Consider the following 144,179-nt stretch of genomic DNA (forward strand, 5'->3'; position numbering starts at 1 on the left):
TCAAAGGTAGGGAAGGGGCATATAATGCTCTCATCTGGACAGAGTCAATGGCATGGATTACTGGTTCAGTGAGAAAGGAACCAGAAAACTGGTGATCTCCTTTTCATTGGGTAAATTCATGCAGAAACTGGACAAAGCATCTCCTTTGAGTTCATGACTATCTGATGAAGTACTTGGTTAATTATATAATCTGAGATTAAATTATGCATCAATTTTTTAATGCTGAGGGCTGCAGTTAGCACTGCATTGTTACCATCTGTAATCACAGATGGCACAACTCTATGGTACCACAGATTTGGCAGCACACTATGTTCTACCAACAGAGATTGTTAGTCCATGTGGTTGAGTACTGTATGCACTTCTTAAAGGAGCTTTCCCAGACATACATGGAATTACTATGTAGTCACAAAATCCCACTAAATAGACAGCTCCTGCCATCTTCTAGACTCTGAAGATGCTCCAGGCAATTTCAAATTACATTTGCTGGTGAGGATAAACAAAATTTTAGGCTTCAGGAAACACTGATATTTATTTTCTAAGTATCACTATGGGGTCAGAGTAATCTTTTATAAAAAAAATAATACTTTACACAATATATTTTCCTATGTTTTAAATTGGAAGTTAAAAGATAAAAAGGCCATGTCTGATGGGAGATTATTGGGCATGAATGAATGAATGAATGAATGAAGGTATCTGTGGGTCTAGTGGCGATCATAGGCATCACATAGCCTGCCTCCAACATAATGCATTATGTCCAACATAATGCATAATGCAAATTTATTTTACTTTTGACTTGCTTTATGTTAAAGTAATTACTACCTCCTTTGTTTATCAAATAATATTATTTATATTTAATTTTTTTTTTGCTCAGGTAATGATGAAGCTTAACTTCTTTGAAAGTATAAACATAAACAAAATATTAGATTATTTAACCTTAATGAACTATTAAACTATCACTTAAGAGTCATTTGATTTTAGCATGGAAAAAGTTGATAATGACAATCATTATTATGCTGCAACTTATGAAAAGCCTTAATATTCATTTGAGCCGTGGTGGTGCATAAGAGCTGTGAAGGCGCAGTGGTTAGAATGCAGTACTGCAAGCTAATTCTGCTCACTGCTGATTGCCAGCAGTTTGGCAGCAGTTTGGCAGTTCGATTCTCACTGGCTCAAGGTTGACTCAGCCTTCCATCCTTCAGAGATGGGTAAAATGAGGACCCAGATTGCAATATGCTGATCTGTAAACCACTTAGAGAGGGCTGTAAAGCATTGTGAAGTAGTATATACTGTAAATCTAAGTGCTATTGCTATTAATACTCACTTTTCCAACTTTTAATATGGGAAACCCAACCCCTCCCAACCCATCTATAAAGGAAGAAGGGATCAAATTTATGAAAGCCTTGAAGGCTAGAAAGAAACAAAAGGAGAACCCATAGATTTTGTTTCTGTATATTACTGTTCCTAAAATTTTAGGAGTTTTAGGTTATGCTTCAGATAGTTTTGTTTTTGTCACCAATTTTGATTCTTATTAAGAACTTCAATTTTCAGCGTAGAAAAATATAAATTGCAGAGACTGCAGAAATAGTTTTCATTTTTATAAAAAAAATTATATTTTGGAGTAACAGATTCTGATTTAGATAAGATTTGATTCAGATTTAGATATTGGCATGTGATTGCCTGTTATTTAGTGAGCTTCATTCATTATTTGTGAGGGTTGAATTTAAATCTTTAACCTTCTTTATCCAGGTTGTTCCACCTCTCTCCTACTTCTCTTTAGTCTCCAATATGTTCAAATTTTCTAATTCATTTGAAAATTGATTCAAATATTTTGTTTTCTAATTCATTTGAAATTCACTGTCCGCATTTTGAATATCCATTTCTAACAACAGTAAGAACAATGAATAAACGAGAGTCACACTTTTTCCCCCCATTTAAATACCAAGCCTTTTCCTTTAAAGTTGAAGCATAATTACATTGATATGAAGTCTGATTTGTCTAAGCCTCTTTAAAGTGCTTTGTAGAAAGACAAAGAATGAGAGATGGGAAAACAAGAACAAGAAACACCCTCCTTGAAAAAAAGCTGAAGTTGCAGTTTATGCATTAATAGGATTAGGTTATTCTCTGCCAAAATCTTCAACTGATCTTTAAATTGGGGCACAACTCTGGGAAGAAAAACTGGGACTACAGTACCCCCTTCTCTGTCCACTCCCTAAATTCTTGTTTTCATTTCACATAACTATTATGAGGAAATCCACAGAGAAAGACGCTGTTAATATAAGGCTGTCAACAGAAATTTCCAGCAGTGAAGGGTGAAGAAGCCTTTTTAAAGAAAGAGAGAGAGAGAGAGAGTATACGTGCCCGCGTAGAGAAAACGGTGGAAAGCCAAATAGGATTAAGAGGCAAATAAGAAAAAGTAAAAAACAAAAACAAAAAACCAATTGTCTAAGCCATTATTTTACCCTTTCACAGTTAATTTGATTTTTCCCCCCTATGCCAATTTTATAGAAGTACCAAGATAGAATACAAAAAGAAAGAAAACAAATATGGGTGGCACATACAAAAAAATCAGCCCTGGAGTTTACACAAAAACATTCTGTTCAAGAACATTTCATTTAAAAATTGACAAATTGATAATGCAGGGCTTAATTAGAAACCCAAGAATGTATGTCCCTAAAACTTTATCATGCCTTTGTGGATGGTTATACATTTAGTTTTAAGAGTGAGAATTTCCTGATAGTAATGTTTATTTTTGAGATATATTTTAGTTTTTCAGTGCCCATTTGAGAAATCATAGGGAATAGGAATTAAATGCATACCTCCACAGATTGATTGCTAATGGCAAACTTCCATTCTGGTACTTTCTCTGAAAAGTACACATGGCATTAATGTTTTGGATAAAACAGGATGTTCCTATAGTTTGACATTTTGGATCTGATATCACTGTTCATTCATGATCACAGAGAGGAACAGTCTAAACTTGACATTCTGTAAACTTGACATTCTCAAGGTGTTCAAGGCAGCCCTGCCATAACATCTGGGTATACATAAATTGTATTAGGGAAACCAGGAATAAAAGAAGCAAAACAGGAAAAACAGTGACATGCCACAATCCATAATGTTGCAGTTTCAAGAGTGGCCATCAACAGTGTCTACATTTAGTTACTACAGCTAACTGTAGTATTTTTCACCAAAAGCACAAGTGGATTCACCTTCTTTAGTCCTAGCTGGAAATTTGTCCAATGTTAACGCCATTTAACGTCTGCCACAAAAGAAGTAAGAACATAAATAGATCAGTGCTACAACATCAAAGAGCCATTGGGACTTTATTATTATCTGTAACTCGGCTTCTACTGCATTGTTGCCTTGCTTTCCTAGGAGGTAAAGTTACAGGTATCTTATCGATGGGCATCCCTGTGCCACAAAAAAAACAATACCTCAAAATATGGTAGGTAGAACTATGGCTTTCAAAATTCTTTTTAATTTTTTACCAAAGGCCATAGTCCATTTTTTATTTGAAGGTACATAGGTGTTTTACTATTCCATGCTGACAAATCAGCAGCCAGAAGACATAACTTTTTCCTTCATACCGCAGTGCAGCTCATTCAAAGAAAAAGAGATAAGACTAACAACTGTTCGATCATGCCATATCATATGACTGATTCAAAGTTCTGATGTGATGAATGAAAACAAAGATGTATAAGCGATACTAATTCTTGGAACCCATGCATATTTATGTGAGATAATCTTCAAGTCTAATCAGACTTTGTTCCCCATTTAATCTTTCAAAAGTATCTTATAAAACAAGGCCCATGGTCTCTTCACTTAATGATAATATGGTTTGTCCTCCCAAACCATTTAATGATAAGTTTAATGGGGGAAAATGTCTAGAGTCTGAAATGATAGTGCAAATGAACTTTTCCTGCAGATCAGGGTTTGGGACTGATTAACTAAGAATTAATAGGAAGGATAAGTATAATTGCTAGGTCTATTTATTGGAAAAAGATATGTTATACCCTCACTTTTTGATTTGCATTGGCCTTATCAGCTCAAAATCTGAAGAAACCGATATATTTGCAAGGGTCCTGTGTGCATTGTTATGCTGCATGGTTTAGATAAAATGTACTATTGTACTTGGTGTTCTTTAGCTACGTCAAACCTTGCTTCACAGCTAATATATGGCATCGGTCCATACCACAAATTGTGCAAGTTTCCCTTGCAAAAATATTGCTGCTTCTTAGGGATTAAGATCACTATTTCAATATGAACCCTGTGGACATAAAAGGCTAGAGGTAAAGACAATCTATTCACGACACACTGAAGATTTAGAAATGAACTCAACTATTACTTCCACGCTCCACTTTTTTCATTCTGTTTTTTGTACTTAAAATTAAATATCCTCCCTAAACTTGATGTAAAAAAGCAGAGAAATATGAATAAAACATATCCCCTGTGATATCCCACTTTCAACAAAAATAGCAAAGTTCCTGAGCATCAAAAACACCTAATTCCTAATTCCTATTAACATACACCTGAGACAGAAGAGCTGGAAGCAGAATACTTCCCGCTGGTTTGACAAAAAGGGCTCAGCACGGTGACACCTTCTAGCCAACTTTGATCTCACAGCTGACCTCAAGAAATCAAACCGGGTGTGTATCTGCTGAATATCTGGAAGAAGGAAATTCTAGTGCTGTAGCTAAATAAGACAAGTTGAAAAAGTTTGCAGTGGCAAACTTTCTGAAATTTTGCCAAGAAAATTATACAGATATGTCCATGGAATGACTAGAAGACAAACTTAGCTTAGAGGACATTTTATCGTCATGAAAAATGTGAAGTTAATTAATTGATATACCCAGTTAATTTTACAATCTACACTCAACTACATATATACATATAGCCTGCTTTATTTTGCTGCGTTTATATTGCCTCCTCCTCTTCTTCCCCCCCTCCTCCTCCCTCCACATTATGCCAAGTATTCTTAGTCTGGACTAAAGTCATAATATGTTGATGAAGATTTTAAAAACTTTATCCCTGATCCATACTTTTCTGTCAGTCTGTCTGTCTGTCTATCATCTAGATGATAGATAGATAGATAGATAGATAGATAGATAGATAGATAGATAGATAGATAATCATCATGTCATCTATCAATCATCTATCATCTACCTCTTGGCAATTCCAACATTTTGACTTGAAGTCACTGAGATGTATTTCAGAGTAAATATAGATAACCTTTCATTTTCAGTCTTGATTTGCAAAAAGGGGATAGCTGTCAAAGTATTATTTGGGGATATGCCAATTTTTCCTTTAGACAATATTTATAAAACAAAAAGTTTATAAGGGTAGTCTCTTGTTTTCAGAAAAAAGCAGTGCAGGATGGCAGAAGAGAAAATAATTTTTATAAAAATTAAAAAACATTAATTTTATATTTTTATTAAATATATATATATATACATATACATACATACATACATACATACATACATACATACATACATACATACATATATATATATATGTAGGTCTTTGGTTATTCGGGTTTTCTCCCGCGTAAAATTGGAGGTTTCTTGGCAACGTTTCGACGAAGTCTCATTCGTCATCTTCAGGCTGGTGTCTTCGGCTTCGTGCTTCTAGGAGCAATGTGTGTATCGTAAAATACAACCTTCTTCCTTCCTCAGTGGCACAAAGGTATGCACATGCACACACCCATTATGTCACTATTTATTATTTATTTATTTAGGATATATACATGGCCCATCTTAAGTTAATGACTCTGGGCAGCTAACATTGCTTTAAATATATAACATAAAAAACAGAAAGAAAGAAAAACAAAAACAAAAACAAAACACATACAAAACAAAATCTTTCTCAGGAGAAAAAGTTCCCCTCATCAGAACTTGATTCGCAGAGAGATGAGGAGTGATTTGTCTGCATGTGTGAACCAATTCCTAGTAACTCTAGTTGAAAAAAGAATTTGATACCATGACTGCCTTTCTTGCCATATCCTCAGGCTCTTTGGGTTTATTCCATTTTCTCATCATGAAAACCTATGTGACAAAAAAAAAAAATACTGTCAAAAGTTTCATTTACGATGATCTGACAAGGGCAACACTTGGATGTTTATTTTACCAGTGTGAATAGGGATAGTTGTCATTTCTACAGAAATGTGGAAAAATTATCACTTTATTTTAGAGAAAAAACACACACACACAACCACACACACACACACACACACACACACACACACACGTACATTTTTGGCTTGCTAACAAACTGTGTGTGTGTGTTTCTTCTCCAGGTTTTTTTCTATTTATTTTCAGCCTGAAGATTCCCAAAGCAATGCTAAAAAATGAAAATAAACTGTACTACTATTAATCTTCTCATCGTTCCTATCACCCATCTCCTCCCACTTATGACTATATGACTGAAACCTTGTTGCTGGTATCCTTAAGATTTATATTGACTGTTTCCTAATATGATTTGATTGCTTATTTGTTCCCTATGACTATCATTAAGTGTTGTACCTTATGATTCTTGATGAATATATCTTTTCTTTTATGTACAGAGAGCATCTGCACCAAGACAAATTCCTTGTGTGTTCAATCACACTTGGCCAATACAAAATTCTATTCTATTCTATTCTATTCTATTCTATTCTATTCTATTCTATTCTATTCTATTCTATTCTATTCTATTCTATTCTATTCTAATTCAACATTTTCATTTAATCCAAATTAAATTGAAGTAATGAAACATGTGCAGTTGAAAATGCAGACTAAAACTTCAACTCAAAAACAACAGATTAAAAAAAATATGAACTGGAATTGTCAAATGACCATCTGAATGCATGGATGAATTTCAGAGAGCAGGAGACTGGTTAATGTAAACTCTATCACAATGTCTGCAACATAAATTTATTCCCAGGCAAGCTTGGTGACTCTTTGTGGTTACCCTTTCACTTATTTGATTATTATTCATCTCTCTCCCAAATCAAAGTGATTGAAGCAAGACCTTCTGTTCTATGTACTTCATCACTACCAAGTGTACCAATCTGTGTTACCCCAAAACAATCAGTACTTTTCTTTAATGTCATTTTCCAGGCATTTGGAGAATATTGCTTTATGTTCCCTTTTGGGGCTAGAATGAGTTCCTGCATGAATTAATTAGCTATTTGAGTACACTGAATTATATATGTGTGCATATCAGTATTGAGATTGTATACGTACAGATGGGTGTATTAACACTTCACACACACACACACACACACACAGAGAGAGAGAGAGAGAGAGAGAGAGAGAGAGAGAGAGAGAGAGAGAGGAGAGGGAGAGAGACAGAGAGACAGAGAAAACGTGGAAACCTCAATACAATTGTCTTTTTAGGTATGGTATATTAAGATACACTGTATCTCACTGTACCATAGTGAACAGGTAACATAGAGAACTGGGACATGGTGGCTCAGTGGCTAAGACACTGAGCTTGTCGATCAAAAGGTCGGCAATTCAGTGATTCGAATCCCTAGTGCCACATAACAGGGTGAGCTCCCGTTACTTGTCCCAGCTTCTGCCAACCTAGCAGTTTGAAAGCACGTCAAAAATGCAAGTAGAAAAATAGGGACCACCTTTGGTGGGAAGGTAACAGAGTTCCATGCACCTTTGGCATTTAGTCATGCCGGCCACATGACGATGGAGACATCTTCGGACAGCGCTGGCTCTTTGGCTTTGAAACGGAGATGAGCACCGACCCCTAGAGTTGGGAACAACTAGCACATATGTGCAAGGGGAACCTTTACCTTACAGTGAGATAACTCATAATTTCATATGTGCCACTGATTAATGAATGACTTGAGCAGTACTGTGTGAAAGATCTCTTTTCTCCCACCAAACTCCATGCCCCACCAGATTTTATTTCATTATTTTTCTATGACGTTGATGAGACATCTAACACAGAACAAAGCAAAGTGCAAGCCCTCTAGCATAATTTGTATTCCTAGAGCATCTGCCCGCAGTGGGAACTTCTTTAATTCTAATGGAATGAAGAGAGGCACAAATCACTGTCTGTTCTGTCACAAGTACGAGTGTTGAGCACAAGGTCTGAAAAGATGAAGCCACATTTCCCCCACATCTCAGTCATGCTGGGGGAGCAGGGGGATTATGCGTGATGCCAGATTTCACCTCTTCCAACCTTTTTCTAACCCAAGGACAATGGAAAGAGAGGACATGGGCTCTCCTTTGTTTATTTAAAGCTTGTTGAAAATGTAAAAGTGCAGTGTTTAATTCTACTTTAAAGTTCATAGGGCTGAACATAGTTTTACTCATATTTCCAGAATTTCTCTCTCACAAATATTCTTAAAAAAATTATTTTATTTTTATTTTATTATTCATATTTTTATGCCGCCCACTCTCTGAGGACTCTGGGCGGCTTACACCAAAGACAGTATACTAAATAGCATATTGTCCCCAACAATCTGGGTCCTCATTTTACCCACCTCGGAAGGATGGAAGGCTGAGTCAACCTTGAGCCGGTGAGATTTAATCCGCTGATCTGCTGAACTAGCAGTCAGCTGAAGTAGCTGCAGTACTGCACCCTAACCACTGCGCCACCTCGTAGACTGAAATGGTAGGATGTAGCATTTACTGCTCCTTTGGAGTATATGAAATATGCTCTCTCTCTCTCTCTCTCTCTCTGTGTGTGTGTGTGTGTGTGTGTGTGTGTGTGTGTGTGCATTTGACTCCTGGCAGTGGCCTGGACAAATTCCCTGCAGTTCTCTTGGTAAGATTTTAAATGTGGTTTGCCCTTGCCTTTTTCCTCAGGCTAGGTGAGTATGACTGGCGCAAGGTTATCCAGCCCAGCTTTGTGCCTTAGTTGGGATTAGAACTCATGATTTCCTACACCTTAACCACTACAACAACCGGTCTCTCGTACCTCTCTGCAACTCTGTAAATCAAATGTACCTTTCCCCAGGAACATGTTGCAGCTGCGGAGGGCAGCCGTGCAACTATGGGAAAGTACCCAGTTGCTTTAAGGAATTGGAAGTGTTGTATGCTCCAAGTCTATATTTTTTTTTTAAAAAAAAAATAAAACTAAGGGACTTCACAGATCTTGTAAAGTGTGCCCGGGAAGTTTAGCTTGAGTGATGGGGAATGACTTCACCAGTCTGCTATGAACAAACAAATATTTTAAAACTGTCCATGCCATAGCATGTTTCAGAATTCCAAGTGCACCCAATGCCCCAAAAGATGAAATCTATTTGTATGAACAAAGGCAGCTTTTATTTCCCTTGTCTTTCTGCCTATGATGATGATTTAATTTGCAACTGTCCTCCTTTGCATTAATTGATTTGCTAAGTTGCTGAATCAACCATACAATATCTTTAAGTAGAGTGTAATGGATGGGCCTTTAGCCAGCCTTTGAAAGCTAAAGCATAAAGTGGACAATTGCTTCACCAACTCACTTTTGTCTATTATCACTCTAAGACAAAGCAAATGAGAGAGGAATTTGCCATTAATTCATTTTTTGGTCTTCAACAAAGCAATAAGCTTTGCTTCCCCCTCAAGGTTGACTCAGCCTTCCATCCTTCCGAGGTAGGTAAAATGAGGACCCGGATTGTGGGGGCAATATGCTGACTTTGTATAAAATAGAACACCGCTTGGGGGGGGGGGGGCAAAAAGCCCTACTAAGCAGGTATATACAAAAGTATGAAGGCTATTGCTTAAAAGCATTGTAAGCCGCCCTGAGTCTCCGGAGAAGGGCAGCATATAAATCAAACAAACAAACAAACAAACAAACAAACAAACAAACAAACAAACAAACAAACAAATAAATAAATAAATAAATAAATGAACTAAAGGAGACAAACAAAAGAGTCTTTGCTGCTTACTGTATATGATAATAATCAGGCAGGAAGAAGGAATTTGGTGATCTTATCCACTAAAGTGTGGGTTTTGGTAAGAGTCTGAGAAAGTTCACTATATACCAAAGTTAATTTTTTCATCCTGATGTTAGCCAACCATATAAATATAAATATAAATATATTTATATTTATATTTATAAATATAAAACCAATTTATATACGTAGGTAGCTACGTATATAAATAGAATAAATAATAAATTAATAAGTTGGCTGGCTAATGGCTTAGCATGGTGTTGTGTTTCAGTTATTGTATTAGTCTATTGAGTGAACTAAAGTTTTGTGGTAAATTATAATGTGGTTCATTTATTGGGGCATATCATATTATGTAAATGCTGCAGTTACATCTAATTAGCCAGCATGCACAGTGTTGGATTGACAGTATGTATGTGTGCGTGTGTGTGTGTCTCTGTGTCTGTGTGTCTGTACACACACACACATACACACACACAAAATGTATATATCTCTATCATCTCTATCTATCTATCTATCTATCTATCTATCTATCTATCTATCTATCTATATCTAGAAATTATAGTAGTTTTTATTTTAATCTGGGATTCACTTTACTTTACTTTAATCTGGGATTCACTTCTAATGGCTAGTTTTTCTCTCATGAACACTGAGACTTTGAGTAGAAACTTCCCAGCATAACTAATATAGATCCTACAATATGGTCACATCTGCTTATTTTGTTTTGCTTATTGCAGCTTATCAGTCACTCATTGCTATCAATAAGAGACACAATAACTTATTTTGAACCAAGAAGAATTCTGGATGATTACACACCTATATGCATGGCCAAATTCTTACTTTCAGAGAAGGTTTTGTGGCTCATTATATCATCAGAATAACTAGGAGGGCTGATTATCATAATTCATAAAACATTTAAAGACCTTTAGAGATGCTAAAATGGAAAGCTCTGCTAGTACTAGTATAATATATATAATTTCTATATATATTCTATATTACAAAATATACTAAATCAACCTAAAGTATCCATTTGCTCACTAATGCATGAGAAATAGAAACATGTATAGATTGCAAATCACCTCAAACATCTAACTCTAGCTTGCTCGGGTACCATCCTCCTGTTTAGAACAGAAAGTCTGAAAATACTTTATGTTTGTTTGAACATGATGCTGAGGAAAGGTAGATGGTAAGATGGTAAGATGGTTTTCCAAAGCATCATTTGGCCCTGGATAACTTTACTGTTCCACATAGTATTTTGCTGATGCTGGTGATATTTTAGAACAAGATAATTTTCATTAGTGTAGAGTTTTAAGGATGCAGCTAGGATTGGGGTGAAAGCTGGGGAAAGCAACCAGATATGCTACAGGAAGCATGAGGAAGAGAAAGCAGAACGATTCTCCTTCTATAGTATTTGTGGGATGATAGACGGGCTGAGGTTATCTCTGGGGGAATAAAGAGAGATTGGAGAATTGAATCTTGCAGGTAGGAATTTTGATGAGAATGAGAAAGTTACTCCTGATTGAAGGAAAAAGATTTATATTGTTTACACATTCAAGTCCTAGACCCATTCATTTCTCCTCTTTATTCAAATTGTCTTTGAGATTCTCTGTCATCTAGGTCATGGTTGTTCCAAAGGTGCTTTTTCAAGAGGCAACTGGAGTTTCTGGTTTATCTTTGACAACGTTGCGCTTCTTATCCAAGAAGCTTCTTCAGCAATCCTTCCATTCCCCACAATCCAATCAGAGCTGAAAAAGCTTCTTGGATGAAAAGCGAAACATCTTTAAAGAAAAAAAAAAACAGAAAGTCCAGTTGCCTCTTGAAAAAGCACCTTTGGGACTTTATCCAGGTTCTTAATCCAATTACTTATTTCCCAATGTTTCCCCATTGCTTGAAACTTTCTTAAGGACTAGCCACACCATGCTTATATAGGACTGTTGTTCACACTTGAAACTATCATTAGGGATTCAAAAGTAGCAGTTAAGCTAATGCATAGATGGAAAAGTTTATAATTAACAAACATGGGCGCAAAAAGTAAATCCCCTTTTGGAGGTTCTGAAGGCCCTGGCTGAATCCCTGCCTCTGGCACCACATCTTCTCCAGCCCCCTCACTGTCCAACTAGAGTGCCAGCTGCACAGACTACTGGCGCAACACCACACCAGCCTCCTCGCTGTCAGAGTCAGCTACAATCCGCACAGGCCACTGATGGGCCACAACACTATGGAAGCTTCTTAGGTCACAGAGCTAGGAAGCATTTTGGTGAAAAAATAGATTTTGTAGATGGCAGGATATGAGCCAGGAATGAAGGAGATAAGGGAAGGTCAAAATGGCAGTGGCCAAGCAAATAGATCTAAGCACTCGTAAAAGTCAACAAAAAACATTGTAGTAAGGAAGGCCAGAGTAATCATCATCAAAAGACAGTGAAAAATAAATTAAAGTTTGGTGCTTTGGGGCACATTATTATTTTTGCCTCTTGCAAAGGATTGTACCAGATGGGTGGAGAATTTAATATACTTGTCAATTACATTTGACAGGCAATTATATAATCTTCTTAATCCTATGCTTGTTTGTCAGCATGTCTGGCCTATTTATTCCAAGGAACTTGATTTGCAAATATGATTGGTAGATGAGAGTAAGGCTTGACTGACAAGCATGGTGGGAAAAGAAAGAAAGAAATAACCAACTTCAATTACGTCGAATAAAAAAGCAATAGAACCAGTATTTATCTTCTTAAAAGTATTTTGCATTTCTGTTGAAGTAGCATCCAGGAACCACAATCAGACATAAGATTTATTGCACAAAGCAGCCTTTATTAATCTTCAGGCTTCCACAAATCGATAGACATACATTTCGGATTTACTTCCTCTCTTTCTGTTCATAAAGAAGATCAGTAGAGTGGAAGATTCTAAATTCTGGTCTAAGAGGCCTTGGTTTGTATGGTAAGAAGAAAGAAATTCTAGAAATATAACTGGGAGTGGGAAAACATGATCACATATCAGTCAAAGAAGAATAGTGTGGAAGAAGCCTCTGGAAAGCCATGCTTCATAGTTATAAAAGGAATGTCTTGTTTGTGATGAAGATCAAAAGAGCAAGATAAACATTTAAAAGTGTATCGCTTTCAAAATAAGACTTTCACTATTTTCAAAATGCAGTTTACTAAATATATTGAGAATATATGTCTTCAGCTGATTTTGCTTTCCAGTTGTTTAGAAAAGGTTAATGATGAGCATGGGAGGAAACAAAACAAATATGACAGATTAGTTAATTAGTTAATTAACACTGCTTGGAATATAGAGAGGTACAGATCCACAAATTGCTATTTGCACTGTTCCATGCTTGTCAAATATACAAGTGTTTGGGGGAAAGTGTGAAAAATTGAATCTGCTATTTCCTCTCTGGTAGCTGGGAGCAAGGAAACTACTTATGATAAACAGATTCCTCCTTTTCCAATATATGAACAATGGAAACAGGATATGGCATGTCTTGGATTGTTTGTTTAACATTGGATTTAAAATGTGAAAATCCAAAGAGTAGTTCTATTTTAAAATTCATAGGGCTGATCATAAATTTCCTAATACCCAGAATAATTATTGAAATTAATGGCACTACATTTTAAGATCTCTAGATAGTAATGGGAGGCCAGCTGGTGTACTGGTTAAAGTCATTGGAATAGAAGCGGGAAAACTACATCTGGAAAACTATAGGTTCTAGCCCTGCCTTAGACCTACAATCCAGTTGAATGACTTTGGGCCAGTCATGTTTTTCAGCTCTAGGAGGAAAGCAATGGCAAATGACTTCTGAAAATAGTGCCAAGAAAAATGTATGGACTTGTTCATATAATTTCCAGAAGACTTGAAAACACACACACATTCATGTAAATATTAATGAGCTGTCAGCCCTTGGATTGTAGTTCAGACAAGAATTCCATACCATGAGTACTAACGTTACCATTATTATAACAGAGTCTTGCAAGTCTGAAACCACATCTTCCCTGCTTGCCTTTATTTTCCAGGGAATTAGGGGGTGGGTCCCTTCTGAGATGCTTTCTGTGAGCTGAGATGTCTCTTACCTGACCATTGCCCTGGCTGTGGTTCCTCTACCTCCTGTCTCCAAAGGTTATTGGGAGACCAATGTATGAGCTTACTGACCCATCCGTCTATATCAGGGGTGTAAAACTCAAGGCCTGGGGGCTGGATCTGACCTACGGGGTATTTAGATCTGGCCAATGGGGAAACAGCAAAGGAACAGCAGAGGACCACTGGTTCTGCCAGTGAAAACAGGTCCCGAGCTCCGTTTTCAGCGGCCACAGCCTCCTGCAACCCTCTGCCAGTGAAAACAGAGCTCAGGAGGGCAGCAGGCGGCCTTCCTGAGCTCTGTTTTCACTGGCAGAAGGTTGCAGGAGGCCGTGGCAGCTGAAAACAAAGCGCGGGAACCTGGTTTCATTGGCAGAGCGCTGGGGCCCCCACAGGCACCCCCGACAAGAGTGATGTTGAGCTGGCCACCCAGTCCCCCAAGGTAAAACACAATCCTGATGCAGCTCTCAATGGAATTGAGTTTGACACCCCTGGTCTATATGATCTTCTAATCATTGATTGCATGCTTCAGTTCCTGGCAGAAATCACTAGAATTTCACTCTTGCCATAGTAGTTTATTCAAGAAACTGTTTATTTCCTGGGAAGTTATCCATGTAGCTGAGCTACATAAGTAAATGGAGTTTTCCAGGTAATGTTCAGGTAGGGTGGGCCTATGACCTGTTTTCAATTTGGGAAATGTTTCCCTAAACAATGATCAGAAGGACATTTCCAGTGCACAAATTCCGAGGAAGTAGTTTATTATCTTCTATGTATGTTAAAAGAACATTTTATCATGAGTAAGTTTTTAAACTAATAAGTATCTGCAGTGTAACATGTTTTATCTTTTTGTAGCTATATTATTACTAGAGATTTTTTAACTAGTCCTGTCCCACCCCGAGCATCCAGAATAAACATTTGCTGTTCGATTCATGAATCCAAACAATCAAGCAATTAGTATTCAATGAACTGTACAGCTTTGATACTAAAACAGTTGGATTTTGGAAAGTTCTAATTAATCACAATTCAAAAATTAGTACTCGATAATAGTGAAGGTCAAACTGACTTCCTGGAATTTAAATACTGTGAGTCATTGTTCCCACAGTTGTGATTTCAAAGTAAGTCTGGTTTAATATATCATGCCCAAAATGTTTCCTATTGTGTATTATTTCTATTTATATCAAAATGTCAGAATCCTAGCTAAAGAAACCACTTCATTCACAATTTTGTTTCTGTTAGGAAAAAAAATTGTGAATGAAGCTTTTTCTTTCTTTCTTTCTTTCTTTCTTTCTTTCTTTCTTTCTTTCTTTCTTTCTCTCTCTCTCTCTCTCTCTCTCTGTCTCTCTCTTTCTTTCTTTCTCTTTTCTGTTAGGAAAAAATCTCTACTAAATTATCTATAATGCATTTTGAAAAAGAAGTTTGCTAAATCAGACTAAAGATAATGTCTTCTGAAGTGGTCGACCAGATGATGATAAGGAGGAGGTTATATATCCTGCCTTAATTATCTGTCATTTCATCTCATAGTCTTGGTTGTAGGGATCCTTGAGGCGAAAAGTTATGGCATGGACGTCATAAATGTAGCAGGTTGAAGCCTGAAACTTCAATCTTTCTGTTGCTAGCAACACAAGAAACCATCAACATAGACTACAGATTCTCCATAGACAGACTACAGAAGACAAGAGAAGAGGAATAAGGAGATCATTGATTCTGTATGGCAGAAACAGGGTGAATTTTTAGCAGGCTGTCCTCATCTGGTTCATTTTTTCAGGCAGTAGAATTGGATTTACAATCTGTAGTATAGATGTACAGATTTCCTTGAATTTGAAATTGCAAGTGGGGAATTATATCTTAATTGATTTTGACTCAATCAATTATTGTATTGCATCTCCAATACATTTTACATTGTAGAAGGGTGAAATCTGAGTATCCTTTTCAGCAGGAACATAATCTAAATTTAATATATAATGCCTATTTATTTTATAACAAATCAGATGAACTTCCTACACAGAAAGCTGGCAAGTCAGAGAAATAGTTGTTGTCCTTATCACTGATCTGACAGCTCTTGGTGCTCATGAAGATTTTCCCATGTAGGGGAGGGGAAGCATTTATTTATTTATTTCATCAGTTCAACGTGATGGATAGATTCATAGGCTGTTAGATTGGATACTAGACAAACGTTTATTTTGCAAATTTCTCACTGTGTCAATAACATTCTATCATGGAATATTTGAGCAACATGGCATATCACACATAACTTTTTTTTTAAAAGAATCTTCATTTTAACTTGAAACTCATTATTTCAATCTTGGGTGAGATCAGACAGTAAAAGACAGTTCAGCTACAGCTTCTATCTTTTTTTTTTTTAAGTACCTTTGCCAAAATTAGATATAGTAAACAAAGACATACAGGATGATGAGAACAGGCTGCCTTTTGCGACCTGTGTGCAATTCACCAACTGGTTGTGCCAGTTTTGAACTGCGTACATTCTGTTAGAAGCACAGCAAGAGACAGGCCACGCTCCACTATCTCGTCATAATAAATGACACTTGGAGTTAATAATTACTTTGTAATTCTTTATTTAAACTTTGTACCAAAATTCATTTGCAATCTATCCTTTCATGCAGAACATGAAAAGGTTTTATTGTATGCAGTCTGGGTGTGGCAGGATCCCAGGTCAAGTAAGGAATAATTTTGTTTACATGCTTGAGTTGTTCTGTGAATATTGTACACGTTGCATGAATATTCTCTTGATTTATACAACTGATTATTTATATTAGCTTGCTTGCACAAAGATGTTTTTAAATTTAGCTGGATTCTCTGGGTCAATTCAAAGCTTTATATGCCCAATGCTTAAATAATTGCACTCACTCTACCAGATAAAGAAAACATAATCTGAAGTCCTTGTGCTTGTTCTTCACTGAATTGCAGAATATTCTTCCCAAAACAAAAGAAGTCTAGGTTAAAAATGCGTTATAAACTCTACATCTTTGTGTTTCCATTTTTTTTTATCCTAGACAATTCAACTTTTTTCAAATGTCTGCAATGGGGGAGAGAGGGATCTCAGGTTGAAACCAACAGATATCCCAAAGGTGCTATTTCAAGATGCAACTGGACTTTCTGGTCCAGTTGCCTCTTGAAAAAACACCTTTGGGACAACCATGACCTGGATGACTGAGAATTTCCATAGACAAAATTACAGATGAATTAGAGCACTGAAATATGCCCAGTATCCTGTTTCTGTAAAATCTGCCCACTATCCTGAAGGTGTAATCATTTCCAGCAATGGCTAGCCTTGCCGCCAGAAAGCATCTGATTCTAAAGATATAGAAATTGACTTATTAGTTCTAATTATTGTTGGCTTTTATGAACTTAACTAATTACCCTTCAAAGATATCAGGGTTAATGCCCTCAACACATACAGCAGCATACAGTAAATTTGCAAGTTGGCAGTAATGTATAGCTCAATTTAACCTTTTGTCAACGAAGGAGTTTCTGTGACAGAGGGATAAACATATATCTGTATTATTTGTGTTTTTTTTAACAAGATCATGTCCTGGTAGGGGACTTAGGGGACTTTTTGCAAAGGTTCTCTTATGGGACTTCTCTCATCTATTGGCTGACCTGGGTGATCTACTAGGTAGTAACCAAATATATTAACAAGATTCCAAGCATTATTGGATGTCTAGTTCCTACTTAAATATTCTGCAGTGCCCAGTTGTAACATCATTCCAAGGCATTAGCATGAATTAAAATGCTATATGGATCCAATGTGGCCTAGCATATGCATCCAAGGATTCTTGTGGGATCCTTGGCACAATGCTGGAAATCTTGTATCTGCATAATGATATAAGGTATAATTTTATCATCTGTTCCTCATCCCTTTCTTGATATAAACTAATTTTGCTTTTCCTAACTCAAAAGTTGCAAATATCAGTGTTGACTGTTAGTAGCCACACAGGTACACTTTCTCCAAGTTAACCTGCCTCAACCTGACTTTTTAAGATTCTTAATGGTGCAGTAATTGCTATTGTAACTGAGTCCTTCAACCTTGTTGGCTGTCCCCTTTTTCTCATTTCTTCCACTTTTTCTAGCATTATGGACTACTCAATTGTCTTTGCATCATGTGTCCAGAATATGATAGTTAGAGCCTGGTCAAACACAGAATTCTGTGTTTATTTCTTCTATGAACCATTTGTTTATTTGTTTACCTCTGTTTATTTGATTTATTTGACTAAATAAATAAATAAACAAGCAAGCAAGCAAGCAAATAGATTTTTAAGTTATCCATAGTATTCTGAAAGGCTTTTCCAATGCCAAAGTTCAAAAGTGTTGATACTTTTTCTATCCTGTTTCTTCAAAGTTCAACTTTTGCATTTATAGAGTATCAGAGGGAAAATTAAAATGGGCACGATTCATATCTTTGTAGGTAATTTATCTATCTATCTATCTATCTATCTATCTATCTATCTATCTATCTATCTATCTATCTATCTATCTCTATCTATCTATCTATCTATCTATCATCTATCTATCTATCTATCTATCTATCTATCTATCTATCTATCTATCTATCTATCTATCTATCTATCTATCTATCTATCACATTTAGAATCCACCCATCTCCCTCACAGAGTGACTCTGGGTGGTGTATAAATAAAACTTTCATTATCGGACTTGCAAATAAGGTATAGGCAGATTTAAATACATTTTCCAAGACCACCATTTGTACTCTACCAAATGCTAATCTGTGGTTATTTCTTGACCTCTGGTTCCTTTTCTAAAGACAGTGAATCCTAAAAGGCAGAAACTATCCACCGTTTCAGTTATCTTTTTTGCAGTTCTAAGGCTGGTTCTTATACCTATTGTCATTAGATTAGTTATATTTAATCTTGATATAATTTGTGTTCCTTGTCTTTCATTATTGTAGACTGCAAATTTTTGTCTATCACAGTAGTATCATCAGAATATTTCAGGTTACTGATGTTTCTTTTTCCAGTTTTAAAGCCAAGCTTATCTTATTCCAATCCAGCTTCTGTGTCTTCCTATCAATGAAGTCAGTGTCATCTTCTGGGATTGTCTGGTTTTTAAGAGGTATAAGCAACCAATTCAAATTCTGGATGACATACAGCATAAATAAATAAATGAATACCCCCCCACACCATGTGACGCTAAAAGAACATACATAAATACAAAATGTAAAACATGGCATCTAAAATGGATTCCAATTTTCCTAATGATTCTCCATAATTGGAAGCCTATCTAGAATCAATGAACCAGATACAGTGCTAACTTAGTTTTGATATTTTTTTGCCTTTCTCGGTTATCTGGAATGCATCACAATATGGTCTCTTGTTCTTTAGCCTTTTTAAAAACCAGCTTGAATATTTGGCATTTGTTTTTCCATGTAGGATTCTAATCTGTATTGGATGAGTCTAAGCATTATTTTGCTAATATGTAAAGTTAAGAATCTTATGTGGTAGTCTTCACAATCTATTCTGCTAGGTTAGAATATTTACCGATCCTTCTGTTGCTTGTCTTATCTTAATACAGTGGTTCTCAACCTGTGGGTCGCGACCCCTTTGGGGGTTGAATGACCCTTTCACAGAGGTCACCTAAGACCATCGGAAAACACATATTTTCTTTTTTTTTTTAATAATTTTTATTAATATATTCTATACACCAATACACAAATAAAATATACAATCCTGCCACCATGGTATAATGTGATTACATTGTCCATAAATATAAAGTCATTCCTTTATACATACATATTTGCCATCATATATATACATCATCATATATCTATTCTATCCCACCTTTTCTGGACCCAATCATACCATAATTTCCAACTGTTATAAAGTTCTGAATCTTTTTTACCATTGATCAATCTAGTTAATCTATCTGATTCTGCACATTCATTAATTTTATATATTATTTTCAAATCTATCGGTAAGTATTGTTTTTTCCACTCCTGCGCATACGCTAATCTTGCTGCAGTAATAATGTGAATCAACAAGAACCATATATCTGATTTAACATTCAAAGGTTTTGCCCCCAATAGGAAAATCTCGGGCCTTAATTTCAAATTAATCTGTGTAATTTCCAAAATCCATTGCCGTATTTTTTTCCAATATTTAACCGCCTGCGGGCAGGTCCACCATTGCTGAAAATAAGTTCCATTACTGTAACCGCACTTCCAACAGCAGGCAGATGTCCCGGGAAACATTTTAGCTAATCTCGCCGGGGGGAGATGCCACCGGTAGACCATTTTATATATGTTTTCTTTGTATGAAGAAGCCATAGTTAATTTCATATTTTTCAACCAAATCTGTTCCCATTGCTGGAAGTCAAGAGGATATCCAAAATTTCGCCCCCATGCTATCATACAATCCTTCACTACATCCTGTCCTATCTACAGAGACAATAAATATGCGTAACATTTAGATAGTATCCCTTTCCCTCCTTCTAATAAAATCTTATCCAATTCTTGTCTTTTACAGTAGATTCCTTCACTATATAAATCTTTTTTATACCTGGAATGCACTTGAGAATAAGACCACCAATCTATCTTATATCCTTGAAGAGTTAATAATTCTCGTGACTTCGGATTACCCTGAACATCCAAAAAAACTTCATACGTCAAGGTTTTCTCCCCTTTATACAATGTCGGGTAAATCTGAGCTTCCTGTGCCAAAATCCAACATGGAAATTTTGAATATACTCTTCTTCTAACCTTTTCCCAAGTGTACCCAAGCGTCCTACGTAAATAGTGATCATCAAAGTGTCTAGGGTGGCCGGATGCTCCCGGCCATAGAAAATAGTGCCAGCCATGTTGAAGACCGGCTCCCTCAAATGTCAAAAGTCGTCTCTTTTGTAGGACCATCCATTCTTTCACCCAAATCAAGTTCGCTGCTTGGTGATAGAGCTCCCAGTTTGGGAGTCCAAATCCTCCTCTATTTTTGGGTTCTTGTAACATTTTAATCCACGGCCTCTTTCCCTGCCAGATAAATTTAGATATACTCCTATCCAGATTTGTAAAAAATTCTTTATTCAACCTTACCGGAGCTGTTTGGAATAGAAATAACCATTTGGGTAACACACACATCTTAATGGTTGCCACCCTTCCCAAAATTGATAGCTGGAGATTTTTCCATCTTTCTAGGTGTCTGAGCATCTGGCTGTAAAGAGGAAGATAGTTATCCTCCTTTATGGAGGAGCATCTGGCACTCAACCATATACCCAGATACTTAATTTTATTTGTTATTCTTAAACCCATTAATTGCTCCAGCTGTTGCCTTTGCATCTGAGTCATATTTTTCACAAGGATTTTAGTTTTTTCTTCATTCATCAGTAATTCCGCTACCTTCCCATACTCTCTAATCAAGCATAATAATTTCAGGCCCGAGTCCAGTGGTTGATCCAAAATAAATACAAGATCATCTGCATAAGCCTGGACTTTAACTTCCTCCTGCCTAATCTTCATTCCTCTTACTTCTGTGTTTCCTCTCACTTCTCTAAGCAGGGGCTCTAAAGTTAATACAAATAGCAATGGGGAAAGGGGACATTCCTGTCTTGTACCTCTATGAATTTGAATTCTCTCCGTCTCCTCTCCATCTATGAGAACTCTTGAAGTCTGCTCCCGGTAGATAGCTCGAATTGCCCGAATAAAATTCCCACCAAACTCCATATATTCCAATTGAGAAATCATAAATTCCCAACTGATTCTGTCAAACGCCTTTTGGGCGTCAACAAAAATTAAAGCTAATTGTTTATCTGGGCGTTTTTCGATTTTTCGATTTTCGAAAAATTCTAGTGTATTCATGATAATTCTAAGATAACTCGTAGATATCTATTAGGAAGGAAGCCGTTTTGGTCTGAATGAATGAATTGGTTAAGGAAGCAGCTAAGCCTGGCTGCAAGAACCCCCGCAAATATCTTATAATCGGAATTTAATAATGATATAGGTCTATAGTTCTTAATAAGAGATAGATCAGTTCCTTCTTTTGGGATAATAGAAATATAAGCCTCAGTCCAAGATACTGGAACCTGAGCCTCTTTCATAACCGTATTGAATAAATCCGTCATGTGTCTTCCTACCACGTCAAACAGTATTTTGTATAATTCAACTGGAAGGCCATCTCTACCCCGGGTTTTGCCATTCGCCTGTGCTTTCATAACTGTTTCTACTTCTTCCATCATAAATTCCGCATTAAGAAATTCCTTCATTGTTTCCGAGACTTTAGGCAAGTCTGTCTTTTCCAAATATTTCCGAATTTCGCAAATATTTTCCTCTCCTTTCTGATAAAGCTGTGTGAAAAAATCCTGAGCTACCATTCTCTTGCCTTCCTTAGTACAATGAAGATTCCCAATTACATCTTTCAGCCCTTCTATTCTCCGTTGTTCCTGCTCCTTCCTAAGCCGGTAAGCCAACCATCTTCCTGTTTTATTCGCCCTTTCAAAAAAATTTTGTTTAGTCCACTTTATTTTATTTGCAAATTCCTCTTGATCTAATAATTTAATCTGGTGTTGCCAGTACTCCCTTTCCTCTATCAATGTTGTCTGGGTTAAACCATTTTGCATCCTTTCTTCCACCCATTGTAATTTATTCAAGAGGTTGTCTTGGTGTTTCTTACCCGCCCTACGTTTATCAATCATATATTTGATTAACCATCCCCTCATCACTGCCTTAACCGTATCCCATGTATTGTATATTGAAGTATCCTCTTTCTTATTTTCCTGGAAAAAAAGATATAACTCCTTCTTAAATTTACTCATAAATTCTTCATCTTTCAGAATACCTATATTCATTCTCCATCTACCCTTTCTACAATGTGGGATCTTCCAAGTTACCATTAGCAGGTTATGGTCTGCCCATATTTTCAATGGTTTTAGGGATAATTTTATGGTTGGGGGTTACCACAACATGAGGAACTGTATTAAAGGGTCGCTGCATTAGGAAGGTTGAGAACCACTGTCTTAATAGATATGCCATCAATTATTGTAGCCTGTCATCTTGGTAATGACCAGAATGGTCACATAATTTCATCTAGTAGTAGAGGTTCTTGTAAATAGGGAAAAAAAGATGATAGATAGATGATAGATAGATAGATAGATAGATAGATAGATAGATAGATAGATAGATATAGACAGACAGACAGATAGGATATATGTTTTGATGTCCCTGGTGTACAAAATTTCACTATATTCCATCATCTCTGATCTAGGTACTATCTGGCATCCTTTAGTATACCAGTTTGAAGTTGGAACCTCCATTGGAGTATGGAACTCTTCTGGAAAAATTTATTTGTATTTCTCTGCCTTCAATTTATCATAGTTGCGGTTGTAACATTATTCTGTCTCCTTTAACAGATCTCTGAAATCCTTATGTTCCTTCCTAAGATTTTTATCTTTTTTGGCTTTGGCATGACTATATCAAGTATATCTTTTTGTATGCTCCCTGTGTGTCCCATTCTAACTCCCACATTGAGGCAATATTGTTCATTTTTCTATTATGTAATCCTTCTTATTATCTAACCTGAATCTGAAACTGTAATTTCAATCCATTCATTCCTTTGTTTCTATGCCAATCCTTTAGACAGCTGAAGGCTACTAACACATTTCTCCTCAGTCTTCTATTCTGCAGGCCAAATATACAATTTATTTAACCATTTCTTATAGGATTTTGTTTCCAGTCTTCTAACCATCCTCTAAATTCACTCCAGTTGTTGAACTACAATTTCAGGAATGCTCAGCAGCATCATTAGTGACCAGTGATCACAGATTCATAATATCTGAGGGGAAGGCACAATTTTCTTTTTTTTCTTTTTCCTTACTATTTAGAGTCCCTTATGCCAGATGGACCAGTTATTTAGTTTTCCATTAAGCCAGCTGTACAGGCTTCATTCAATGCTACAAAAGCAGACTTTTATTTATACTATAGATTTTCCCTGTCCAATCTTCTTTGGGGATATTTTACTACTTGCTCAACCAGATTTTGGAATAATGTAGAGAGCAGAAGATAGAAAATGGGCAATCCCTTCAATTAATGGATGCCATTCAGTTAGCAGACAACTGGATACAGTTATATCCCAACTGTTTTCTTGGAATTCAAGGTAGCATGCTTGGAAGTCTGATCTCCATTTTTCTCCACAACATCTCTCAAGGTAGTTGGGGCATATAGTCATCCAATATGCTCTCATGGCTGAAGCGGAGCAAGTCTAAATCTTCTTGGTTCTAAATCAGCATTTAACCCAGAATTAAATGGTGATTCTCTAATATATAGAGGAGGGGTGGTTTAACTTGTTTGATGGGAGCAATCTTCAAAACGTGTATTGATGTTGCACATCTGGCAACCAGGTTTTCACCACAGCTCATAAATTACAATCTGTTCATCAAGGCATTTAGATAAAAGATACAATGAAATTTATTGTTTAATTGATTTACAATGCTATAATTGCCATCCTGTCAAAGATGCTGTTGACATCTTTGAAACAGCAGGTCCACACATGAAGGTTCAATTATTAAACTGATTTATTACTAAAAGCCTATGCAAAGGAGTCTTTTTAACTAATGACTGGCACCTTCTTAGAATCAGATAAGAGTCAATGGTACCCAAAGGGGATTGCACTTAGTTTTCTTGTGACTACCGTAGGTGGGGATTCTAGGCTGAACCCTGTTTTCACTCTGCCCTCAAGTTCTGCCACCCCTTCTCCTATGGATGCAGATCTCATGAACACTAAAAAAAAACCTGGGTAATATACAAACCATGAATACTTTCTTAGAATGCCTACTGCTTTGATAAGCTAGCCATTTTGTCTGCAAAGGCAAAATTATGTTCTGTACTGCAAACCACATTGTCTCCTACCCCATTCCCAGGCGGAGTTTCTGACAAAGATCCAGATTCACCAGGTTTCTAGAAAGTGCAAAGTTTTAATACTTTTGTCAAATGATTACTGTTTTTTATTCCACTGATTTTAGTGAAACTAATGTACAGATATATCAGGATTACATATTTAGGGTCTATCTGTCCAAAGCAAATATTTGGCCCATCTCATCCACATTGGCATGACTAAAACAATGTTGGAAATGGAACATATGGTACAAAGAAGTGACATAATAGTGTTCACTAGGGTTATGCTGTTTTACCTGATTTATTATTTTATTGTATGTAACAATTTAATGTCACACACCAGTTGGCAATGATTTGCAAACCAGACATTAATTAAATGTTTTAAGTAAATAACCTTCCTAAAATATGAGAAAATAATAGTTTTGTAATCACTCTTCAAAATATTGAATGACTTTCTGTTAATCAATTTTACTTTCCTGTAGAACTCTGATAGAAACCTTATACAGTGGTACCTTGGTACTCATTGTTAATTGGTTCCGGTGTGATGAGTACCAAAAACGATGAGTACCAAACAATTTTTTCCCCATAAGGAATGTTGTAGTGAGTCACAGGGCAGCCCACACCAACTAGTTCTAGTGTGTGTGTTGAGTACCAAATAAACAATGACTACCAGGACATTTTTTTTGGTATCAAAATACATTGAATACCAAATTTGATGAGTTTCAAAACAGTTGAATACCAAGGTACCACTGTAGTTTATCTCCCCAAAAGTACTGGGCAGTGGGTGTTTTTAAATGCAAAAAGAACAATGTGGTGTTGAAGCAAAATTGCAGTTCCAAAATTCACATCATAGAAAAAAAATAAAGTTTCTATCAGTGGAATAAAATTATGCCTTTACTTTCAGAAGTATAATATTTCCCATACCTTTATGATCCTCATCATTTATTGCTGTTATCTCCTAGGTATAAAAGTGACGGTTAAATTATATTAATTGACTTTACAATGTTATCTGTACTTTACACCTTCATTGTGTAAAATATGACACTTTTGTGATCAACACCAGCTTATTTGTGCAGGCAAAGCATGCATACATGCAGACTGTATGTCTTCCTTATTATAGGTATCATTGGGTATTAAAAGTTTATGTTTTGCAATCTTACACAAAACAATAATGAACCAAGATGCTCTTCAAGAAAACAATCATCCTATTTCTGTCCATTGCAAAAAGTCTCCATTTTGGATTGTCCAATTTACATTGATTTAATTCTAAATATGTACAGACCAGTTTTATAATTCTAACAACCCGGTTGTAGGCCTGTTAACCTGAGAATAAGCCTGACTGAATTCAATGGAGCTTATTTTCTGTGTGTAGGAATGCAATCTAAAAGCCATTCCTTCATCACGTACGTATCCTTGCATAATTTCTGCTCTCCTGAATTAAACACAGCCTATCAGCTATCTGTTTGGATTTGACAGCTTTTTCATTGCTTTTGCAATCCTAAACAGGCAATTAAACCAAGAAGAGTGTTTTACGGATTAAAAATGGATTGCATTTATTTTACAGATGGATTCCCTTCACTTTAGTGCAGGCTTGCAGCAATTTCAATGAACCAGTTCCCAGTCTACAAATCTCTTAGAAGTTTAATATTCTAGCTCTTCTCAAAACTATATTGTCTAACTTCACAATCCTCAAATGTCATATTGCCCATATTGATTGTTTTAGATAGGAGCCTTTTGTTTCATTGTTTAAATTGTAACACCTGCAAAATTTAAAGTTGTTGGATGTATGGGTTTTTTTTATTTAAATTCTTATTGCTGGCTTGTGCCACATGCTTCTCATGGAGTGATATTAATTTTCTATGAAGCACAATCTTCTCAAGAATGTCATTACTTAGACAATTATTCCTTAGCTTCTCATTATTCATGCATAATTATAGCTATATTCCTCATGCATATATATTAGATTTTTCATCTGTCATTATTTATTATTAGTGTAAACACCCCACCTGTTTTCATTCCCACAATTGCATTTTGAATGTTTTGGTTTCTTTCTCTTTTACATCATCTGTACAAATTGCCAAATCTAAATTCTGATCCTCCTCCCCCACCCCATCAAAATGGTTAACATAGAATAGAATAGAATAGAATAGAATAGAATAGAATAGAATAGAATAGAATAGAATAGAATAGAATAGAATAGAATAGAATAACAGAGTTTGAAGGGACCTTGGAGGTCTTCCAGTCCAACCCCCTGCCCAGGCAGGAAACCCTACACCACTTCAGACAAATGGTTATCCAACATCTTCTTAAAAATTTCCAGTGTTGGGGCTTATACTTATACCAAGCTTTGCTTGTTCTGGATTCAGTTCCCCTTTTAAGGCAATTCTTTATTTGCTGCGTGTTTTACTTTGTGAAGGCACATTTACTTCAGTTACCTTATGGCATATCCTGTTCTATTGCCAACAACTCCTGGACCACCATTTCTCCATGACATGTATAATGCTTGTCAAAAGAATGGGTACCTTACTAAGGGCTTTACAGAAATAATTATACAGGATACTTTTTCTGCTTCTTCCTCTAGTGATCAGAATCTGCATATATTTTTATTAATGAGCAGCTTCTACAAGATTCTTCTCTTCCAAAATTCCATTTAAGTTTTGTTTTATCTCCTTTCTTTGCTGTTTCTTCACTGTCCTTGTTCCCTCCTTTCATACCCCTTTAATTTATTCTGTATGCCAAATATTCATCATTGCTGAGATGGCTAATCAGAGCGCCTTTCTGTCTACCTTAAGTTTTGCAATCCTTCTGAAATGCACAATGTTAGCACCAGCTGTTACGTAACCCAGCATGGCATACCAAACAGGGCCTTTTAAAATAATGCTGCTGGATTATGAATTAATTGTAAAGCTATTGAGAAATAATATAAATTACGGCTTAAGTGATCAGTAATACCATTTGGAATTATATTCATTAGAAATCTGCCTATGATGTGTTATTTATGTTTTTAAAGAAGCATCATTTATGATCTGTGTACGTGCCATCAAGTCAGTGTTGACTCCTGGCGATTGACTAGATTAGTCCCTGCAGTTTTCCTGACACGGTTTTTGAGAAGAGGCTTTCCATTGGCCCCTTCCCAAAGTGGTTGGTTCAATGTCACCCAGTTGGCTTCATGCCTAAGGCAGGACTAGAACCCATGGCCTACTTTGTTCACTACACCAAACTGATTCTCCTATTTCTCCATTTACTACATGCCCTTAAAAGGAAGATGATAACCAGGTATATTGAATAAATATACAACTTGTGCAATAGATTCCATATTCAATTAGTGGAAAATATGGCTGAAAATGTTGGACAAATATATGAATAAGTATATGAATACTTATATTTAGGACTGGCACAGTGACCTAGAGGTAAAGATGCTCATTTCATATTCAGGAGGCTGAAAGTTCAATCCTAGGCAGCAGCAGATGTTTCTCTATCAGTGGGCAAAGATTAAATATCTTCTACAAACTCCATGTTAGGATGTCAGGAAGGGCATTGGGCCAGTAAAATGTTCAGTTCCATTCAGTTGCCCTGACTCCACCCCAATAAAATGGATTATAGGGCCGTAAAAAGAAAAATAAGGAATAATATTTGAGGATTAGTTATTTCTGAGTAAAAGAACTTGGCTATGTAAGATGTTCAAATTTTAAAAATAACACTATAGAATATTGACGGGAGGAAGGAGATTAGATGAGAGCAAAAAACTAGGATGATAATGATCGTTGTTCGTCTTTGGAAATTCTCAGTTTAAATCTAAAGCCTCATATAAGAGTGAAGGTGAAACATGTAGTTTGACAAGTAAATAAAGAAACAGATAATTCTTAGGCCAAATAAGTTCTCCTTATAGATATGAGCACAGCTATCACATTGCTACTGGGAAGCCCACAGCATACAGTATTTTTGTTGTTGTTGTTAGTTGTGAAGTTGTGTCCAACCTATCACGACCCCATGGACAATGTTCCTCCAGGCCTTCCTGTCCTCCACCATCCTCTGGAGTCCATTTAAGCTCACGCCTTCTGCTTCAGTGACTCCATCCAGCCACCTTGTTCTCTGTCGTCCCCTTCTTCTTTCGCCCTCAATCTTTCCTAGCATTATATGTATATATAAATCCTTTGCATAAGATTCAGGCAAATTTTGGATTTTTAAGGCCAATTTGTACATTCATTCACACTGCTAGATTGTTTAACACTTCAGAGGAAATGATGCCATAGAAATGATTCCCTTGACAAAATAAGCTGTTTTTGCAATGCCACAGGTTATTAGCCTAAAAATAATTTATTATCATTTATTTCTATGGCACTTATTGAAAGATAAACCTACATGGGCTGAGTTAGCTTTTAAAATATGCCTAAAGCAGTCAATAGGCAGCTTTGTGGATACCAAAAATATTTCCCAGAAGCCACGAGAAATAGTTAATTTTCAATCAAATTCTGTTGAAGTAAAACTCATGTCAAGATAAGAAAAAAAAAAGAGTTTTTATGTCTTGTGGGGAAGGGAGAGGAAGAAATCTTGCATTTGCCTTTATATACCTGCTTCTAAGCAATCAAAAAGCCATCGTTAATGGTTAATAATATAATTAAAACCATGCATCAGGAGATATATAACAGGGATTTAGTACTGAAGTTTCATTCATTGCAATAGCACTTTTATTATAAATTCTAAGCAGTGGAAAAACACTCTGTAAGACATTTCTGCAGTAACTATTTCATTTAATAAAAGCATTATTGCAAGTGCAAGCAATAGGTCTGGGAATTAGTGTAAAATAAAGGAAATAAATAAGGGATGAATTTATGTGCCAGTTTTCTCCTCAATCGATTACAATCAGGTTTTAAGTTCTGGCCTATTTTCCACATAATTGGAAATATATATTCTACATTTCCTAAAGGAATAAATTATTTTTGCATCCCGGAATGTGTGTCAAATTCATTTATTCATACATGAATCAGGAAATACATATTTGTATTTTCAAGAAACTCTTTTCTGTAATTTCTATTTGCTAGTTAAAATGTCTTCCATGTCTTAACACATCAGACAGTACTTTGTTGTCTGCCAAATATAGGACTAGCTTTTCGAATTGTTTGCTTCCAAATCAAAGCTCAGTGTGACAGTATCATATTCGGTTTCTAAATGAGTTTATAAGGATTTATGTGAAGTCGTTAATTACTAATGTACTTTTTCCTGAGTTGTTCTTTGTTACACTCCTACACTGGCACTCCTGTCTTTATAGACAAACTGAATAAAACACACCTAGTCATATTGTGAAATTTTATTGTTTGGTTTTTGGCTAGATCTTTCCTAGGTGTAGACTGGAATTCTTTATTTTTGTAACATGATAGGTGTATCAAAAGTCAAGGTAACCTGGTGACTGATACACATAATAGAGCTTTGACCCAAGAAAATATGTCAGCACAAATTATGGCATTTGAGATAAGTAACACCCCAAAGGATTGAAATTATACTACTTTGGTTTAATTAAAACATATCCATTGTGGCAGCAAGGTCATAATCTTCCAAGTTGTCTTTGTGGACAATGATCTACCTGAGAATGTGACCCTATGTTATAAGAATAATCCAAAATTCTGAGAAACTGAGTAATAAAAAGCTTCCACATAAATACATTATATTTTGGGTTTGGTAATCATTCAGGTTTTCCCTTGCTCTTCCCTGATATGCTTATGCAAATCTTTAACTGGAAATTACACTTGATTGTGGATGCTTTCATGCAAACCACCAGAGTTGTTGCAATAAAAAGTCGGTGAGCAATAAAAATCTCATGATTTGTTGGAAATATGTCCTTGGCTAATAAAATAGCAATACAGTCTGGTAGCCTTAGCAAGGCAGTCCCTTGCCTTCAATGAATTATGATAATCACTTTTTTCCCATAACAATCATTTTGTTGACCTGGCTTCTAAATTAGCAACAGCTAGTCAGTTTGATGTGATGTTTGAAGGTGGTTGACTAGAAGTAGGAAAACCTGAGTTCTAGTCCTCAAATAGACACAGAAACTAGGTTACTGATTTGGGGCCACTTTTCTCCTAATAAAGAGTTGATTGTCAAGTAACTGAAAATGTTGCCAATATTAGTATATTAACTTGCCAATGTGGTCACCAGGAATACTGATTGACTCAAAGGACCATAACAACAGTTCTTCCTTAGACAATCAAAGTGCCTTGAAGAGTCCACCTGTTGATCCCTCTTCTAAAGTGTAAATTGCAGAATTGTTTTTCTAGATTTCTCTTGCAATATTGTGCAAGGGACAGATCATAGAAACTACCCTAGACAGCTTAGCTCATGAATCACTGACATGGCACCTGAAGGCACTAACATCCATACAGAAAACAATCTGTATGTTTACCATGTTCTTAACATCCCTGATTTTTAATTGATTCTTTTTTGTTGCTGTTGTTGTTAGTTGCAAAGTCGTGTCCGACCCATCACGACCTCATGGACAACATTCCTCCAGGTCTTTCTGTCCTTTACCATCCTCTGGAGTCCATCCGTCTACTACTTCAGTGACTCCATCCATCCACCTCATTCTCTGATGTCTCCTTCTTCTTTTGCCCTCAATCTTTCCCAGCATTAGGCTCTTTTCCAGTGAGTCCTTCTTTCTCATTAGGTGGCCAAAGTATTTTAATTGATTCTTTTAATTAAAATTAAATAGGATCCCAACATGCAATAAAGCAAAGTGATCGCCCAGACATGATTTTTTCTAAGAATATATATGTAGGGAAGGGAAGATTTCCGATGCTTCCAGATTCCAAGGAAATTCAATGGAGAAGCCGGAAGGAAGTCAGAAGTTGCTCCTGCTCCTATTATTTTTTTACCCACCCTTGGCGATTCTGTTTTTGTTTGATAAAGTAATACTAGTAATAGTAATACCAAAACAGAAACAGAATGACCAAAGTAGACGTGGGTTTCAGCAGGTTCTGACCAGTTCTGGAGAACCAGTAGCAGAAATTTTGAGTAGTTTGGAGGACTGGTAAATACCACCTCTGACTGGCCCCACCCCCATCTATTCTCTGTCTCCGGAGTCCCAGCTGATTGGGAGGAAATGGGGATTTTGCATAACCTTCCCCTGGAGTGGGGAGGGAATGGAGATTTTACAGTATCCTTCCCCTGCACGCCCACTAAGCCATGCCCACCAAGCCATACCACGCCCACCGAGCCACCCCCACAGAACTGGTAGTAAAAAATTTTGAAACCCATCACTGCACCAAGGGTGGGCAAAAATTGGTGGAGTGAATGGAGAGGATCAGTTAGCCTTTGACTTTATATCAGCCATCTTGTTTGTCCAAATGATTCTTCATTTGAATCATTTGTTAGCAGCCCAATACAGTTAGAGATCCTGGAATTATCATTAAAATTTCCTCCTCATTCTCCTCTGGTCAAAGGATGTAAATTCATCATAAACTACTTTACAGAATGCTTAACATATCTAGCTCAGTATCACCCTCATTAACACCAGGATTTCAGGAAAAGGCTGTTAGAAAAGTTTTTAGTTTAGGTTGTAGAGGTCAATAAGATCTTGGCAGGTCCCAGCAGCTACAATTAAGCCAGATTTCTTTTACCAAGAAAAACTTTGTTTATTTAAAATCAATAAACTATTTACATTTTAAATCACAGAACATTGTATCTTGGTCTTTATTTATTTCTGAGGTAAATGTGCCTAGAGCATAATCCCTTCTTCTCTCTTTCTGTCTCCCATGTGTCTCCCCTGTGTCGCCCATGTGTGTGTGGGTAAAGGAGGTCATATTTATAGAGTGGCTAAGCCACTCCCCCTTCAGTCCCTTAGACAAAATGGACGGAAAGTATAAACACAAAACCATCCTTCCAGTATAGACAGTGTGGTTCAGTGGCACTGTTTTAGATAATTATCTGACAATTCCCCTTCTGACAGTGAAATATACTGTCAACTAAAGTCAAAATTACATATACATGCAATTAAAATGACAAACATAACTTCTTACACAAATATAGATGCTGATCCTTAACCAAGGGCTGTGTAAGTATGTCAGCAGTTTGTTCTTCTGTTTTTATATAAATGACAGATACAAAATTTATTTTGACCATTTGGCGTACGTTTTGGTATCTAATATCAACGTGTCTCGATCTATGGCCAACAGCTGTAGACTTCGAAATATGGATTGCAGCATCATTATCTTCCATAATATTTATTGGCCGCAAAGGGCGTGTCCACAAACTAGTGATGAGTGAGTCAAACCATATTAACTCATTTGTGGCTGTAGATAAGCAGGCATACTCAGACTCTGCAGTCGAGCATGATATGAACTTCTGTCTGCTAACTTGCCAATGAATTGGGCTGTCATTTAAATAAATTGCGAAACCAGATGTACTTTTTCTAGATTTAGGGTCGCTTGCCCAGTTTGAGTCAGCAAAACATCTCAGTTGAGCTGATTTCCCTTTGCTAGGTTCTAAAAGGAGAACTGTGTCAGCTGTTCCCTTTAAATATCTTAAGATCTTTTTACACCATTCCAGTGATATTGTTTTGGCTTTTGAGAATGCCTGGATAAAAGATTTATAGCTAAGGAGATATCTGGCCTGCTCCATTTGCTAATAAATAGGAGTGATCCTATTACGTATCTATAAAAGGTTGTATCTTCATAGATTTCACTCTCATCATGTGCATGGGCAAGATAATTAGTTTGCATAGGGGTACTTGTTATACTTGCGTTTTCCATATTGCACCTTTCAATTAATTCAATTATTTTTTCTTTTTGCAAAAGCTAAACCCCTTCTCAGTTTGAGTTATTTGGACACCCAAGTATCTATCTACTTGACCTAGGGATTTTAAAGTAAATTTTCTCCCTATAACTTCTGCAAATTCATCACATGTGGCTTTGTTTGGTCCTATATAAAGGAAATCATCCACATAGACTAATATTTTTTCAAAAATATTATGTGCCCTTTTTGTAAACAGGCATTGGTCATCTGGCAGATGAAACCTATTGACCTCAGTAATTTAGTGAAGTGTTCATACCACATAAGACCTGATTGTCGGAGACCATATAGGCTCTTTTGTAGTTTCCAAGTTGAGCCCACTTTTCCTTCAAAACCGGGTGGCTCCTTGATGTAAATGTCCACTTTCAGATCAGCATGCAGATATGCTGTCTGGACGTCAAATTGAAAAACTTTTTCACCTAAGGCCGCTGCGGTTGTTAAGGCAGCTTTTACCATTTCGGCTCTGACGGTTGGTGAATAAGTGTCCAGGTAACCGTCCAGGTACCTTTGGGTGTACCCTTTGGCCACTAATCGGGCCTTGTATAACAGTTTGTTACCTGGCATGGGTTTGGCTCTAAAAACCCATCTTGTCCCAATAGCCCTTTTGCCTTTGGGTACCTTGGCAGGTGTGTATACTTGCATTTGCTTAAGGCTGTTCATTTCACAAAGCATGGCTTCTTTCCATCTTGCTTGCTCTTCTTCATCAAGTTGAAGAACATCTTTGTAGTTCTTAGGCACCGTGGTCACAGAGTTGATAGAAGCGATAACCCCTTCATACTTCTGTGGAGGGATCCCCTTGTCTACTCTTTTGGACCGTCTTACTTGGTGCCTTTCACCTTTGTCTTCTTCTTGTGGTGACATGTCAGCATTGTAACCCCTCTCAGATTTTAGAGGTCTTTTGCCTCGGGCACTTGGGGAAGTTGAAGATCTTTCCTTTGTGTAGTGGCATCGAAGTGAAGATGGGACACTGGATGGAGATGATTCTTCAGATAGTGCTTCTGGTTCAGGTGGAGTGTCAGATGAGTTTCTTTCATTGCGTTGCACTCGCGGTGACGGTTGCTGTTGCTGTTCACCATCATCGTTTGTAGGCATGATAGGCAGAATGTTTTCTTCATCTTTGAAGTAGACATTGGTGTCATTACAATGAATTTTCCCCCAGTTTTCATCTTGTTGGAAGTTGGCTGACCTGGAGACAACAACTTTATTTCCATCATCTAAAAACTTATATGCTTTTGTGCCAGGGGCATATCCTATGAATATCATTTTCTTTAAATTTGGTTCCCCTTTTCTTTTTAGTTGTTTAGGGATATTCACCCAGGCATGTGTACCGAAAATTCTTAGATGGGATAATTTGGGTTTTCGCCCATACAACATGTAACGACTGGCGGGTCCCAGGGGGAGGGCCTTCTCTGTGGGGGCACCCACTATCTGGAACGAGCTCCCCCCCAGAGATATGGAGGATCCCGGATCTACGCACTTTCCGCCGTGCTCTTAAGATTCTCCTATTCCAGCAAGCCGTCCTGGCCTAATTTTCTCCCCTGTTTTAAAATTCTTTTACATCGAAATTTTAATTTGTTTTAAATTTTGGGATTTTTAATTGTCTTGGGCTAAATTATTTAATCTGGTTTTAATTATATCTTTTAACTTTTGTATTTATGTATTTTATTTTGTGCCTGTTCACCGCCCTGAGTCCTTTGGGAGTAGGGCGGTATATAAATCTAATAAAAGACAAAGACAAAGATAAAAGACAAATATGGGGTTTGGTCGAGAGTTTTTGACCATGTTCTATTAATTATATAATTAGCGCAGAGGACGGCTTCTCCCCAGAAGGCTCTGCTTAACTTAGCGTCTGCTATTAAACAGTTCCTTATAGTTTGCAACAAGCCGTTACGTTGTTCAACAACGCCATTTTGAAAGGCGGAAAAAGGTGCCGTTTTGTGGTGCCTTGTGCCCTTGCTTTCAATCCAATTTTGGAATTTGGTGGACATAAATTCCGCACCACGGTCGGTCTGCAATTCAGTAACGTTTATTTTATGTTGAGTTTTGACTAAATTATAGAAGCTTTTGAATTTCTTGAAGGCTTCGGCTTTGTCTCTCATTGTATAAACGTAGCCGTAGCGAGTATGGTCATCGACAATCGTTAGGAAGAAATGCTTCCTGCCCAAAGAGGCCGAAAAAGGGCCAACTAAGTCCATATGGACCAGCTGAAACATGCTGTTGGCACAGCGTTTCACAATTTTGGGCCTATTTGCTTCCTTACTTTTAGCTTCTTTGCAGATAGCATAGTCTAGGTGTGCTTTACATTTTTTAAGGTCTAAACCCTCAGTAAATAGGGGCATCTTGTCAATTACCTGGAAACTGAAGTGCCCTAGCTTTCTGTGTAAGATATGAACGCACTTACTATGAAATGGTTTTACCTTAGAGGGCACTTTGTCACTGACCTTTTTGTTACCTTGAGATGTTTGAGATTCAATAACATTTTGGGTAGTCATTTCATCTATCTGCGCTCTGGCTTCCTTCTGCCCGTTGCTCCACTACTCTAGAGCCTTGGGTTTAACAAGTGGGATTAGGTATGGCAAATCATTAAACAGTTTTAAACTAGCAACAATAACATTTTGTTTTGTCACATAACCACCAGTTTCCTTGAGTTTAATATTAATACCATTTTCCCTGCATAACTTTGTGCTACTCAGCAAGTTATTGGTTATCTGTGGTACAAACAGTACTCCCTCAATATCGCCAATCCCTTCAATATAAACTGTTCCCACTCCTTCAACAAGTACATTGGCACCTGTGGCAACTTTTACATTAGATATTTTATTCTGGAGGCTTTTGAAGAGGTTTCTATTGGAAGCTATGTGCTTACTTGCCCCAGAATCAATCATCCAATAATTATGTAAATTGTTTTTAATCTCTTCATTATTCAAATAAGGGATAATATTAACTTGGTGGGCTCTACCACTATCCTTATAGTTATTTCCCTTATGATAGCTTTTCTTATGTTGTTTCTTACTAGTTGGCTTATAACTATTGTTTTTGGGGCATTCATTTTTGAAGTGCCCTTGTGTGCCACAGCTATGACATTTGGGAACCGTATTGGCCCTGTCATAATTATTATTTGGTCTCCTAATGGGTCTTTGGTTTCTTTGTCGATATGGAGCACGATCTTTACGTCTCCTATCCTCATCTATGAGGCGCCCAGAAAGATATTCCACATTTAGGAGTTCTGGAGCCAAACCATCAATAGTTGTAATAAATGTATCCCAGCTATCATCCAGAGAGCTGAGCATTACGCTAACTAAAGATTCCTCTGATACATTGTGGCCACATTGAATTAAATCAGCCCCCATCCCTTTTAATTTTGCAATATGCTCACTCATATTGCTGCCTGGTTTGAGTTTTGTCCCATTAAAAATTTATTGATAACCTTGTTGTGGTGCCCACATTTGTACTACGAAAGAGATTATTTAATTTAGTCCATACTTGTTGGACTGTGAGACCATCAGGTATACTAGGGTATAGGGCTGTGTCGATGGCTTCTAGTAGTATGCTATAAACCTTTTTGTGCACCTGTTCATCCTCAGCTGACCAGGGGATGGCAGGTGGGTTAGTTAACATATATAAACAAGTTTGCTTCATGAGCACCACCTGGACCTGCTTGCACCAGTCCAGATGGTTCTCCCCATTTAATTGTAATTTTTTGAACCCCTATGGCAAAGCAGGAGTCAAAAAATGCATTAAATTATTATTTTCAGGCTTTTCTGGCAGCCATTGTTGACCAGAGTGCTGAATGTCAACACTCCCTATAGCAGGCATAGGAATAGCTGTAAGAAATGCTGTTTTTAGAGGTTTTTCACACTGCGCATGTGCGAGGTCCTCAGTGCAATGCGGCTGTGCAAGTCTCAGTCCTGGCTGGAGTTCAATTGGGGAAGACGTCTTCCTTTGGGCTCCCAAAGAAGGCTGCGGCAGGGGTCCCGGTCTACTGGGTTGGGCCGGAAAGGCCTGAAGATCATCAGGAAAAGCCGGTTGAGCCTGGAGTCCTCGAAGATGCGACAAGGATGCCTCGGAAGATTCCCAGGGCCTGTCGATCGGCGTGGGACAGCAGGCGAAGAGCTCTGAAGCTGGCAAGCCTGTTGGAGGGCAAAGACCTCGGATGGAAGATGCCGGCTGGCACGTTGTCGTCGGCAGAAGAGAATCAGCCATATGTGAGAATCTCAGCCGGAGGTCCTCCGAAGAACATCTGGGCCGGTGATTCTTGCTGTGGTGGTGGGCGGTATGCCTCAGGATCGCGTGGGCCGCCCACATCAGGTTGGATAGCCAGGGTTGCAGCCTCAGCCGTATTTTTAAAAGTTTTTACTACGGCGCTGCAAGCAGTGACCAGGGAGTTTATGGCTTCATGTAAACTAGTTTGCCCCTGGGTTGTTTGGCTGGGTGGTTGTGTTGGTTGCCCCTGCAGCATGCATGGGATAGTCAGGGTTGGCAGTCCCACAGCTGTTGGTGGCAGCTCGTAATTAGTTGCTCCCATTAGCTGTTTTTTTATTAATGGGGTTTGTATTAGTTGTTAGGCCTTTGGCCTGTTGGTGGCTCATGGGCGTTGCCATTTTGGATCCTGTGACAACAGGAAGTGGTGAAGCCGCCATTTTGTTTTTCTGCTGAGCCGATGCAGGTTCTGTCAGAAAATTTAAAGGGGCAGGTTCTGACAGAAAAAATGTTGCCGCCTTTTCTCTGGCATAATGGCTCACAGGAGTCTCTGAGGTAATTGAGGCATTTGTTTTTATTGCCTTCAACATATCTCTTGATTTTTGGAGGTCAGATAGCCTCTTTGTTATGAGGAGATTAGCGAGGGATTCATTTAAGTCATTTTCCTCAGTTAAAGCCTTTAGGATACTGTATCTGGACTTTGCTGCTTCTTTGGGGTCAGGAGTTGCTTCAAGCAGAAGATCATAAGGGTCTTCTTCTGCTGTTACTTTGCCAGTATTTTCCTCATAGTGAGAGGAAAAGTCTATTAGGGGCCTTTCAGGACTTGTGGCTACTGACCTGTATCCTGCAATTCGCCCACTGGCTCCTTGTTCAGCATATTCTTTAGCTTCTTCATCAGAGCTGTCAAAATCATCTGTTCTGCTGGTTGCATTTGTTTCACAGTTTTCTTGATGCTGGCTAGCCATCTGAATCCTCTGGGCTCTGGTTAATACCGGGGATTCACGGGTCTAAGTAATTTTCTTTTAGTGACCCCTTTTATTTTAGATGACATATGTGAGCTTGCTAAAGATCATTAGACCAAAACCACCCTCTTGCTATCAATTTGTTAGAAAAGTTTTTAGTTTAGGTTGTAGAGGTCAATAAGATCTTGGAAGGTCCCAGCAGCTACAATTAAGCCAGATTTCTTTTATCAAGAAAAACTTTGTTTATTTAAAATCAATAAACTATTTACATTTTAAATCACAGAACATTGTATCTTGGTCTTTATTTATTTCTGAGGTAAATGTGCCTAGAGCATAATCCCTTCTTCTCTCTTTCTGTCTCCCATGTGTCTCCCCTGTGTCGCCCATATGTGTGTGGGTAAAGGAGGTCATATTTATAGAGTGGCTAAGCCACTCCCCCTTCAGTCCCTTAGACAAAATGGACGGAAAGTATAAACACAAAACCATCCTTCCAGTATAGACAGTGTGGTTCAGTGGCACTGTTTTAGATAATTATCTGACAGAGGCTTTATGCAGATCTAAGGATTACATCTGACTGGGACTTTATCTGCACAAAACATGCTATCTCTGAACATGAGTAGCCTTTTTTTTTTTTTTTTTTTTTGGTATAATAGAATGCAAATTACTGGCACTTTCTATCTTTCCCTTCTATCTTTTCACTACATCATCATATTAGAACTGCTAGCAAATGATTCATTGAAATCTGAGCTTACCAGAAAACCCACATTGACAATGCTGATGCAACAGATGACCTAGCCCAGCCCTTTACTGTATTGACATGCTGATTACAAGGAAGTTAATTGAAAATATTAACTATAAAAGTTGAAAATAGAGGTTGCCTCTGATAGTTTATTCTTTAGCATAATGTTATAAATGCTGAAAAACAGACAATTGTTTCCAAAAGCCATCTACCTCAACCCTGCAATGAGGGATAATTTCAATTTCTGTTCAAGGAACTAATGGTAAACTGGATGAATTGTGAATTGTATTGGGTTTACATATTGTACTATGCAACATGGTTTAATTGGTTTGGTATTAAATTTATGTTTATTTTGATCACAAACTTCACTCTTCTCTTCACTGAAATAGGCTTTATTTTTAATTAACTGAGTACCTTGCTGAGGTCTAAAAAGCCTACATATTCAATAGAAGTAATTCATTTTATGGATTACATTCTTGTTAAGCAGGTTTCTGAAGATTAAAAGCTTTACCATTATATTTCAATGTCTGCTCCTAAAAAATTCTCAGAAGAGAAAAACAATGAGATTGTCTATAGTTCTTCCTACAGTACTTTTGAATGATGCCATTCACCATCATCTCTGTAATGGACAGAGATATAAAAACTTAATACAGGATAAATACATCTTCCTCTTATACAATGCCTCTATGTAAGATTCACCATGGCAATTAAGGTCTTCCATATTTGATCAAGTTAACTCTGATATAACTCACTACCGATTGTATCCCACCAATGGGAAATTTGTGAGTGAATTCTTATAAATGTTAAATACAAAGTCTTTTTCGCAATTATGATCATTGTCCTAACTATAACCCATACTGTACTGTGGATAAGTTGTAAAATATTTATTAAAAATAATTTGCATGATGAAATACTAATTTAAAAATGGTAATATTCTTTAAACGTTTAAAGCACCAAGCTACAAACCAGAAGATTTTGAGTTCTAGTCTTTCTTAAGCATGAAAGCCAGCTGGGTGACTTTGAGCCAGTCATTGTCTCTTAGCTCAATTCACCTCACAGACTTGTTGTTCTGGGGGAAATAGGAGGAGGAAGGAGTGTTAAGATATGTTTATTGCCTTCAGTTATTTATAAAAATAATAAAAGTAGGATTTTAAAAAAGCCTTTAAAAAGACTAAGGTAATTTTTAGCTCTGGAGACCTCCTCCAGCTTATGAAGCAGATTTGGGTAAGTATGTTCTCATTCATTCAGTGGTTGAATGCCAAATGGAACAGGCATGGGAAAATTGTAAGTAGGAAGTGAAAACAAGCCAGGGTGTCAAAATTTGGAATAGTGTAGAACAAAACATTTTCAAACTAATTCTGATCAACTGTAAATTCTTTAGAATTTGTTATATTAGCTCATTACATTAGCTCAAACTATTAATTTGATAATGTGTTAGACAATGAGCTATGTAATATATATAAAAGGGTTTGCTTTAGCTGTGAATGGCTAAAAACTTTATGTGCTTTTTTTTCCCAATTGCAGTCGCATAACATTTTTGAAAAATTATCCTAAAAGCTATATGTTCAAGGAAAATATTTAGATGCATATTATGTAGTTACTTCTCCCCCCCCCCCAACAAAATTGGGATATTTTATTTCATTGATTGACTGGCCATGTACCATCAAGGTGGTGTTGACTCTTGGCAATATAGATTTTCTCCCAGATGACCTGTCCTCAACCTGGTTCTTTCAAGTCTTTCAGTAATGCTCCCATCACTGCTGTAAGTGAACCCATGCACCAGATTTGCTCTATTCTAGATCAACCTGAAATCAAACTATTGACAATAACTTTGTAGTCTACAGTTGGAGGGTAATCTATGCCTTTATAATACATCAGCAGCTTCAACATGGAAATATTCATGGAAGATGCCACCAGAATAGCCATCAGTTTAGGGAAATGTCAAATACAGAATATAGCTGTTTTGACTGCTATAACATTTCACACAATCAAAACCAGATTGCCATAAATATCAGCATTAGGATTCCTAATGGAAAAGAACAGTCATGTTCCTCCAGCTTCTCAAATGTATTTATTTGAACACTGTGTGACAGAACACTGGACCAGATAGACCTTTGCCTTGATGATGTAGTGCTCTTATGACCAGGAGCTATAATGTTCCAATATGATCTTTCAAAAGGAGCTAAAAGAGCTAGAACATTGTGTGATTCCCTTCTGTTCTAAAGTTAAAACCAAATGTGTTGAAATGGAAATCTTTTTTTAATGGAGGGAGTCCATTTGTGTCGGAGTCATGTGTCATGCAGAATATAAAAAGAAGATATTTTATTATTTCTGCTATCACTTCAACTTTGGAAATTAAGAGCCAGTTTAGATACTAAGCTTGTGCCACACATCTGGAAGATCCTCAGATGCCTCTCATGATATTTCTAACATATTTCAGCCTCAATTCTACCGATACCTGTAACTATCAAAAATTCCAAAGCAAACTTCTGGTTTGCAAAGAACCACGATATCCTGTGCTTCCATTAAGCTTATGAAATGGTTTTGATCTAGTGAAACCTTTTGCCTGCCTCTTTTAGTTGAACTAAACATCACCTCACCATTGCTTATCACCTTTCATGCTGTTCGCCAAAGAACATATTTCTATACCCTACTGTGGCTGCAGGGGAATAGCTGAAAACTGGCTGCCCTTTGATAGTGACAGAAATGCTTACTTGATGAAAAACCATTCTGCAAGCATACTAAAAGCTTAATTATTCTTACCAAAATACCTTTTATATACAGTATGCATGTGCACATATGCATTTGTGTATATCTGTCTGCATGTATATATGTATCATAGAATAAAATCTGACACTGGAATTGGGAGAGAATTCAACCTCTTCTTCAATGCAGGAATCCAAGCGAAATAACTTCCAGAGACGACTAACTTTAACCTTTCACTGCACATATCAAAGAAAGGGGAGCCTACCACATCTCTAGATAACTGGTCCCCTTGTTGATCTGCTTTTCCTAACTGGAATATTTTTCCCCCCAACAGTCAGAATTTGCCTTTCTGTAATTTAAATCCATTAGTCCGTATCGTGCACTGTGGAATGTGAAAAAACAGGACCTGACTTTCTACTCCAACATCCTGTTAGGTATTTGGAGTGCTATATTTCCCTGTAGCTCTTTTTGCAGGCTAAACATGCTCTTTAAAAATCCTCTTCATGGGGTTTAGTTTCTAGTCCCTGATCACTTTTAAATTTTCCTAAATCCACTTTCTCTGACTCAAGTTCAATATCCAGAGCTGGACACGCTACTTGGGGTGGGGTCTGCTCAAAGCAGAATAAACTGGCACGATTATGCCCCTTGAAGTGGCATTACTTCCATTCATGCATCCCGAAATGACATGTGCCTGTTGTGTAGACAATCCACCTGGTTAACTCATAGTAGTTTCCAATCAATTACTTTTCCAATATTATTTTCACAACTGCCATTACCAGGCCAGCGGTATTGCATTCTGTACTTGTGTACAAGGATCTTTATTTTTTAATGGTATAGTAAAATCTGAACATTGGAGGCTTCATGCAGCTTTCCCTGTACTTTCTTTTTAGTGGTTATGGAGCTGTGTTGAAGTTAATGTTAGTAACTAGAGTCAACATAAAATCACCTCTGTGTATCAAATGCTCATACAATTGGAACGTACAGTTCTCTTTTCAACATAACTTGTTTTTATTTCTGTAGATTATGTGATATATGTAATTGACAAATAAATATTTAGTTAATACTAGACAGTGTTTGCATAAAGTGTCACCAGGACTAAAGAGGTTTGTTCTTTCTATTGCACAGTGTTATATATTTTAACGGCAGGGATAAGTGGCTCATATCATTTTGCATTTTAATAGTATTTTAATAGGAGGGATGCGGTGGCTCAGTGGCTAAGATGCTGAGCTTGTTGATCGAAAGGTCGGCAGTTCAATGGTTAGAATCCCTAGTGCCGCGTAATGGGGTGAGCTCTCGTTACTTGTCCCAGCTTCTGCCAACCTAGCAGTTTGAAAGCACATAAAAAATGCAAGTAGAAAAATAAGGACCACCTTTGGTGGGAAGGTAACTGTTCCATGCGCCTTTGGCGTTTAGTCATGCCGGCCACATTACCATGGAGACGTCTTCGGACAGCGCTGGCTCTTAGGCTTTGAAATGGAGATGAGCACCGTCCCCTAGAGTTGGGAACAACTAGCATGTATGTGCGAGGGGAACCTTTACCTTTACCTTAGTATTTTAATATTTGTCTGGAGGACCTTTTAATAAATACTTTTGATATCATTTCATCTATGGCAAGATTCAACTCTTTAGTTACTAGTCATCTTCACAAATGTCTGCCTTTCAAACTTTGTTCCTGGCATCATATGCCCACAGAGCAAGTAACGCTGAAGTGTAAATTACAGCAATATATTCCCATTTTACTTTTTTTTAACATATCAAATTATAAGATGATATATGGAACTTTTATGTTATTAAATACATTGGCACCATCTAAAACATTTTGATATTATAAATATACCATTCATTTCTGCATACTTTTTTTTTCAGGCTGCTTTCATTACTTTTCAAATACCTAAAATTTTGGAATGGTTTCTGTTCTGAATGTATACTGAATTATCCAAAGAAAACAGCATGTAGGAGAAATCTGCTCACTTTCTTAAGGTGTCATTTTTCAAAAGTAAAAGCTAATGTCTTATTTTGGCATACTTTTATTCATGGTAGTCTTTCAACACCTATATGAAATTATTTTGAACATTTCCCCTGCTGGATATCATGATGTGCTTCTTTGGTAAAAAAAATAAATTTAAAAAAATCCTGAATTTAAAAGTTGTAAGGCCACCATGTTTTAGTGATGTATTGTTCAACTCTAGAATATAAATTACAAAGAAGATTCTAAAACAAGAAGTTATCACATAAATTAAATGGGATATCCTTCAGACTTTTAATAAACAATGTTGAATGGTTAGTGCTTAATAATCAGACACGTCCTAGAAATCCAGTAATATTGTACTGAAAGGTAGTTTTTAGGGAAAAAGTTACTAAACAATTCCATTTTCTCCACTAGGAATTATAGAAGGATCAATTCCATGCTGTTTCATTTGTACTGCAATGTCAAAAAGGTAGTCGTAACATTCACACCTGAAGAATACACAAAGGAAAAATAAATTAGGTTATATACTTTGGTTATATACACTTTGTTTTCAAATCTGTTATATAAATATAAATCAACTAATTTACTATTATAGCAGAAATAAAAGTGAAAGTTTTCACAATGTACAATACTGCATTCACAGTAAAAGAAGAAAATTCTGAATTTAAGATAGATACAGACAGAAAAATAACAGGTCTATCTCAAATTTCAATAGCATTTAGACTTATATACCACTTCACAGTGCTTTGAAGGCCTCTCTTAAGTGGTTTATAGATTCTGCATATTGCCCCCAATAATCTGGGTCTTCATTTTACCGAGCTCAGAAGGCTGAGTTAACCTTGAGCCTGATGACATTCGAACTGCCAAATTGCCAGCAGTCAGCAGAAGTAGCCGGCAGTACTGCATTCTAACCACTGCGCCACCACACTCAACCAAACTAAGGCAACCTTTCCCTTGTAGAACAATGTACTTGAGGGGAAAAAAAACCCTAATATTTTGTTAAGGTGAATATAGTATTATCTTGTTAATAGTATCAATTTAAAAATATTTCTCACTATGGAAAAAAAGAATTTTGACATACCAGTATTTTCCTCACACAATTGGTAAAGCTTTGCTGTATTTTCCTTATCATTAGTCAAAATCTTTTTTAAACTTTGTTGTTGTTATAACAATAGAAGCTCTGCAAGTGTAAAAATAGAATGGTACAGTGGATAATATTTTTACACTTGGTAATTGGAATAATTCCCAATTCTCAAAAATAAAAACAGAAAAATCAGGTGAAGTAGAAGCAAACACAATCTAGCTATACTTATATGTTAAGAAGTTCTAGAAGAGATAGGCCCACCAATATATTGGTTTATTTCCTCATTCTACTCACATTGTTTTGGCTTTTTCCCATGTTTCACCCCAAACATAAACCCCATGACGCCTGACCAGCACAGCACAAGTGTCTGGATATGTGTTCATTGCATGTGCCATTCTCTCCTTCAAGTCCTTCTCTTCAGGTGTATTCTCAACAATAGGGACTACTAACATGTCATCGTATCTGAAAAAAACGAGGTACTGTTGACATGAAAAACATGGTCATTTTAGCCTCTTATACAGTACCTAGTTATCATTGGATTGCTTGTTTCAATTTGTTTAAAACATTCATGTCCATGTTTTCTCTTTAATGTATCCAAATGTGGCTACACATTTAAAGCAAGAAATAACATACCCCCATTTCAAAACCAGGAATCTATGAAATCATTACATCAAAGATAACTGCAGTACTGTGCTATCATAATAGACTATCATCAAGTATACAACTGCCTGTTTAATTTTGACAAAGGAAGTAAATGAGCAAAAATGTAATAAGCATTACAGCCTATTCACAATGGGAATCTTTAAAGACTTATTTTAAAACATTGTTTTTTCATCTATTTCAAGATATTGATCATCACATAGGGGAAAAGTAATTGGGTACATACATTCAGTGGGCGTAACCCAAACAAGAATTAACATAGCAATGACAAAATTACTTAGAAAGAAATTTGATTGAACTCAGTGATGTTTGCTTGTGTCTTTAGTGAAAAAAAAATCAGACTATACACTCAGTAGTTTCAAAGATATTGACAGTCTAGTTTTGACCGGATAATACCAACAATACAATTATGTGTAATTTATCTTATATATAACAGTGAAAGATATTGCACTTTTTTTTACCAACAGTTGATTGTATTCTTGTTTTCAAAAAGTAGCAAAATGTACCAAATCATTACTTGTTACCACTTGTTATTTTTTACCAAAAAGGAGGTGAGTTTAAATGTAAAAATCTTCTTTTACATTTTACAAGGTACATCATACACATCATTCTCCCTTGCATAATAGAAAAAGCTCTACCAATTCAGGAAAAACATCAGATAGAGATGGGATATAGGAAGGAAAAGGAAGTAAATATATAAGAATGGGCTGTTTTCGGGAAGTGATAGAAAGCAATTCATGCTAGTTTCAGCAAGCATAAATCCATCCATGTTTATACCGCATTCAACTCTTCAACTATGAACTGAATGGCTTATTCCCAGAAAAGTATTTGCAGACCATGGCTTTGCTAGGAATAGATCTCTTTAACATGGTTTACTCCATGTGGTAGTTGGAGGATATGCTTGAGGGGTTGGAGAAAACTGGGTTGGGGATAGCTTATTTCTTTGGGAAATAAAGAAACTATCAACAGACATTTGTGCTGGGCTGCAAAGCAAATGAAGGTTAGAGCATGTTTACTTGGTAGCAAGCTGCACTGAGTGGCTCTTACTAGGTAGGTATGTTTAGTCCAATTCAACTGTTATGAAATCTGGCAACAGCTTACTTATGTTCAAGGAATGCAAATAAATATTCTAGCCCTGATCTCCTCTTATTACCTTCCCTATGGAAAGGCTGAACGTCAGTAATGGCATATTTATCTGGTGGCTTTCTGAATGACTGAGCATTCTGATCTTTAAACATCTTAACCCAAGCCTGGTATTCTGCTAAACAGAAATAACACTTTCAAACTGGCACCAGACTGATAGGGAAAATTGAGGAGTATGGAGAAGTTGCAGGATTGAAAATAATAATTTAAAAAAACTAAAATAATAGTTTAAAATCTTACAGAAAAGCAGAGAAATGAATTGGCAAAGAAGGTAGACCTTCAGATAGTAAAGAAAGTGAAATATTTAGGAATCTATCTAACAGCAAGATGTATAACAATTAAAGAGGATAACTATATAAAGTTAATGAAACAAATTAAGTCGGACCTGGAGAAATGGAAGAATGTACAACTCTCAATGATAGGGAGAATAGCTACTATAAAAATGAACATACTACTGAAGTTGCTTTCCTATTTCAAACAATACTGATAAAACTAGAGAAAAAATATTTTGAAGAAATAAATAAAATGATTTTGAAATATATTTGGCAAGGGAAAAAGCAAGAATAAAATTGAAAATGTTACAGGAGTTAAAGGACATGGAGGCTTTGGGGTACTGGACTGGAAGCTATAGTATCGGGCATCTATACTTACCTGGGTAAAAAAATGGATAAATTTGAGGCATTGAAGATTACTATTACTGGAGGGACATGATCTCCAATTACGATGGCATTCCTTTTTATGGTACGGAAGGAGCATGGCACACAGATATTTTCAAAGACACTATGTGAGGAATGCTTTATTTTTACCATATTTCCCAAAAATAAGACCCTGTCTTATATTTTTTTGAACCCTGAAATAAGCCCTTGGCCTTATTTTCGGGGAGGTCTTATTATTTGGGGGCGCGTGGAGCAAGACGGGGCTCTTCTTACTGTCTTACCTGATTTCCAGCTCTTTCTCCCTAATCCTAGCCAGAGGAAATGGCGGGAACTGGCTGTGCATGTGTTTAAATATTTTCGGGGATGGCTTATTTTCAGGGGAAGGGCTTCTTTTCGGGGGAGGTATTATTTTTGGGGAGGTATTATTTTTGGGAAAACACGGTAGTATGGAAAAAAATCAAATCACAAAATTATATGAAAATACCAGTCTGGCTCTCTACAATGGAAGCACTGATATATCCAAATGTTGTTAATTTGGAAAAAACTGTAAACTATAAAGACATTTTAAATGAGAACGGGGAACTTAAAACAAGACAGGGGTGGATTTAGCTTGGTGGCCACACCTGCAAATACAATTGAGATATGAGAAAGATGCGAAAACATGGTGTTTTTATAAAGAACCAACAATACGCGACAAGGCATTATTAGGGACAGATGAAAAATTGATAAGGAAAATATATACTTATTAAATTTTAAAATGGAAGATGAACAAGTAAAAGAAACAATGATAGTATGGGCAGAAAACTTTGGCTATACAATAGAATTAGACAAATGGCAAAAACTTTGGGATAGAAACTATAAACTGACAACTACTGCATATAAAGAAAATCTTTACAAAATGTTTTATAGGTGGCATTTGCCACCGGCTAGGTTAGCAAAAATGTTTAACAACATGGCCGCCAAATGTTGGAAATGTAATCAGACTGCAGGTACTTATTATCATATGTGGTGGACATGTTTGAAGGTAAGAAAATATTGGACAAAAATACATACATGGTTGGAGAAGATGATTAAGCAACACATAGATTTTAAACCAGAAATATTTTTTAGGTATAATACCAGAAAATTATGACAAAGGGACTATATACTTAATGTTACATGTTCTGACAGCAACGAGAATGGTATTTGCACAATATTGGAAAAATGAGAACACCCCACCAGATGAAAATATAATCCAGAAAAGATTGGACTGTGCAGAGATGGATAGATGGATAGATTGACACTGAAAATAAATGGAGACACAGAATACTATTTATCAATGGTTAGAGATAAGATGTAGAAATTAGATGAAGAAAGAATATTGTTATGTTTAAGTAAAATATGAATATTGCTTATAATTATATGTAAGCCAATATATTTAATAGAAACATAAGTAAGCTAATATTTATAAATATGATTTGAATTATTTTGTTATATTATTATTATTGCTATCAGTATATGTGTTATCTTTTTTTTTCTTTCCTTTTTGTAAAATGTTATCCCTGGACAATACACTGTATTCAAAATACTTATATATAAATAAAAAAAAAATGACTTAAAAAAAAAGAAATAACAGTTTCAACTGTTTCCTTCTTCTGCCTCTGTACCAGTTTTCTGCTTTATTTGCGCCATCTCCTTGCTTTCAACAGTGTTGACCAGTAGGACTATATAAAATACCCAGTATATCTGGGGTCCTAAAAGCCGAGTATTATTATCCATTGGAAAAGCAGCAGAGAGATCACTGCTCAGAAGTCAGATTCCTACTATCAAATTACATATCTATCTGCAGGTTACTAGAAAAAAATCCCATGTTTTCCTAGTAACTTTGGAGTCCTGCATTAAGAGCACCCACTGTAAACTTGGTAGCTAGTTTTTAAATAGAAGTAATAATGATGATACATAACATGTTTACAGCATTACCCAATTGTTACAACACATCCCCAGTTTCATGAAGGACATGTGGAAACATCTCCTTTCATACTGCTGTATTTTTCAGGGTGTCTAGAATTCTATGTTCCAAACTTAAGCTTTCTAGATAAAATGTTAGCATACCACAGTGTAACAGAAGCTGCAGCATCTTTTATTTATGGTAGTGATATATTATCCTAAAATCAAATAAGTATAAAGTATATAGGTAGCAGTCTGACAATTTGAATTAAATTGGTTTGAACAGTGCCAGGATAACTTAATCCCACTTTATTATTCATCGTGCAAATTCCAGTGAGTAATCTGCTGAATCTTGTTCATAGCTGAGATTTTTAGCACGCTATGTTGGATAATATCAATCCACTGAAATGTCCAAGTCATTTTACTTAGGGACTTGAGATACGTTTTACTTGTTTTCTCTCTCAAACTCATAATTGAAAAACACAGGTTCATTCCTGGAATTGTTAGGTGGCATAATCTTCACAAAATTAAAACTTGCTTTTTAATGAATAGTTAAAGCATAACAGTGACTGCTAGACTAAATAATATTTTATAATGGGTGAAAGTGCTAGGTAGTTTAACCTTCCTGCTGATAAAATATTTTGCCCTTCTCATTTTATCCCTCATACGTTCTCCAAATTTCCAAAGTACTAAGTGATTAACCAATTTTTTATGATACACAGAATAAAAGAAATTTGTTGTGATCTTAAAAGTTATTTCTTTTCTTGAATAGCTACTCCAATAGAGGGGGTGGGAGTTTGAGCCCATGGAACTATAAATATAAACAATTCTTGATTGTATCAAGATAAATTTATGAAGAACAGGATAAAAAGCTTGTCTTTACCTTTCTGGAAAAGGTTTCTGGGTATTCACATAATTGGGAGCATGTGTTTGGGATGGATTCATTTTAGATTCTGGGAGTTTGGGATAAAAGTTGAATACAAAAACTATAAAAGTTTTTCTAGCACATCAAAGACTAGCAATTATCACAGATGCTTTTGTGGGTCATAGACCCCTTCATCCAATGCATAATGTGATAATTTAAGGATTCTACGGGTAGTCCTTGATTTACGACAATTGAGCCCAAAATTTATGTTGCTAAACGTAAATTAACTAAATTTGTTAAGTGAGTTTTGCCCCATTTTAAGACCTTTCTTGTCAGAGTTGTTAAGTGAATCATTGCAGTTGTTAAATTAGTAACACGATTGTTAAGTGAATCTGGCTTCCACACTGTCAGAAGGTTGCAAAAGGGCATGACCCCGGGATACTGCGATCATCATAAATATGAGTCAGTTGTCAAGAGTCAGAATTTTGATCATGTGACCAAGGGGATGCTGTGTCAATCATAAGTGTGAAAAATGGTCATAAGTCACTTTTTTTCAGTGCCGCTGTAAGTTCGAACGGTCACTAAATGAACTGTTGTAAGTCAAGGACTACCTATATTGTTTTGTTACAAAAGACAAAAACTGACTGTCAAAAACAGCATGTATGAAGAAGTACTCCATATTACTCCAATGTTATTTATTATTGTAAATTACCTGAAATATCCCCCTGTAGTACATTTCTTGATTCCTTTTATCATCTCCTGATGAGTGATTTTAAACTCTTTTCCGGGATACAAAAGTGTGGCCATCACAGCAGCTTTGGAATGAGTATGAATCACTGCTCCTGCTCCTAAAACAATATTTTTAAAAATTCAAAAATTCAGTATTTGTTCTCTAAGTTGGCCCTTGGTTTTAGGTACCTTGGTTCAAAGATTGTTTCCCTATGTTTCACTATTTTGCCCAGTTAAAAGTTACAGACACAAGAGTTTGTAGTGTATGAGTAATCCTTGATTTACAATCACAATTGAGCTCAAAATTTCCATTGCTAAGGAAGACAGTTGTTAAGTGAGTTTCGCCCATTTTACAACCTTTCTTGTCACAGTTGTTAAGTGAATCACTGCTAAGTTGGTAACACGTTTATTAAACAAAACTGGCTTCCCCCGCTAACTTTGCTTGTCAGAAGGTCACAAAAAGGGATCACACGAATTGGAACATTACAACTGTCATAACAACATGCCAGTTACCGAGCATCTGAACTTTGATGACATGACCATAGGGATGCTGCAACCGTTGTAAGTGTGAAAAATGGCAGTATGTCACTTTTCACTGCTGTTGTAACTTCGAATGGTCACTAAATGAATGGTTATCTATCGAGGATTACCTATATAGATAAGTCCTAATTCTTTTGTGCCTTAATAAATTGTTCCATGTAATTGATTGATGTTTAAATATGTGTATGTGAAGTGGGGAGGAGGGGAAAAGGACAAAATATATGTCATAATGTCACAATGCAAATCTCATAACTTAAGTCTTACCGTGCATCTGTCATTATGTCCTCACCTTTGTAAGTTACCTGAGAACAATTATGTATGCATTCAGCAGTACATATTGCAAGACTCCTCAATTTGGTACCTACCAAAATGTCTGCCATACAGTAAGGCAGGGCTGTCAAACTCCCGGCCCGGGGGCCGGATGCATCATGTGGTGGCTCCGCCCAAGCTCGGGTTTAGCGAAGGGGGGGAAAGTCCCGATACATCACATGACACCGCTGTGACGACATGAGTTTGACACCCCTGCAGTAAGGAGTGTAACATGGACAGCACATTATGGAAGTTACTGGTCTCAATACATCTTTACAGTAGGTTTAGGAAAAAATGCAAGATAGTGCTTATTGTCAGATCTATTAGAATTATGACTATGCATCACTATTGCCTATTATAGTAGTCTTAAACTAGTTTCTTCCAAATCACTTTTTAACACTGGGATGCTGCCACCAACAGATTAGAAGTAGAATTGTTTCAATATTCATAATTTCCTGTCTTTAAAACTTGAACGTCTGAGAATAAAAAGGATGGATGTAATCTTCTGTTGTTATAATTCTCTATAATTCTCGATGTGGGAAGGCAAGAAGATACACTGACTTCGACTGGAGTTCTTCTAAATCAAAAACTCCCTCTATTTCGATTTTTTATTCAGTGTCATCCTCTATTTCAGGATATACATTTAAAATCTACATATTCTTAATATAAGGTATGAATTACAAGAAGCAGAGGAAGAGCTTTCTTTGCACTCCTTCCAGCTTTCGTTTTCCTTCTTTTTCTTTTTACTGCAACTAACAGGACTCAGACCAGCTAGTAACATGGGAAGCATACACATTAATTAGGTTTTTTAAAAAATGTATTACATAAGACTAAAGTAACTGCCACGGTAAGAATTCCATTGTAACTGTAAACATCCTATTTATAAAATAAGGGCTGTTGTCAATGAATTTGCTGTAGTTTTGTAATATTCCAATAAGACATTACTGGGATCTCTCTAGGATGCTCAGGGCTATAGGCTAGATTGGGAGGTTTAAAAAAAAACCCTCAGGAACTAACTACATCCTTTAATTCCATAAACTGGCTTAAGGCTCTTTTAAGGCTTTATAATTCTCAAAAATGAATAGAAGGAGACCAAATTTGGTATGGGGTAAGAAATTGGTAAAAGAAAATAGAGTTTAAAAGTGGGCTGAATTAAGCTGGAGGTTGTGGAGCAAAACAAAAATCCAGAAAAAAATGTCTGCTGTGGGAGAGGCCAATGACTCAGAATATTGCCAGTTTCTGGGGTTCCCTCCCTTCTGGCCATGTTTTCTACATCCAGCCTATTATTAAGGGATTGGAAATAATTCCAGAAGCCACAGTTAATGCCCTTTCCTACGTTTTCTTTTTTTGGGGAAAAAAAAGGACTGTACTGTAATATATTTTCACCCAGGCCTTGGTTGAAGATGAACAAGGCGTCCTTTTAACTTAGGTTGTTTTGTTTATACCCAGTTCGTTATCCATGTCATTGCTATCCTTCTTTTGTTTCTCGTTTTTATTGTCTTGTTTTTCATGTTTGAAATCATTTGTAAATCATCCAGAATTGCTGGGAGTCTGGTGGCCTCTAAATCATATTAATCATTTGCCTTTCAGTCATGTTACAGGAAAAAATCACTCTATTATCAACGGCATCTATCACCAAGAATATTTAGGCCATACCTCTTATGATGTAAGCATTCATGAACAGAGGTGTGCATTGACTCTTCCTGAGTTTCTTGTAAGATGGAGGGCCACTGATGTCTTTTTCTTTGATATCACACACAAACATGTCTTCAGGCTATAATGAAAGAACAGCCAGCTGGGATAACCATCACTTTTCAACAACAACAACAAAAATGCTTTAGAAAAGTTTGACAAACCATAGAAATCTTATTTTTGACAAGGGTATTTCAAATTGAGAAACTACTAGAACAAAAGCACGTTGATACAATTGATTGGAGTTTTGAGAAAATTTATTTTATGAAGCAGCCAAGCACCTATGCAAGTACACACTACATTACAGGCAGTCCAAAAATATCCTTTGCAGGTTCAAGCTCAATAGAAACTGGTTTTTCGACTGTGCAGGAGAAGCTGGCTATAAGCAGCATTGACTGGCTATAATGCTTGTGCCGTTGGAATCTCAGCTCTCCCTATATCTGCAGCATTTTACACGTCTTTAAAATGTATCTTCCATTCAAATGTAAAATAAAGTGAAAATCTTCTGAACAGAGAGCCTAGCAATACATCTAATCATGTTAGTTTTGTATATAATATAACTTCTATGGTTTTAGAACTATTTTTGCACATAGTATAACGTTTTGTCCCCACTTCAATGCAATACAGATGTAACACTGATACGCATACAACCTGCTGAATTTATATATCACAGTACAATGGGAAGGGGCACTGACTTCACTAAGATTACATGTAAGTAAGAGAGTATGATTGTCAATTTAATTATTCCCAATTTAATTATTCCCAATATTTATACCCAATGCACTTGCTTGATTTTAATGGACTGAAATTATTAAGCACTAGTATTTGCAATCATCACAGCCTTGGTGATCAGTTTTCAAATACTTCTCCTTGAAAAGATTAAACAAACAAATGAAAACTGAGACTGCAATTACCCACAATCCATCTTCTAAATCTGGCACATTCAAATGAATAAGTAAACACAGCTCTATTTAATTATGCACAATGTAATCAAACCCATTTAATTCAGTGGAACGTACATCCAAATAAATTGGGATAAGGTTCCAGTCTTAAATCAGAAAATATGCATTAATAGCAACGAAGATTAATGCAATCTTAGAGGCCATAAATTAGTTCTAACTAATAATACTGCTTTTTATAATAGTATCATAAAATCTGTGAATTATAACTTTTCATATTTGCAAGACATCTAATTTAAAATCCAGGGATTCATTACACTATAATGTTTCTCATACAGGACTGGTATTTTTCATTGTTTGAAAAATGTTGACAACATTCTAGAATTATAAAAGGGGAACCTCTTCCCACCTAGCTTCCAAACTGAGAGGAAGTATTCACCGATAGTTAGATAATAGATAGAACACCCTAAAACCAAAAAGTAAAATAGATAATCTGTATTTGCTCTTGCCCAGTAAGACTCAAGATAGTTGGAAAGTGCTACCCTGAATATGGTTCTTTTGTCATACCTTGAAAATAAATTCCCTATGTAAAAGTCACTTTAGTGGAGGAACAAGAAGTAGGACAGAAAACGCTTTCCCTTTTTTGTTGCCTGTCACTCTCCCTCAACCAGATTCCGCTTGGAGGAAAGAGAGGGAAGCAGGAGAGGAATGATGTTCTTTAATCCTATTGACTAGCTGACTTGCTGCCTCAATCAGGGCTGGCAAGGGTCCCCTCCAGCAAGCCCAGAGGTCATGGTAGAGGTCATGGAGAGAAGAAGCCAGGGATTTCTACTTGGAGTGGATAGGCAGGGAAGAAAGTAGACATATAGCCCCATGGCTGAATGGAGCAGGATAGTATGAGAATGGGCCAAATGGAGTTCTCCAGATACCCAACCTGCCTTAAGTTTGTCCCCATGCAAATGTTTACCCAGAGGAACTGGGCATTTTCTACTGGAAAACATTCCTTTCTTACTAGATACTTTTGATTCATCTTCAATATGTCCTACCAGCAGGCTCACACAGAGATGGAGGCTCCTGTGTGAGGACATGTCCTCAATAACAAGAGAACAGGCCATCTGTAGAGAGCCAAGGGAATCTCTTGAAGAACAAGAGGAAGAACTATTATCAAGGCAACTGTCAGATAAACGGGGCCTGAGCCCAGGTCAAGAAAGGAAGCAAAATAAATAGATGAACCCCTCCTTAGTTTACTGGAAGATAAAGGGACGGAGAAGGAAGCATATTCAGACTTGCAAGATTATGTTACTATAGCTTTACAATAAAAATAGAAGTGACCTCTTTGGCATTGGTTTCCTAGTCTGGTCTACCTTGAAGGGATGACATCATCTCAGGTGATCCATATATTTCTTCACTGGTAATTGCCAAATAGTTATAAAGGCAAACTTGGCTAGTCTCTGGTTTTTCATATAGGAATATAAAACAGTAGAGATGTAAGAGGGTTACATTTCTTTTATGATTTCTAACAAGCTTCCTACCATGGCCTGACAAAGTGATTGCCTTTTGACATCTTACAGGAAGGGACTGTCCTTCTACATATTAATAAAATGTCCTAATTAGATAGTATGCAAAAGAAAAGATCCCTATAGTATACTTCACTTTTGCTGCTCCACTCATTCATACTGCCTCCTAGAGTTCAACTTTAAAATCTCATATAGTCCAGAGGAAGCAAATAAGAAAAATGAAAATTCTTTTTAAAAATACATGCGGTAACAATTCTACATGTGTTCATCTAGAAAGAATTCCGGAAGACTTTCTCATGAATAAGTATGGATAGGCTGTGGATTTATTTTCAAGGCTACAATCCAGATAGAAATACTACTCATATTTACTTACCTGTATTCTTTCTTTTTGGACACCAGACGGAGCAATATATATTTCACTGCTGAGAGGGAAGGAGAAATCAGACTTGTAATTGCAGACAGAAGACAACAGGAAAAACTAAGCTTCATTTACAGACATAAGGGGATATACAATACTTGCCTCCGCTATTACATTTTGGCAACTGTGCTTAACAAATTGCCATAGGTTTGGCTAGCTCGAGAACAATCAGCATTAATGCAATGGAGTTTCATTTATAGTCCCTGACATTTTATCTCACCAGTACAATCAATGCGATTATATAGAACAAGCTTCAAATATGGTCACTGTAAATTGTACCAGTGAAAAATATATGCAGTTATTGCATAGACACATATCAACTTAATTAAAAGCTACAGGAAGGAAGGCAAAATGGAAACAAAAAGCTTTATGGCTAATGACTAATGTTAAAAGGGAAAAATCAGGGGTGAAATCTACTTACCTTTCTTACCGGTTCGGAAGTGCACGTGCCGCGTGCGCACATACCTTCTGCATGTACACACACCTTCTGCGCATGCGCAGAAGATAAAAAAAAACATTATTTCCTGGTTAAAACCAGGCAGTAATGACATCTGGGCGGCGATCACTACCGGATCGCCGAACCACAGGGAAAAATCGCTACCGGATCGGGCGATCCGGTCCGATCTGGGAGCATTTCAACCCTGGGAAAAATATTTCACACATCTCTATATAAAATCTGTGGGACAGGATAAAATACCCTCCTTTAAGAACTACTATTTTAATCATCCTTACTTTTAGAAGCATGAAGAACAGGGACATCTAGTGGTTAATCAGTCAGGTAAAACCAGATTTACTACTGTTGAAGGCAAAGTTAGCATTATTTTTACATCAGAAAGAAGTGGCAGAGATTCTATCTTCATGAGTCAGATCTCATTGGATCCCTAATTTGTCAAGTATTCGCAAACAGCAAAAAGCCTACAGCACAGTTATTGGCAACGTTATGAATTTAACCATTTGTAATCTGTTTGTTAATGCTAATGCTATTCTCCAAGTCACTTATGGCAATATGCTTGCTCTAACTAACCCATTGCATTTTTTTTGGCTTTAGTATGTATAACTTTTGGCTGTGATGGCAGATAACTGATGATGGAAAAATGAAAAAGTATTTTTGTTCCCTGAGAAAAAAGTGATTTTGTAATTTTCCTGCCTCCCTTAAGACAGGTCATTATAAAAACAGTTTCAGCAGATATATATGAGCAACTGACACAAACAGAGCTGTAAAAGAGCCTTGGTACTACAGTGGTTTAAAGCACCCTGTTATTAACACAGCTGCCTGCAATTTACTGCTGGTTCGAATCTCTCCAAGGCTCAAGGTTGACTCAGCCTTCCATCCTTTCTAAGGTAGGTTAAATGAGGACCCAGTTTGTGGGGGCAATAAGCTGACTTTGTATAAATATACAAAAGTATGAAGGCTATTGCTTAACGCACTGTAAGCCGCCCTGAGTCTCTGGAGAAGGGCGGCATATAAATCAAATTAAAAAAAAAAATAATAATAATACTGGACACCTTTTAAATCCCCTTATAACTAGGAAGGACAATATATTGTATTCTGAGATGTAAAGCTGCTTATGCACAAAACTATTACTTTCAATCTACTATTTGAAATTATTGAGAAATATAAACCCATGAATTTATTATGTGACTAAATTTTTTTTTAACTCTGAAGTGAAACATGTAAATAGCTACATTTGCCCAGCAGAAAACAACTTAAACAGAATTAAAAATATTTCTATTAGGAATACTTTGAAGAGCCGTGGTGATGCTGTGGTTAGAATGCAGTATTGCAGGCTAATTCTACCAATTGCCAGCAGTTTGATTCTCACCAGTTCAAGGTTGACTTACCCTTCCATCCTTCTGAGGTCGGTAAAATGAGGACCCAGACTGTTGGGGGCAATTTGCTGAAACCGCTTAGAGAGGGCTGTAAAGCACTGGGAAGGAGGATATGTCTAAGTGCCATTGCTATTGCCAATACCCAAAAATCTAACAATTAAGCTGTCCTAAAAGTTTCTTTGTACAAAATTCATCATTATTCCCAGTAAGGTCTTCCCTAAGTGTTGTGCTTCTGCATTTTCAACCCTGGTGCTCTGGATCCAACTATTGCCATAACTCTTTGGATTCCAAGAGTGCTTGATGGAATCCTGATTGGAATCTGGGAATACAGGAACATCAGTAGCAGAAAACTCTTCCCTGCTTTTTCTGATAAATTCTAGCTCCTAACTCTCAATAATCAGAAAGGCCATTCCTCAGAGGGGCTCAAAGGGATAGAGGATTTTACTATCATTTGAAGCAGAGTTTAGTACTTACTGTACTTAACAAACATTGTTTTTCTATGACTTTCCTATTTTAAAAAATCCACAATGAGGTTAGTTTTGAGTACATGAATCAAAGATTTTGGATAAAAAGAAGTATGACAGGGTCCTGTGTTTTTACCTAAGGATTCTCTTTCAATATGTGAATAAACATTTCCTTTATCATGAACCAATAAATCTTTCTTGTTCCTAACACTGAGATTGAAAAAACCTTGAGATAAAAACATTAGAACAATTTCATTTGAAGGAGCAGCACTTACATTAGGAAGTTATTTTATGTAGACAGATTACATGATTTTCCTTTTATTACCACTATGTGGAGCTAACAACCTGCAAAGTAAAGTACTGACATGATTTCTTTCAAGTAGAAATGATTTTCCAGAAGTTTCCAAGACACCAATAAAGCAGTTTCAAATTGATAACATTTGGGCTCGTATACATGTATACAGATTAAACAAAATGTGTATGCAATCGTAAAGTTTATTCAGCAAGAACGGAATTTGAATTTTTAAAAGGCATTGTGGTATTATTGCTGAGATTTTTTCCCCATTTTGAGGGAGATTTCCAAACTTCCACATGTTAGGAACAAAGGGAATCTCTTATTTTATCAGGTTGAATGACTGTTCTTATCTAACTAGACAATCCATGCCCTGTTGGATCATCATTGCAGAAATATGAGAAATCTTACCTAAATAGAGAAACAGAATGACCAAGGATGAGCAAAAAAGCAGTGGGAGTGGGAGCAATTTCCAACTTCCTGCCAGCTTGCCTATTGTGTTCACTTATTTATAAAATTTACTGGGCACCCATCTTACCACTGGGTAACTCCTTCCTAGAGTTTCCTTCTTTCTTTCTTCCCTTCCTCTTTCTTCCACCTTTCTTCCCTCCCTCCTTTACTCTTCACTCCCTTCTTTCTCCTAAACTTCCTCCCTTCTTTCTTCTCTAGAATTCCTGCTGACTTTTCCATGTGAGAAGACAATAATCAGTTGCAAGTCCAAGGCCAACAGGCAGATAAGTAACTGCTGTTGAATGGAGGAGGGAGCAAGGAGGTGCGTGGAGATATTGGTCAGGAAAGGTATGAGGGTGCACAACAGGTACCTTGCTGGTCAGGAAAGGTGTAGTGGTGGTGGATCATAAAGGGTGCATCGGGATGCATAAGAGGTGCTGTGTGGGTCAGGGAAGGTACGGGAATGTGTGTGTCATGGGTCAGGGAGGGTGCGTAAAAGAAGCTGTGCATGTTGGAGATGACAATTGGGGTGGGGTGGATTGAGGGGCAAATGGGGAGCTTGCCTGTTCCTCCCAATTCCTTCCACTCCTCCCCTTCCCTTTCCAGTTGGAAGATAAGTATGGCTGCTGTAGGATGTAGAAGTGACTAAAGCAGCAGCCTCGAACCATTTTGGCACCAGGGACCTGTTTTGTAGGAGACAATTTTTCCATGGACAGTGGAGGGGGGAGGGGGATGCTTTCAGTTTCGCTTGATCATCACTGTGCAGCCTGGTTCCTAACAGACTGGTACCGGTCGGTGGCTCAGGATTGGGGACTCCAGAACTAAAGGATTGTGAGAATGGCTGGGAAACTATAACAGAACATTGAAAATGATCATGTGATTGCTATATCAACCCTGCAGCTCTAAAGCAGTCACAACCTTCCCACATTTCATTCCCTCAGGAGTCATGAGTCCTGGAATTTGGAAACATTCTGTAAATCAGCCCATTTGAGGAAACTTGGTTCAAAATTATTGCTCTATGATGCACTGTTTTGCCCAGTTAAAGATCATGAAGTTTCTGTAATACCCTGTTTTCCCGAAAATAAGACCTCCCCAGATAATAAGCCCAATCGGGCTTTTGAGCGATGCACTAAAATAAGACCTTCCCCCAAAAGTAAGTCCTCCCCGAAAATATTTAAACGCATGTGCAGCCAGTCCCCGCCATTTCCTCTGGTTAGGATTAGGGAGACAGAACTAGAAATCAGGTATGATGGCAAGAGGAGCCCCGTCTTGCTCCACGCCTCCCAAAATAATAAGACCTCCTTGAAAATAAGGCCAAGCGCTTATTTCAGGGTTAAAAAAAATATAAGACAGGATCTTATTTTCAGGGAAACATGGTATATAGACAGACTTATTTGTGATCTACTAATATTTCAGTTCATCAGAATTTTATTTCTTTCATGATTTTGTACCAATAATGTGTGTTGTCATTGCAAACAATTCATGTGTACATTTTTTAGAAATACTAAAGAGATGTCCCTACTCAGAATTGTCTGTTTTGTGTTCTACATTCAATCAATAGATTTGTGAATTATGCTAAAACCATTTGAATTATTTAAGCATCAAAATCTTTATCATATTCCACAACATTTTTGAGTTATTAAACTGTATGTAGTTTTCTCCTACATCAGGAGATAAATAATATCTAATTAGTTTTGAGTTGCCTGAAGAATGTCATGCACCTCAATACATGTTGTGTTTTATTTTTCACAGTTATTTTTCAAAAACTGGCATGAGTTAAAACAATTTTAAAACTTCTCATATTATTTACCCATGTTTCATGCTGATTCCACCACCAGTTCCTGTAACCCATCCTAAATGATAAAACTGCCGACAAAGTTCTGGAATCAAATTCCTTGGGTGTACATTTTCCTATAGGAGAAACATAAAATATCTGATCATTTAATATATTTTTTAAACACATCTGTAGTGGTTAGTTTATTATTTGGGTTAAAAATATGCATTACAGTATTTATATATCCTGTAGAAAATCTCTGCCCCCCCAAATCACATATTGAGATGAGCCGCTATATAAATCAATAAATGATTATTGAGAGTCAACACTGTAGAGTCAACATTGTAGAGTCAACATTATAGAGTCAACATTGACTCTACAACAGGGTGGTATCTGCCCTGTAAGGCAAATCATATTAAGAATCCAATGCCATATAGATCAACTACTAGTTTTATTATAAATCTATAATAATAGAATCTTGCAAATTTGAATGCGCCTCTCCTCTCCTCCCTTCATCTTTGGGAGAACTAGGGATAATCTTATCCAGGACATTTATTCAAATTACATTCCTGTAGCTCTTTCTGTTATCCTTCAATAGCATTTCTTTTTCCTTCTACAGATGGTGATAATGGCATGAATTATTCTAGCTAGGTCCTCCTACCCCATAGGTTTGCAACAATTACTAACTACAGCTAGTTATAGATCTCTCTGGCTTGGTTTCTACCTGCTATTCCAGCCAAAGCCATGAATCTAAGTTTTGAGCCGGCTCTCTGATGGCTAATGCTTACCCCTCAAGGAACAACTCTACTGGCCACTGAGAACTTTAATGAATCTACAAAAGCTCATCTTATTAGGATTCAATTTCAGACTATTCTCTTATCCAGACCCTGATAGTATCTAAGGCATCAGGAAAAGACATTGACAGTATTTCCCTCAGAACTCACAGTAGCAATTTACAATTGGGTATTATCCACATATTGGTAATATGACAACCGAAACTGTGGGATGATCTCTCCCAGCAGCTTCATACAGATGCTAATGGCATTAAAAGCCACTGAGAGGTCCAATTAGACCAAGGTGCACTATGTCCTTCAGGTCTTGACAAGTTATTTAGGAGAGGTTTTGAATATACCTTCTTAAGATGTGTAACAGATGTTTCAATTTAAATCTCTCATTATGATTGGATAGCCATACGTTTTCTTAGAAAAGAACCACTTCCTTTTTCAGATAAAAAGGACAATTTAAGTTTCTCAAACTCATTCCATTTGTTTGAGTAAAGCTGTCAGCATAATCAACTTTAAAAATGGCTTTTTAATGGAGTTTTCCCTGAAATTACCACTAACATCTGCTGTTTGACATCCTTCACTTACCACATTTCAACAGATGCAAAATAACAACCCAGAACAATTAATGCGAAAGGACGTTGACAGAATGCAGCTTTGTACAAGCTCTTCACCACTAATATGGATTTGGTTATAGTAACAAAACGTCCTTTGTAATTGTTCATATTACTATATATAATCTAGCCTTTATACATGTACCCTTGCAAAATATGAGACATACTTCCATAAGCTGAAAGGTTTTTCTCATTCAGTATTTTTCAAGATAAGCTGCAGCTTATGTTACATATGGAAGTAATGGCAGACATTTGTGAAAGGATTCACCAAGGATTTATAAAATTACTGTTAAGCCATAGGGCTGAAATACATTTGAGAAAAAACATTCCCAACTTTCTTTAACTGCATTTCTAAGAAAGGTTAGATATTTATTGTGTTTCCTATTAAATTGTACAAAGGCTACGAACTACGTTTTATTTTATTTGTTAAATGCAGATACATCTGAGTTGCAGTTCATCTCTTGTAGACTTTTTTCATTCAATTCTGATCAATTATTGGAAAATGTCTGGAATGTCTGTACTTTTCTTGGCATCATTTTTCAAAAGAAAGTTGCCATTGCCACTTTCTTAGGCTGAAAGAAAGTGACTGGTCCAAAATCACTCCGCTGGTTTTGTGATTTGTGCAGAACTAGAACTCAGTTCTTCCAGTTTCTAGCCTGATACCTTAAATCACTACACCAAATTGGCTCACACATTCTTTCTAATCTCACACTAAATCAAGACTGTCTTGTGTATGAAAGACAGCTACCTTTAGATAAACCTGAATTTTCTCCTAAATTGTAAAAGAATCTTGGATCAAACATGTTATCAATATATAATTCCCCAAGTTAGATTTATGTTAAGTAAAACAATACTTTCAGGAATATTTGTGCAGTACCTTTTTTTTTTTAAATTCTGTTGCTTTCCATAGTCTGGCTAATATTCAAACAATTTATGGCTCTGACATATTTTATGGTCCTTCCTATGTGTAAGTTTCTCTGACATAGTGCCACCAAAATTGCCAGATTTAAAATTAAGAGTTAGGTATGCGAGATGTTTTCTATTAAATTGTTTATTAATTTCTTTTTTCCCAGAATTCTTTTCTTTTCACTGGCTTGTTATCAAATGGTTTTTTTTCTTGGAGATTTTTAATAACTAACTCACAAAAATTAAACTGTACAAGTGGAACTACTCTTCTGGCAGTACCAAGCAAATGTTATCCCAAACAGCAAGTAGCCAATACTTATTCTACTTTTAAAATCCATACTAGATGTTTTCTTATTGTTCAAGCTGCACTTGTGTGATAGTGAGTTGATACAAAAATCTTCCCAAAAATGTTAAGCGCAGCTGACAGTCTCTAAAATTGGCCATCTTTAATTTAGTGTTCTATGAATATTGAGCATGTGTTCTCATTGTTCTCATTTTTCCTCTACACTGGCTATTACTTTCTCATTAATGGGAAACTAATAATTTGCTAACATAGTTGGACTGACTTTCTTCAACAGTTTTCTCATTGTACAGCAAATTATAGAAAAGTCCCAATCAGGTCAATCTGATCAAGGCTTGCAATTCTATTTCTGATATAAATTGACAAATTATAGCTCAGACCCAATGGCAAACTACGTTTTGGCACAAAAAGGATGGAACTGATGGTTATATTTCCATGATTTCCATGTCACACAATTTTAATTAAATTTATATGCCGCCCATCTCACTCTGCAAAGCGACTCTATATATGAGGATTGTGACGAATTCTTCTTTACAAATTGATAATTCCTGCTAAGCAAGTCTTGTAAACAAGAACAATCAAATTGGGAAAGGTTTTTCTATGTTTAGTGCAAAGGGCAGACCAAGGACTCTCCACTGGAGTAATTTATAGACTTGAAAATCAGGAATAAAACAAGTTTTCCTTCTCTGGCCTGTTAAAAACCAGACATGCTTAGTTTATAATGCCACAAAGTTGCCATTTGTTTTGGTTTCTTGGTTTTATTGAATAAACTTCAAACCAGAAGCTTTAAAACAAAATGGCTATGTTTACAGGTATTCCTGCCATTATTTTATAAACCAGTGTTTGTTGAATAGAGCAACATTGACTGGTTTCGTACAAATGAAACAAGAGAAGCATGGATCGGTGCAGTATGATACACATATACCAGCCAAACCTAGGCACTATAAGGATTGTTGACATCCATGTTACAGAACTCCCCAACTTCCCAACAAGCATAGAGGTGAAATATGAGAGTAGGTGTCATATATAAAAAGGGTGAAAACTGGAAAAGATTGAGTGGCCATCATGTAGGAACCTAAACAATTATCAAATTTGGCATGGAGATGCAGTGGGTCATAGTGAAGATGTGAAATTGATGTAGGCTAACTTGGGATTTTCTGTTGTCAACCTCTTCCCGTAGGTCCTTTTCTTTAAAAAACAAAAAAACAAACAGAAAAAAAAACCTGTGTTAAATTCATTTTAGAACTTATACTGCAGTTTGCTGCACTTTCCATCTTAACATGTGGTATCATCTGACCAATCTTATCTGGCTTGGAAACTAAACAGAGTTAGACATGATTAGTACCTTAATAGGAGACCACAAGGTTTATCTAGGATGCAAGTTAAACTGTAAACTCAAAAAATATCCTGAAGGAACTGGCTACCAAAAAAACCTACGTTTGGTTCTTTGAAATGATTAGATGTTGAGTCTGAGGTCATCATTTTATTTTATTTTTTATTGATTGATTTATAGGAAAATAACCTTATACATAATGTCAACTACATGCTAGTTTTTGGTCAAATGAGTTGTCCATGCTTGCTTTGTTATATCTATATATGGAGTATATATGGAGTAATGGCTGATGAAAATGATGGAACTTGATGGAAATGATGGAATTTGGCTAAATTAACTTCTTCGGAGAAAAAAATAATATTTACATTTATGGCTGATTGGAAGCTGCCTATAGATTTTTTTCAAGTTTAGAAGAAAACTGCACCTATGATTTCTGGATTCATGAGTAGAAAAACTGGATAATAAAAAAAGTGTGCTTTTTTCCTTTGTAATCAGTTAATTTTGTCAACATACTTAATTTTGGGACATATAAAATTAGAAGCTTCCCCTTTTTCTGTTCTCTCCTTTTGCACTTTTTTCTTTCTTTTTTCTCCCTTTACTCTTCATTAGTTTGTGTTATTTTTTAATGTGCTTTGTAAAACATTTAATTTTTTTTTAAAGGAAAACAGTATGACGAGATCAATCTTTGCACTTGGTGAAATACCATCGGGCTCACAATTAACGTTAGAGTCCCTATGACTCTACTATATCTGCTGCATTAATCTTACCTAATAAGGTAAAGGTTCCCCTCGCACATATGTGCTAGTCGTCCAGACTCTAGCGGGTGGTGCTCATCTCCATTTCAAAGCTGAACAGCCAGTGCTGTCCGAAGATGTCTCCCTGGTCATGTGCCCGGCATGACTAAATGCCAAAGGTGCACAGAACGCTGTTACCTTCCCACCAAAGGTGGTCCCTATTTTTCTACTTCCATTTTTGACGTGCTTTCGAACTGCTAGGTTGGCAGAAGCTGGGACAAGTAACAGGAGCTCATCCTGTTATGCGGTACTAGGGATTCAAACTGCTGAACTACCGACCTTTCGATTGACAAGCTCAGCGTCTTTAGCCACTGAGCCACTGCACCCCTTAATCTACTACTATTTACCTAATAGTAAATCCAAAAATCGGATGTTTACATCAGAAAGGTCAACTCCACAGTCCATTCTCAGTTCATTACTGTACCCAAGCACCCATCTGGCATCTTCCTTGCCTACAGTTACTAACAGTCTGCATTAATTCTTCCTGACACATTAAATTTAAATAAACATGTCATAGGCAGAAAGTCGACACAAGCGAAGACTACTTTCCTGTTGCGTTTTTGGCTGCTAACGGATGCTATTCCTACTATAAGGGACGCGGTGGCTCAGTGGCTAAGATGCTGAGCTTGTCGATCTAAAGGTCGGCAGTTCAGCAGTTCGAATCCCTAATGCTGCATAACGGGGTGAGCTCCTGTTACTTGTCCCAGCTTCTGCCAACCTAGCAGTTCAAAAGCAGATAAAAAATGCAAGTAGAAAAATAAGGAGCACCTTTGGCGGGAAGGTAATAGCATTCCGTGCGGCTTTGGCCTTTAGCCATGCCGGCCACATGACCGCAGAGACGTCTTGGGAGAGCTCTGGCTCTTCGGCTTTGAAACGGAGATGAGCACCGCCCCCTAGAGTAGGGAACGACTACCACATACCTACGAGGGGAACCTTTACCTTTATTCCTACTATAAATTAATGGAAGCTCTTTTGCAGCAGTGTCGAATTTTTATCCGTTGTCATTTTCGTCTCCTAGCGATGGTTTTTGTTAGCCACACCTTTAAACAAAAATCAAGTTTGCTAGCCACACCTTAATCAGAGGGTGCAGGAACCCTCCCGTTAGGGGAGCGATCGAATTCTAAAACTCGACCTGGCTAGCCAGAGAGCAATTGACATATGCTCGCCACCTTTGGTTTCTGCGCGCCTTCTCCCTCTCCCTCACCTCTTTTGGGTGAGAACTGAATCGGCGGGTGCCGCTGAGCGCACCCCGTTACCTTTGCTTCCTCGAAGCCGTTCCTGTACGGGCAAGCGCAGTCCCCAAAGGGCTCCGCCATAGCGCTTACAGCCACTAGAGAGTCTTCTTAGGGCCGGAGGAGCTCCTTTCGGAGAAAGACCCGAGCCCTTCCGACTCCGCCGCGGGGAGGAGCCTCCTCGCGTATCTCGAAAAGTAGCGGCGCAAAGAGCAATGGGTGGGTGGAAGGTCGTAGTTTTGGGTCACCGACCGGGAATAAAGTTGCCTTGGTCGAGCGCCCGTGAATTTGATCCGTTGCACCGTTACCAAAGGAGCCGTAGCCGATTAAAAAAAAAAAGGGGGGGGCGTATATGCCCGAGATGAGTCGCACAATTGCAAACATGACTCCAAATGCTTCTCTACAAGGATAGCTTTTTTTCCAGCGTCCATTCCTAGCATGTCACTTTTCGTTTATTTTTTTTTTCCAGGTCGCGCTTCGGTTTGGTTAGATTGTGTGAAAACGGGCGAGGCCTTTACAACCGGGTAACGTGCTTATTAGGTAATTGAGACAGTAGGATATACACATGTAGATTCATCAAATACCGCCTTGTCCCTCCTTTCCTCGCCACCTGATTGTTTAATAGTCTATTTTACAAGTGGCTGGATCGCTTGTGTTTTCTTCCTGAACATATCAAATGATATTTCCTTCTTTATTTCAAAATTGTTTTTAACCCCACCAAAGCATGTTAAACATCAGATTACTGGTGCCGAACTCTGCATTAAACACATGTAAATTGCGATTGCCTTTACCCAGTATGTTCTGCTGGATAACCGAATGGACTTATAAAGAAAGTTTTAGTCTGCAACAACTGACTCGAACCGATCAGGCAGTTAATAATTTCCTCCCATAATTTGCTTCGATGTTTACTATTCTGCTGATATGCAGTATAGAAAGTGACAGAGATGCTATTATAGTATATTCCATTTATATGCCCTTCGTGAAGTGGCAATAAAGAAATGAGGCTGGGAAGATGTTTGTGTCTCACAGAGACACCCGACTGTTTTACTCTTAAAAATACTGGGAGGAAGTGAACTGTGACACACCGGTACACACATATATAAGAAATTGGGTAAAGTTGTGCCCGTATTCATTTTTTTTTAAAAAAAAACTTGAAACAGAAAATACGTAGTGAAAGAAATCGGAATCTGCATTCTATTTAAGGCAAATTGCGCTTTAATAGTGCAAATTACACTTTCACAAAAATCAGAATGGCTTCTTTAATAGTACAAATCACTCATTCTAAAAGTGCCCCCCCTTCAGCGAATGCGTGGTTGGTGTACGACCACCGAGTTCGTGCGCGAAATTCAGGCAGAAAAGACACCTTGCCGTGGGGGAGGAATACTCTTTTTCAGGCAATGCGATAGACAGCCTGCCTGTCGGAAGGGGAGGGAAAGGGGGGAAAGATGGCAGCCTCCTTGGGGCTGATCCACCGCTGCAGAGGGACGATCAATCGCTTGCTGGGCAGGAATTTAATGCGAGCGCCCTTCGGTTCCTTGTCCCAGGCGATGGGTTGCAAATTCCTACATACGACCTCGGAAACCTTGGGTGAGCACCTGACTATTCCCGGGAAAATTGCTGTCGTAGTCATTTGTTGTTGTTAAACCGGGGGTTCGGCTGGGTGAACCGGTGAAGGCAGCAAGGATGGGGCTGTGCTTCTGTAGGCGTCGTGGATTCAAGAAACTAGCAAGGAATAGGAGCGGGTGCCAAATAAGCCAGGAGGATGTGGAGCTGAATGCAAAGTTTGTATTGCTTTGCTTCCATGGTATAAAGAAGGATCTTGCAAGTGGCTCAGGCTGCTTGGATGAGCTTTAGGCTTTCTGTTAATGTAGATCCATTTCTTTTCAGTCCCTTGAACGTTTCCTTTCAGAATCAGCGAACTAATTTTAGAAGTTTGGCTTTCTGGTATAACGTAGGCCAAAGGGACAACTATTTATAATAGGGTTAAATCGGGCATCCCAAGAGCGGGCCGACTGCCTTTTGTGAAATGAAATGTTTATCAATAAGCATATTTTACATTCTCCTCTAGAATATGTCCTCAAAGAGTTAATCGTATAGGGTAAATATTAAATAAGCATTGCTCCCATATTTTGCTCCATGTTACATATTAAGGGGAAGATTTGCAAAATAGTGGGAAGAAACACTGCTAAGTTCAGGCAGAATGCTAAAGGTTAAAAAGTGTTTTGATGATGCATTATATTTATAGTACAGCCATATTCCATACTTACAGCATTCTTCATGCATATGTTAGATTTAATAAGATCACAATATTGTATATTGATTCATATTAAGAATATGTGTTCAGTATAAAAAAATATCCTGGCAAATAGATGGGGAAGAAATGGAAGTAATGACAGATTTTATTTTTCTGGGCTCCAAAATCACTGCAGATGGGGATTGCAGCCAAGAAATTAAAAGACCCTTGCTCCTGGGGAGGAAAGCTAGCTTACTAAAAAAACAGAGACATCACCCTGCCAACAAAAGTGTGTATAGTAAAGGCTATGGTTTTCACAGTTGCAATGTATGGCTGTGAAAGTTGGACCATAGGAAAGGCTGAGCGCCAAAGAATTGAGGCCTTTGAACTATGGTGCTGGAGAAGACTCCTATGAGTCCCTTGGACTGCAAGGTGATCAAACCAGTCAGTCCTGGAGGAGATCAACCCTGACTGCCTTTAGAAGGCCAGATCCTGAAGATGAAACTCATACTTTGGCCACCTAATGAGAAGGAAGGACTCACTGGAGAAGAGCCTAATGCTGGGAAAGATTGAGGGCAAAAGAAGAAGGGGACGACAGGGAATGAGGTGGCTGGATGAATTCACTGAAGCAGTAGGTGTGAGCTTAAATGGACTCCAGAGGATGGTAAAAGACAGGAAAGCCTGGAGGAATGTCCATGTGGTCGCAATGGGTCATGATTTCACAATTAACAACAACAACAACAACAAAATAAAAAGATAAAATGGCAGATGATTAATAGGAAGTATATCTGACTATGATGATTGAGGCTTATTTCCAGATACATTCTAAAGTGAGGATTTAATAGTTTTACATACTTGAGCCAACCTCTCTGTGCATGCAAATGTTTAATTGGTATATTAGTTTTTAATAAATTCACATAAAGATTTTGTTTCAGAATGAACTGTAGGTGATCTTCAACATACAATCAATTATTTTACAACCATTTAAAGTTGCAACAGCTTTGAAAATGACTTGCAGCCATTGTAAAACATCATCCCCCATCACTCTGGTCATATTATGGGTTTTGGCGTAGCTGACGGCTCACATTTATAACCAGTTACCAAGTGCCTTGCAATCATGTAATTGCCATTTGTAATCTCTGCCACTTTCCCTAGAAAGTCAGTGAGGAAGCTTGCAGGGAAAGTTGGAAGCAGAGGGAATGGGGAGCTACAGATTTTAATCAGTGTGAGTCTCTCATTGATGATAGTATAAGCAGTTAAGCATTAAATAAAGGATCAATGCAAATATCTAAAATATCTATCCTAATTTGGTTCCAGGGAAAAATGTGTTGCTTTGCAATTATTAGTTTTTGCTCCTTAAGATTCCTGGGTATTCATTCATTCAGTGGAATGATATTGTATGTTGTGCATAAAGGCTAAAATAGGTGTATCGAACCAAGAGCCCTGGACAGCTGGAGTCTCACAAGATCATAAACTTTTAACATTATTATGTACATTAATATATAGATTATATTAATGTGTGTACACATAAACATACATGCACATTATATGTATATATTTTATATTTTATATGTTGCCCAAGGCAATTCCTCTTCTCTCTTCACTCAGTGCGGCTGAGGCAAGCCAAAAGGTTAAACACCCAAGGGCTAAAGTGTCATTGAATTGCTGAATCTAGCTTGTCAATCATGCAGCATTCTTGGCAACATTGCCTTTTTCTGAAATTTTTTCAGTGTACTTTTGTCTACAGTTACGGAGTTTCCTGATGATCTCTTTTTTTCAAGCTTTAACAAGTCTGTCTCTCATGGCTATATCTCTGTTATGAGACTTAAGGGAAGGTGATTATACCATTCTGATATCACTTCAAATAAAAGATTACCTTTGAATCAAAGCCTATGCCTCAAAAATTTAAGGAACACCTTTCAAGAATAAAGTATTTACTTCAATTACAAGTTATTCAGATTGCAGTAGGCTATGAAAAATTCCATGCAGGTTGATGAATATGTTTGAGAAGGATGATCTACATGGTTGCAAAAGAAGACAGGTTTCTTCTTCAGACCTGCCTTTTCCCTGTCAATCCATTAGGCAGAAATGGGCTCTTTGTGGTGGGCTTGCTCGGTGAGGAGGAGTGGGTTTCTGACCCTCTTCTAGCACAGGATTGCAATATTTTTGGGGGGGACAGGGACGGAGGATAGGTAAATCATTTACAGTCTCTTATAAGAACTAAAAATAAAGCCCTTGGCAGGTAAGTCTCTGTAGATTTTGTCCATTCACAGTCTTATTACCCATCTAAAATGAGATCACATTTCACAATACGAACTGCAACTTTGTGTCAAACTACCTTTCTTGCTTAATCTACACCTATAATTTCTTTGCTACTTCTAACGCTACTAAATAATATCACAGGTCAGTTACAGGTAGTACTTATGATTGATTGCTTTAGTGACCATTTGAAGTTTTGAGAGTCTCTTGGGGGTACTTATGACCAGGATTCAAATTCTGATGGCCCTCCCTCCCCAGTGAAAACATGATCACACTTTGGCTGCTCAGCACTTTGGGCCCATATTTATCGTCATTTGCAGCATCCCACAGTTAAGTGATCACATTTTATAATGCAGAAAAGATTGCAAAATTGAGTCAGTCACATGGGTCATCTGATTTACAACCATCATGACTTACAATTTAGGAAGACCAGACTCCATTGCGGTCGTAATTCAAGGACTACTAAGTTTTTCTTTATAGATTTGTATAATTTGGATTTCTTTTACATTGCTTTAGCCTAATGTGGGATCAATATATAACATTACACTAAAAACTAATGTCCTACAAACTCCAGAGTCAATTAGACCATCAGCAGTGTTCTTGGAAAACCAAAGACAGACTGAGAATGTTTTGCTTTCCTTTCTCGTGTCAGATATGACATAGTTAAATGTAATTTTTGAACACTGGTGGAATAGATTTTGTTTTTCAGAATTTAGCTTTGTATTTCTCTACTCCACTTTTTAGTACATGGTACCCAATCTACCTTTTCCATTGCCAATAAGTAGCTGTTAAGGATATGATATTAGGTCAACTAAGTTAGCTTATGGGCCAACTTTCTTCACAGCCTCTAGTTACTCTTCCTTCACTTAACATTGTCCTCATAATAGCTCCTTGTAGAATCACTATACCATGAATTGCATGTAGCACGCATGGTTCTTTCTATGAATTTGGTACTGTGAATTTGTTGGCTGTTCTCATGAAACTGAAACAATATGATGATGATACATTTTTTCTCCTTCTAGGTATCCCTGCTATTAAAATCACTATGCCTGCTTTATCACCTACAATGGAAGAAGGAAATATAGTGAAATGGCTGAAAACAGAAGGTAAGTCTGAGCTATTAAAATACTGTCTTGAACATTGAAATATTTTATCTTTTCCAGTATAATCTACTCCTGTTTCCTTTTTCTATAAAAAATAAATTATCATTATGCTGCTATTCCCTTATGACTGATATTTGTTGTAGATTTAGCATGCATAATTTTATCAGTTTTACAGAGTATTGAAGATGTCATTAATTCATATGTTTATTAAATTTGCATTGTCCCATTATAGGTTTGGTTGGATGTATGGTTTAAACAATTTATGATTATGGTATAAATGAAGGTAATTAAATTGTGTAAAAGAGAAACTTATTAATTCATTTTCTATTTATACATAAGCAGTATTCTAAGGAAAACTTGAAAAGTATTTAAGGTCGCTGATCTCATGGTGCAATTATAGTAATGGTTTATTTATAATTTTATTTATTTATAATTTAATTTATATACCGCCCTTCTCCCGAAGGACTCAGGGCCGTGTACAGCCAATTAAAAACACAAGGTACAAACAACAGTTTTAAAATAGTTAAAAGTATTAAACAATTTCGGCCCGAATTTAAAACCCAAAATTTAAAACACCCAATTTAAAATCATTTACATAGATAGCCCTGCCTGGCGGAACAGCAGGGTCTTAAGGGCACAGCGAAACACATGGAGTTCGGAGATCTTGCATATTTCCGGGGGCAGTTCGTTCCACAGGGCAGGAGCTCCCACAGAGAAGGCCCTTCCCCTGGGTGTCGCCAGCCGACATAGCTTGACCGATGGCACCCTGAGGAGTCCCTCTCTGTGGGAGCGAATTGGCCGGTGGGAGGCTATTGGTGGCAGAAGTTGGTCTCAAAGGTACCCAGGTCCTAAGCCATGGAGCGCTTTAAAGGTGGTAACCAACATCTTGAATCGCACCCGGAAGACCTCTGGGAGCCAGTGCAGCTCACGCAGGAGAGGTGTCACGTGGGCGCAACGAGTCGCGCCCATAACCACCCGCGCGGCCGCATTCTGGACCAGTTGGAGCTTCCGAGTACTCTTCAAGGGGAGCCCCATGTAGAGAGCATTGCAGTAGTCCAGCCGGGAGGTGACAAGGGTGTGAGTGACCGTGCGTAAGGTGTCCCGGTCCAAAAAGGGCCGCAACTGGCGGATCAGGCAAACCTGATAAAATTTGTTTGTATTATAGCAAATGGAACAAATTGCATTTTTGAATTTACTAAATAGATAAGTACCTGATTATTTCCTTGTCCTCCTTTTCCTTTTTTTCTTCTTCAGATTTATTATAGACTCTTCTAAATGAAATGTCTGCAGAGATCTAATACTGATTTTGGAACATTTCCCAGTGGCTGTTGTTTACAATTGCCATTTCAAAGGAACATGATCTACTTACATCATTACCCTTCAATATTCTCTGTATTTTGTTTTTACATAAATATAACAGAGGAAGTAGATGTCAAAATTGTACATGTCATTTCAGTGACCTGGCTGTTAAAATTCTGAACATAATTGTGCAATATTTAAGTCTTTGACGTGGAAAATTATGAGAAATCAAATTTAGGGCTTAGGCAGGTCAGTTTGCTTTCTTTCAGTAAGACAATTAAATGACCTTTTCCTTTTTTAATAAAATCATCACTGTACACAATGTACAAATGACAGAGAATCAAACCTTTGTTAGTATAATTTTCCAGAGAGGAAGTACTGAATATATTAGATGTTTTGACTCCAGAACCATTTAGGAACTTATCCAGTTTAGTTCATTTTAAATGGAAAGTGTCTAACCAACTTTTAGTTAATGAAGAATTCTGGATCAATTAACTCATTAACACAGAAATCAAATGGCATATGTTATTGAATTTAGGAGAAAATGCTAGCTAAATTATTCCATTTTAAAAATAGTATTTTTATTTTATTTTTTTGCTTTAATTTATATGCCGCCCTTCTCCGGAGACTCAGGGCGGCTTACAATGCGTTAAGCAATAGCCTTCATACTTTTATATAGAAATTCATATTTAGTTCTTTCTTTTAAATTCTGAAATTAAGTATATAAATTAAATCTAATAGGATTTTTTCTCCCTTTAGGAACTTCCAAAGCAATTTCAGATTACTTCTTAAATTTGTTTTGTGTGAGTGCATTAAAAAAAGGGAGAAATGGGACAGTACTGTTTATTTAGAGAGATTTTTAATACTAAAATATCAGATTGCATGAAATTTCTGTTTGCAGGCTCATTGCAATTTATTACTTAGGATAATTTTGTTTATTCTTAACTACCTGGCGTCCTTTATTGACACAAGATAGTAATCCCTGTCTTAATTTTTTTTTTCTTTATTCTTAGGTTGTTTTGGTTTCCTTCTCTTCTTGGGAACGTTGCGTTATTTCATATAGTTGCCCTGTTAGTACTTTTTCCTTTTAATCCTGGGTATTGCTATGAATTTCTTTCTGTAAACTTCCTTTGACTTAGTCTCATTCTTCATTTCTGTTGCTGATTTGTACAGTTCCCATAATTCCTAATTAGCCTTCTGAGAGTTGCAGTCTTAACAGGTATGGAAAGAAATACGTTGGAGAAGGTTGATACAGATCAATTAATCTGTTATTCTTTCTATACTGAATTTGATTTGCAAGCAATTCGAATACAGCTGGTTGTACATCAGCCAATGGTCAGTATCACTTTTCCTTCTCTGACTATTTTTTACATATGGGCACAATTGATAAAGATAAGGACGCCATATGGATTTTCACTCAGTGCCACAAGCCATATTAATTTCATCCTTAATTTACCTTATTCATATCATTTATTTTGTATTTGTACTGAAATGCACTTTCTTTATCTAAAAGCAAATTATTTAGTATCTATTCATTACAGTTTTTAACAAAGCTTGTTGTGTTTTAAGTTAAATGATTTTATTTTTAAATTACAAACTATAATTTAGTTTATAAACTTAATATAAACTATGAAAGAAAACATGAAATTCGTTGAAAAGATTGAATTTTATTTTCATTTTACAGGAGAAACGGTGAATGTAGGAGATGCCCTATGTGAAATTGAAACAGATAAAGCAGTGGTTACAATGGAATCAAGTGAAGATGGCATATTAGCTAAAATAATGGTAGGAGTAATTTAAATTATTATAAATTATGACCTTTAGAATATATACTTAAGTTTCACTAGACTTAGATTTATTGTTCCTGATTTTAAGTATTTTATTAAAATTTCTTGACCTAGTATTCCAGATTAGGATACAATTCCCAGAATTTGAAACCACAATGATTGAGTTATTTTTATTGCAATTTATACAAATAGGAAGGATGCTAAATTGGAAGGGGAGAAGTACAGAAAAAAATGCAATTGGTTGTGTGTGTGCTTGTATATAATTGGTCTTATTTTACCTTTTGTGAAACTACTGAATTATTAGTATTCACCTGAATGAATGTTTAGATCTTTCATGACATTTATTTTACTTAATTCATTAATTAAATTGATATGGGTATAAGGAATTATAATAAACATGAATCATATGGCTAGAAAGACTTGGTAACAATACATTTTCATTGAAGTGTAACATTTTTGAAATGTTAACTTTTTTATTAGTTTAAAACAGGGTGGATTTGATTTAAATCGAGTTGATTTAAATCACAATTTAAATCATGATTTAAATCACTAGTAAAAAGGCTTGATTTAAATCAACTCGATTTAAATCATGATTTTTAAAGAGCAACTGTCATCTCTGCTACTCCTTTGACCCACTATTGACTCACCGATAGTCCCAGTGTTGCAGAATATACAACCTCATGCTACATAACTAAGCTCCATTTCATGCTGAATAAACTAAATTATTTATGTATCTTAAATAGAAAACTATCTTACGATAGATTTTTACCCCAAAAGTTTTTTATTAAAATAAATTCGATAAAAATAAAAAAAAAATCCGATTTAAATTTTAAAAAATCTGATTTTTTTGATTTTTTTTTAAAAATCATTGATTTTTATCCACCCTGGTTTAAAATATACATAAAATATATTTTGGTAAAACAGTTTATTTTTCATATGACTCTGTATAGGCTTGTTTTGGTTTCAGAAAATGATTGCTAGCTGAATCTGACAAATACCTGCTTTTGAAATCATGTGATTATACAATGTTGCCTAACACCATGCTTTGGTTTGAGAGAAACATGTTGCGCATTCCATAACTCTTAGGTTGAGTAAATATCTTTTTTGCAATGCCAATATGATGAGTAGTTGTAAAAATAGTAGGGACTCAAATATTTGTAGATTAAAAATACTGCCAATGAAGGAGATATGACAGAAAATATCACTAGCTAGTACAAAGTCTTAATTGTACACACTATTATATGCATATTAAAATCCTATTATAGCAATATCATACTGTAAAGTTACTTACTGTATACAAATTCAGATCACTTCACTGTTTGTGGTATGAAACCTCCAGTTGAAACTTTCTGCTTCAATATGCTATGCAAATGAGTATCAAAGACATCTTGATACATGAATGGATTGTAAAATACCTTCCTGGGCAGTTAAGAAGAAATCAAGCAAGAAAATGCCTGTCTGGAGTTTAATATAATAGGGCTGCATCTAAGATAATGGTACCTATCTTTCACAACGTAGCTTCATCACAATTAGTTTTAGACCTTTTTCTTGAAAGGTCTTTTATTCTACTTTTTTGTAATTTCATTGAAACAATAATATGTTAATGACTTTTAGAATGGGCAAGTGGTTATTATTTTTCTCAAAATCAAGGAAAAATTGATATATTTAGTTTTAGCTATCTCATCTGTTCTATCTTTCAGTTTAGTTACAGATAGACAAATGTAAACATTTCTTACTATATTTATGAATTCTTTCAATCACTAACAGTATTTGAAAAATGAGATGGTAATGAGAGGAAGTGTAATTGGACAGGGGAGAAAAAGGAGAAGAAGGAAGTCATGCAAGTGCCAACAAGGACTAAATTTACCAGGCAGACATTTACACATTCCAGAGGTCTGCAGCTAGTTGTAGTTCCTGCTTCTTAGCTGTCAATTTTCTGTTTAATAGCAAATATAAGGCTCCCCCAAACCTTAATCACATACAGTTCCCCAAAGATGGGCTCCAGCATGAGTCCAAAAGCTCAGAAGACAAAAATCTCTGGTCCCAATGACCAACCCAGATTGGATCCTGTTAGTATCTTAGTTTAATAGTATGTTTGCAGACTGGGATTGATTTAATTTTTAAAAGTGGTTGTTCACTAAATGATGCAAAAACATGGTAATTGCATAAGTCTTCAGCATTCTGTTTTCTATTCCATTTCAGAAGGAAGAAGGAAGTAAAAATGTGCGCTTGGGTGCACTAATTGGTTTGCTAGTAGAAGAAGGACAAGACTGGAAGCAAGTTGATATACCAAGTGATGCACCCTCTGAGCCTGTGACATCATCAGCATCAACAGCCTCTTTCCCAACTCTCCCATTAGCTCCTAAAATAGAAGACCACCATGGAAAAGGACAGTAAGTCTCTGGGTACCTCATCAACTGATGTATTTCAGTACATATTTCTACTGAGTCTTCTGTAGAATTTTGTATTCGTGTGAGAAACTAGATTGCTCCTGATGCATAAAAATCCATATCTTAATATCCTATTCTAAAAGTTGCAGAATAATCAGGAAATAGTCAAAGTTTATATCTTAGCCTAACCTCTCACAGCAATTTGTACTTTGTATTCTAATAATAGAGTTTATGCATATGCACCAAGACAAATTCCTTGTGTGTCCAAACACACTTGGCCAATAAAGAATTCTATTCTATTCTATAATAGAATTTATGGAAACCTCAAAAATTCTAATTTCAGTCCATTTATTCTTAGTGATACTAGCAGCGCTATAGTAGTAACTACAGCTCTGAAAATTACACTTCTCTGTGCATTATCCATGGTATAGAAATAGTAAATGAAATAAGTGGAAATACAAGCCTTTACATCAGTACATTTTTGGTGGAAAACTTTATTTATTTACAGTGTTTGTAGAACACTGACTCCAAGAAACTAACCACCAAAACGACTGCTATATCAATAGTCAATTTGATGTATCCATACAAATCCATACAATCCCCAAAACAACAATAAAATATTCCAGCAGCACAGATCTACCCCCTAGTGTGTCAGTTTTATTGTTGTGTGTTAGATATCAAAGGCCTCAAAATGTTCAGTCATGACTGCCATACAAAATTCAGCAAGTGGTAGCATCATTTTCATCTCCAAGGCAAGATGTTCCATATCAGGGGCATAGATGCAATAAATCTTTTCCTATATAATTTACTATTGATGTATTGGTTGTCTTAACATTTCAGTGAATGGCAATATAAGAATGGTATTTTTTAAAAAACTAAATAGACCAGGCTGTGGACAAGATAAATTAAAACATGGCTAATGTGATGACTCCAGATAGTTAAAAAAAAAGTACCTAATATTTTATCCTACACACTTCTGATCCACAGTGCTTAATTCTTTCTTAATTTTAACATATAGGATGTCTCTAATATATCCCAATTTAATATTTTTTCATTTAGTTAAAAATGTTAGTAGGTTTCAGCTTTTGGTTAAAGTAGTATCTTTTTTTTAAGTTGCCAGAGAACATTATAGTTTATTAAAGGGTGAAACGGATAAAGTTTTTTATCATTTGTAGGTAATTCCTTTTGAATATGTAAAGGAGGAAACATTAATAATTGGAGCAAATTGTTACCAGTTCAAGAATCATTACTTTAAAAGCAAATATAACATACTTACAATAAAGCATCATTTTCTTTGAAGATGTGTTAAACTGTCTTAGCATCCTGATCATTATCATGCTGACTAGAGCTAATGGATGTGTTGTATACCAACACATCTGGAAAGTACCAGATTTTGAATGGGGGGAGGATTAGTTTGTGTCAGCAAAGTGTTGTTAAATATGTTTCTTGTTGGCTACTGCTTCTCTAGATAAATTATTTTTACTTTTTAGAGGTTATTGTGGAAGACTTTAGTTTGACTTTAATAATCATAATTGTTTTGTCATTTAAATTTTAGAAAAAAATTAAATATGGTGTATATACATATGTTTTCTGAGGGTATTTGTATGTAGGTCTTTGGTTATTCGGGTTTTCGCCCGCGTAAAATCGCCAAGACACTTCCAATTTTACGCGGGAGAAAACCCGAATAACCAAAGACCTAAATATATATATATATATATATATATATATATATATATATATATATTTATTTATTTAATAAATGCTGTATTACTTTTTTGTATGTACCCTTTTAATACAGTTGTACCTTTGCTTTTTAGGTTTCGCTTAAGTCCTGCTGCCCGTAATATTTTGGAGACACATGGACTTGATGCAAGTCATTGCACACCCTCGGGACCTCGAGGAATTTTCACAAAAGAGTATGTGAAATGTGAACTTTTTCTTTATATATCATATTCTATAAAATTTATTCCTTCTAATTTTTGTAAGAATCAACTATACCAGTTGATATCTTACTTTTCTAGCAAATGGAACTGTGTATTAGTTGTAATAAGGTCAAAAACAGAAAGGAATATGGGGATGAAGGAATTAGTTTGTCAGTTGAAACTATGAAGACAGGGATATAGAAGTGCCATGACAGTATTTTAAGTTACACACTGTATAAAACCTTATGGTGAATCACATGGGTACAGAAATAATAGAATCTAAATGGAAAAGAAAAGGGAAAAAAGAGAAAGGGAGAACCAGTGTTTTTCAAACTTGACATCTTTAAGATGCAAGAGTAAGACTTAAACAGTTTACAAAGTTGAGCAACTACTGTACCATGCCAAAATTAAGTTTAACCAGTGGTGGGTTCCTATGGGTTCGCCCCAGTTCAGGTGAACCAGTAGTAGCGGCGGTGGGAGGTTCCGCCCATCCACTCGGCCATCATCAAATATGCTCTGCACATGTGCAGAAGCTTCTGCGCAAGTGAAGCGAGCGTGTGTGCGCGAGTGAACCGGTAGCAAATGTAAGTGAAACCCACCACTGAGTTTAACAGAGGTTTGGCAGAATTCAGGGAACAGAAGAAAAAGATCATCAAAGAGATGGATGTTCTTTGTGGACTGTTCAAGTCCACAAATCAAGTGGACTGTTGCAATGTATTTGGAAGAGCAAGAGTTATTACCAGGGACAAGCAGGCATCTTCCAATACAGTCACCAAAGGTCAGGTCTGAATCAGTGACATCAGACTAAAGTTATACAGAATAAAGAAATTACGCAAACATTTGAAACAGCTGATTTTTGTTGGAAAATGGAAACTTCAAGATTGAACCATACAGACTTCTCTTTCGCAAGGACCAAAAGTTTTTCTTCCATCCAGCTCCTCAATGGCTGCCACAATTGTGAAAATGCTATGCTTTGAAAGGTGTTGTTAAATCAGTTCAGTTTCTGATTCTATTTATAGAATGATGGGGCCATTTACACAACCAAGTGATCCTACTAGGATTGCGTTGCTCCTACTTGCACGGAAATTAATTGAAAGATACTTTGGAATGATGGAGCTTGTATGGAACTGTGTATCATACAGACTCCTTGGTAATAAAAGATTTTAGATCTTAAGCAAGAATCCTTATCCAGCATTTTCTAAATCAGTTATAGTAGTTGAGATTGCTATGCTTAGATTTATGAGTGATTGTTTCATAACTGGGAGCTTTTTCTTTCTATTAATAAATGAACTGCCTTTCGTAACAGAGCACTTAAATATTGCTAACTCCTCAGAGATAATGGGAAGCCATCCACTAAGACAGCGCCAATACTGAAATGGCATAGTAGATCTTTATATTAAAAATGAATAAACACAACCTCTATTTTGTTATTGTGACCCGATTTAGACGGAAGAGTAAACTGAATACATAATACCCCACATGTAACAATAATTATGAGGAATCTTAGTAATTGTAAAAAAGTAAATGTAATTTATAATATATAATTAATTCATGGCAGATGGAAAACTTCTAAAGATTACTGAGATGCCTACAGTAATTAATTTTCCCTAGTAGCTATGGACATTTAACACAGGTTTTTGTACAAGGGTTTTTGTACATCCACATAATGAGTTAAGATAAGAGCAAGTCATATTTTCATTATATGTTACCTGATGAAGGAGGTATCATAGCAGATAATTCTTACTACCTTCAATTGTTTATTATAGCCAATAATGCTAATTAAAATAAAACAATAAGCAATGGACTATTTGATGTTGTGGATTCCCCCCCCCCACACAAGTCTGAGAACTGCAGGTGGCAGCAAAACACAGTTTTCAGTAAAATTTACAGTAAAAGGCACACTACAGGGAATGAAGCTAAATTTCTTGTGCTGAATGTCACAAATTACAATTTTTCATAAAAGTTACATTTTATACAGAGCACATTATTTCAATGAATCTGTGATATTGGATTTTATACATTCTGGTGTTTTGTTTTGGGAGAGAGATCTCTGTTGTAAAATGGTGTTTTAAAAAGCCTCCTAGAAGCAAAATTGGTAAATAGGTTTGCATTTATTTTGTTCCATCATCGTGAACATTATCTACTCCACTGATAATGGCATGTCCTGAGAATGTAGAAGGCTGTGTTTTGTATTTTTCAGAATTGGCAAAATGAATTGAGGAATTACTGATGGTGAAATTCATACTTAATTGAAGTCATTAGCAAAATCCTCATTGATTTTAATAGTGCAGTTGTGTTACAGTAATTTATAACTAAAGTCCTAGATATCACAAATAGATTCATTCATAGTAGATATATTGACTATGTGCTATCAAATCAATGTTGACTCTTAGTGACTACGTGGAGCTTTTCCTAGATTATCTATCACCAACCTGGTCCTTCAAGTCTTTCACTCTTCACCACTGTAATTGAATCCATTTACCTTGCAGTTAATTGTCCTTTTTCTCTCCACCTTTCCCATCATAATAAATTTCTCAGAGGAGCCACATCTTTGTATAATGTCTCCAAAGTTTGATTTGAACCTGTAATTTATGCTTAAGTGATAACTCTGGATTGATTCTTTCTATGATCCATTTTTTGTTTTCCTTGGCTATCCATGATATTCTGACGAACCAGTTTTCAAAATCACGAACATTCCTTCTAGCCTCCTCCTTCAAAGCCCAACTCTCAGTTCCATAGTCAAAGGAGAAAGTATTGTCTACACAATTCTGGTATTTGTAGGTATCTTGACATTTCCTTATGTCTCACCAAATGCCAATCTGATGTGTATTTCTTGACTGCTGGTTCCTTACCATTGAAAGTTAATCCTATAAGGCAGAAACTACACAGTAATTAAATTTATTTATTTATATTTCATATTTCTAAATATCTTTTTGATTAGTTCTAAGGGTTATCATTAGCTTGATCCTCTTTATATTTAATCCTTCTCCCATGTTTCCCTATGATCCTTGACTTTCATTACTAAAGCTTATAAATAATTTGTATTTTCTGCTGACAGTGTAGTATCATGAAATAGCACAAGTTCTTCCTCCAATTTAAAACCATACTCCTCTCCCTTCAATCTAGCCATCCTAAATATATATTCTGCAAATAGTTTGAATAAATAAGAAAAGAACATACAACCTTATCTTACACTTTTTGCTGATCTGGAGCCAGACTTTTTTTTCATATTCTGTCCAGATTGGAACTTCCTGATCTATCTATCTATCTATCTATCTATCTATCTATCTATCTATCTATCTATCTATCTATCTACACACATACAGTGTGTGTGTGTGTGTGTGTGTGTGTGTGTGTGTGTGTGTGTGTATAGAAGGCATGTGGATAATAGTAATTTAAAGATTTCTATAAGTAATGCATTACTTTTTAAAACTCTGTAATTATATTTTTAACTCTGTTTTCGTATTGTTGAACATTAATTATTCTGCAGTAGCATGAAAAAAATTGTGTTTTGCAGATTAAAAATTAGGATTTCAAATCTGTATAAATTAAAACAAATAATGAAGTTGATGGTATAAACTTTCTACTAGATACTTTAAATTGCTCATTATTTCTGATTATCTCTGCACATAATAGTAATTGCTTTTTCAGTTAAGAAAATTGTTTTCCATAAAATGTTACTGCTTTATTAAATAAGCAATTAAAATAGCAATTGTTCCATAATATGGATGTTCTTATAATCCCTTTGAATTCTTTTTCTTTTCTTTTCTTGTATTAAATTTATATACCGCCCTACTCCCAAAGGACTCAGGGCGGTGAACAGCCAAAAAATAAAACACATAGATTACAAAATTTAAAAGAACAATATAAAACCACATTAAATAACAAAACACCCCCAATACTTAAGACAGATTTAAAATTTAAAATTTAAAAATTTAAAAGGGAGGAGTTAGGCCAGGCCAGCCTGTTGAAATAAGAAAGTCTTGAGGGCGCGGCGGAAGGTGCGTAGATCCGGGATCCTCTGTAACTCCGGGGGGAACACATTCCAAATAGTAGGTGCTATTTTTATATATAGTTTATCAGGCACATGTACTTCCATTACCAGTGATGTCGAAGTATAGTGTAATTTTAAAAAGTTTTATTTACCATATTTTTGTTAAACATATTTCAAAACAGCGCATATAGTTAGACATGGCAAAGTAGTGGAGTTGTTTATCACTGTTTTGGAGCCAGTGTGAAGGGTTGCTGGACTGAGAGAGCTCAGCTCAAGTCTACCCTCAGCAGTGGAATCTTAAAAGATGATTTCACACCAATTACTGTTTCTCAGCAAATTTCAGGGTTACTTTGAGAATCAAATAGGAGGGCCTGGTAGATATACAGTGTTCCTAGATAATCAGAAATAACAAGCAATTTAAAGTATTTAGTAGAAAGGGGTGAAATGCTCCTGGTTCGGACTGGATTGCCCGATCTGGTAGCGATGGCCATGGGTGGTTCAGAGAACCGGTAGCAAAAATCCCTGCCCCCTATGCCCAGCTGAACCGCACAATCAACAGAGGCTTTTTTTTTAATTTTTAAAAGCATTTTTTCCTCTTCAGCCGAAGAGGTTGTAGAAAAAATGCTTTTAAAAGGCTCTGACGATCCCAGCTGAGTTGCCTGATCGTCAGAGCCTTTTAAAAGCATTTTTTTACAATCTCTTCAGCCAAAGAGGTTGTAGAAAAAATGCTTCTAAAAGTAAAAAAAAAAAAAAAAATGTTGCCCCCCCCCCCATCAAGCCATCAAAGTTAGCGGTCATCACCATACAGTATCTGTGGATGAATTTCTTCTGCATATTTCATCCATAGTCACAAGTCAAATTAAGGATTAATTAAGAAAACAATGTGATTTTTAAATTATTATTACCACAGTTAAGAAGACAGAATCCAAATTCAGGAAGGAGGGGGGAGATTTTTCTCTCTCCTGCTTAACCAGCATTAATCATTGTTAGATTATTGTTAGATTCTGATGTTTGCTTAAAGCGTACAGTAGCTGATAAGGCAGTCCACTTCAGAGGGGGATGGGAGAACCAGATTTCTGAAGAAATCAGCAAAGCATCTACTATGGGTTAAGCTTGTTCTAAAAAGAAGCTGTCAGAAATTGCCTTTATTGTTTCCCAATGTGCTTAAATAAATTGGAGTAATGGTTTGAAAAGATATAATCCATTAGATCAAAGAGAGGGAAAAGAAATGAGGACACATATCTTGGCAGACTAGATGATGTAAATGAATGAACCCCTCAACAAAGAAAATCCCATTCCTGCATAGAGCAGCTTTCTGTTTTCTATACAGTTGTGTTGAAAATGCAAGACAGCGAATGCAGATGAATAAATTATGCTAATCTCCAAAGTGAAACAAAAATTAAACTGACTGGAAAGAATATTCCTCATCTCTTTTCTTTCCTTCTTTGTTACCAGAAATGCTGTTGTAAATTGAGATTTTGCTTAGTGGGTTCCACATTTGAAGCGTTTGTAGAAGAATTGATTATTATGTCTGAGTATTAGTCTGATCTCTTCGTTTTCCTCCTCATGATCAGCTGAGTGACAGAAGATTACAGTACTGTCAGTGCCACCTTTCCCCAAATTATTTATGGCAGTGGTTGCACTTAAACCAAATACTTAGGAAGAATTTGGTTCACTTCCTCAAAATTTAAGAGCTTGACCTGTGTCTATTACCAAAGTCTGAATTTGGAAACAAGTGGGAAGCATAAAATAGCTCCCTTTTTTAGTAGTTTTAGGAATTTCACCAACTTCATCCCACACATTTTTGTGGCCGAAGTATAGAGTTCAGTCAGAATATAGCTAGGAGGCACCTTGGAGGTTTTCTAGTCCAACCCCCTGCTCAAGCCGGAGACCCTATACCAGTGATGGCTAACGTTTTTTCCCTCAGGTGCCAAAAGCGTGCGCGTACATGCAATAGCGCATGTGTGTGTGCGAACACCCATAATGCACTGCCCCTCCCGCATGCCCTGCCCCCTGCACATGCAGCCCCCCACGTTCCCCTCCCCCTGCACATGCACATGCGACCCCGTGCTCCCCTCCCCCCACGCATGCGCACACAACACCCCCTTTTGGCCTCATATCCCAAGACAGCGCTGGGGAGGAAAAAAAGCCTCACCTCCCAAAACAGGGCTGGGAGTGAGGAAAAGCCTCACTTCCCAAAACAGGGCTGGGAGCAGGATCTCCAGAGATTTGGGAAGGCACGGGCAGCAGAAAGTGAGGAGAAAGGTAGCGCCCCCCCCCCCGCGCATCCGCACACATCCCCTGCTTGCAAGGCAGAGACCCAAAAATCAGCTGGCTGGGGGGAAGTGTGCATGCATACGCAGTGGAGCTGAGCTGGGCAACGGCTCGCGTGCCCACAGAGAGGGCTCCATGTGCCACCTGTGGCACGCATGCCATAGGTTTCCCATTATGGCCCTATACCATTTCAGATAGGTGGCTGTCCGGTCTTTCTTTTCTCCAGTGAGGAATCCCCTACAACTTCTGTACTTCCTTCCAGCATTCTTGCCTTATTTTGTGGCAATACAGACTTCCAAATGCATCAATCAAATTATTGAATATCTAGTTCTAGAAACTGCTAATAAATACAAAGTTACCCTCATTATACCTTAATGCAGAGTTCCCCAACCTTTCTGACTTTGTGAACTGATGGGAGGGGAAGAGTGGATGGTTCCACACAAGCAACGAACAAGTGCATGCAACTCCATTTGCTTGAGCAGCAGGCAGGCACGCACACTGCTCATACAAATGAAGCACGCATACATGCACTCACCCTCTGCTCACACAAGTGGGGATGCACTTGCTCGCCTGTTACTTCCACGGCTCAGATCCAAATGGCTTATGACCAAGTAGTGGGCCGCAGCCTGGGGGTTGGGGACTCCTGCCTTAGTGTATAATATATGTATCCAGTTTATGAGTTTCATTCAGCCTAAAAAGTTTACTTTTAATGGGATAATTTAAAGTGTAGTTTATTTTTGCAAAGATTTCCTTAGAATCTAAGCACAACAATTGTAGTCTGTGTCTGGTCCATTCTTCCAATATTCAAAAATTCATCAAGAATTGGCCATTACCTTTCTAAATATTACCAAGACCAAATGGCTGTGAGTGTTTCAGCTATCCAGATCTGGCAATATTTTATCATTGACCTTGGATGGGGTTGCACTTACCCTTCAAGGTTGGTGTGCAATCTGGAAATCTTCCTGGATTAGCAACTTCTGTTAAAGAGTTGCACTTTTTTCTAGATTGGGGCTGGATTGGTGGGCTTTAGGTAGTCTTTCATGCCCTAGTCGCCTCATAGCTTGATTACTGCCACACGCTCAACATGGAGCTGCCCTTGAAACTTCAACTGGTACATAGTGCAGCAGTTGCAAGCAGTGATGTACATTTCTTAGTGTGCCATGTAACATCTCTTCTTCACAAGTTGTACTGTTTGCCAGTTTGTTTCTGGGTGTGATGGTTACCTGTAAAAGCCTTCATGGCATAAGACCTGGCTGCTTCTTGAACTGCCTGTCTCCCATAGTATCTATCATAGTATCTGCCTAGCCAACTTGATCTTCAAGCATTGGCACAATTCAGGTTTGCTCAATTAAACAACACCATTTCTCCAGGACCTCAGAAACATGCCTTCTCTGTAGCAATGCCTTTCTCTCTAGAACAAAGAGGAACAAAGTTCTAGATGACGCACGCTCTGCTGCTACCCTGTTTCCCTGAAAATAAGACCCTGTCTTATATTTTTTGAACCCCGAAATAAGGGCTTGGTTTTATTTTCAGGGAGATCTCATTTTTTGGGGACGCGTGGAGCAAGACAGGGCTCCTCTTGCCATCTTACCTGATTTCCAGCTCTGTCTCCCTAACCCTAACCAGAGGAAATGGCAGGGACCAGCTGCGCACACGTTTAAATATTTTTGGGGAGGGCTTATTTTTTGGGGGGGGCTTATAGCCCATGCGCTCAAAAGCCTGATTGGGTTTATTATCAGAGGATGTCTTATTTTTGGGGAAACAAGGTAGTTATAAGAGCTATGAAGACCTGGTTCTTCACTCTGGTGAGAAAGAATGAGACTCTTGCTTTGTTCCATCCAGTCTGTCATTCTTGCCATCTTTTATTGAGTTACTGTAATTTCTTTGTCATAACCTCTTCAGAATCACTGGGAGTCGGGCTGCATACATGTTTAATATATAATAATCAATGGTCAATAAACAACAATAATAAAGTATTCATTTTTATGAATAAATAATACAATAATATAAATGTAATATAACTATTTATTAAACTTATATGCTATCTGACTACCAATGACTTTCAATAATATAATTTATTGTATAATATATCTAGGTGCTCGTCTGTTAACCAGGAGACTGTAAGTTATAGTTCCATCTTAGGCATGAGAGCCTGCTGGGTGGCCTTGGGCAGTCACTCTGTCTCGACCCAATCCACTTCACAATGTTGTTGTTGGGTGTTGGGGGTCAAATAAGAATATTAAGTATGTTGAGTTATATATAAAAATAATAAAGGTGGATTATAAATAAATATTGTAAACTTGAAATGCACAGGAAATTACTCTTCTTTTCAAAATATAGTATGATGAAATGTCACTGCAATCCTAATAGCTATGTTCTATTTTCAATTTTGTCTTCCTAGACAGCACCATAAACCCAACTCATATTCTAATTTCAGACATGGTAAAGTCTGCAGTCTGCGACTGTGTACTGTGTTGACATGGGAGAGGATTTAAGAATAGTCCTGACAGGGAAACTTTGGCATTTCATATAGTGAAATAGTATGTATTGTCCAGTATTTTTCAAACTTGGCAACTTTACAATGCATGAACTTCAGCTTTCAGAATTCTGCAGCCAGCATACTGTCTCTGAAATTCTGTGAGCTGAAGTCTACATATCTTAAAGTTGCCAAGTTTGAAAAACACTGCTGTACTCCAGATGGTTTAGTTTATAACTTAAATCTATTGTCCTATAAATGAATGCTTAATAATGAGACCTATAAATTGCTTGGTAAATAATCTCCAGTAACAGGACTGATTTTGGAGTGGATTTTTGTTGTGCTTTGTTATTGGTCCTATCGTTCAGGTGCTAAGTCATGTCTGACTGTTTACGACCCCATGGACCAGAGCACACCAGGCCTTTGTGCTTTGCAGAGGTTGTTTTATAGATTTATTTGCACTTCATTAGATTTGAAGTGTGTCTTAAACCTTTCCACTTGTGTCTTTGAATTGACAGGGATGCCCTCAAGCTTTTAGAGCAGAAGCAGAAGCCTGTGGAAGCAAAACCCGTGGTTTCGTCGCTTCCCCTACACCAAGCTGGAATGCCTTTGTCTGCACCATCAGCAAGCGTGCCCGTTAGTGCTTCACGTCCTCCAGTTATCCCTTTGTCTGTTCCTGGCCGGCCAGCTTCTATGGTATTAACTTTCTCAGATTTATAGCTACGCTAAGATCACTGCATCACATTATGTAAAAATAAATGATAGAGTTATACCAGGAGGGTTTTAGAATTCAATTTAGAGTTTTATTTATTTATGCAACTTAAGGACACACCGATCTGTTATGATTCTGGGTGGACTTCAGTGGGAATTGTAATGAATATTTATACATGCCTTGTAGTTTATATGCCCATGTAGAATGTTCATTTTGATTTAAGAAAGCTATAATTGGCATCATAGTTATTTAGAAAACATTATACATTAAAACCCAGTTTTTCCACCACGAAACGTTATGATTTAAAGGATGTCCTTTATTGTCATGATCCTATTGCATGGAAATCATCTTTCTTCCTTTAATTTAATATGTAAAATGTGTTTTTATTGCAAGAGTCCGTTCACTGAAATCCCTGCTAGCGACACAAGAAGAGTTATTGCTAAGAAACTAACAGAATCAAAGACCACGGTACCTCATGCATATGCATCGGCTGATTGTGACCTTGGTGCTATACTAAATCTAAGGCAAGAGTTGGCAAAAGGTAAAACTCTTTCCTATTTTTTAAAACCAAGTATTAAAATTCTGATCTGTCTACTCAGCTATGCAGCAATTACTGCAGGGCGTCTCGAGCTTTTCTGAAAAGAATCAAAATGCCTGTCAAAATTCTGCCTTTGATCTTATATGCAGATGAGTATTTTGTTTGCATGTGTGACATCTCTTGCAATCCAACATTTAGCATGGATAGTTGTTAATTGGTTTTGATGACAACTGTCCCGCTGTTATTGTCGCAGAGGATTTCTACTTAATTTATTATTTTTTGCTTAAGAGTTAAGCAATTGTACACCTACCCACAAAAAGAATCTGCAAATTCCACTATAAACCTATTCACTTGAATGGTTTTACATTTTGAATGAAGCATTTGAAGGTTACCGCTTAATTAGCAGCCTTAGGAGGTGCAGAGGGCAAATTCTTTCATTAGTATTCTAAACAGGTAGGATTATTTAAATGATGATGTTTTTCCACTTCAGCCAGCCCTGGTGAGCTTTATGTTGGTTTTTTGAATACTTTTTACACAGTAACGCTGCAACTGATGGGGGTGGGGGTATGTGGGGAAGATAGAATTCCAGCTTTTAGTTTTGCCAACAAGCAATTTCTGTTGTTGCGTATTGCTTTGCATAGAATTTTGAATATGTGTGCCATATTTTTTCCTTAATCCTGGTAAACTATACTCATTACAGCAATTTGGAAGAAAGATACCAAAATTCAGGGTTAATTGTTGGTTATATTTTTCTAGAATTTAGATTTTTCCTTAAACATATATGGAAAAGTTCATACATAATGAACTTATACAGTATCTTATAGAACAGACATTGTTCTCAGTTCAATTATTGGTTTGGAGGAATTTTAACTGGTTTCAAAATATTATTGATTTAAATTTAGAACCAGAAAAACCACAGACTATCCACTGTTTTCCAAACAGTTAACTCTGCTTCTTTCCACATCATATTCTTTGCCTAAGTATGATAGGTCAGCATAAAAAAAGGTGATAATCATTCATTAAGATATACTGCAAGTATTGTCATGTATATTTATTTTTAAAGATATCTATTTTTCTTTGTATGATATGGTATCGTGTTCTAAAATAAAATTTTCCCTCAGTTTCAAAAGTATTTTACCATGCTGATGTGACATTTAAAAGGGAGAGTTTGTTTAAACCTACTTTCTTATATTGGACTAATCAACAACAAAAGCAGAATAAAAACGGTATTAGCAATATAATAATGCAAAGGAAAAATAGAAAGCTAAGTGATTAAGTTATAAAGACAACATTCAGAATGCTTGCTATATTGCTCAAAAATTTCCTTGCCTCTTTCAAAGATTGACAGCCAACAATCTACATCTGCATTTCATAGGTATAATTCTTTTATCCAACGCCTATGCCCCAAATATATACAGTACATCTTGAAACCTTGATAATGTCCAAGCACTGGGGAAAAGCCAGGACAAACATATGCCTCTTTAATGCACAGCTGTCATCCAAAGTCAAATTCACAACAGAAATTGGTTTAAATCCAAAATGTGACAGTAATGGGATAGTCCAAACCCTACTAGTTAATATTCCAACTCATGAGTTTCAACTTAGCAAGGCAGTTGCTATGTTATTTATTATTCTCTGAGGTCTGAATAATATTTTTATTGTTGTAATGACCTCATTTAAGATCACAGGGAATTGAATATTGTAGTATTTAAAGCAACCTTCCACTGGTTTCAGTGGAAAGGAAATTAATCTCGTTTGATGAAATGAACTGTGGCTCACAAAAGTGCTTTTTAATAACATTTCTTAGTTGTACTGCCAGAATCTTTCTTATAGGTTGCATTGGTAACTAGTAAATTCGTAGGGTCAAGTTGGAGTCAGGTGGGACTGAAATCAAATTAAATAATATCAGTTTCATCAATTTCCTATTAAGAGAAAGGCTGTTGCCTTAGGAGCCATGATTGATTCTTCCATAATTTCCATCCATTATGGAATTTCCAGAAGTAGCAATAACATCTGGACCTGATAGACTGTATAACAAATGCTTGCGCTGAATAAAATGGGTGGTAGATCATATAAAGATCCATTGATCTGTTAAAGGGACTGTTAATGTTCAAAGTCACTAAAAAGTTTATTGGTCATGAGAGACCTTCAATCACCAACCAACTCCTGGGTTCAAAACTTATGCAGACTACAAATACAACCGGGCAATTCCTCTTCTGAATTTTTCACCAAAGAAGGCTTGATGGGACATGGGGTCAAATATCTGCAAAGCAACCCTGATCAATATATTGGCATTGATCTCCCAAAGCCCAGAGAATCCAACCAACAAGATGTATAGTTTTAATTCAATCGACAATTTCTGGTATTTAAAACAGAAATAACATTCACCCAGTTTTTCTTGTAAAGATACTGATTTGTTTGATCCTAGCCATTACACTGAGCACCAAAGAATTGAGGCCTTTGAATTATGGTGCTGAAGAAGACTCCAGTCAGTCCTAGAGGAGATCAACCCTGACTGCTCTTTAGAAGACCAGATTCTGAAGGTGAAACTCAAATACTTTGGCCACCTAATGAGAAGGAAGGACTCACTGGAGAAGAGCCTAATGATGGGAATGATTGAGGGCAAAAGAAGAATGGGACGGCAGAGAATGAGGTGGCTGGATGGAGTCACTGAAGCAGTCAGTGTGAGCTTAAATGGACTCCAGAGGATGGTAGAGGACAGGAAGGCCTGGAGGAACATTGTCCATGTGGTTGCGATGGGTCGGACGTGACTTGGCAACTAACAACAAGCCATTAAACTGAATTGTTGACTTTTGTACATTCAGATACTAACCACTGTATTTGTGGTTGCAGCATCATTTTAAGATAGTAAGAGTTGCTATAGTGAAGAAGTATGTTAACAATAAAACAATATCACATGCTGTAAAATGATGGTGTAATATAGAAAAAGGGATCAGTGACTGATCTCTATTCAGCTAAAGAAAATAAACTTATTACTGTGTCAAATGTAGAACTACCACGAATCAGTGTGCATCATCAAGCTAACTATTAACCAAGAAGAAATGGTTTTATGATAGTTAAATCTTTTAGATTTTGCAGCTTGCAGTAAAGTTCCTTTCTACTCTCGGTTACCGTTAACCGGATTTTAAGGATTTGTGGATGGCTTTATGTCATTTAAATAGCAGTAGCCCCAAGGGCATCACAGACTGAAATGTCACCTACTTATGACTGAACAGATATAAAACAATCATTTTGATTCTTCCACTTCATGCCTGACAGGGTTTATAGTGCTTCCTTTGGAGCTTATTTTCAGACGTAAGAATAGATTTGGAAATAATGGAAGATTGATACATGAACGTTATAAATTATAAAATGTTATAATGCATATTTTTCATTCACTGATTACTTTCTTGCTTTGTTTCTCTTCTTAAAATTATGAATTATAACAATAATTTATGAATGAGTGTATGAATCATATCCTAATGTTACTAAAAATAACAACTTCAGCTTCATTATGCAGATCTGCACACAATATAGTTCTATTAATTTCTGTTCAATTAGGTCTAATTATTATAAAGTTTCAATATTATGTGCTCACAAAATTATGTTTGCACATCAGCTATGTTTCAGTACAAAACATTCAAAGGGATTTTATGTTCTATTTTGGTAGTATTCTTTGCTTCCATTATGTTTAATTTCATTTATATGCTGTCATGCTCTGGGTGGTTTACAAAGAGTAAGAGTAAGAGTGGGTATTTAAAATATTAAAAACAATAAAAACAAGAAGTATCAGGTTGTTATATTTTTTAAAAAATCACACAACACACACACATGTATGTATGCATATAGATTTTTATTTCATTTTTATTTCATCCTACAGTAATGATATTCCTCAAAAAAAAAAAAAGTGAGTTTAAGCCAGGGTTGCTTGCATGAAAATAGATGTTAAGATTGATTCTTGGAGGCTTGACATGTTATTAACCATGGCTTGAAGAAACATTATTTGAAATGAAATAGATAATCTATAAATTCCACAAAAATGTACATCGACATGAATATGATTTTGCATTTAATGTGGGAGATTGGATCCCCCTGCCTTGGATAATCTACTAATTCAAAGTTTTACTTTATGTGATTTAATTCTGTAATGAAATTTTCTACAGTATGCTTGGACAATCTCACAGAGATTGCTTGGTCCTCGCATGGGAAAATACCAGGTATCAAGTAAAGTGGAAAGTTAAAAAAACCTATTGAAGCAGGTAATAACAGGCTCTTTCTGCATTGTTCATAGGTGTAGATATAAAGAGGCTGGCCTTGTTAGAGGGAAGATAATTACAAAGCAATGAACAAATAAGCATGGCTCAGTGGATAAGACACTGAGCTTGTCAATCGAAAAGTCAACAGTTCAGCGGTTCGAATCCCTAGTGTCGCGTAACAGGGTGAGCTCCCGTTACTTGTCCCAGCTTCTGCCAACCTAGCAGTTCAAAAGCACTGCATTAAAAAATGCAAGTAGAAAAATAGGGATCACCTTTGGTGGGAAGGTAACAGCGTTCCGTGCGCTTTTGGCATTTAGTCATGCCGGCCACATGACCACGGAGACGTCTTCGGACAGTGTTGGCTCTTCGGCTTTGAAACGGATATAAGCACTGCCCCCTAGAGTCAGGAACGACTAGCACATATGTGCGAGGGGAACTTTTACCTTTAAGCCCATATAAAGTACAGATTTACAAAAGCTATCACCTCCCTAATTGAGATGAAAATTAAAGAAGGATGAGGGGGGATATATTCAGATTTGCAAAACTCTGTTACTAGAGTCATTCTGATAAAAGTAATTTCAGGCCTTTGCGGTGTTTGTTTCCTGATCCAGTCTACCTTGTAGGGCTCATGAAATCACGATGAGTGGGACTCAGCCCCAAAAGAAACTTGTGTTGTGGCACAAATACCTTTTGAATTTCAAATTTGTAGTACTGTGAAAATGCTGCTGTGAAGATAAATAATTGTAATTTTTTAACCATATGATTTTCCGTGTCTAGAATTCTAGTTTTCCTATTTAATTATTCCTTATAATTTATTTCTCTTTCACACAGATGATGTTAAAGTATCTATAAGTGACTTTATTATCAAGGCAACTGCAGTGACCCTGAAAGTAAGTAAATCAGTCCTTCAAAATATACACACCTGATTCCTGCCACCTTAACTATTTCTTATATCTGTATTTTTCTGGGATTGTGTTCCAGACCAGGAAAAGATATTTCTTAAAGATGCTGTAACAGATACAGTGAATGTCAAGCCAAATACAAAGTACCTTTAAACAACTCCTGCCTTGGAGAAAAATTGAACAAAATATGTTAAGCAAATACATCTATAAGGCTTTTCTTTTTTGTGCATTTACCATTACATTACAAGATGGTTTTCAACAATATTTTATAAAATATAATGCAATTTGAGATTATTGTTGTAATTCTTCTTATTAAATATTATGGATTATGGACACTGATATTGCTGATCGCTGGCACTGTATTATCTTTTCTACAATATCCTTTAAGTAACAGCAAGTTTAAGTTAAATAGATAATTCATTTTATTGTTTTCCAACTATTGTACTGTATAATATCTACCTATAAAGATTTATATCCTTTGGTTCAATGAATTTGTTTCTATTGATAAGGGATTATGGTCCCCAGAGAAAGAAACAAATATTCCTTCCAAAATTTCATTTTAATATTAAATTAGTTAATATTAATTAGTTAATATTCTAGGATTTCCAAGCCATTTTGTTGTTGTTAGTTGCAAAGTCGTGTCTGACCCATCGCAACCCCATGGACAACTTTCCTCCAGACCTTCCTGTCCTCTACCATTGCCCGGAGATCATTTAAGCTCATGCCTACTGCTTCAGTGATTCCATCCAGCCATCTCATTCTCTGTCGTCCCTGTCTTCTTTTGCCCTCAATCGTTCCCAACATTAGGCTCTTCTTCGAGTCCTTCTTATTAAGTGGCCAAAGTATTTCAGTTTCTTCTTCAGGATCTGACCTTCAAAAGAGCAATTAGGGTTGATCTCCTCTAGGACTGACCGGTTTGATCACCTTGCAGTCCAAGGGACTCTTAAGGAGTCTTCTCCAGCACCATAGTTCAAATGTCTCAATTCTTTGGTGCTCAGCCTTCCTTATGATCCAACTTTCACAACCATACATTGCAACTGGGAAAACCGTAGCCTTGACTATACACATTTTTGTTGGCAGGGTGATGTCTCTGCTTTTTAGTATGCTGTCTAACTTTGCCATAGCTTTCCTCCCTGGAGCAAGCGTCTTTTAATTTCTTGGCTGTAGTGTACTCCCCATGTGCAGTGATCTTGGAGCCCAGGAAAATAAAATCTGTCACTACCTTCATTTCTTTCCCATCTATTTGCCAGTCTTTGAGAGATATGGGAGCCATGATCTTAAATCCAAGCCATTACATCTATATTAGTATTTAGTGTATATATTTGTTTGATATTCACTTGTATCTAAGTTCAGTTCAAGATGCAATGTGTTTAGTTGGCGTTTATGGAGAAAATAGGCTAAATCCTTAAAAGGATTTTTTTCCATAAGTATAATAAAAAAAAAATACTGACTTTCCACTAATTCCCATTTTTCTAACCCATCATTGATATTGATTTTATAGTTTATTTTAGAATTTCCTAGTTCATAAGGATCTTTCAGTAGTGTACCATTTATGTTGAATTTGATCTTTTATGTGGATAGTAGAAAATACTATTTATAACTAAGATACAATATGTAATCATAAGATAAGATACAATGTTTCAAGTTTTCAAATAGTAGTGTGGGGGTTTGCTTGCTTTTTCCACAGCTGCTCATAGACTGTGAAAATCAATTCTGAATATTGTGGGAGACTTCTATGCACACCACATTATGTGGTGTGAAAAATTGCAACCGAAAAGAGAAATTGGCAGTGGCAGTTTGTCAGTGCATACATTGGTGTGATTAAGGCCTGTGTGGCTCTCATCTAATCAGTGTAGGCTAACGCTTATTAGGAGAATACTACAAATTGAATTGAAGAGTCAGATCTTCTTGTTTTTAAAATTAGCTGCTTATTTCACTATTCCAGTGAAAGCTCAGAATATTAAAGGGGAAAACCTTTAAAAAATCCAAACTGAATTTTAAAATGTTAAGAGTTGACTTCTGAAATTAAGTTTTCAAATTAAACAGGTCTAATTGGTTCGCCTTTCAATATGGTTATGTGACTTCCCCCCACACACATGCCTTTTAACTTTTAAAAAATATTTAGCTCTTTTCTCTTCTCCTTCTGATTTAAATGGGAACAGAAATTCTATAAACCTTCTGTTATGTTTTTGGGCAGAATGTCACAATTCTTTACTAGCAAGGAACAAAATGAGAGTTGCCCTCCAACAAGTTTGAATTCTGTTAATAATGTAACCCAGAAACTGCATAAGCCCATCAATTGTGTGGTTGCCTACAGCTGTAATTGCCTGTGACCATAATTTGCATTCATCTTTTGTGACAAAATTGATATACACTAATAAGATAAGTCTATTTTTAGAGTCATTTAGCCTTTTTCTTGCTATTATTAACTTGATCTTGCTTAAGGCAAATCATTTCCCATATGTTATTGCTTCTATCACCACAATTCTAAAAGGCTTTTTAAAACTTCATAATTGGTTTCAATGCTATTTTTTCACATCTGTGCCTCTCTCTGTTTCTGTTTCTTCCAGCAAATGCCAGATGTGAACGTGACCTGGAATGGAGAAGGCCCCCAGCAGCTGCAATCAATAGACATTTCTATAGTTACGGCAACTGACCAAGGTTTTATTACACCTATCATAAAGGATGCTGCATCCAAGGGAATTCAAGAAATTGCTGCTTCTGCAGAGGTGTGTCTTCAAATATCCAGGCCTCTTTTAGACCAAAAATTGAATTATATGGTTTCTAAGAAAACATCCGCTGTTCCTTTGATTATGTCTTTTTGGCTGGCTTTAAAATAGAGAACAAGATTGATTTACAAAGATCACAAATCTTGAATAGAAGGCAATAACCTCTGTATACTGTTGTGGCACAGTAACCTATCAATAACTCATTTATGTTTCAGGAGGCATTGATCTAGTGCATGTTAGTACATGGATATTAGAGACGATTAATAGCTCAATCATCCCTAAACCATCATCTCTCTCCCTGTTTGTTATCTCTGCCATCCATTTTAATATTTTTATTTTAGTATTAACTAGACATCCTATATTGTCAGATATTAGCATAATAAGTTCATTACCATTGTCTTTAAAATTAATAAGATTAATTTTCTCAATATAGATATGAATATTCCTTTTAATATTGTGTGAGAGGTTTTTGGAGATTTTCCTAAAACTTATAATCAAAGAATATAACCTAGGAAAATGTCTATGGAAATTCTCAATCATCCAGGTCATGGTTGTCCCAAAGGTGCTTTTTCAAGAGGCAACTGGACTTTCTTGTTTTTCTTTGAAGACATTTTGCTTCTCATCCAAGAAACTTCTTCAGCTCTGACAGGATGTTGGGGAATGGAATCAGAGCTGAAGAAGCTACTTGGATGAGAAGTGAAATGTCTTCAAAGAAAAACAAGAAAGTCCAGTTGCCTCTTGAAAAAGCACCTTTGGGACAACCTAGGAACACTGGGCTTTGCTTTTTCAAAATACCTATTGGGTTCTTGCTAGGCTGAAGAGCATTTGTAGTCTTATGAAATTAAAAATTACAGTGGATACTTTTTGGAAGCATATTTTGTGGGATTTGGCAAAACGTCTGTAAACTTTCAGATTTCACAAAAGACCTTAGAAGATTTAATATTGAAAAATGGATCAGTCATAATAATTTCCTCCTTTTGAAATGAAATATTGTGAATTATAGCATTGCATCTTTATACCTCTAATTTCATGAGGCAAAGGTGATGAGATTGTTCCATTAATTCACATATACAGCTTCTGTATTTTGAACAAAATATTTCAGAAATCAAAAGTTGTTTTATCGTGTAATTGATTTAATTGATATTTAAAAACAATTACAAAGTGCATAATGTTTTGTTCTCTCTGTCTATTGTGGCACTAAATTGATTTTGGAACAGATCAGTAAAAGAGCATTTGGATAAAATTGTAAAATCACAATAATGCCTACATCACAAACATGCGGATCAATGTTTCTTAAAGTGTGGCCCTAGGATCCCTGGGAGTCTCCTTAGACCCATCCAGAGATCCACAAATTCAAAATTATTTGCCAGCCTATGTTGAAAACTGCTACAATATTAAAATTCCATCAAACAATAGTAAGAAGTGGTACTGCAATTAATGTAATAAAATTTTTAACATTGATGAATGTATCTTATACAAACAAAAGCTCTTAGCAGCCATATTTTTCTAAAGTGGGAAATGGTCCTGAGAGAAAAAAGTTCAAGAAACACTTATCTAGATAATTTTTAATTGCCATTTATTTGAATCTTTAAAATATCTCCTATAACTATCCTATTTTTAAGCATTCAGAAGGCAAGTTCTATTGTTTAATTCTGAAGCATCTAAATATGGTGTATAAAAATATAACACATCATGAGTTTTATGAGTTTTATTGCCTCCTGGGAGAAATGAATTAACACTGAATTATTCTCACCTGTCTGTTCTGAATCCTGCAGCAAGGCTTACATTTTCGATGACATTTGCTATGATTTCTGTTGACATTTGGTGGGATTTCCTGTTAATATAAAAATGTTAATTTATAGTTTTAGCAAAGTAATTGCTTTTGAATTTTTGGATTCTGTAAACAAGACAATGATGGATTTTGGATAACCACATATGCTCTCCATAAGACAACATATGTGGAAGAGCCTTGGTGGCGCAGCAGACTAAAGCACTGTTAAGTAACACCAGCTGCCTGCAATTACTGCAAGTTCAAATCTCACCAGGCTCAAGGTTGACTCAGCCTTCCATCCTTTCGAGGTAGGTAAAATGAGGACCCGGTTTGTGGGGCCAATAAGCTGACTTTGTATGAAAAAGAACACCACTGGGGGAGGGGGAGCCCTACTAAGCAGGTAGATACAAAAGTATGAAAGCTATTGCTTAACGCATTGTAAGCCGCCCTGAGTCTCCGGAAAAGGGCGGCATATAAATCGAACCAATAAATAAATAAATATATGACTTCTTCTAACTGCCTCTCATAGATTGTAGCAACTGTCTGAATCTATCAGAATTTTCTCATAAAATTAGCAAGCCAATCAAATGTGCATAAAAGCATGTACTTTGTTGAAAGTCACGATAACTTAAAATAATTTATATTTGGATCTTGCTTCCTTAGGCTTTAGCAAAGAAAGCAAGAGATGGGAAGTTACTTCCAGAAGAATACCAAGGAGGATCTTTGAGGTAATTTAAATACATTTCGGAACAGAATGGCGGGGGCAGGGTGGAGATGTTTGAGATAGTCTTTGTAAATCTCTTACACCTATGTTTTCCACCTCCATTATAAGGTCCGTGAACAGAACAATGAATGGGGGTTACTTATTTATAAATAAGTACTGCTATATTCATTTCTGTTTTTCCTGCTGTATTTTGAGACTGCTGTCGAGTTGTTTCTTGAATTTAATTCTGCAGCCTTTCAGTGGATAATCAGCCACTTAGGTGTATTACGAAATCATAATATCTGCTATTTTATAAAATTTGGAATCTGTTACGGTATTTGGATTATTAGGATTGTTACATTCATGAAAATGATTGACTCATAGTAAGCAAGTAAGTCAAAACACTTTTAAGGCTGAGCCTAAAAAGAGGCCAAAAGACTTGGCATTTTCATTTATCAATCCCGTGAATCTGAAATAACACTATGTAGAAATTAGTATAACTTGGAGGAATGACATTTATGCTAGATCACTGAATTGGAAACCGGTTAGCTTCAAACTGGAGATAGTTTGAGTAAATTTAATGAATTTAATTAACCCTTAATTCTTCAGGGCCCTTATACAGCACTTATAGTTGAAGTGGTAAAGGGAAATACATTTCTACAGATCTAATCTTGCAAGAGTGGAAAACTGCATCCAGCCCATACTTTCGTTACCTCTCATGCTTGGTAGGTTTGTTGAGGATGGGATCTTAAGGAGAGCAGACATTTTCCCCACCCCCACCCCGTTTGCCCTTCAACGGTTATTTTCTTGAATAAGATAGAAGCTGCAAGCTTTCAAGTGACCAGGAATAACAGGAAGAACTGCTTAGAGGTACAAGGAAAGTAACAAAACGAGAAACTCCTCTTTTGTCAGCATCAACCACATCTTACCTTTCCTAAGAGATAAATTGTGTTGGACTGTTGCTAAAATGAAACACGGTGTATGTGGCAGTTTTCCTCCCTTTAGAAAGGAAGGCAGCCCTTTCTAATGGCATCTGATTTCCTTTCCAAACTGACTCAAAATCAGAAATTAGTGTGAATGTAGTGTTAAGAAGAAAAACGTTCCTCTAAAGGAGATCTTCTGTACATATGGACTTTTGGGGGAATGGAATGCTGTTTTGTTTCATATCTTCATATTCTCTAAATCTTGATGGCAAGAATACTGCATATTTGGAAAAATGTCCAAAAAAAAAAAAAAAAGTAACAGCATTTTTATTAGAGTTGCCATGTACAGTTTACAGAAGAGAAGATGGACCTTATCTGGCAAGGGGAAGATCATAAAACAGATTTGCAGAATGCTTTCATAAAAACAATGAAACGTATTTCATTGGTTCACTATATTTTAGTGCCAATACCATTTTATCAGATTTCCTAGTATTGATTCTGTTGCAATGGAACAAGCAAGGCTGCTTCCAGAAAACCTTGAAATCCTCCTGATAGATACTGTATTTTTCGGAGTATAAGACGCACCTTTTTACCCCCCAAAAGGGGGTGAAAATTTAGGTGCGTCTTATACACCAAATGTAGCCTTGCCCACCCACTGGCCCCCACCCTTTGGCCTCTGCCTCACAGCAGTTACCTCCTTGCAAGAAAGCAGCAAGAAAAAATAGCCCTTTTCAGCTTCAGCATAGGTTAATTAGCACAAGTTGATTAGATCAGCTTTCCGACTCTCAGCTGTTTTGCGCAGGACTCTGCTGCTGTAAAGAGTGCTGGAGCAGATTTTTTTTCCCTAGTTATGCTGAAAAAACAAAACTGAAAGTAAAGCAGGTTCTGCTGTAATGTGACAAAATGAAGCAGGGAGAGATTTCTTTTTCTTTTTGCTCACCAAAAGTAGGTGCAAACAATGGGAAATTTAGGGCAAAAGAGGAGAGTTCAAGATTTTAAAACACAAAAGAAAAAAAGCTCTATTTAACTAGGGAATTATAATAATTGAGATACTATTAATTGTATATTGTGTTGAAAGCAGAAATGGTTAAGTTGTGGTTTGGAGGAATATATGGCGGAAATTATTTGGTTTATTATTGGTAAATATAATTAATTGATTTGTAAGAAATTGGATTGCATGGAAATAATTGGAATATTCATATTCATATTGATTAATATACAAAAAAGATAGTTATAACTGATTTATATAAAAATGTTGAATTTGTATTAAACAATTGTAATATTAAATAATTAACCAATGTGAGGATGGATATAAAAGTAGATGACAATGGGAAGGGGTATAATATAGAATAGAAGGGAAAAATTGAATTTGATTAAGATTAGAGATGAGAATGAAGAGTAATATTGGTTTTTTTTAAAAAAAACAGATGAGGAATAAATATGGCAAAAAGGAAATATAGAAATTGTAAATTTAATTGAAATGACTAAATACTGTTTAAATTTGTGAACCAGCCAAATATTCTGTTCAAAGAAAATACATTGTATGTTTGTATGTGTGTTTGTCTAAAAAATTTAAAAAAACTTTTTTAAAAAAAACAACCAAAAAAGTCTTATACTCCGGTGCGTCTTATACTCTGAAAAATACGGTATTTTTCCTTACCTCATTAGACACCGGTATTGTAAAACCACAATACAACATTGTATCCTTGTAAACAAAAGAATCCTTTTTGCTCAAGCTGCAAAGAAACAGTATAAAACAGTATTAAACTCCCATGCCAGAGTTTAAATCAGATGCATTCAAAATAACTTAGTTTTCAGTGAGTTCAAGATCATATCCAATATTGGTGAGCTGTATACTATCTGTGCATTTCAAAACCTTTAAAGAATTGTGTGGGAGATGATTGCTTGATTTGCATTCTGGTGTTAGTACTAGTGGATTATTTTTTCAAGTGAATATTTTGTGTTGAGTCATTTAATCAGTACTTCCCAGTCTACTAGGTGGAAGCATGTTTAGAATTCACGCATAGTTAACTTCAGAACATCTATTTCCTAGAAGATACGCTACTGAGTGTTTGCCATTATCCCTTCATTATCCCTTCCTACCACCTTGGCTTATTTAAACTGCAGTCACCATTTTGTTCTCTGAGAAAGACTGTGTTTTTATGTGGCCCTGGGATATTGTTGAAAAAAAAAATATTGTTTTCTGTTTATGTCTGGCCATTTGCCATGTTTTCATTAAAATAATCTCTAAAAATCAGCAGAGCACCTGTGGCCCATTGATGTTCATGGGTCCCAGATTGAGCAGCCAAACAATAGGCGTGAATGGGTAAGCCTTTGCCAATAAAAGTTTGACACTTAACACCTTTATCCTGTTTCCACATCAGCCAAAATGTATAAGATCTATCATATTATCTATCGCCATTCTGTTTAGGTACTCACATTTATTTCTACTTAAGCCTTCTATGTTTAGTTCCAAAATATGGATCCAGTGTTCAATATATTTTTTCAGTGAGTCCTTAAAGGACAGCTGTAATCTAATTGCTGCTTCCATAGTTTTGGACCATGAGGGATGCAATATCCAGTTCGGTCACTGTGTATATAGACCTTTAGCTGCTCTGTTAAGACAGAATGTTGTCTAGGACATAACATTGTGGAGGTAGTCTACACTTCATATCCCTGGGATCCTGATCTGCGAGATCCCTGATCTCATCGCAGCCACACCAGAAACAGTTAGATGGTTAGCTTCCTTTGATATCTATCCCATTGCAATTCTATGGCACCATATTATGGTGATCTTCTTATGGTTTTATCTTAATTTAATATTTTATCTCCTATAGAATGTGAATATTGTTCACATTCTCTTCCTCTCCCTCTCCCTCCGTCCCTGTCTCTCTCTCTCTGTGCTGATGCTTTATTTAAACTAAAATCATTGTATTCAATGATTGCATGGCTTCTGTAGATGCCATACATTAAATAAATAAAACAGCTAATGACTCAATAACCATATTTCATCACATGGAATTTTGAACCAGTTCTTACCCCCAAGTACCCCTACTCTCATGTTGATGAAGAGTGAGACTACTTGACTGTTCTGTTCAAAACCAAATTCAAAATCCAGACTTAATCATCACAACGTATTTATTTCTACCTACCTATACTAAACGGTTTCTGAATTATTTTTCCAAAGTGTCTTATTTTTCTATTTCTTGTCCTTTTTCCAACAAAAGCATCTCAGATCTTGGAATGTTCGGTATCAACAGTTTCATTGGTCTCGTAATGCCTCCTCAAGCCTGCATCTTAGCGGTGGGAGGATCTCGGACAGAACTCACCGTAATGGAGGATGAAGATGGGAATGAGAAGCTTCGACAACACCAGCTCCTAACGATAACGCTGTCAAGTGATGGTCGAGTGATAAATGATGAACTAGCTTCTAAATTTTTAGACACACTCAAGGCAAACTTGGAGAATCCAATGTGTCTTGCTATGTGTTAAAAGATCAAGATTTCATCCTGTGTTTGACAAAATATTTAAACTGAATTCCAGAAGAAGATAAAAGTCAACTAGGCACAGAAGTTAGGAAAGTATGTATAGTGTGACATGGACAACTTAAACTGCTTATTTATTTAAATAAACTTTAAAGGATGTTTAATGATTTCTATCTCTTGACTTTTATATGTTGAAGTACTATTGTGCATGTTACATCTACAAAACTGGTTCAGAGTAATGTTAGAGTTTATTCTAATATAAATGGATGTTGCCTGTATACCATATAGAACTCTTGGATAAGATTGAATAGATGTATAAAAATACTAAAAGGAAAGAAGACTATCTTTCCTTCAAGCTAAACTTTTATCTACGCTGCATACAAACCGTCTTTTAAGTCTAACCAGACTGAGATGGCAAAATGTAATTGATCTGAGTCAACAGTGTTGCTGTTTAATTTAGCAGTTAAACAGTTCTATTCTAGCAGTTAGAATAGGATTCAGCTATAAGAATCTGACTATATGAAGAATTCTCTGCATACAATAAATACAGTGACTAATAGTGATAAATAGTTGAGAAGAAAATGCAAGGTGCCAAAATTCAATTACCTAACAATATTAATCATTAGACTTAAAGTACATTCTACATTCTATTCCTGTTAAACATGTTTTCTACCTATGGTTCTTGGTAATATATATTGTTGTGAGTTTTGAAAACAATGGTTTCAGAATAAAATCTGAACTTAGATATTTGCAGTGGAACTGGTGGTATTGGATTTTTCTCATAGCAGTGCTTCCAGCCATAACCTTGGGACATCATATAAAGAAAGTTTGCCCAAATTTCATGGATCCATTCTTCTTCTTCTATATACAGTAGGCTATAACTTTCAGGCTAACTGGATTGCTCCTGCTTGTATGTAAATCTCAATGTATTTGTATATTTTCAAGTGCAAAAGAGTTCCAATTATCAATAGTTCCAATTACCCTTGCATATATGTGCTAGTCGTTCCCGACTCTAGGGGGCTGTGCTCATCTCCGTTTCAAAGCCGAAGAGCCATTGCTGTCCGAAGACGTCTCCATGGTCATGTGCCCGGCATGACTAAATGCGAAAGGCGCACGGAACGCTGTTACCTTCCCACCAAACGTGGTCCCCATTTTTCTACTTGCATTTTTTACGTGTTTTCGAATTGCTGGGTACATATTACTTAAACCATCTTTCAACCGTATTTGAACATTTAAATATAAGTGATTGTTGTTATATTTTGTTTGAATACACAGAATTAAATTTCAGCTAGGCAGTTCAGTATGGAAAATACTTTTGCTGTTCCAAATGTAACTTGTCAGAATGTTCACTGTCCATATTTCAAAAGGTGTATTCTTGATATTCAAGGCACTCTATATGGAATTCAAAATTTAATTAAACTTTAAGGGTTAAATGACTTTTAACCCTCACCTCACCCTCAGTCTAGTATGAAATATCTACCACTCAACTTCTGTATCTGCTGAATTTGGAATTGAGACTCATTAACCTTAATGGGATTCTCTTCTGGATAGGTATATACAAGATTGCTTTGCTATTCACAATTGCCAGATTTACTGAAACAATTTCCTCATAAATCTTTTCAGTGAATAGCCATGAGGGTTTTTTTAGCTTTATAATTACATAGTTACTAATGAAATACAATATGTCCTTGCATATTTGCTGCTAAATTTAAACATTCAAGCTCTAATTGAAGTAGCTTCATCTTGGCTACATTGAAATAATATAGTACATCCTGCCTTAAAACTGTACTCTTGTTAAAATTCATCTTGGCAAGGTTTCTGATTCATGGTAGAATAAAAGAAAGTTCACATTACAATAGTTTCTTATGGGCTTAATTAGTTGGCACGCTACAGTTGCCACTAGGAGTATTCAGTGCTGCTAGCAAGATTTCATTCAGCATAGTTATGGTTCGCAAATAGGCTCCCAAAGGAGAGAGAATCATCCCTGTTTCGGAGAAAAATTATCAAGCTTAAAATAATAACTCTTTAGTAAAGTAGCTTTGCTTTGCCATTGAAAATGTTTTCAATATTTTAAAAAGATCTTTTTAACATTTATTTTTAATAGGTGTATCCTCTTTTCTCTTTATTGTTTGAAAAAGACTTCCTGTGTCCTAGTTCCATAACAACTGGGCCTATGCAAAATATATTTGTGACCAAGGCAAATCCTTTGAATAATCAAGTTAAAACTCTCCTCACTAGTTGATACAGCCTCAGACTGTATCAATTTGTCCTGACTGTAAAGCTAACAAACTACTTTTAGAAATATAATTTATACATTTATAGACATTTGTATACATATCTTCCCTGTACTAGCCCATTTAGAGGAATGTTGAGAATTTCAAACATACTGTATCTCTGGCATCTTTCTTTTTACATGAAACTATTGTCTGGTTTATAAAGCATACCTAAGATATAGTGTGGTTACATTGAATGCATTATTAAAACTAGGCGCATGGGCAAGATTGTAAGCAAGTGAGAGAGTGGCACTTGCAATCAGATCTTCCTCAAGGACCATCAGGACACTGGTGACTTCTTTAGATTATTTGGACTAATGGTTAGTATAGTTGAGCAGCCATCAAAAGAACAATGAAGGTTTCTGGTTTCAGGGCAATTGGTTTGTTTTCCTTTTACTCTCAGCTCCTGTTTAATCAGGCAGTAGTTTCTTCATACTTCCATTATCATTCATTTTCGGTAGAGGATGAATCAGTGCAGTCATTACTGTGTCTGCTTCCAGTCATGGACTCATCTGGTTTTCTAGACTCTGTTGCTAGTCATTCACTGTTTATTTTACCAAGAGCCGGGATCTTACAACACAGTACTGGGATTTCTCTCTTTATCTTCCTGCTCTTGAAATTGATAAGAGTGCCTATTGTGTCAATGATTTAAAACTTTCTCATAGCCTTATTGCAGTTAAAATGTTTCTCATTTCTGCTCCCTGTTGCGTCACTCTGTTTTGAGTAGAATTTAACACAGAACTGAGTAACTTCTAGTTACTTTTTAAAACTGAGAAACAGTCTTTTTTGTGTAATTAAATATGCTTCACCGGTACAAGCAAAACAAATGTTTGAAAATAGCAGATCAACGGTAGAAAGCGACATTATCATTGTTCACTATTATATGTTAATCAGGCCACCTACAAACTGGGCATGATATTTTAAGAACAACAGACAAATGAGAAGCAAGTCCCAGAAGACCAAGATCATAATGGACCTGGAAGATACAACTTAGGAGAATTGGTTAATATTACTGAATATGTTTAGCTTGGAAAAGAGAAGACTGTGGGGAAGCATATTAATTATTTCCAAGAATCTGAAGGGCTGATTTATCTGTTTACTGGGCTGAGAGAAGGAAGAAAAATGATAAAATTATTTAGCATGGACATGCACTGCAACTTATTGATAGTGAGGAACAGAGGCTTTCTATGATAATCCTCATAGTATTCAGAGTGAACAATTATCTCATGGTCTCAAACTTTGGATATTTCTTTCCAGTTCAAATTCCATATAATATTACAGTTAAAAAATACAAAAAGTTGTCTATGCATCTATGTATACCTAATAAAATAACCTATATGTCAGACTTCGATGGACACTATAATTGTTATAATCAGTACACAATATCGTTTGGTAACTGTTTCTTGATAGTTGCCTTCAAGCAAAGTCTCAAGTTACATAAGTTATATAAGGAGCAGTGGAAAAGAGCCCACCAAAGATGAGTGCAAAAGTTTGGAAATATTAGAGCTGTGCAGAGATTAGCCTGGGCATGTATGTAGCACCTGTAGGGAGCTCTTTGGAACAGCTGTAGCAACTAATGTGCAATCCTGGGAAAAATTGATTTTCTTTGAGCTGTTTCCAAGAGGTGCCATTTGCATATCCCCATGGCCGACCAATGTGGATCTCTGCCCACAGGGCTCTATTACCATTTTATTAACAAGGCACTGTCTATGTCAAGGGTGGGAGTGGGAGTGTTATGGCTGGAAATAGTGATACAGCTGCTTGGATGAACTGACATGGGTTTGCTCACACTGAGCTGGCTCCCCTGGTAGAAGGAGGCTGTGGAGTAAGAGTGATGATCTAATTTGGAAGATGCCCAGTGGGAAAAATTAAGTCAGAAGGTTATCTTCCATTGCAGCTTCATAATAAGCTTGAGCTGCAAGTATGGGCTGGCATTATGTCGAAACCAAACAAGAAGTTTGATTGGTCAGACTTACTCAAAAAATTTGGCATCCAATCACTTCAAGGGGGCAGGAGGTAGACTCAGCATGAGAAGAACTAATTATTTAACTAATTAGTTTAAATAAGGTCTCTCGCCCAATTAGCAAGCATTTCCCTGCCCCTCCACCACATCCTTGTAGCACAGTCCTAATGTACGTCTGGTCTTTCACTGCAATATGTTAAGTTTTGGTTTCAGTAATGGAGGGATTAACCCTGCTGCTTTGAAAATGGAATCTCTTCATTTCAGTCTAACAAAAGTTTTCTAATAAATGCAGATGTTTTATGCAAGAAGTATAAGTTTTAGAAGTTTTCTAATAAATGCAGAATTTATACAAGAAAACATGATGGTAAGGTGGAAGACTCCTGAGATATTTGAGCTAGCTTTTATTTTAAATGGGCCGTTGATCATATTTTTGAATGATTTCTATATTTTAAAAATGCCCTTGCATTCCTTAAAGAGTATGAGAAATACGAACAGAATAAGAATAGGGCAGAACTATTTGTATTTCATCTTGATGATTTGCAAGCAACATAGCCCATATGAAACCTGTAAAATGAAGTTACTTTCCTGGAGTCTGGAGTTGTGTCTTTCAAATTCATTCAAGAATTTATCATTCGGTTCTGCCTGTTTTGCCCAGGCTTAAATAGCAATTATGAATGTGATTGTGTGTGTTAACTAGGGAATTTTTCTACATAATGGCTGTATTATTTCAGGAAGGCCAGTAGGTTTTGATGCAACCAGTAATCATAAATTCCTACATTTCAGCTTAATTTACATTATACATTTATTGTAACCTTGAAAAATGGTTATGAGTTGCAGGCATATTTGCACTTCCAACAATATATCAATAGAAATTGTATTACTGAAAAACGGAAAGTCTTCTGAGAAAAACAGAAATCAAAGATACATTTTAAATTTGACAGTCTCATTTTTGAATGTTCTATATTCTTCTTAATCATGCTAAATTCTAGCATATGGCGCTCATGAACAAACATTGCCTATATTTTATTCCCATCTTGGTGATTGCAAGAGCTATTCAGAAAAAGCATCATGTGATTGCAACTAATAAATAAGATAATTAGCCCAGTATCTCTTAGACTCTCAGAGAGAAAAGCACCTCAGCAATATTGAAGGCAGTTTCTTTTAAAACTTGCTAATGAACAGAACATTTTCTTGTTGACTGATTTTAAATAATTGAATTTAAGCTCTACCAAACATTGAAGTTATACTTTGCCATATTCTAAAAATACAATTACTGTAGGGTACCATTTTAAATGGTTGTTGTGCTTCATTAAAATACCTGCTACTTAAACCTTTGCCCAATTTTGAAAACTGTCGAATTCCCAATGTAATGACATACAATGTATTAATAACATAATATTTTTAAAAAAGAAAGAAAAAAATTCATTTGCTATTGTTATTAGATTAAACTCTATATACAATCAAAGCAGCAGTGGGATTCAAATCCAGTCGCTACCGGTTCGCTTATGGGCTCACTCACGCGTATGCATGACACTTCTATGCATGCGCAGAGACATCTGGGGTGGGCGGAGCTTCCCGCCACCACTGCTACCGGTTCGCCTGATCTGGGGCAAACTGGTAGCAATCATCACTGAATCAAAGACCGAAATACATATGCCAATGCCAGTGCAAATCTGAACAACAAGGAAACCCTGATAATATACTGAGGAATGAGGTGTTAATTTTGCCTGGCAGACGGCAGTGGCAACATAGCAGAATGTTGTGATCTGTCTAGAAATGTCCATTTCCTGTGAGCAAACAGAAAATAATCTTTTGAGTATCTAAAAATAAGGCTGGGAGGTTATATATTGTAATTTGAAGAGCAAAGATATATAAGAATTTTAGACTACAAACAGGACCAGAATTTCCATTGTTAAGTAAGATAGTTGGTGAGTGAGTTTCATTCAATTTTATCACCTTTTTTGCCAGTATGCTGTATGCTCTGTATGATACTATGTTCTTTTAGAAGTTCCATCTGTATTTATTCATCTTTTGATTCAGTGGGTGTTTTGTAAATGTGGACACAAACATTTAAAATCTCAATAATCAAATGAGGATATGTAACAGCAATTTATAGAAATACTCCAAAAAGTATCTTTATTATAAAGCCATACTTCGCATCTTCCAAAGAACTTTCATTACTTTAAATTCTCAGAAGCTTGCTAAATTCCAAGGTATATTATAATAATAAGCATTAAAAAAATCCAAAGAAATCCTCAGGCATTAGGAGATTTCAACACAGCGTTATCTTCAATAGATCTGAACTTGATAAATTAATTTTATGGTGATTTAGATTAGTATGGCTTGCAATCTTTCAGATTAGATTCTAAAAAGGTGCTTTGGAACCCTCTTGGCATATATGTAGCACCTGATTGCAATTCTTCAAAGCAGCCATGTCATTTCCAGGGTTCATGTAACAACAAAAGAAGGGAGATGTGCAATCCTGAAAAAAAGATGCAGCCGCTTTAAAGAGTTGCAGAGAGGTGCTACGTTCATGCTCCAAAATGCTATACAGTATCTGTCTGAATTATTTCCTCAGCATGCCGCACAAGCCTATTATGGTAGGTAACAATTGATTAAGGTAACAATTGCAGAACTATTAACAGGCAAAATAGAATTAGACCAGCAGAGGGCAATCTGAGCAACTAAATTATTTTTTTGTGGATTTTTTTTCCCTTTGACTATTTCAATGCAACCTTGATCTTTGCTTCCTATTGAATAGATTTTTCTGGGTAGGAATTTTAGATACATATATTTCAAATATTCATAATTGGTTACTGGATGCATGCCATCAAAAACAGTATTAATAAACACTCGTTTTCTAGGCTATTTGAATAATAACAATCCGTCAACTCCCTAAAATACGTCCTTTCTATATAACTATATCTGCATTCTTGAAATCGCAATCAAGCCTCTTTCAAGATCAACCATTGGCTTCATGAGGACATTCATGTTGGCTTCTTAGCAAAAAATATGGAAGCAGTGTAGCATTGCCCCCCCCCCAATCTTCCAGTCAAGCCTTAGTCTCCCATCTAAGGTCAAGCTATCCTTAACCAGGATACCACTTGAGATCAGCCAAGATTGGCTAGATAGTGCCAACTCCTGACACAATACTTCAATAAAAAATAAAGTCTCCATTGAGTCAAGCTCAGTTCTCTATGACTTCATTAGCATATCCATGTAGTTTTTCTTGGCAAGGCTACAGAGATAGTATGGAATTGCCTTGTTCTGAGTGTGCCTTTCACTTCACAGTCTAACCCGTGATTTCCTAAAGCTCCTAACTAGTCCTGATGTTGCTGAGTTTCCAAGCAAAACAAAAAGCTCTTCCTGCCCTGACCTAGGTTTCCTGAGTCAGTAAAACGCACAAGTAGTCCCAAAAACCTGTTTTATTTTAACAGCTGTGAATTCTGTTCATTCACAGATGAGTCCCAAATAGTTGTAAAGAGTCCTTCGCAGTGGTGGGTTTCAAAACTTTTTATTACTGGTTCTGTGGGTGTGGCTTGGTGGGTGGGATATGGTTTGGTGGGCGTGGCAGGGGAAGGATACTGTAAAATCTCCATTCCCTCCCCAATCCAGGGGAAGGTTACTGCAAAATCCCTATTTCCTCCCAATCAGCTGGGACTTGGAAGGCAGAGAATAAATGGGGGCGGGGCCAGTCAGAATTTTTACTACCGGTTCTCCGAACTACTCAAAATTTCCGCTACCGGTTCTCCAGAACTTGTCAGAACCTGCTGAAACCCACCTCTGGTCCTTCTGGATAAGGCTGACAATCACCCACTTTTATCTCCCTTGACATGCTACCAAAGACCTAATTGGCAAAGCCATATAGAGTCCAGAATCAAACAGAGCTTCAGACTTTAAACTGCACAGAATTAACAATGTTGCTTCCTGCAAAGGCCCACGTGCCTTTGCTCCTCTTTTAAGTCTTATGGGAGGGGCCAATCATCTCCAAGCCCTACTCCCAAGTCATCCCTTTTGTTTTAACTGTTCTTGCCTTCTGGCAGCTCTGCGCATACGCGCACTGGGAACAGGCTCCCCCTGTTCCTCTGCCTCGCTGAAGTCTGACTCTGGGGGCTCTGGAGGCAGCACATACCTCCCAGATGGCCCTTTCTCTGCCTCCGATGCAGAGTCCTCGTCCGAGCCTTCTCAGACTCCAGGACTGGCCCATGTTCCTCCCCAGTCTCCTCACTGTCTGACTCTGCTGCCAACTTTGCAGGCTGCTGGTGGATCACAACACTTTCCTAAACTGTCATCATCGACCAGACCTTGAGCCAAAATAAAATATATCGGTATAAGACATGAGGCCTCCAGACGGCCAGTTTCTACCCTGCTGTTTTGCTACACTAAGTAGAGACGGAAGATTTGTGGAATCAAAAACAACAGATGCAGACATTTTTGTTAAGGAAAGCATGGCAAAAGTACAACTTTTAAGTGAAAAATATAATACAGAGAGGAAATATCCACAGACAATAAAACAAAACATAGTAGCCTTTATAAAGACAGGTAAATACAGAATATCACATCACTTCAGTAGCTATGAACCCTGTCAAAGGCAGCCCTGGGCATTCCCCCAGATTGTTCTAAGTGATGTACAGTATCTTTCCTGGGTGTGTCTACACTGAGGCTCATCTCTTAGGAGTAATTTAAAGAACATCAATAATCACTTCTGTTGTTCTGAGAAATTAATCTTCTCAATCATTGTGGTACATGCTGTGGAGAGATAAAGAAAACATGCCTGTCCTCGACAATCTGACTACATCAAGTGATTCTGAAATCATGCTATCTGATATCATGTTTTAAAATCAAAGGACGTAAGATTCCACTTAAGCTATTAGTTAATGGTTGACATTAAAAAAGAAAATCCAGGCTCATTGGAAAATGCATTCCACTACATACTTGCTCTTCTTCCACAGTTCCACTACTATTCTACTACTATGAGCTGTGGTGGTGCAATGGTTAGAATGCAATACTGCAAGCTCCTTCTGCTGACTGCCGACTGACTGCAGTTCAGTAGTTCGTTTCTCACTGGCTGAAGGTTGATTCAGCCTTCTATCTTTCCAAGGTCGGTAAAATGAGGACCCAGATTGTTGGGGGCAATAGGCTGACTCTGTAAACCATTTAGAGGGGGCTGTAAAGCACTGTGAAGCGGTATATACATCTAAGTGTTATTGCTATTATCACATGCTGACAATGACTTGATGCTCAGTTACTGTATGCAGCACATGTTAAGTAAAGAAATTGATGGATTTTCCAGTTTTAGTGCACAACCAGGTAATTGCATCAAAGTGCCACTTACTGGTCAGTGAAACAATCTGCTGATTAAATAACACTGCCCCAATAATCAGATCAGAAACTGGTGCTATCCTAACAATTATAACGTGAAAAGGGATTTAGTTAAGGAAAGTGATTGTTGGATTCCTCTGGCTTCCCCCCACCCACCCCCACTGAACATCACCTGATGGCAGGAAAAGCCAATTCTTCTGCTTTATAGTGAGTGGAACTGAGCTGTTTGATTAGTTGGTTCAGCTATCTGTTAAACTGCCTGACTAATAAGGGGCAGAGGTGGAAGCCAATTCAGCTTCCTGATCAAGCAGTTTTTTGAAATAACGTCTCCCTAAATTCATACAGATGGTCCCCAATGTACGATCACAATTGAGCCCAAAATGTCTGTTGCTAAGTGAGACAGTTAAGTGACTTTTGCCCCACTTTATGACCTTTCTTGCCACAGTTGTTAACTGAATCACTGCCATTATTAAGTTAGTAACATGGTTAAGTGAATCTGGCGTCACTATGTCACCCCGTTGACTTTGCTTGTCAAGAGGTCGTGAAAGATGATTGTGTGACTCCAGGACACTGCAACGGTCATAAATATAAATTAGTTATCAAGGCATCTGAATTTTGATCAAGTGATCACGGGGATGCTGCAACAGTCATAAGTGTGAAAAACAGTGAAAAGTCACTTTTTTTAGTGCCGTTGTAATTTTGAACAGTCTGTCAGCGTTCCAGAAAGTCCCCAACTCCAAGTAAAAACCAGAAACTTCCACGCTGCCACAGTCACTAAACAAATAGTTGTAAATCAAGGATTACCTGTATTCCAAAAAACCCAGCTTGGCTGATGGGTTTTTGGGGTCAAAGTAGGACCTTTTGGCATCCACTACGTTCCCAGTACATTCCTTCTCCCAACCTAGCAATCAGTTTGCAGGCCTTAGAGAGGTGGTGAGAGGGGCGAATGAGATAGATCCAAGAACTGACAGACACAGGAGAAGGGACTGGGAATGTAGCAGGGGAACTTCCTCCCACTTCTTCACCACACAGCACTTTCATAATGCCTGTCGATTCTTCATTCTGATCATGAAATCAAAGTGATCCCACTTTCAAAGACATTGGTTTGGAAGTCTGGCAGGTATAAAAACGTTCTGTTGCCCAATTCCAAATAACCTTTAACTGGGATATATTGACCCATAGCGATCATGAAAAACTATAGGAGGTCTATCAGACTTTCCTTCATACATTAAACCATCTTACTTTCATTATTTATTCCTGAGTGTTCTGAAAACTCACTGTCTGCAGGATGTATTTTTCCCAGTGTTGGTAATATTCAATATTTGTATGAAAAGACCTTTATCTGGTGAATTGCTAATTCATTTTAGGGAAATGATATCACTGAATAGCAATCTTAACTTTGCATGTAAAAAGAATATTTTTATTATTAAGCAAGGCAGTCTGTCTGAAGTAGCTTTTCAATTGTAAAAAAATAGCGTTACAAATTGTGACTCAGGGAAAAATGAACTCTGTGATGTGCCCATTTTTTTTAACATGGTTGACTAAAGATCACACCCTTGTTCCATCCCTTCTGATTCCACCCTGAGCTCTGATTCACTTTTTCAATTTATTGTTAATGTACACTTCAAATCCATGTAATTGGTTGCGGCTAACCAAGTTATTTTAATTGCACCAAAAGCAAGCACAGTCTCTTCTTTGGTGCACTTAATACTTATATTACCAAAAGAAAACTCTTAAGAGACAGAGAGTTTACCGATATAAACTACTGAAAAGAAAGAAAAAAAAGTTATATTGTGTGATAGACTTAAAACATCTCGCAAGCGGCTTAAACAGATTTGCTCCTCCAGTTACACTCTTTAGTGTATCAGGATAATTTAGTTGAACAGAGCGAAACTGTTAAAGCAAGGAAAGAAGTATGAAATATTGGAGTTTAGAAGGCAAATGAAACCTTGATTGCAAAGTGTCCTTAATACATTGCTGTTTTTTTAGTTATTTTGATATTTAATACCGGTAGTAAAAAAAAAAACCAGAATTGTAGGGCCATGCAGCAAAGAAGCTAAGAAGAACACAAGCACATAACGCATCACATCATACATGAATTATAATACTCAGCAAATGATTCAACATTGAGCAGGAAATAAGACAAAGAGATATGATGTCTCCTTGGCTACTTAATTCGTGTATAGTTAAATGTATGATAAATGTTTCTGGTAATACTAAAGGTGTGGTCATAGATATGCAGCTAATGCTGGACTGAATGATGCAAGCAAAGAAAATATATCTGGAAATTATATTCTTCAAGGAGTGTCTGTCTCTCATAATATTTGCCCAACCGATTCGATCCTGTAGAGTTGGCACGCTCCAGGTTCCTCTTAGGACTTCAAAAGTCTACCTTGTTTGTAGCAGTACCTGCACTCTGGAACGAGGTCCCCTTCCCCAAAAATCTAAAAGCTCTCATTCTGCTGTTTATAAGAAGTGCCATGAAGACTTGATCCTTCACCCAGGCCTTTGATGAGAGAGAGCAAGACCACTTGCTTCAATGCTCTTGCCATCTTTTAACTTTTTTAAAGTTTTATTGGTGTTATTTTTTTGTTGTTGTAAGCCATCCAGAGTAATTGACAGTCAGATGACATAGAAGTTTAATAAATTATTAATATTTATTCTTATTATTCAAAGGTCGGGGTAGTTAAATCTAATGGAGAATGGAGTGAATACTGTACTGTCATTGCAAGTTGGTATGGAGAGCCACAAAGATGTCCTTGCAGAAACTACAAAGTGACAATTAAAAAAAAAAACATGCTTTAAGTCCAGGAAACTAAGAAAATTGTAGGAAAACAAACTGCCCTGACTTCCTAGGGAATAAAGAGGAGGGAAAACACAGACAGATTTTCCAAATGTTGTTACTATAGCTTAAACCAATAAAGTATTCTTATTTTATCCTGCCGTTTTTAAATATATAACTGAAGGAGTTTAATATATCCAATACTGGTGTCTTAACCACTAAATTGGCTCTTGGGTTCTAGCACTTTTGTCTCTTTCCTGACTTGAACCAGCTCAAAGGGCTGTTATTATACAGAAATGGTGAAAACTAGAGCAGGTAGATAAATTTGTGTACCTTAGTCAATTATTTACTAAGGGTGAGAAAATAGATGAAGAAATAATCAAATATGTAAAAATTGTAGATAGCACGTGATCTATTACAAAGAATGGATGTTTATTGAAAGAAGTAAAAACGACTATGTAAAAGAGTGGAAGAACAGTTATTTTTAAGGCTAGAAAGACATGGAGAGGGAAATATGACATAAACTCGCTGTAGCTATGTTCCTTTTCTTTCTTGTAATCATATCCTATTTTATTCTTATTGTCTCTGGCTTAGTGTTCTCATCTCTTCTTCGTGCTCTGCATACACTTCTTAGTCTGAAAGGGAATAACAGAATGAATACTATGTTCTTGACTGAGGAGGACTTCAACTACATCTGCACCAGATACAAATTCATTTTGCTGTAAGAGAAAGTAGAGGAGCTGATGGCACATTGGGCCACAGTGAGACTCATTAGGGAAGACGAGACATTTCTGGATATAGCAGAGGAATTTCTCTAAAATGGTCAGGAAGGAAGAGACCATCATAAAGAAAGCAGGCGTCCCAGGCGAGACCCTTAAGTAGTCCTTATCATTGAAGCTACGCTATCAGTGTCAGTGGATGGTAACTTGCAGACTTCTGGAGAAAAGTTTTCATCCAGCATTTTGGAACTGCAAAGGGAGATGCTCAGATTCCCACAGAGGGAAGGAACTTGCCATCTGCCCTGAAGAGGAAAAAGTGTGTGTTGAAAATTAATGACTCACTACTGAGAGGAATGGAGGTGGCAATTTGCAGATCAGGCAAGGAAAGTGTGTTGCCTCCCAGGTTCCAAGATCCAAGACATGATAGACAGAGTGAATAATTAAAGTCACTAACCTCTGTCTCTCTCATCTCCTTCATGGAATGAATGCTGCTGCTAGAAAGAGGTTGAATAGTTTAGCAGGAAGTTAAGTAAGAAAGAAAAAGGGGCTTGAGCACAGGTAGTGTTTCCACATATTTCCAACTGAATGACATGGCCTGAGAGTAAAATTCAGGATTCTGAAGGGGACCTGCTGGTTCTAGGGATGATACCATCAAGAAAACAGATTAGTATTCTAGATTTCAAGACGTCAGTAAGAGAAAAAGTAAGAACTCCTCCATGGAGGGAGGGAGGGAGGGAAGGAAGGACAGAAGGAGAGAGAGAGAGACAGAGACAGAAAGACAGAAAGAGATTGTTTAATTCCAGTAGTGCACTTGTCTTTTACTAAAAGGAAAAAGTGGTCCAACCTTCCAGAAACCAGATCACAGAGGGTGGCTGAGACTGTAGTTTTTCAATAGGAGATCCAGCTCAAAATAAGGATGAATTTATTGATGATGAGAGCTACAGTATTAAGTAATGGAACAGCCGGTCTTTTAGAGTCATGGATGCTCCATCATTGGAGATTTTCCAGGCAAACAGGGTGGGTTTTCAAGAAAAATTAAAACCCATGTTTCAGGGATGGGTTGATATCTGTCCTGGCAGGGGTTGGACCAAAGGACTTCCTAGGACCATCTAACCCTAACCCTCAACTTATTCTTTGATATGTATATTTGCAATTTTATTTGATTGGTGCTTTTCCAGTCTAGTTTACTGCATTTTTTTTTTTTTGCTTTGCATTTTTGAGAATTAATTACTCATGCTCACTGGGTGTGTGAGCCAGCGCAGACTGCCTGACATGTGGAAATTTTCCACTCCAACATATTTTCTTGTAGCAACAGAGACAGAACAGAAGGTTTCCAAAATAGAGAAAAGATAAATGGGATAATAACATTGATGCTGATCTATTCTACAAACGGATACTTTACAGACATAAATGAGAACCAAAGTATAATGCTCAGCAGAACTGAGAAAGTAAAAGACAATGCTGATTAGGGGTAGAAAGCGTTGAAAAACTAACATGTGCAGATTAAATTCTTTGATTTAAAAGAAAGAATTAAAGGAACATGCATGTTGCTTTACAAGCTGTCTATGGATTATTAAAACAAAGCATTTCTGAACTACTAAGAGAAGACACTTTTGATAAGAATGGCTGAGTAGGTAGCAATATTCATATTATCTGGACAGGCAATAATAAATATTCAAAGAAAACGGGCTTTATAGAAATTCTTTTAAAAATATCTGTGCTGTGATACTGGGGAGAGCCAAAAAGGGAATAGCAAGTGAAATTTGATGATTCTTTTATTAGAAGAAATTCAGTTTCTAAACTTTGGAAAGCCCCTTAAGTATGGAATAGAATTATTATAACATTGTGGTTAACATAACAAAGCAGATTAAACAGCAGTAGCTGGAGTTGAATAGCACATAACTCCATTTGAACTGATTAACCAATTCCTTACTTTCAATTTTCTACTTTAAAATTTATCTAGACCAGTGATGGCTAACCTTTTTGCCATCGCATGCCAAAAGCATGGGGAACACGGGGGGGGGGGGGGGGTTACGCATGCCTGTGCCCATACCCATAATTCAATGCCCCTGTGCTCTGCCCCCCAAGCATGCACACATGGATCCCTGCGCTCCCACTTTTGGCACGCGATGGCAAAAAGGTTATCGGTGGGCCCGGTAGGCCTGTTTTTCACCCTCCCCAGGCTCCAGAGGCTTTCTAGGAGCCTGGGGAGGGCAAAAACGGCCTCCCCCACCTCCCAGAGTTTCCCAACTTCCGGTGGGACCGGAAGGCCCAAAAATCAGCTGGCCAGCATGCGCATGTGCACTGGAGCTCAGCTATGGCAACACTCATGTGCCCACAAATATGGCTCCGCGTGCCACCTCTGGCACACATGCCATAGGTTCGCCATCACGGATCTAGACTGATCATTTGCAAAGAATCAAAATAAAATTAGCATCTAATTCTCCCATCCAGTACTTTTAGTTCTTTGGAATTCATGGTATCCAGTTTTAATACAATCTGGAGTTTCCTGTAAACTATTCTGAAAACTGGGTACCTATTTATTTATTTATTTGAATTGTATCCCACTCCTTATTACTTTATAAGTAACTCAAAGTGTCGAACATACATAATACTCTTTGCTCTTCCTATTTTTCCCAAATCAACAACCCTTTGAGATGAGTTGGGCTATTACACTTCCTGGATTGCTAGTTTGAGGAACATGATTGGGTACATCATTCCAAAGTGGAGAACTTACGAAATTGTCCTTTATTTATTCTTGTTATAATTTCACACCTTAATGCTTTTTATTATGTAATATATAGGCGAGGGAATTCTCTATACTAAAATATACCATTTACTGAATCAGGCACAATCCGTCCAAAATCAAGCATGTCTTCAATGCTGTTTCCTGCACTAGCCTGATTTCCATATGTTTCAGAGATTGTCTGGTGCATGAATACTTAAGTATTTTCATTTACTAAAATAGCCTTACAAGATGTCTCCATTGTTTATGAATACAAAATTCATGATATATGCAAATGATAATTGCATTTTCTTATAATACCAAATAAGGGGAAAAAATTCTTTTTTTAGTGCAGGATGTTTCAGTTTGCACATGCTTTAGACAAAAGGGAAATGAAAGGATCATGCGCTTTGGAATTCATTAGTTCTCAGATTAGTTTTATGCAACTGGGACTGATTTCCACTACGTAGAATCAGGAAATCCATGTTTAATAAATCCATACTGAAGTTGTTTCCATGCTGGATCAGTACATCTAATCTTTGGTATCAAGGATTTTAAGCATGCAGTTTAAATAAAAATGCTGACCACCCATAACAAACATATGAGATAGAACAGTTCTGAAACTATTATAGAAAGATATTCTCAAGTGTGATTTTAAGGAGCTACCTTTCAATTATTAGTACAGCCTTACAGGCCTATCAACTTAATATAAGATTGAGCCACTGAGACACATATGTAAATTATATGTTTGTTTCTCCTAACTTGGAAAACATGTGGTTGCTAGAAACATTGGACATGATTTATATAGCAGTATCACAGAATAACAGAGTTGGAAGGGACTTGGAGGTGTTCTAGTCCAACCCCCTGCTCAGGCAGGAAACCCTATACCATTTCAGAAAAATGCTTGTCCAATCTCTTCTTAAAAACTTCCAGTGTTGGAGCATTCATAACTCCTGGTGGCAAATTGTTCCACTGATTAATTGTTCTAACTGTCAGGAAATTTCTTCTTAGTTCTAGCTTGCTTCTCTTCTTGATTAGTTTCCATCCATTGCTTCTTTTCCTCCCTTCGGGACCTTTGAAGAATAGCTTGATTCCCTCTTCTTTGTGGCAATCCCTTAGATATTGGAAAGCTGCTATCATCCCTAGTCCTTCTTTCCAGTGGTGGGATTCAGACAGTTCGCACCACTTCGGGAGAACCGATTGTTAACTTTCTGAGCAGTTTGGTGAACTGGTTGTTGGAAGAAATCATTAGGGCAGAGAACCGGTTGTTAAATTACTTGAATCCCACCACTGCTTCTTTCTATTAAACTAGACATACCCAATTCCAGCAACCTTTCTTTATATGTTTTAGCCTCCAGTCCCCTATTCATATTTGTTGCTCTTCTCTGCACTTTTTCCAGAGTCCCAACTTCTTTTTTATACAGTGGCAACCAAAACTGGAATATAATTCTGTTTCAGAAGGCTTCAAACTCAAATATGTTTCAAATAGGCTTCAAACCACTAATATATTACAACCTGTCTTTATATTCCAAGTATTAGACAATATTAGAAAACGCTGATGAATAACTTCATGCAGAAAAGAGCATACAGTTGCACTGAAGCTGCAAATAATAATAGTGGCTTCAAAGTATTTAGCTCAGATTTTTTGCCTCAAGAACAGCAATAGAAGATTTTTTTCTAGTTGCCTAATAACTGAATGATTGAAAAATTTAAGCCAGACTTTTACGCATATAAACTACCCATTCCCAAACTGAGCTGAGTATACAAGCAATTTTGCTTTTCCCCATCAAGCAGATGTTAAGTCATTGTTGTGACAAAGTGGTCAGCGGATAGAGGCAACCTACCTTCACCATTTTGTTTTCTACCCTCAAAAGCTCCATTAAGGCTTTTTGGCTTGTGGTTCATCCATGATTTTGCTTTCTGAAATATGTCTCTGACAGTTTATTGGAACAGTTTTCACCTTATACTTCATTATTCCAGGCTATACCATAAAAGAAGAATATGGCAGCAGCAAATTACACTAACAGAACAGTTTTTGGTGCTTAGTTATTTAAAAAATATTACCCCCATTATTTTCGGAAGGAAAATGGAGTAAAACCAGCTGAGTGAAAATGATCTCTGTAAAGTACTTCCAGTGTTCCATACTGGAATCATTAGCAATGTGAGACCAATTTTGCAAAATATCTGGAAGGATTATAAACCGGCCAAACTGCTACAGCTCTAATCCTCTTCCAGTAAGAAACAACATTTTGCAACAATTAGAAGAAGCAGGTTTGCTCTCTGGAAGAAGCAGCTCCACTCTGAAAGAAGTGATAAATGAAAATAGAAGAAACTCTTCATAAATGGGAATGCAGAATAGGAAATCTTACTACATGTACTTACTACAATGTCGTTACCAAATTTAATTCTAAATTTAATTTTACAACATTGCCCTCCATGTTAGTTAAAGTCCAAATGTGACCTTTTGGTTCATAAAAAGGTGTGTCCCTTTCATTTCTTTCAAAGTATCATTTATTAGATAATTAGTACTGTGACTTTTTAAAATTAAGCAATTTTTATTTTTTACCACATTGAAGGGAGTGGCAGGCAAGGATTTCATATATAATCAGGGGTGGGTTCTACTTACCTTTACTACCGGTTTGCAGCAGGGCCACACACGCACGCTCTTCTGTGCATGCGCAGAAGCGTTTTGATGACCTTGGGGTCGGTGGGCGGAGCCTCCCGCTGGTTTTACTACAAACCGGGGGCAACCACCACTGTATATAATCAATATGGAAATTCTAGTGATTGTCTTCTTAAATTTCTTCTGATATCCGGGATTGACAAAGGAACACTTTTTAAATCAGAAAACTGCACTAGTTTTCAGCTGTGAGTTCATTAAAACTACTTAATAATATTGCCCTTTCATTGGTTGAAACCTTATGTTAATTTTTATTTACTTATTTCATTATACTGTATTGGTAGTTTATAGGACAAATAAAATAAAAAAAAATACAAACACCATTCAAACATAAAATCAACAAAGCAACAAACAATGTTGACTGGTTAATAAAATAACAGTGATGGTAATTCTGGTCTTGACCCTATGCTATATAATTTGAAACATCCTCCGGAAAAACTGTTTTAGCTTCCTGCAGATGGATGCTGAAGCAAAATGGCAGTCAACAGCTGGAGTCAAGTTGGTCTACAGAGCAAGAGTCGCTATACAAAAGCATATGGATGGCATATGAAATTGCAGTATTTCACAGTACTATTAACAGTCCTTTTACATCCACAGGTTCTCCATGCTTCGGCATAACACCGAAAATGTGACTATTATATGATGCTACTTATACAAGATGTATCTTTCTGTCCACTAGTCTATCCATTATTCTCAACAGATGGTTCTAATATTGTTTTCAGAAAGGTTCAGCATTGTTTCTCATCATAACTGTGACAAACCCAGAAAGGGGGAAGCAAGATATTCTTTCTCCCTCCCACTTTCCCCTGCCTTCTGTCCCATCTCTGTATATACAAAATATATAATTGGATCTACACCAATGCCATTTACAGAACCCTGTGGTTCCAGGGAACAGTTTGAATACTGTGGCTTTAAAGTATATTTCCCAACCTGGCCATTTCCCAAATGTGCAGACTATATCCTGCAATTTCCCAGATTAGATAATCATTGTTGAAAATCTCTGGAGTTGAAGTCCATATCAAGAAGACTTGGAAAGGCTACTTAGTAATCTTATGCAGTTTAAACAAGGTGGGTTTAATCACCAGGTACAAACTCTCTTATCCCTTAGTGTTCTCATACATTCCTACATATGCATTCACTTGCATACAGAGGAAGATTTCCATCTTCTCCCCATGGTGCAACTGTATGAGGGAGACCTGAATCAAACCTTGCAGTCTTTTAAAAAGAGTTTTCAAATGAAATCACCATATAACCTGGTAGTTTATAACCTTCCAGCTCCAACTCTGTAAGGTAGACCTTCACACCTTTCCACCATTTACAAGGGGAATGAAAATGAAATGAAAATGGTGATAAGGGATTTATTTATTGTTATTACCTAGCCTCCTGACTGTTTACCCACTGGACGCAACAGGGGACAAGATTGAAGAAGGGGGTTTACCTATACAAATATTTATAAAATATGGTTAACGGTATGCATAAGGCCTCATGTTTAAATGCAGGTTCTCAGAAAATACCATCCAACACCAGTAGAAGCTGGTGAGTGATTGTAGAAGCTAACTTATAAAACATCCCACACAATTACTGAAGCTGAAGTTTTGGCACTTTGTCTATTTAGTTTGCCAATCTTTTCTTCTCTGCAGGTAAGTCAGATTTAGAGATAACTCCGAACTACAATTGTAATGGCTAACTTGGCGGAAGTCTTTTTCAGCTTTATGCCCTTTTCCTCAATTTGAGATACCTTGTTAACGTAATTCCTATCTGGCCCCATGCAAAGGTGACTGTAAATGACTTCTATCCTATATGAATCTTTCAGAAAGGTCTGTTTTTTGATTGCATTCAAAATGCAATTATGCAACAGACCTAAACACTCAACTAAAAAGTTAGCAGGTATGCATACTTCCAGCATTCAGAGCAATGCCCCATCATTCGTATATAGATCCAAGTATATGCTCTATTTTATTTTTATTTTTCCACAAAAGAATGAACAGAAACAAGTTTTACCTCCAGCACCCTTAACATTTAAATGTTCATTAACTGGAGTAGATATCTAGAGCAGACAGTTTCAGTTAAATTTCTTGGAAGTACGAGCTTTTATGTCTCTATATTCTTGGCGCCTTAACTGACAAACTACATTCAAACTTTTGCTAGTTAAGACCAAATAACAAGCAAACAAAAATACATCTCGGCCAGAACTGCTGAAGAAGCAAAGCTCTGGTTGACCGCATTTCTATAAACTTTTTTAGTCTTTCATGGATCCCCATCAAGTTTTTGTTGAGCACAGTCTAAAAAACCTAAGCTGGATCATGTTGTTGGTTTTCTTTTTTCAAATGATTGTATAATTTTCTGGGGAGAATGGTGAGTGTTGTAAGCATCAATGCTTTAGCCAGCTGAATATAATCATTCCAGGGAGGGTGGTGAGAGAGAGAGAGATTCAAACTAGCATAGCTGTCTTCATTTGAGAGGCCAAATTTAATTCCTACCGCTTCCTAAAGCAAGCATGCCATGAGATGAAGGGCATCCATAATTTTTAAAGGCTGTTTCATTTTTCTAAAGGTTAAAGGTCCTTCCATAGCCTTGGTTGTTACTCTGGGTGGTTTTTAATAATATTCCCACAATGAAGTCTTTGGATGGGCTCTTTGACTGTATTTTCGGTTAGAGAGCAACAGGGCAGGGCAGAGATAAAAGAATTTGGTGCCAGGGCTGGCATCATTCATGTAGCCAGCCCAGAAAGCTTGTGTCTGGGATTCCAGCCAGGAGTTATTCAGCCTGACTTGATGGAAAACAACGAAGCCTTTAATGCTAAAACATTTAATTAAAAAAGGAAACCCTTTCAGCACTATAGCAAAATAAAATTTCCCCTCCTCTGCCGCCTCTTCCCTTTCTTTGCAATGTGTCATCTTCCTATAGCTGCTGCATGGCCCTCTAGCAAAAAGTAGCAATGAGACATTTTTGATGTGGTCAAAGCAAAAGGAAGTCACAAGATGGTAGAATCTTTGTTTTAATCTGATTTTAAGACCTCATGTTAACAGTACTGTGATTAAAGAAAGCCTTTTTACCTTGGTCAATTGCTAGTTTCACCAAACATTTACAGATATAAATTGAAATTGACAATGATCATAGTTCATGACTATTCTTCTCATGTTTTGCTGGATACAGACACTGACAAAACCTGATTAGCCAAGCAGTGATGCTGCTTTCTGCAGGAAAGGAAAGGAAGATAAATTGGAATTCATATCAGAGGATAGATTTGTTATGGAATAGCACCTTCTGGTGGTCTTGCAAAAGCTGGAAGATGCACATGTACTCAAACCTTTTATTTTAAGGAAGATTTTTCCATTGATAATCATATCATTTACCAGTGGTAAAGAACCACTGTCCATGGTCCAAATATGGTCCATAGTTGCTTAGTTTTAGACAATGGCCTTTTCAATTGAGTTATATTCTTCATGCATCAAACTATTGATGCAGGAAGAGACCAATCTTTCTCTGGTGATTTCTATACTATATTTTCAAAAAGAAAAGCTTCTTGATTTCCGTCTTGCTAGCTTCCTCTTTGCTGGAGGAAGATTGCTGACTTCCTTCGTTTGTAGCTGTAGCTGTTGCTATCTGCTGAAACAGGGAAACCACTTCCAAGCTGACGATGTAAGAAGAGAGAGACATGTTCCACTTCTCCAATTAGCCTAACTAATTATGGAGTGGGGAAGTTCACATAACTTTGAAGGAGGATTTATGTATGAATGTAATTGGGGATATTATTTGGATGGGGGTATGTCAAAATGTATGAATGGGATGTCCTTATTTGTTTTGGTTTTCAGGCCATCCCCCTAAAATGCAACTGTTAAACTCTTCATTAATACTTTCAATATTTAGAAACAGGAAAAATAAAAAATAAATTAACCTGTGCTGGGCATAGGCAACCTGAAACCCCAGAGTTATATTTGGTTTGATCTAGTTTCAAAACATGGTTCAGTTCAGACCTTTGCAAAGAAGTAGCTATCATTTCCTTGAAGGAAGAATCATAAGGAGAGGCAAGTGAATATCAACAATTGTTGCCCCCATCCACTGTTAATTCTGGTGATGTGATAGAATGAAATGAGCACATGGATCTTCAGGAGGGTGAAAAATAAATTTCAGAGCATAAGAAATCATGTGTGAAAGAAAGAAGGTTAAAACAATATCTCCCACATAATTCATAGAGCATATTGTAGATGAAAAGACTAGAGTCCTCAATCTGTCAAGATTTTGTCTATAGGTATGAAACAAGAACTCAGCATGGAAGAATTGCCACATGTCAGTCTTAGTTTTGGGCCTGACAGGTGCCATCTTCTGTTCTTTAAACTATGGTGCTCAACAGCATAAGTGTTGTTGATCCCTGGATATAATAATATAGTTAGTCCAATGTTTTAAATGAATTTCTTTATATGATATTCTGCTGAACAATGGCTACTATCATCAGCCTTACTTGGAGCATAATGCAGTAATCAAGACACACAGTACTTCAATGCTATCAAATTTACACTGGGTAAAGTTGTTAAATGCGTCCAATTCTATCCAAGCACCAACAACTACTATAGATTGAGTTTCAGGAAGTCTTTGAATGACAATCCTCATGGAGCCACTGTTATGTAATTTTGCCATTGCATAGATACTGCTGAGTTTGGGTTCTGTTGTATAACATTCTTGGCATAATCCAACTGTGAGGGAAATATCATAGGAACTTGCTAGACATTCCCTTGTGACTAATACTGATGCAACTCTTGTGGTAAAAACTGCTCTTCTGTTGCAAATCATATTGACTTTGTTTACTTCAATAAGGCCATTCACTGTTATTGTTACCATGAGAACATGGTGAACAGATCTTTTTAAAAAGCCTTTCTCCACTATACCTGAGGCAGAAAGGAGCAGGGTACCTATGGAAGGAGCCATATTTCAAATATGTATGATTAAGATCAGACAGGTAATCGGATCATGAATTAAAGATTTATATGCCCAGCAGCAGTTGCTATGTTGCAAATCAGGTACATTTTTAAACACTCAAAAGTAATCCCACATGGAAGACATTGTGCGGGTATGCATTGCCCGCACAATTCTCCTCTCTGTTGGTCTCTGAGGGCATCCAAATGAAATGGTGCTATTGCTATCTGCAGACAATGAAATTCCTGATTCCTGGAAGTTGTGCATTAATCAGAATCCTGCCTGAGAATGGCTGGGCTAAGCAGGAAAAGGCAGATATAAGGTGTCTCTTTACTTCCCAGGAGACAAATGCTCAGGCAAGAATTGATTTAGAGTTATGGCAAAGGAACCATTAAGGTGATATATTTCATTCTGATTCTTCTCTTTCCTTTTTGTTTTAATGTTGCTTCGGTCAATAATCTCACCAATCAATTCACCCTAAAGCCCTGACTTTTATCACTCATTTTTTTTAATGCAGATTTTAAGACCCATATTCATACATTGGGGTTTGTGACCCCACTATTGTCACTCCTTATGAATGCTTATCAGAAAGAACACATAAGCAACACCACAGTAATGGTTTTTAAAATTGCAGATTGCCTTTGAGTAAAAGCTCTGACCTGGATTTTAAGCAGATACCCTTCCTGGCTCTAAAATAGCAATGTTCTTTATATTTTAAGTTGCTGTTTGCGGAGTTTTATGCTGCTTTTTAAATCTGATTATTTTAGCTACTGAAAACAATGTCATAATGTTAGGCCACCTTAAGAAAATGAAATTCTGGGGAAAAAAGCATAGAAAGCTATTACATAAATGATAAATAATTTTATTTTAAATAGTCACCTCATGATGAGATGGGTGGCAAACAAATTTAATGAATTTACAAGTATTTTACATCAATAATTACTAGTCTGTTATTTAGGTTATGCTTTCAATATGCTGTTCATGTTGTGATTCCCTCATAATGGCAGTAAATAGAACAAGAAAGGTAAGGATGCTAGGATTTAGTGTCCTAGTAGTTCAGTATCATCTGGAGTAGAGTAAGAAAATAGGGATGCTTAAATGGCTATTGAGCTCTACTGTCAACTGGTATATTTGCAAAGTTCCACATGCATTCATTGTAGAGCAAGGGTCCCCAACCCCTGCGCCTGGCCTACTAACAGGCCATGGCCTATTCGGAACCAGCCCACCACTCATGCAAGTTGAGCTGTGTGTGCCCATGTGTGCACACCAGTTTGCTGCTTGCGGGGCCTGGTTTCCCTCCCTCCCCTGCCGGGCCACCAAGCCACAAAGGCTGGGGACCGTTGTTGTAGAGGGAGCTATGTAGGAGAGGGTTTATTTATTTATTTATCAAAATTCTATGGACACCCATCTCTCTATGGATAATCTTACAACCATCAAGTCAAACAACAAATATATCAAAACAATTGTTATAAAAGTATAAAACAATCGTTACTAAAAACTAAAAATATGTAGACCAGAAATCATGGAGAGAGTGAAGTATCAGCAAAAATAATGAAGCCATTTTAGAATGTTATTGGTTCCCTGGAACAATCCCCCATGCCTGATGACATAATCAGGTCTTGAGGGATTTTTGAAACATTAACAGGGATGGAGCTAATTTGACTTTGAGGTAGGGTAGAATATTCCATAAGGAGGGTGCCATAGAAGAGGCGGCCTGCTCTTTGGAACCATCAAATGTAAGTATATCTTACACAGGGGTGAAATCCAGCAGGTTCTGACAAGTTCTGGAGAACCGGTAGCGGAAATTTTGAGTAGTTCAGAGAACCGGCAAATACACCTCTGGCTGGCCCCAGAGTGGGATGGGAATGGAGATTTTGCAATATCCTTCCCCCAGGAGTGGGGAAGGAATGGGGATTTTGCAGTATCCTTCCTGTGCCACGCCCACCAAGCCACACCATGCCCACCAAGCCACGCCCACAGAACCGGTAGTAAAAAAATTTGGATTTCACCACTGATCTTACATTTATACTGATTTTACATTTATATTTACATGTATATCTCAGGGGTAGAGCACTAGTTTTATATAAACAAGATTATCAGTGGACATAGGAAAGATTGTTTTCCCAATCGATATATGCCATGCTGAGTATTTAGGTCTGACTTGTTATGATGCAATTTCCTACCACTATTTTTAATCCATTCTTTCCATTACTTCACTTTACGTTTACAGTTTGCTGTATTTTTAGTTTTGTAACGTCCCTCTTTTTGTGAGAGGGTGTGTTGGAATGTCTTCAGATATAAAAACAGGATTGGTTGGGATCTTTATTGTTCAGGGCTGCTTTGTACATTTGAGCAGTGATCTGCAGCCAGAACTATAATTGACGCCACAATTAAATGATTCCATTCTCGGGTGGCCTCTTTGAGTCGTAAACTGTAGCGGGAACACAACCCGTTATGGAGCACAGCTGCAGTCTTACAAACAAACCCCAAAGGGAGGGGAGTGTGGGAGTTCTCTTTCCTTACTCAAGTGGGGAGTGAAACTGGACAAACTTTCTACTGTATCAAGATCAAAGCTTGAAGGTCCAAGAGAATTGGGCTGCAACTGCCAGAACTTTAGGAACAATTGTTCGCTTGGCACAGCACATTTCTGCTGTTCATGTCACTGTTTATAATTAATCTCCCAGACTTTGAAACCAAGTCATTCTTTTGGTATTAAGCTGAATTATGCTGCTGCTTTCGGCTTCCCTCAAATATACACAGTTAAGTTTACTGTAGACTAAGCTCAGGTTTCCGAGAGATGCATGGCAATTTACAGAGAGGCCTGTGATAAAATTAGCTTGGCCTGAATGCAAACGCAGGCAAGAGAAGTGGGAGGTTGTAGAGAGTTTTGACAGAGGTGAAAAAGAATTAAAGAATTAAATAAACTAAGCAAAAACAGTGTTATTCTGAGAATGATGGGCAATCACTACTAATAATATTTCTAGTTTTACAGCACTAATTTTAGAAGTTATATTATAAACAAAATAATAAAGTATACATTTTGGCTAGCTTGCTAAACTTATTGAAAATTAGTATGACTAAACACCAAGAAAATAGGGTTCCTGTTCCTTTAATAATATGGAACGGTGACAAAAAAGCTGTCCGTTAAGATTATTTCTTTAACAATGTTATTAAAATTAAAGGAACCTGTTTGTGTTTCCCTTATTGGAAAAAAGATAAAACCAATTACTCTTAAATTATTTTCCATTGTACTCATTAACTCATTTTATTACAGTATTTATAACAGGAAATTGGGAAGAAAGGTATGGGTAGGTGGGAGAAAGGTGAATAAAAGGTTGTATGATCATCTAAAATAATATATAACCATTTATCCCGTTTATTCACATTCCTTGGCATACTAAGTGTTAATCCTATTTGCAATAATCAGTGGCAGGAGGACAATGGTTACTTATGCTAATTATGCTAATTAGAGTCCAGGCTGGAAAAAATAATCAATAAGCTTGATTATTGCCCATAAAACTTCAAGACACAAAACAGAAAAAAAGTGTATTACTGAAGATATAAGCTTTGCTTTTTTCCCCCAAAGGTATAGTTTCATCCTCAATTGATTTTGCTTTGGTCTTTGGTTCCCATGTATCTCTTTTACATATTTATTGTTGCAGATACTAACTTTACCATTCTCCCACCATCCCAAATTCAATTTCTCACCCCTTTCATTCTCCAGTTTCTTTCCTTTAAAAAGTGTTTTTGCCTTTTTCTGTTAGTAGAATTTGGGAGAGAGTTGAAGGCTGCAATCTTTCATTTTTTGATGTCTCTAATTACATTCTCACCATGTTTTTCCTCCAAGTTAATGATGACATTTTCTTTCCCTAGAGAATCAACAGTATATTTTCCTTATTCCTTGAGAAACATCTAAACTATTTTTTTTCATTTGAAGGGAGTTTCCAGATTTGTATAGTCTGGACAGCAGAGTTCAAGCAGTAGCCAGAAGGCCTTCCAAGTCTCCACAAAATATTCCCCTCCTGAAAGAAATAAAATTGGCATCAAATTTTGTCCCAAGATCTAGCCAGAAACAGACTGTCCCATTCAGGGTAAAGTATAATAGCTGAATAGGGATGAGAAGACAAAGTTGGCCCAGTAGTAGAGAAATATCAGTCAGACAATTTTTTTTTTAAAAAAAGAGTTTATGTGTGATCACTAAAGCAATAAACTCTGGTAAGTATTGGAGAGTAGAATCAGGAAACACGGTTTAGATTGAATACTTTTGCAGCCAACACATCTGGAGCTACTTCTCCACAACATCTGTAAGGGATAGTCCTAGGAAGCAGAAGGCTTTAACTCATGCTTGGCAAATGTGTGCCATTTGGGTTTGTCTATTCCTTTTCTGTCAGTGTGCATTGATGGAATTGCTGTACTTTAGAGGGTATGTGGTTTTGTTCCAGTTAAACTGGAGTCAGTGGGTGAACACTTGTCACCTTCAAAGGACTTTTATGTAAACCCATCAAGATTAAATACCAGGGTGGTTCAGATACTGCTAGTTCAGTTGCTGATAAGACCTCTTTTGAAAAGTTAGGGATAACTATGTCTTCCTAGGACTGTGATGGCGAACCTATGGCACCTGTGACACGTGGAGGGCAAAAAACAGGCCTACTGGGCCCACTGTGCCATTGCGTGCCAAAAGCAGGGGGAGCACAGGGGGTGGGGTGCATTGAATTATGGGTGTGGGCATGCGTGCGCACAATCCCCCCACACTCTCCCTGTTTTTGGCACATGATGGCAAAAAGGTCAGTCATCACTGTCCTAGGATATGTTGGGGACAGTGGTGGTATTCAGCTGGTTCGTACTGGTTCAGGTGAACTGGTAGTGGAGATTGGTAGCGGAGCTCGTGGGTGGGCCTGCTCCGTCGGTCCCACCCCCACCCCCCCCACCCTGGTGCTATGCCATCCTATTTAGCCACATTTTTGAGGCTGGGCGCATGCATGGAAGGCACACCTGCGAACAAAGCGCATGTGTGGAAGGCAGAAGACACACATACGGCAAACCAGTGATAACAATATGTGAAACCCACTCTGGTTGGGGAGTTTGTTGATTTATTAAAATATTTTATAACAAATAGTCTTAAAATAATGGCTGACATGGTAACAGAGCCTGGTGGCACAGTGGACTAAGTGCTGTTAAAGTAGCACTTAGTTGCCAGCTGCCTGCAATTACTGCAAGTTCAAATCTCACCAGGCTCAAGGTTGACTCAGCCTTCCATCCTTTCTAAGGTAGGTCAAATGACGACCCGGATTGTGGGGGCAATAAGCTGACTTTGTATTAAAAAAAAGAACACCGCTTAGGGGGGCCCAAAAAGCCCTACTAAGCAGGTATATACAAAAGTATGAAGGCTATTGCTTAATGCATTGTAAGCCACCTTGAGTCTCTGGAGAAGGGTGGCATATAAATTGAACTAATAAATAAATAAATAATAATAAGGATACCAGAATTAATCAGGTGGGGGGGGGAGAACTGGTTCGGTGACATCATATTGTCATCGCTACCGGCTCTGCAGAACCGGGCAGAACCGGGAGGAACCCACTACTGGTTCTCTCCTTCATTAGTTTCAATCTATTGCTTCTTGTCCTGCCTTCAGGTGCCTTGAAGAATATGTGCTATTCTCCTATGCTTAATCTTAGATGAGAATAAGGGGAACAAAGACATTTGGCTCAATTAAGGACAACTTCTCAATACATCAAAATTAAGGGCAAACCCATTTGTGTTTGTTGCCTTTTGCTTGTAAATTAAATTGATGGTGTTATATGATGAGAAGAATGAGGATGGAGCAGCATTTAATATGGAGTAGGTGATCACAAAGAGGGTCAAGGTGAGAGTAAATGATGAAAAGTAGTGTCACAATGATATGATTAAAACATTGCCCCCCTTGCATGTGTGATGTAACATTGCATGCACAAAGAAGCAGGTCACTGGATCCTGGAGATATTGCTATCTACATCTTAGGAAATAATTTGGACCTGGTGGCTAAGAAAAGAATATCATCTGAAGTAGAAACTGAATGTGTGTGTGAAATGGCTTTTACCAAGGAGCTGAGACAGTGCTGTGAAGACATTCAGTTCCTCATAAGCTAATTATCACACATCCTTAAGGAATATCCAAACTCACAAGTTAATTTGCATGTTAAACTGGGTAACTGAACAGCATATTTTAGACTATTTTATTACCCTGGATACTGTTCAAGGCTGTTACGTTTATTTAAACAATTTGTATGTTTTATGACTCGTTCAGAAATTGAGCAATACATTAATCTATAAACTCTTAAGATTTTTGTTACTATTGTCACTGGAAAGCTATTTACTGGAAACCCCCAAGGCCAATGATTCAGTAATAGCTCTTTTCTGGAACTGCGATAGTCCTACCTCTGTCATAGTTGTAACTAAAACACAAGTCTAACACAGTAGAATGTCTATAGGATTAAATTTCTTTTATGAAGTAAGCAGTAGAACATATTAAACAAATGAATGACAATGCAATAAATATCCTTTCTCATAGAATAAAAACTATTTGGGAAATGGTTTCTACGTAATCTGTTTTCATCATTTCCTATGAAAGATCATAAATCATCTTCTATGAATTTAAATTTTCAAAAAAAAATCTTGCTTTGTTTATTTGTACGGATTTTTGTTCATTTTTGCAGCAAGCCAGTCTATTACATGACCTTTTACTACCATTTTAATGTTAGGATATTGAGACAATTCAAACTTGGGATGACCTTCTTCTCTACTGTAACGTAAGAACTGGCATGTGATGGAAACTATAAAACACCAAAATCCAAAATTTTTTACTACTGGTTCTGTGGGTGTGGCTTGGTGGGCGTGGTGTGGCTTTACCCCACTCCAGGGTAAAGATATTACAAAATCTCCATTCCCACCCCACTCTGGGGCCAGCCAGAGGTGGTATTTGCAGGTTTGTTTGTTTGTTTGTTTGTTTGTTTAATTTAATTTATATGCCGCCCCTCTCCGGAGACTAAGGACGGCTCACAATACATTTTTAAAAAACCATTCTAAAAACATTTAAAAGATTAAAAAACATTAAAAATCTTAGAACGCATTCACACCATTCATGGCCGGATCTTGCCAGATCGCAAAGCGAGATCAACGGCCCCAGGCCTGCTGGAAAAGCCAGGTCTTCACAGCTTTTCGGAAGGCCAATAGGGTGGGGATGGTCCGGACCTCAGGAGGTAACTGGTTCCAGAGAGCTGGGGCAGCCACAGAGAATGCCCTCCCCCGCGGGCCCGCCAGCCGGCATTGTTTAGCTGACGGGACCCAGAGCAGACCAACTCTGTGGGATCTTACCGGTCGCTGGGAGCTATGTGGTACAATTTCCGGTACCAGTTCTCCAGAACCTGTCAGAACCTGCTGGATTTCACCCCGTAAAAGACCAATGCTAATTCCTATACAGATTATCTCAGACATTGTAGAGTGGTTGGTGCTCTCTGAGCTTGGCTGTTTCCTTGCAGACATTTCGTTACCAAACTAAATAACATCACCAGTGCAATGCATATCTCAGACATACAGTACATGTCATGGTCTTTCACAAACCTGCATAATGATGTAAATATTACATAAATATGATAATAATGATAAAAGCCACCCAAATTGTTGAGACATATGTTTAATAAATTATTATTATTATGGTAGATAGCATACTCAGAAAGAGTTAACATTTTTATCCACTTATTATTATTATTACGCTCCCATAGAGAGGGGCTTCTCAGGGTGCCGTCAGCCAAACAATGTCGACTGGCGGCCCCCAGGGGGAGAGCCTTTTCTGTGAGGACACCCACCATCTGGAACGAGCTCCCCCCAGAGATACAGAAGATTCCAGATCTGCGCACTTTCCGCCGTGCCCTCAAAACATTCCTGTTTCAGCAGGCCGGCCTGGCCTAACTTTCCCTTTATATTGCTTTTTGATTTTATTTTAAACTGGGATGTCTTGAATTATCTAGGACCAGAGTGTTTAGTATATTTTAATTGGTTTTTTTTTATTAACGTTTGTATTACATGTATTTTTATTGTTCGCTGTTCACCGCCCTGAGTCCCTTAGGAATAGGGCGGTATATAAATTTAATAAATAAATAAATAAATAAATAAATAAATTATTTGTTCACAACAATGTGAAATCACAGCTGCCAATTCTTTAGAATTTAATTTAATTTAATTTAATTTAATTATTTAATTTAATTTAATTTAATTTAATTTATCGCATTTCTATGCCGCAAACTCCCGAGGGACTCTGGGCGGCTTACAGCAAAATAATGCGAACATAGAAAAATTGTTTAAAAACATTGTAAAAACATTTTAAAACATTAAAAGCCCATGCACACCATTCATGGCTGAATCTCGCAAGATTGCAACAGTGAGATTAACGGCCCCAGACCTGCCGGAAAAGCCAGAATTGTTTTTTGTCTTCATATACATCAAGGTCTTCCCAAGAACCAAAGATATCATAATGTATCAACATAGTATATGTGCGGTTCCAAGCAGTGTAGCCTTTTGCAATTACTGCTTGTTGCATAGCCAATCACATATCCAGACTGGATTTGGCATTTCTATCCATCTAGCAAGTTGTTTCTAAGGAATTAGGTAGGTGTGGATGTTTGAGGATGTTAAAGGTATAGTCGCAGGATGTAAGCTGTTCCAAGTAAAGCTGCCTTCTGTAGTTGACTGATGGTAATTTTGTCAATGCCAATGGTGTTCAAGTGGTGATCCAGTTGTTTTGGGATTGCACTCAAGGCATCTATTAGCATTGGTACTACCTTTGCTTTCTTTCCCACAGTTCTATTTCTATTTGCAGGTCTTGTATTTTGTGATTTTCTTTGGTTCTTTCTCTTCTCTTCTGCTGTCTCCAGGAACTGAAACATCCACTATCCAGACCAGGGGTGAAATCAAGCAGATTCTGACAGGTTCTGGAGAACCAGTAGCGGAAATTTTGAGTAGTTCAGAGAACCGGTGAATAGCACCTCTGGCTGGTCAAAGTGTGGGGTGGGAATGGAGATTTTGCAGTATCCTTCCCTTGGAGTGGGGTGGAAATGGAGATTTTGCAGTACCCTTCCCCTGCCACGCTCACCAAGCCACGCTACTAAGCCACGCCTACCAAGCCATGCCCACAGAACCGGTAGTAAAAAAAATTGAATTTCACCACTGATCCAGACTTTTTGGTCTTTCTTATTGACAATTGTTAAGTCTGGAAAATTTTGTGGCAGGGAGCTTGACTGTTTGACTTCTAAAGTCCAGAGCATTTTAGCGTCTTCGTTTTCCATTATTTTGTCTATTTTGCACTCCCATGAGTTCTTCCTTGCAGGCAAATAGTATTTCTTGCAGATCTTCCAGTGCACCACTGTAGCTTCATTATCATGCTGCTGTGTGTATTTGTGAGATCTTTTTGCAGCAGCTTCTTTGCAGAGGCAGAATTAGCTAGTTGTTGTCATCATCTTTATTCTGACTTTGTATGCATTTCTTCTTCTCCTTACTATCATTATTAAGCTTGCTACCTGACCTCATAACATAGCCTAAGAAGGCAACAGGACAACTAGACTGATTCTGGGGCAGAGGTGGGTTTCAGTAGGTTCTGACCAGTTCTGGAGAACCGGTAACGGAAATTTTGAGTAGTTTGGAAAACCGGTAGTAAAAATTCTGACTGGCCCCGCCCCCATCTATTCTCTGCCTCCCAAGTCCCAACTGATTAAGAGGAAATGGAGACTTTACAGTATCCTTCCCCTGCCACGCTCACCAAGCCACACCCACTAAGCCACACCCACAGAACCGGTAGTAAAAATTTTTGAAACCCACCACTGTTCTAGGGGTTGAATGGAGTGTTCATGGTTCAAGCTTCAGGATTACAGATTTCCAAACTAAGAAATCTGATCTCAAAATGGCCACTATAGGAGCCAATATGGATTGAAAATGGCCTGCTCTGAGATTGGACCATTCCTGGTTGATTCAGAATTCAGAGGAGGAGAGTTCATTCAAAGACTGAGTGTTGAGTGACATTTCAATCTCACAATATTTTGTCTACATGGCAGGCTAACTCTGCCCACTGCCAGCAGTTCAATCCTGACCGACTCAAGTTTGACTCACCCTTCCATACTTCTGAAGTGGACAAAACGAGGACCCAGATTGTTGGGGGCAATATGCTGACTCTGTAAACCACTTATGAAATATATAAGTCTAGGTGCCATTGCTATTGCTATCTATTAAGGCTTTGCAGTGCTTCAGGTTTGATTCCAAAATGATATTTTCATAGCTGTGTCCACACACATACACATACATACACACAGAGAGACATATATCCCAGTAGCTAAAACAGCTGGCCACGATTCTGTTACTGAATTTATTATGATGATTTGTAAATATATAGTCATAATTTTTTATTACAGGAAATGTTTTCAAATAAAAACATTTAGTACTCAGGCAACAGAAGTAACTTTTAATGTATAAAACAGCACAAGTTCATTTCACTTGTTTTTTTATTAGCATTAAATCTAGAATTACTTAGTTGCATAATACATAAGGCAGCAGATTGATGTGGTAGAAGTTCTCTAATCTAAAGCAAGCAAAGAATGAAGAAAGAGGAAGTGTGAGTAAACAGGAAAGCAATACGTCTTATCGCTAGGGAGGGCAGTTTGAGGTTATGCTTTGATAGACAAAGTAACTACAAATTGACCCAATTCTTTTTTTAAAAAAGATGTTTGAAGGCGATTTGATGGAGAGAGAAAAGAATAATCATGCAATGAGTTTCAGAAAACAGTTTCAAAACTACTAGGCATTAAAGGGCAAAGGGTAGAGGGAAGATTTTAGCAGACTAGCAGAAGATTGTTTTGTTTTATTGTTTTATTTGATTTGTATACCGCCCTACTCCCGAAGGACTCAGGGCGGTGAACAGCCAAACAATAAAATAACATAGATACAAAAAATTTAAAAACCAGATAAAATCAAATTAAATCATTTTGGCCCAGACAAATTAAAACACCCCAATAATTTAAAAACAGATTAAAATTTACATATTTAAAAAGGGAAGAGATTAGGCCAAGCCCTCCTGATGGAATAAAAAGGTCTTCACAGCGCGGCGGAAGGTGCGCAGATCCGGGATCCTCCGTATCTCTGGGGGGAGCCCATTCCAGATGGTAGGTGCCCCCACAGAGAAGTCTCTCCCCCTAGGGGTCGCCAGCCGACATTGTTTGGCTGACGGCACCCGGAGGAGTCCCTCTCTATGAGAGCGTACTGGCCGGTGGGAGGCTATTGGTGGTAGTAGGCGGTCCCGTAGATAACCAGGTCCTAAGCCATGGAGCGCTTTAAAGGTGGTAACCAAAACCTTGAAGCGCACCCGGAAGACCACCGGGAGCCAGTGCAGCTCGCGCAGGAGAGGTGTCACATGGGAGCGCCATGTCGCTCCCATTACCACCCGCGCGGCCGCACTCTGCGCCAGTTGGAGCCTCCGGGTGCTCCTCAAGGGGAGCCCCATGTAGAGAGCATTACAATAGTCCAGGCGGGAGGTGACGAGGGCATGAGTGACCGTGCGTAACAAGTCCCGATCCAGAAAGGGACGCAACTGGCGAATCAGGCGAACCTGATGAAAAATCCTCCCGGTCACGGCCGTCAAGTGCTCTTCTAAAGACAGCCGTGAATCCAGGAGGACGCCCAAGTTGCGAGCCCTCTCCGTGGGGGCCAATGATTCGCCCCCAATAGTCAGTGATGGCATCAACTGACTATATCGGGACATCGGAAACCACAGCCACTCGGTCTTGGATGGGTTGAGCCTGAGCCTGTTCCTCCCCATCCAGATCCGTACGGCCTCCAGGCACCGGGACATCACTTCAAGGGCATCGTTGGGGTGAGCAACGTCTAACTCTTTCAAGAAAGAATCAAAAGAGCAATGTTGTTGCACAGAGAAGAAGGGAGAACTGCTTCTTGGAGTAAGGTTAGCGATAGGTCTTTCCTCTTTCTCTGGAACTATGAGTCATGCACGAACCTACTTGCATAGAATTCTCATTAAGGTCATGTTCAATAACTGTAGAAGTAAAAGTTGTCATGTTGACTCTGGGATCATTAGCTCCAGGATGTTATCTCGGGCTAGGCAACCCTCCCTTCTACGAGTCAGTCAGTCATATAACTTTACTCACTATTGTGAGGTTGCTCATAGGTTATTTGTGTTTCCGGATAATTCTTACTCCAAAGGTCAGATTTTTTTTTTGTCCTTTTATTTCAGCTTCTGAAAAGGTGTCGAATGTTTTAATTAAAATGTTATGTGAAATTAAGTTAGTAACTGTTATTATTTGATCAGTGCTACACAGTTGATAATCTTGATTTCACAGAGAAATGTTATCACAACCAGTATCTGTTGTGGTCGTGTTACTTGCAGCATTAAAGTGAGCCATACAGACAGCTCTCCTACATTAATTTAGACTGATCTTGCTTTCCGTTGGGGTGAACAATCTCTTGTCAAAAAAGGATTGACTAACAAGAATGCAGTGACAGCAGTTGTATGGATGATGAAAATAACTATATATTGCTTCTACCCATCTGATCCAATTTGGCAGGATGGGCATGCTGAGTCCCATTGCCTAAGAAATGCCATTTGGTGGACCCAGGAGGCACACCTTTTCTGTCATAATGGCCACCCTACGGAATATTCTCCACCTAGAGATTAGGATGGCTGAGTCCCTGCTGGTTTTTGCACTAAAGACTTGGTTTTGTACCAGTGGTAGGTTCCAAATTTTTTTACTACCGGTTCTGTGGGTGTGGCTTGGTGGGCATGGCAGGGGAAGGATCAGGGGTGAAATGCTCGCGGTTCAGACCAGATTGCCTGATCCGGTAGCGATGGAGGCAGGTGGTTCAGAGAACCGGTAGCAAAAATCCCTGCCCCCCCATGCCCAGCTGAGCCGAACAATCATCAGGGCTTTTTTTTTTACTTTTAAAAGCATTTTTTCTACAACCTCTTTGGCCGAAAAAATGCTTTTAAAAGTAAAAAAAAAAGCCTGTGATGATCGTGCTGAGTTGCCTGATCGTCAGAGGCATTTAAGAGAAAAAAAGTCTCTGCCGATCAGGCAACTCAGGGATCGTCAGAGCCTTTTGAAAGCATTTTTTACAACCTCTTCGCCGAAGAGGTTGTAAAAAAAATGGTTTTAAAAGTTAAAAAAAAAAATGGCCACGCCCACCCAGTCACATTACCCCTCCCACCTAGCCACGCCCACAGAACCGGTAATAACGAATTATAGATTTCACCACTGGGAAGGATACTGTAAAATCTCCATTCCCTCCCCAATCCAGGGGAAGATTACTGCAAAATCCCCATTTCCTCCTGATCAGCTGGGACTTGGGAGGCAGAGAATAGATGGGGGCGGGGCCAGTCAGAATTTTTAGTACCAGTTCTCTGAACTACTCAAAATTTCTGCTACTGTTCTCCAGAACGGATCAGAACCTGCTAAAACCCACCTCTGTTTTGTACCCAGGCTTGGATCCCCAGATGTGTGAAGATTCTAATCTCTCAGCTGTATTAGTGATTGCGGATTGTAGCAGTTCCTCAGCAGTGATATATTTTAATTTTTTCATTTGTTGGAATTGTTTTTATCCTTACTTTGCTAATTGTTCACCTACCAGAGTCACTTTTTGAGCTGCTTTAGCATCTTTCTAGATATCGATGTCAAATGGCTTTTGTATTTTGCTGGATCATCCTTTTCCCATTTTTGGAGTTATGGATATCTGTTAAATAAATAAATATTAAGTAGACACAGAGTTCATCATCAGTTTAGATTTAAAAAATATTGTTTTAGTTTATAAAATATCTCACACATGTGCCTGGGTTTACTTTTGTAATGTCTGATAATTGGGATAAAGATTGTAATTCCCATTCTGCATGTGGTGAACAATCGCTGGCAGATTTTTTGCTCTGCAGAACATCTCAGCATTAATGCTCAGAAATTCTGTACTGAGTCTAGCAGCTAAAATGTTGGGCATTTTTACTTTTTCTTTTACCTACAGTCAAGAAACTGCTGTGGGACCTATAATTATTTAGGGAATAAGTAATTATATAATAAATAATTAGAAATTTTTCCTTAGTATCTGCTGAAGAGTGAAACAGTTAAAGAATGTGGAATGTTGTGTATATGGCTGTCCAAATGCAAATTTATGGGAACAGGAAATTAATGAATTTTACAAAGAATCTGAAAGTTAGTATTTCTTAATGAGATCCTTTGTGCTCTAATTTTTGGAATACACGATGGCCGAGTATAGGAGATGAACTTGAGCTGAACAATTGGTTTAGGAAAAAGGATTACTTCTGAAGACCAAAATCATAGCACTGTTAAACTTGTCACAGGTATGAATGTAGTATGTGCAAATTGAAGTTCTATAGACAAATTCTAGGCATTGTTCCATTTAGCTATGTGTCTGAGATTTTACTTGACACATCATATTTTGGTGGCCTTGGGATATGCTACAGGTATTAGAATTATTCGTTTAGTGACTGAAGTTACAACAGCACTGAAAAAAGCGACTTACAACTGGTTCTCACACTAATCATCATCACAGTGTCCCCAGTCACATGACTGCAATTTGGGTGCTTGGCAACCATCACACATTCATGATGGTCATATCATCCATGATCATATCATCACTACTTATGACCTCCCTAGCCCTAGCTTCCCACAAGCAAGCTATAGTATTGTGAGGTTTTGCTTAACTATGGTGATTCACTTAATTACAACAACCAGAAGCTACAATTGCCATCACTGAGTGGGCCAGACACATGATGCTTTGATTAACAAGCATTTATCTTAATGACCGAGTTTCTGTTCCACTTAGGGTCGTTCAGCAAGAACTATAGTATTTTGTGGAGTATAAAATGCACTCCCCCCCTCCAAAGTAGGTGGAAATGTCTGTGCGTCTTATACAGCAAATGTTGCTGAAGCCCCACCCACCCGCTGGCCCCCACTGTTCGGCTGTTCTCGGCCTCCACGCATCACGTTTTCAGCCTCCACACACACCGTTTTTGGCCTCCCCACGTTGTGTTTTCAGCCGGTTCCAGGCGGCAGGGATTGGCAGTGGTGGCGATTCCCTCTGCCTGGAATGGGACAAAAACACAACGGACAAGCAGAGGGCAAAAATGTGGCATGTGGAGGCCGAAAACATGACATGGGGAGGCCAAAAATGCAATGGGCTGTGGCAATCCCCACAGCCTGGAACAGCTGTTTGGCAGTATTCCGGTAGGCTGATCCAACTGCCATCAGCTGCTCGTGCTGAATCAGTTTCCAATAACGTGCTGAAGCTGACCAGATTGTTGGCTGTTTGCTGCAAGGACGCTAGCCAGATGAATACCAATGGATGCTGGTAGGCAGAGGCAGAATTTTTTTTCTTGTTTTCCTCCCCAAAAACTAATGTGTGTCTTATACTCCAGAGTGTCTTATACTCCGAAAAATAAGGTACCGTTATGTAAAAAACACATAGCTAAGTGAAGATTCAGAATGAATGCATGTGCTTTTGAGTTACTTTTGATTACTGGTGACTACCTGGGCATACAGTTTTCTTGGGCAGATGTTTGGAAGTGGTTTCCTCTTGCCTTCTTCTTCCTAGGGCTGAGTGACAGTGACTGACCCAAGGTCACTCAACTAGAACTTATGGGGTCCCAGTTTCT

The 144,179-nt window shown here is 37.2% G+C and overlaps 2 protein-coding genes across 2 annotated transcripts; one reads left to right on the top strand and one right to left on the bottom strand.

Annotated features, from left to right (window-relative positions):
• Window positions 1-44,418: 44,418 nt before the first annotated feature.
• On the bottom strand, window positions 44,419-67,519 carry APIP (APAF1 interacting protein). The gene is made up of 7 exons (XM_070931202.1): window positions 67,386-67,519; window positions 61,436-61,536; window positions 56,545-56,593; window positions 53,720-53,837; window positions 51,198-51,333; window positions 45,530-45,697; window positions 44,419-44,639 (listed from the first exon to the last, which is right to left on the bottom strand). The coding sequence occupies exons 1-7, from the start codon at window positions 67,443-67,445 to the stop codon at window positions 44,540-44,542; spliced, it is 732 nt and encodes a 243-aa protein (XP_070787303.1). The 5' UTR covers window positions 67,446-67,519; the 3' UTR covers window positions 44,419-44,539.
• A 1,285-nt stretch (window positions 67,520-68,804) lies between these two features.
• PDHX (pyruvate dehydrogenase complex component X) lies at window positions 68,805-105,281 on the top strand. Its single transcript, XM_070931203.1, has 11 exons — window positions 68,805-68,948; window positions 72,876-72,959; window positions 75,940-76,040; window positions 78,245-78,435; window positions 80,250-80,348; window positions 89,617-89,794; window positions 90,204-90,351; window positions 95,436-95,494; window positions 98,077-98,235; window positions 100,670-100,734; window positions 104,860-105,281. Exons 1-11 carry the CDS (start codon window positions 68,807-68,809, stop codon window positions 105,122-105,124), a joined length of 1,491 nt encoding a protein of 496 aa, XP_070787304.1. The 5' UTR covers window positions 68,805-68,806; the 3' UTR covers window positions 105,125-105,281.
• Window positions 105,282-144,179: the final 38,898 nt, after the last annotated feature.

Source organism: Pituophis catenifer, unplaced genomic scaffold (genome assembly GCF_029215685.1).
Source record: "Pituophis catenifer annectens isolate HBS135680 unplaced genomic scaffold, rPitCat1.0.hap2 SCAF_1, whole genome shotgun sequence".
Classification (NCBI taxonomy): Eukaryota; Metazoa; Chordata; class Lepidosauria; order Squamata; family Colubridae; genus Pituophis; species Pituophis catenifer.

Excerpts from the sequence above, each read along its gene's own strand:
- APIP (XM_070931202.1), bottom strand. The coding sequence starts at position 67,445 with ATGGCGGAGCCCTTTGGGGACTGCGCTTGCCCGTACAGGAACGGCTTC. Across the intron at positions 61,537-67,385 it reads ACGGCTTCGAGGAAGCAAAG|GAAAATGTACACCCAAGGAA; the intron begins GTAACGGGGTGC and ends TTTCTCCTATAG. Across the intron at positions 56,594-61,435 it reads GGAATCAGCATGAAACATGG|CAGTGAAATATATATTGCTC; the intron begins GTAAATAATATG and ends CTTCCCTCTCAG.
- PDHX (XM_070931203.1), top strand. The coding sequence starts at position 68,807 with ATGGCAGCCTCCTTGGGGCTGATCCACCGCTGCAGAGGGACGATCAAT. Across the intron at positions 78,436-80,249 it reads GACCACCATGGAAAAGGACA|GTTTCGCTTAAGTCCTGCTG; the intron begins GTAAGTCTCTGG and ends TTTGCTTTTTAG. Across the intron at positions 95,495-98,076 it reads CAACTGCAGTGACCCTGAAA|CAAATGCCAGATGTGAACGT; the intron begins GTAAGTAAATCA and ends TGTTTCTTCCAG.